At 42.1% G+C, this 144179-nt stretch overlaps 1 protein-coding gene across 1 annotated transcript; it reads left to right on the forward strand.

The window, feature by feature from the left end:
- Positions 1-24908: 24908 nt before the first annotated feature.
- Positions 24909-84035, forward strand: GRB14 (growth factor receptor bound protein 14). Its single transcript, XM_077275151.1, has 13 exons — positions 24909-25051; positions 56896-57052; positions 58406-58527; positions 60860-60934; positions 62286-62423; positions 66055-66165; positions 67788-67883; positions 72373-72450; positions 72614-72730; positions 73399-73468; positions 74444-74531; positions 77463-77556; positions 83784-84035. The coding sequence occupies exons 1-13, from the start codon at positions 24968-24970 to the stop codon at positions 83928-83930; spliced, it is 1377 nt and encodes a 458-aa protein (XP_077131266.1). The 5' UTR covers positions 24909-24967; the 3' UTR covers positions 83931-84035.
- The last annotated feature ends 60144 nt before the right edge of the window (positions 84036-144179 follow it).

A 144179-nucleotide genomic window follows, 5' to 3' on the forward strand; every position in this document is an offset into this window, starting at 1 on the left:
CCTTTTAACCTTATACCTATTCGCCCAGTGCCTCTAACACAGAGGTGTCAAACGGCATTGCTCGAGGGCCGCCAACAGGTCATGTTTTCAGGATTTCCTTAGCATTCCACAAGGTGCTGGAATCATTCTGTGCAGGTGATTAAATTATCACCTGTGCAATACAAGGAAATCCTGAAAACATGACCTGTTGGCGGCTCTCGAGGAATGCAGTTTGACACCTCTGCTCTAACAGGAGCTCTATGGAACGCTCGCTCTGTCTGCAACAAACTTACATACACCCGTGATCTTTTCATTACTAACAAACTTTCCGGCCTTGCCATCATCGAAACCTGGCTCTCCCCCTGACACAGCCTCTCCCAGCGCAGTTTCTTATGGTGGATTCCACCTTTTCCATACCCCCTGCCCCAGCAGCAAGCATTACGAGGTTTGGCTTTCTCCTATCAGATAACTGCTCTTTGACCCAAATTCCTCTGCCACCCTCAGTTACTCTCCCTTCTTTTGAGGTGCACTCTGTGCACATATACTTCCATTCCAACCTTCAACTGGCTACCATCTACCACCCAACAGGGCCAGCCACCACTTTCTTCGACCACTTCACCACCTGTCTACTTTTCTTTCCGTTGAAGTAACCCATGACGATCGTGGGGATGTCAACATCCTCATTGACACTTCCCACTCAGCTGTCTCTAAGCTTCTATCTCTCACTTGTCTTCCGCAGTCACTCACAAAGAGGGCCACATATTGGACCTTATCTTCACCTGCGTTTGTTCCCTATGTAACCTCTCTAACTCATCTCTCCCTCTTTCTGACCACAGCCTGCTTGCATTCTCTTCCCTCTCCTGTCAAGATACACAATCCCCACTCCACAAACTTGCACATCCTCGCAGAAATCTCAAAACCCCCTCTACCTACACTCACTCTCTGAAATCATTCTCCCTCTAAGGCTACTTTCACACTAGGGTCGTTTGTAATACGTCGCAATGCGTCGTTTAGGAGAAAAAACGCATCCTGCAAAGTTGTCTGCAGGATGTGTTTTTTCCCCATAGACTTACATTTGCGACGTATGGCCGCACGACGGTTGCGTCGTGTTTTGGCAGACCGTCGGCACAAAAAAACTTTGCATGTAACGTTTTTTTGCGCGTCGTGTCTGCCATTTTCGACCGCGCATGCGTGGCCGCAACTCCGCCCCCTTTTCCCCAGACCTTACAATGGGGCAGCGGAAGCGTCGTAAGACTGCTTCTGCTGTCCACGTCGGGCATTTCTTTCACAACGTGCATCGGCACGTCAGGCCGACGCATAGCGACGGCCCTGTGCCGACGCTAGTGTGAAAGCAGCCTAACAGACAAGTTCCTGACACAATGCAGATGCTGCTGCCATTTTATATAACACCACAACAGCTGCAGCACTCAAATCTGTTACCCCCCCACACACATACCAAAGCTCGCACAATCAACAGCCAACCCTGGCACATCAGCCTAACTAAAGAACTGAGGCTTGCTTCCATAGTTATTGAGCAGAGATGGAAAATATTCCATTCCAACTAGCACTTCCATCGCATTCAAACAGTCCCTCACTACAGTCCACACTCTGATCAGCAAAACAAACATACTTCTTACCTCATATCCTCCCTGCCTCAATATTAAACAGCTCTTCAACTCTTTCTATTCTCTCATCTGTCCCCCAGCACCTCCTCCATCTTGTCTCATCTCCGCTGAATACTTTCTCATTCTTCAAGCAGAAGATTGACTGATTTTGTCAAAGCTTTTGCCTAAAGTCCCTACAACCCCTCCTCATAACTACCCAGCCCTCCTCCTCCAAAACTATCTTCTCCCCTATAACAGAAGATCACTTTTCCTCTTTACTGTCCAAATCACATCTCACCACCTGTGTACTTGACCCGATCCCATCCCACCTCAACCCAAGCCTCATCACAGTCTTCATCCCAACCCTAACCCATCTATTTAACCTGTCTCTAACAACTAGTGTCTACACCCCATGCTTCAATGACATCCATCCTCACAAAGCCCACCCTCGACCCATCCTCTCTGTCTAGCTATCGCCCTATATCGCTTCTCCCCTATGCCTCAAAAGTACTGGAGCAGCAAATCCATTGTGAACTGTCCTCCCTCCTCTCCTTCCACTCCCTCTTTTGACCACTTGCAAGCTGACTTCCGACCACATCATTCCACTGAAACTGCCCTGACTAAAGTCACCAATGACCTACTTACTGCCAAATGCAAGGGATACTCTTTCCTCCTGCTCCTGGGCTTGTCATCTTCCATCAATACTATGGACCACTACCGCTTACTACAGCTTCTCTCATCTCTGGGCATCACAGACATGGCCCTATCTTGGATCTCATACCTAGCAGACCGGACATTCAGCATCTCCCACTCACACACCACCTCCTCACCTTGCCCTCTATCTGTCGTTGTCCCCCTAAAATTCAGTTCTAGGACCTGGGACAGCTCATAGAGGCCCACGGCTTTCCTTATCACCTCATTGCTGATGTCACACAGTACCTCTCTGCACCCAATATCACCTCCTTACCAGAATCTCACAATGTATGTCCGCTATTTCATCTTCTCTGCTACATTTCTAAAACTTAACATGGATAAAACAGAATTCATCATCTTTCCACCATCTCACTCATACCCCCAACAGACCTATTCATCAATGTCATTGGCTGCCCACTCTCCCCGTCCCACAAGCTCGCTGCCTCGGGGGAACACTTGACTCTGATCTAAACATACATCCAAGCCTTTTCCACTTCCTGCCAACTCCAACGCAAAAATATCTCCTGGATCTGCACATTCCTCAACCAAGAATCTGCAAAAATCCTAGTGCATGCCCTCATCATCTCCCGCCTCAACTACTGCAACATCCTGCTTTGTGGCCTCCCCTCTCACACTGTTGCACCACTCTAACCTATCCTACACTCCGCTGCCGGACTAAAGCACTTTTCCCAATGCTATTTCTCGGCCTCTCTGTCAATCCCTTCACTGGCTTCGCATTGCCCAGAGGCTCCAATTCCAAACCCTAACCATGGCATAGAAAGCCATCCACAACCTGTATCCTCTAGACATCTGTGACCTAGTTTCCCAGTACTTACCTGCACGCAACCTCCGATCCTCACAAGATCTTCTCAACTCCCCTCTTATCTCCTCTTCCCACAATCGCATACAAGATTTTTCCAGTGCATCCCCCTACTCTGGAACTCTACCACAACACATCAGACTCTTGCCTACCATGTACCTTGTAACCCTTGTTTCACCATACCGCTGCAAGACCAGCATTGCCCTCACCTACTGTATCCTCACCCATCCCAGATTGTGAGCCCTTGCAGGCAGGGTCCTCTCTCTTGTACCAGTCGGTAACTCTCTTTGTTCAAGATTATTGTACTTGTTTTTATGTATACCCTTTTTCACATGTAAAGTGCCATGGAATAAATGGTGCTATAATCTATATATATAATTGTCTAAGGGGTACTTCCGTCTTTCTGTCCTCAACTTCCGTAACGGAAATCCCGCGTCATGGCTGCCGTGACCAATCAGCGACGGGCACAGTCTGATTAGTCCCTCCCTACTCCCCTGCAATCAGTGCCCGGCGCCCGCATACTCCCCTCCAGTCACCGCTCACACAGGGTTAATGCCAGTGGTAACGGACTGCGTTATGCCACGGGTAACACACTCTTATCGCTGCTATTAACCCTGTCCCCAACATTTTACTATTGATGCTGCCTATGCAGCATCAATAGTAAAAAGATGTAATGTTAAAAATAACGACCGCTAAGTCTTCTGGGTAATTTCGCAATGCATCTCTGGGAACGGAAGATGTCAGCAGCCGCGTTCGCATCGCCAGAGCTTCGCTGGTGAGTATGTAACTATTTTTATTTTAATTATTTTTTTAACAGGAATATGGTGCCCACACTGCTGTATACTACGTGGGCTGTGTTATATATCGCATGGCTGCTATATACTACCTGGCCAGTGTTATACACTGTGTTCCAAATTATTATGCAAATTGGATTTAAGTGTCATAAAGATTTAATTGTCTTATTTTTCAAATAAACTCGTGGATGGTATTGTGTCTCAGGGCTCAATGGATCACTGAAATCAATCTTAAACACATGTGATAATTGGTTTTCCTGGTGATTCTAATTAAAGGAAAACTACTTAAAAATGATGTTCCACATTATTAAGCAGGTCACAGTTTTCAAGTAACATGGGAAAGAAAAAGGATCTCTCTGCTGCTGAAAAGCATCAAATAGTGCAATGCCTTGGTGAAGGGATGATAACATTAGAAATTTTCCAAAAACATAAGCGTGATCATCGTACTGTTAAGAGATTTGTGGCTGTATCTGAGCACAAATGTGTTTGTGCTGATAAAGGCATAATGAGAAAGATTTCTGCCAGGCAAGTTCATCGGATTAAGAGAGCAGCTGCTAAAAAGCCATTACAAAGCAGCAAACAGATATTTGAAGCTGATGATGCCTCTGGAGTCCCTCGAACCTCAAGGTGTAGGCTCCTTCAAAGGCTTGCTGTGGTGCATAAACCTACTATTCGGCCACCCTTAAACAGTGTTCACAAGCAGAAATGGTTGTATTGGGCCCACACATACATGAATACATCCAAACATTCTTGTTTACTGATAAGTGTTGAGCAACCCTGGATGGTCCAGATGGATGGAGTAGTGGATGGTTGGTGGATGGCCACCATGTCCCAACAAGGCTGCAACGTCAGCAAGGAGGTGGAGGAGTAGTCATGTTTTGGGCCAGAATCATGGGAAACAGCTGGTAAGGCCCTTTAAGGTTCCTGAAGGTGTGAAAATGACCTCTGCAAAGTATATAGAGTTTCTGACTGACAACTTTCTTCTATGGTCTAAAAAGCAGAAACGTGCCTTCAGGAGCAAAATCATCTTCATGCTGACAATGCCCCATCTCATGCTGCAAAGAATACCTCTGAGTCATTGGCTGCTATGGGCATAAAAGGAGAGAAACTCATGGTGTGGCCACCATCTTCCCCTGACCTCAACCCTATAGAGAACCTTTAGAGGATCATCAAGCAAAAGAGCTATGAGGGTGGGAGGCAGTTCACATCCAAACAGCAGCTCTGGGAGGCTATTCCAACTTCATGCAAAGAAATACAAGCAGAAACTCTCCAAAAACTCACAAGTTCAATGGATGCAAGAATTGTGAAGGTGATATCAAAGAAGGGTCCTATGTTAACATATAACTTGGCCTGTTAGGATGTTTTGGCGTTAAATAGCTTTTTTGTTCAGTGAATGTGACCTCCTAATGCTGCAAATTCCACAAATGAGCATTTTCAGTTCTTTAAAACAGATCAAATGTTTAGAAATTCTACTGTGCATAATAATTTGGAACAGTGCATTTTGAGTTTTTATTCATTTTGGAGATTATACTGTTATCATTGGGAGGTTTCTTCAATAAAATTCGATGTATAATCTAACGGGTGATGACTTTTATTAGACTGACTGTCATTTGCACCGACCATTTAGGAAAATCTGATAAAAATGTAATTTGCATAATAATTTGGAACATAGTGTATACTATGTGGCCTGTTTTGTACTGCGTGGGCTGTACTATATATTACGTGGCCAGTGTTATATACTGCGTGGGCTGTGTTATATACTGTTTGGGCTGTGTTATATACTGTGTGACCACTGTTATATATTGCATGGCCTGTATTAACGCATCGGGTATTCTACAATATGTATGTATATAGCAGCCACATAGTATATAGCACAGGCCATGTACTGTTTGTCTACTATATACTACATGGCTCCTATATACTACGTGGCCTGTGCTATATACTATGTGGCTGCTATATACATATTCTAGAATACCCGATGCGTTAGAATCAGGCCACCATCTAGTAATAAATAATATCCTACTGACAGATTTCCTTTAAGGAAACATACAAGAAAAATCCTCTAAATTGCAGTGATGAGATCTGAATAACATCTTACCTGTAAATTTGGAGCATGGCATTTGTTGTGCTTTACAATTTTTTCCACCTTTTCTTTTTTTTAAATCCCACCGCAATGTGTAATGTTCACAATGTTCACAGAATACGACCTTTTCTAATCCAAGCTGAAAGACGTATACTCAAATTCCTTTTCTGTGAAATTGCAGTAATAAATACACGCATTGGCCTAAAAGTCATGTGTAATAATTACAGCAGAAATGGCTCAAATTATGTCTTGTGATATTGGATTATGTTATAGTGTTGTAATAATTGAACTTTAATACAGATTTTTAGAGTGTGCGGCAACCGGTAGAACCAGTCACACTGACAATATGTCATCTCTATGTGTACATTACCCTGTGTGGTTCATTTGATGACTTTTCTTATAACACACATTACTGGAGAAAGTACATTGAGGCCTTGGGGATTTTTTTTTTCCACCAGCTGCATCAATTTGATAATGACAGGCAGATTGACCAGCTGGGCTACAGATTTTGGAAATGTTCTTTCTGCTTTTTTTTTATCACAGATTGTCAATGCTATGAGAATACAATAAAATAAGAAGGTGAAAATAATATTGAATTTGATACTTTAAACTTTTCTTCATCCGGTTGCCCAATTAGTGTGATTTTTAGCAGGTCGGATCAAAATAATTGCTTTTGCTTAGGAAGAAACCTCTGAGTTGTATCCTAAATTAAAAAAATAAATGCCATTTTATATACTATATAATCTACTGAACAACTATAGGTATAGATGGATAATGAATACAGTCAAAAACATAAAAATAGGGTTTTCCATAAAGAAGACTTAAATGGGGTTGTCTGAATTTTGGATAAAATTGTAAAGTCCTTGTAAAAAAAACAAACAAGCAATTTACACATTATTTTTAATTCTTTAGCTCACTCTTTGTTACCTAGATTACCAGCACTGGCGTTTTTTTTTTTTTTTTTTTGTTTTTTTTTTTAGGCAATGAGTTCTCACTTGCAAGTATAAATAGTAACCGTTGTTTATTAATTTTTTAAAATTAATTGTCTATGTAAACATTTTGTAATATATTATTAAGTTTGCTTTGTTCTTTTCCTGGTCTTGACCCAAGTTCATTCTGAAATGGCTCGATTTATTTTCAGTTTCTCTCACCAATATATTCACTGGGCCGGTGCTGAACCCATTTTTGGTCTGTGTGTCCGTTTTTACAATCTTCACAAAATCTTCTTTTACAAGCTGTTGCCCATTAAACAGTAAGATAGCGACAGCACATTCATGACATTTCTGTTCTATCCATTTTTTTTCTTTCGTTGGGCCATTGACTTGCATCGGCGAGCTTCAACCGCAATGGAGTAAAGTAAAGACCACTTGCATCAAAACTAGGTGTATCCCATGCATCACTCCGTATCCCGTGCACAGGCGCTGTACCTAATGGGTTAAAGTAGGACATCTCTCATTTTTTTATCATTATTATTAATTTTATTAATTATCTTTTTTTTTTCTGGACAATTAGTCTGCAAAGAAAAAGGGCACGTAAAAGCGCACATTCATTTTAATGGGTCCACCATCTATCTGCAACAGTAACACATAGCACAAGCACCAAAACAATTAATATGTGAAACCGACCTTACAATAACGCTGTTCTGAAAATTAATTTATTAGCTCGTACCCACATGCAGTATCTCAGGGACATTATCAAGGATAATGATTTCTGTGAATAAAATGTGGAGCGATTTCTAGAAATCTAAGATGGATAATTGCCCTTTTTCAATGTGTTGATAGCGAAACGCGCAGCGAGATGTATCTCATGAAATATGTACAAGTGCGTTTTCTTTTATCTTTAGTTCTACTCTACTAACAAATATATCACATTTCGATGGTTATTGATCCTGGCATTTCATACTTTTCTACTGTTGATGTAATTTACACATCCAAACATACTTAAGCCATTTACCCACGAACCATTTAAATTTTTTCTTCTTTTTTTTTGTCCTTTTGTTGTGCATTTCCACAATTGTTTTTTTTTTAATTGACTATGTTCACTATATGGTAAAACTGACCTGGCAATATGATTCCCTAGGTCAGTATGAGTGCACAGATATCAAACATGTATAGTTTATTTTTTTTATTTAAGCGGTGAAGAAAAAATGCAAAATTTGTCTGAAAAAAAGTTTTTGCGTTTTTTTGCCATTTTGAGACACGTAGTGTTTTACATTTTCGAAATCTTGTGCTGGGTTTTGGCTTATTTTTTTGCGCCCTGAGCTGACATTTTTACTGAGGGTAGATACAATGTTTTGATCATCTCATCGCAATGCTGCAACAGCCAAAAAACTAATTTTGACATTTCTATTTTTTTTTACGTCACTTATCGATCTGATTAATTTACTTTATATTTTGATTGGACATTTCTTAACGCAGAAATACAGAATATATGTATTTTGATTGTTTTTTTAATGGGGGCAAAATGGGGGTGATTTGAAATTTTATTGTTTTTAATTATTTTTCTTTTTTTTTTTCCATTTATTTTTGACTCTATTGAATACTCCCCCTAGGAGACATGAAGCTGCGATTGTTCCCCTGTTGATAAAGGGTGATTTTCAGCACCGCTTCTCTGCCTCCCAGCTTTTTGCTTGCCAGAAGCGGTGTGCTCCTGATGCTTCACTGTTCGGGCAGGCAGCATGGCTCAGCCACTAGCCAGTACTGTGCCCTCTCTGAGCTTGGAAGCAGAAGCCTTTTTTTGTTGTTGTTGCATTGTATAAGCTGCTCAGATGCAGTGATCCGGCCATCTTAGAGCCGTGCTTGCAAACTGCATGGAAAACAGCTTGCATGTGCGCACTAGTTGTGCGTAGTAAACATGCCACCTCTGATGTGCCTGGTAATTTTGATACTGATCTATAGAATTAAAAATCCCCCCTGTTGTTGAGAATGGAGAGGATTTATAATAACGGGTAAATTGCAAAGTTGCTGTTGTTTGAAAACACTTTGCAATTTTACCCATTAGTGCAGATGAGACAACCCTTACAAGGAATCCGTCAGCAGGTTTTTGTTATGTAATGTGACAGCAGCATGATCACTTACGGTAGTTTACTGACTGCAGCACTGTTTCCTCTGCTGCAGAACTCAGATGTTGTGCCCAGTGTAAGTCACACACACACCTCTTGGCACGACTCTGTTGTCGGGTGTCCCAGGACCAGGAGCTCCTTCCCTGTCCCTAACGCTAGGAATGCCCCAGCTCACCCTGTTCCATAAATTACTTGTGATGGTGAAGATACGGTGTACCTTGCCTTATCTCCTGAATCTGCCCTCAGCCTGTACCCTTCCCCCACCCAGGGAACAGGGGAGTAGTAGATTACTGTAATACACCAACCAGACTAGCAAGGTACTCACACATACAACAGAGGAATGCATCGGGGTTTGGAGGATGGGGTTAAACCAAAGCAGGAGAAGAAGGGAAATTATCACACAACCAAAATCTAGCAACAGTTACAGATAAATCCACTGAACGCCTTCTCCAGTAATAACCACCAACAACCTCCTTCCATGCAGCATAAGCTATCTTTGACAATGAGAGCTAGCCAGGGCCCAGATTATATAGGAGACGGGAGCGTCTAACAGTGCACAGCTGAGAGCCTTAATGTAGGAAACCTTCCAGGAGCTCTCAACTAAGCACATTAACCTATGCACTGCTAAATGAAACATGGTTTAATATGAAGGTGAAGAGCTTCTAACCAGTGCAGGAGTATGATGTATCAGACACTGCAGTTTTCTGCTCCTCAATGTCATGGTAAACCTCTGCTTTGTTTGCACATTGTATAGTATCAGAAAGCTGCTAATCAGTGCTGTTGGAGTGGTTAGACTACCTTGCACGAGGCAGATACTTCTCTAAAGATATTCACCTGCTGATAAAACACAGACTGAAATAGCAAAACACAACCTAGTAAGTAACACATCACTGGAATCTAGGTCTATGCCCCCACACATCATGATACTTTCAGATTACATAGCAAAAAACTGGTAACAGATTTCCACTCCAGTCAAAACAAATACAGCTTATTTAAGGACATTACAAGGGAATTTTTGTATCATGCACCCACGTTAGGCCCTTCACTAGGTTAGGTTCATTTTGCCTGGAGTGTTCCTCTAATATTCATCATAGGAGTCTAATAAGCTTAAATTTAGGCAGCTTAGATAAATATCCATTTATTATTGGATGCATTCATATTTTTGTGACGTATCCAAGTCTACATGAAAGAGATAAATAAAAAATACCTCCAAGAATCTTTACAAGATATTTCCTTTTCCAGTAGATTATCCCTGTACATTAAACACTGTTATGTTTGTACGATACGTTCTACCATATTTACATAGTTTCATAGTTGAGAAGTAAAGCAAACAGTGGGAATCCTATATTAGTTTACTCTGCTGTTACACAGAAATGTAAAAAAAAAACAAAACAATGCAACTTTGAAACAAAGCAAAAACTTTTCCATGACATGGCAGCACCTACAGGTGATAAATATTGAAGAAAAATAGTGCAACATCATTTAGGGTCCAGGTTCTCAACTTTTGGCCGTTGCACCCCAGGGAGTATGTCATGTCCTTGCGTGTCCTAATGCTATACATGTACTATATAAATCAATGTATGATGGCTCTGTGGAGGTACGTTCATATATTTTTGAGAAGGACGTACTCCAATTAAGGATTGGCATATACTACTGCTTTAGAAAGATCTGAGTTATCAGCCAAATAAACTTACCGTAGCACAAGCCACTTTGCTTAGCAAATCCCAGGGAATGCTCTGCTTTTTCACCCCTTCATCCCTATATAGTGACCTGACCTTCATTTCAAAGGCCACTGGGTTGCATCCACAGAGTAGCTGCTGGCTGGTGAAGAGAGTTGGAAACTGTTAACTGAGTTTTTCTCATGAAGCTAGCGGTGATCTCACCGAGGTCACGGCAGTTCAGTACGGCAGGGAACACAGCCTCAGTGACCGGTAGTAACCTCAATGATGTCACCGCCGGTCACTGAGGCTGCGCTTGCAGCAGTTCAGTCACCAGTGGTTCTCAGCCTGGGTGGTCTCATCTTGGCACCGTCCAGGTTGAAAACGAATTATCCACCAGACATGGATTATGGCGTTTGAAAGAACGACGGAGAGGTGAGGGATATTGTTGTTTTTTTATTTTTGTTTTATTACAGGAGAACGAGGGCTTCAGTGGAATAGGAGATTGGTGAGTATAACTGTGTTTATTATTTTTAAATAAAAAAGTAAAGCTGTGTTTAGTTCTTTATTTCTAATAAAGGACTTTATTTTTGCTGTGTGTTTATTTACCATGTAACTATATGATTAGTTATCCGTGGGCTTGATGTCACCTGACAATACAAAGGTGGCATAAACCCCACAAATATTAAACCCACTTGATACCGCTACAGGGCAAGTGGGAAGAGGTGGGCAAAGTGCTAGAATTGGCACATCTAATAGATGTGTCTTTTCTGGGCAGCTGCGGGCTGCTATTTTTAGGCTGGGGGGGAAATATCCATGGCCCCTTACCAGCCTGAGAATATCAGCCCCCAGCTGTCTGCTTTAGCAAGGCTGATTGTCAAAAATGGGGGGGACCCCACATCATTTTTTAAAATTTATTTAAATAATTATAAAATACGGCGTGGGGACCCCTCTATTTTTGATAACCAGCCTTGTTGAAGCTGACAGCTGAGGGTTGCATCCCCCAGCTGTGAGTTTTGCCTGGCTGGTTATTAAAAATACAGGAGAACCCACGCTTTTTTAAAAATTATTTACAGCGCAGGAGCCGGCTAATGAATACACCCATCAGCTGCTCCTGCTCTCGCTGTTATTAGCGGCAGCAGGTGTCAGATGATGGGAGCTGTAGTCCCATCAGCTGACACCAGTGACCGGATGTAAACTTTATACCTCCGATCACAGCTGAACGCTCACACTGTCTTTTGACAGCATGTGAACTGCGGCTCTCTGACCGGCGGGGATAATTTCACCACCAATCAGAAGCAGTGTTTGTTGCGCTGTCATGCACATGATAGCGTGAAAAACACCTGGTGTTCAGGCAGCCGAACCCGGACAGTAACACGGACTTCCTGGTGAAGTCTGTGTTCTGTGTCCAGTAGGTTTTTGGTGCGGACACTGAACTTTACTGTTCAGGTTCGCATATCTCTAATCACAAATGGTAGTAAGTACTGTATATACTTGAGTATAAACCAAGATTTTACAGCCCATTTTTTTGGGGCTGAAAGTCCCCCTCTCGGCTTATACTCGAGTCATACCCAGGGGTCGGCAGGGGAGGGGGAGCAGGGGCTGTCTAATTATACTCACCTGCTCCTGGCGCGGTCCCTGAACGTCCCTGGCTTCCCCGACGCCGGTAGCTTCTTCCTGTACTGAGCGGTCACATGGTACCGCTCATTACAGTAATGAATATGCAGCTCCACCTCCCATAGGGGTGGAGCCGCATATTCATTACTGTAATGAGCGGTAACGGTGACCGCTCAGTACAGCAAGAAGCAGCGGCGCCGGGAAGCAGGGACCGCGCCAGGAGTAGGTGAGTATAATGGGGAGCGCAGCGCTGCGCGATATTCACCTGCTCCTCGTTCCGGCGCTGCTCTGTCTTCCGCATCTTCTGCAGTGTAACTGAGGTCAGAGGGCGCTGTGATGTGGTTAGTGCGCACCCTCTGCCTGAACGTCAGTGCTGAAGATGGAGCGGTGCCGGAACGTGGAGCAGGTGAATATAGCAAGTGCTGGGGATCTGAGCGGCGGAGAGGTGAGTATGTGATTTTTTTTTCCGCAGCAACAGCAAATGGGGCATGTGTCTGTATGGAGCATCTTATGGGACCATAACGTTTGTGCAGCACTATAATGGGGCAAATGTGTCTGTATGGAGCCATGACGTTTGTGCAGCACTATATGGGGCAAGTGTCTGTATGGAGCCATGACGTTTGTGCAGCACTATATGGGGCAAGTGTCTGTATGGGGCCATAACGTTTGTGCAGCACTATATGGGGCAAGTGTCTGTATGGAGCATCTTATGGGGTCATAATTAACATTTGTGCAGCATTATATTGGGCAAATGTGTCTATGGAGCACCTTATGGGGCCATTATTAACCTTTATGCAGGATTATATGGGGCATATTTTAATATGGAGCATCTTATGGAGCCATCATAAACTTTATGGAGCATTATATGGGGCTCCTGATTCAATATTGATATTCAACACTTAACCTACTGATGTCTCGATTAATTTTACTTTTATTGGTATCTATTTTTACTTTTGACATTTACCGGTAGCTGCTGCATTTCCCACCCTAGGCTTATACTCAAGTCATTACGTTTTCCCAGTTTTTTGTGGCAAAATTTGGGGGGTCGGCTTATACTCGGGTCGTCTTATACTCGAGTATATACGGTAAAGACAGACTGTATGGCAAGGTGGCTGGATTTTATATGCTTGTGGCCATTAGATTGGATGAAACAAACATTTTTAATGATTAAGAGGTGTGTGCTAATACATACAATAAGCCCATATACAGTACCCATATCGTAATGTGCTGATACAATGACTTTTTGGAGCTTTTTGTAATTTTTACTTTTCATTTCAGTTCCCGGAAAATGGAAAAGAAATAAGTATCATTAATGTGCTCTGTTAACTGGCATGAAGCTGATTTTTTCCTGCCAAGTTTACTTTAAGCATTTCAAGGATGAAAACAGATTAGCAATTTGCTAAATGTGCATTTATTTTGTAGCATTTGTAGTTTTTGAACGGCTGTCAAATATTATTTAAAAGCGTTTTCTAGATACTGGGCTGGAGGAAAGAATTCAGATCTTAGGCCCTAGATATGTTCTTTGTAGATAAATAAATGACACAAAATATTTCCAAGTTTACTGACAAATGAATAGATGTTTGCTGTGCGCTGTTTATCTTTCAGATATGTTTGGCTTTAGCATCAGCCGAGAACATGAAATGATGATTAATTTGTAAATCCTCATGTGAGCGCGTTCAGCACTGCACTTGTTTATCTAATTAATAGACCTCTACGTTTCGGAGGCGCCAGTAACTTGTAGATATTAAACATAGCAAATAGTAATCAGAGTCCATAAAATATATTACTTTACTAGGTTTATAATGAGAAAAATGGCTATTCTGTCCCTTGTGACGCAGATACTTGTAGGATTGTTTGTAGTATATCAGCCTTGGCGATCAAGTCAGAAGATATCAAACTAGCCAAAAATATTAAAGTCTATAAACATTTGGTGCCTACTGTACAACTGCTTGTAAAGTGAAACCAGAAGGACCGTCAAACCTACCAACAGTGTTAACTGACCCATTATAAATGGATTAAGATATCAAAATCAAGGAGCACTTCTGGTGTGCCCTGGAGCCAGGCTCGGACTGGCTCCTAGAAGAACAGGAGAATCCTCCGATGGGCCCCTATGCAAGAGTAAGTCACAGTTGTGTTTGCCCCCTTCCTGATTTCATATTTTTTTGCATGTGTCACAAATGTTACAGATCTCCAAACAGCTTTAAATATTAGACAAAAAATAACAAGTAAACACAAAATGCAGTTTTTAAATAAAGGTCTTTAATATTAAGGAAAAAAAATCCAAACCTTCAGGGCCCGGTGTGAAAAAGTGATTGCCGCTTAAACCTAATAACTGGTTGGGCCACCCTTAGCAGTAACAACTGCGATTAAGCGTTTGTGATAACTGGCAATGAGTCTTTTACAACACTCTGGAGGAATTTTGACCCACTCATCTTTGCAGAATTGTTGTAATTCAGCCACATTGGAGGGGTTCCAAGCATGAACTGCTTTTAAGGTCATGCCACAGCATCTCCATCAGATTAAGGTCTTAATTTTGTTTTTCTTAAGCCATTCAGATGTAGACTTGCTGATGTGTTTTGGATCACTGTCCTGCTGCATAACCCAAGTATGCTTCAGTTTCAGGTCATAAACAGATGGCCGGACATTTTCCTTCAGGATTTTTTGGTTGACAGCAGAATTCATGGTTCCATTTACGACAGCAGAATTCATGGTTCCATTTACCACAGCAAGCCTTCCAGGTCCTGAAGCATCAAAACAGCCACAGACCATCACATTACCACCACCATATTATACTGTTGGTATGATATTCCTTTTCTGAAATGCTGCATTACTTCTACGCCAGATGTTTTTAGTTCAACTTTTGTCTTGTCAGCTGACAGAGTATTCTCTCAAAAGTCTTGGGGATCTTTTCTGGTAAAACTGAGACACACCTTTATGTTCTTATTGCTCAGCAATGATTTTCAACTTGGAACTCTGCCATGCAGGCAATTTTTACCCAGTGTCTTTCTTAGGCCAGTCTCACACGTCCAGATAATTCTGGTACCGGAAAAATCGGTACCAGAGTTATCCGTGTCCGTGTGTCCGTGAGCACACATGGCACATCAGTGTGGCACACGTGCGGCAGCCGTGTGCCGCCCGTGTGCCGACTGGGTACCACACGGACCGTGCAGGAGACAGTGCTAGAGATAAGCGCTGTCCCCCCCATGTGGTGCTGAATCCGCCATTCATATCTTCTCTGCAGCAGCGTTTGCTGTAGAGAAGATATGAAAAATCCTTTTTTTTGTTTCTCATGTTTAACATAAAGATCCATGTCCCCACCCCCTGTGCGCCCGCCCGCTGTTATTAAAATACTCACCCGGCTCCCTCGCTGGCGCTGCTTCCTGTCCTGGCTGCACCTTCTACTGTATGAGCGGTCACGTGGGGCCGCCGATTACAGTCATGAATATACGGCTCCACCTCCCATAGGGGTGGAGCCGCATATTCATTTCTGTAATGGGCGGCCCCACGTGACCGCATACAGGAGAAGCTGCGGCCAGGACAGGACACTGCGAGGGAGGCGGGGGAGTATTTTAATAACAGCGGGCAGGCGCACAGGGGGTGGGGACATGGATCTTTATGTTAAACTGGAGAAACAAACAAAAAAAAAAGGATTATTCATATCTTCTCTACAGTAAACGCTGCTGCAGAGAAGATATGAATGGCGGCTTCAGCACCATGTGGGGGGGACAGCGCTTACTGTAGCGCTGTCTCCTGCACGGCACACGGACTGCACACGGACAACGTTGACCCATTGACTTTAATGGGTCAGTGTAATCCGTGCGCTCCCACGAACACTGACATGTCTCCGTGTTTGGCACACGGAGACACGGTCCGCAAAAAATCAATGACATCTGCACAGATGCATTGATTTCAATGTGTCTACGTTTGTCAGTGGCTCCGGTACGTGAGGAAACTGTCACCTCACGTACCGGAGCCACTGACGTGTGAAACCGGCCTTATAGTGGAGTCATGATCACTGGCTTTAATTGAGGCAAGTGAGGCCTGCAGTTCTTTGCATGCTGGATTTCCAAGTTTTAGAAATGGCTTTATAACCTTTTCCAGACTGATAGATCTCAATTACTTTGTTATTCATTTGTTCCAGAATTTCTTTGAATTGCGGCATGATGTGTTGCTTTTGAGTATCTATTGGTCTACTTCACTTTGTCAGACAGGTCCTATTTAAGTGATTTCTTTATTGAGAACAGGTGTGGCAGTAATCAGGCGTGGGTGTGGCTAGGGAATTTGAACTCAGCTTTCCAAAGATGTGATAAATCACAGTTAATTTATGTTTTAAAGGGTGGGGGGCAACATACACTATTTAACACAGGGCTCTGAAGGTTTGGATTTCTTTTCCCTTAATAATAAAGACCTTCATTTTAAAACTGCATTTGATGTTTACTTCTGTTATCTTTGTCTAATATTTAAATTTGTTAATTTAAATCCACTTTTTTGGCTATGTTGGTTATGATGGATATTTATTTCCAATTTTTTTAACAATTGCTGAATAAAGATTTTGGATCATCTTTTATTTTTTTATTTAGTCTTTGAACACTTTTTCTTTTTGGTTTCATAATATAATGAGTATCAATCATTACACTAAACACAGTATAAATCTTTTAGAGGCCTACTTGTTTGGAAGACACTTGGAACCTCTACAAAGCAGGTCTGCATGGTCTTCAGCACAGGTCTCCAGCTTGTTGTCCTCTAGCTTTGACAAAACTACAACTCCCAGTACAAATTGTCATCTACAGTAGTTTTGCACCCCGTTTGGAGATTATGTTAAACACCTTGCAGATATGAGAAGTTGTTGGTGATTTTTCTGCTATCTGGACATTAATTAATAAAGTGATAGAGAGGCATCCACCATGATGTAAATGTTAAGTGCATAATACATCTTAACACTTTAAAAATCTGACTGCTTAATATGGAAAAGAACAGGTCCAGGCTCCTTCTCTTGCAGCTAATCTCCTGCTATGGAGTAAATGTGTTGACATTCTTTTTATTTGCTTTTTTTAGAGGAAATTCTTAAACTTCTCATGGGAAATTTTATTATGCAAAGCCACAACTACAGTTATTTATTGACTACAATTTTTATGATATTTATGGCATAATCTATTATTTATAATTTGCTTATGGACCCCTAATGTACCGCTTTGTTTATGATTGTATTAAAAAAGTAATATATACTACCTCTTGGGATATTATGGAGGGTTTCCCCCTACAAACAGTGGAACAGTAAGTTACAAAGTCACCGTATGGCAGCACATGCTCTGGACTCTGTGACACCATGCACGTTCCCTACATATGGCAATACAATGCACCTGGAATCTAATTCCATAGTAAACCCATTTAAAGGGAACCTGTCAGCAGGTTTTTGCTATGTAATCTAAGCGCACCATGATGTAGTGGAAAAGAACCTGATTCCACTGATGTGTCACTTATTGGGCTGTGTTTTAATACAGTCAGTGTTTTATCATCAGAAGATTATCACTGCAGGACAACTGACCTCGTGCCTCCTAGTCCAGCCGGAGATTTCTGCTTATCCACAGTGCACACAGGAAGCAGCCAATCAGTGGTATAGGTGGGGGTGTGTAGGGTTCAGCATTCCAAGTTTTGATAGATTGTATCATAACTGTAGCCCCCAATAAACTAAGTTATATATTGCTTCCCCATGATTGTGGAGCCTACTGAAACAGACTAAGGAACCTTTTTAAACACTTAGGAAGCCTTTGCAGGTGTTTTTTGTTAATTATTCTAATTTACTGAGATAATGACTTTTGGCTTTTCATTGGCTGTAAGCCATAATCATCAACATTAACAGAAATAAACACTTGAAATAGATCACTGTTTGTAATGACTCTATATAATATATGAGTTTTACTTTTTGCATTGAAGACCTGAAAAAAATTAACTTTTTGATGATATTCTAATTTTGTGACAAGCACCTGTATTTATATCCATGCTATAGTAGTGTCGGACTGACTGTCTAGTCTGGGTTCTGGAGTTTTTCTTAACTTACATAAAGCAATAGCGAGAGTCCGTCTCCTGCAAGCACCAAAAATGAACCCACACTACAGTTGGGTCCCAAATCACTTGTCACTATGGTCTATTTCTCATTAGATGATTCATTAATAACTCATAATCTTATGGGTAGCAAGAAAGACTGCAATGCAATTAAATATGGACATGTACATGTTTTATACAGGTGGCGGTTGGGGTTCAGAAGTTTTTCCCAAGTTTATCTATGCCACAGGATAATGGTCCAGGAAGAAGGAATATGTTCTTAACCCCTTAACGACCACAGGTATTTTTGGTTTTGCTTTTTCCTTTTTTTGCTCCCCTTCTTCCCAGGGCCATAACTTTTTTAATTTTTGGTCAATATGGCCATGTGAAGGCTTGTTTTTTGCTGGACGAGTTGTACTTTTGAACCATACCATTGGTTTTACCATGTCGTGTATTCGAAAACGGGAAAAAAATTCCAATCCCACAGTTGTTTTTATCTTTTTTACCATGTTCACTAAATGCTAAAACTGACCTGTCATTATGATTCTCCATGTAATTATGAGTTCATAGACACCAAAGATGTCTAGGTTCTTTTTTATTTAAGTGGTGAAAAAAAATCCAAAGTTTGTTAAAAAGTAAAAAAAAATTGTGCCGTATTTTGATACCTGTAGTGTCTCCTGTTGTGAATTAGACTTCTTGGCTCCCTCTGGTGGTTATTAGTGATATGACTCTGGGATTTTCTTTCCTCAGTTTGCACCCACCTGGGTCGTTAGTCCAGGGGTGTTGCTATATAAACCTCCTGGATCCTTAGTCCAGTGCCTGGCATCGTTGTAATCAGATCCTTTTTGTTTGCTCCTATCTGCTGGTCCTGGTTCGTGCAAAATTAAGCTAGTCCTGCTTCTTTGTTTTTTGGGTTATTTGCTTGCTCTCATTTTTGTCCAGCTTGTACTAAATGTGATTCCTGACCTTGCTGGAAGCTCTAGGGGGCTGGTGTTCTCCCCCCGGGCCGTTAGACGGTTCGGGGGTTCTTGAATATCCAGCGTGGATATTTTTGATAGGGTTTTTGCTGACCATATAAGTTATCTTACTATATTCTGCTATTAGCTAGTGGGCCTCTCTTTGCTAAATACCTAGCTCATCCTTACGTTTGTCTTTTCCTCTTACCTCACCGTTATTATTTGTTGGGGGCTTGTATCCAACTTTTGGGGTCTTTTCTCTGGAGGCAAGAAAGGTCTTTCGTTTCCCTTCTAGGGTTAGTTAGTTCTCCGGCTGGCGCGAGACGTCTAGAATCAACGTAGGCACGTTCCCCGGCTGCTGTTATTTGTGGTGCTAGGATTAGATATATGGTCAGATCAGTTACCACTGCCCTATGAGCTGGTTTTTGTGTTTGCAGACTTAGAAACTATTTCTGAGACCCTCTGCCATTGGGGTCATAACAGTCTCCATTTTTTCGTGATCTCTGGTTAGGTGAGGGCTTATTTTTTGTGCGCTGAGCTGACGTTTTTAATGACACCATTGTGTGCAGAAACAATAATTCGATCGCCCATTATTGCATTTTAATGCAATGATGCAGCGACCAAAAAAAAAACGTAATTCTGGCGTTTTGACTTTTTTTCTCGTTGCTATCAGGTTAATTCTTTTTTTATATTGTTAGATCAGGCGATTCTGAATGCGGCGATACCAAATATGTGTATGTTTTTTATTTATTGTTTTATTTTGAATGGGGCAAAAGGGGAGTGATGTGAACTTTTATATTTTTTTAATATTTTTTAAAACTTTTTTTTTACTTTTGGCATGCTTCAATAGACTCCATGGGAGACTAGAAGCTGCCATAACCCGATTGCCTCTGCTACACACAGGCGATGATGATCAGCAATCTGGCAATGACAACCATAGAGGTCTGTTGGAGACCTCTGGTTGTCATGCCAACATATCAGTGACCCACGATTACGTGACGGGGTCATCAATGTGCAAGATTTCATGCGCGCCTGCCGGAAGTATGAGTTAATTGCCGCTGTCAGAGTTTGACAGTGGCATTTAAAGGGTTAACAGCCACAAGTGGATTGCGATTCTACCCACTGTTAGAGGCACATGTCAGCTGTTCAAAACAGCTGACATGTGCCAGAAAGATGTGGACTCAGCGCAGGAGCCCACATCAAAGGGAGGGAGTCCAACATCAGTATACTATTACGCCCGATGTCAGAAAGAGGCTAAAGGCCGGGGTCACACTTGCGTGTGCAATGTGAGAACCTCGCATCAATACCCGGCACTGCCGCCGGCACTCAGGACTGGAGTGTGCGGCTGTGTAAGATGCTAGCAGGTTCGCGGGATGTCGTCACAGACAGGAGGCAGATCAAGAGTTAAGGTATTTATTTAACACAGAACAATACTCCTCGCAGGGAGTAGGGGGTTGAAGGGTGAAGGTCAGGAAAGAGGTAGAACTGGGAGGATTGTAGGGTATGTTAGGGACGAGCAGAAGTTCGGTAATTCAGAGGTTAAACTTTTCGGATTGTAATCTGATGTGAGGAAGTTCAAGGTTCCAATGGTGGCACCTACAACAGCGGCGTGTGATGTCTCGATGTAGTCCCTGTGTAGCGGTTAGTTGCCCCGTGCTTAAAGGTGGCTAGCACAGGTCTAAGTCCACTGGGGGGAACTGCCAGAACAAAGCATCACTCCGTGGTGTACGCAAGACTTTAGTAGAGGGGCTCTGGCCTAGCCATCCCTCTCTCTCTCTCTGCATTGCACACTCAGTGCAGTCTCTGCCTTCAACTAGGGTCACCTCTTGACATTGAGTGTAGCAGGGAGCTGACAGTTGGCTGTCGCAAACGGTGGACCTATATGCAGGGGTCTGTCAAGTATGCAGTCACCCTTGGGCAGAGCGTGTGTGGTACTCACTATCATACCAGAACAGCACCCAGCTCTGCTCTGCTGGCACGGCTCTGCATGGCTCTACTCTGCTGGCATGGCTCTGTACGGCTCTGCTCTGCACAGCTTGGCTCTGCACGGCTCTGCTCTGCATGGCTCTCTCTGTTGGCGACCAGGGCTCCTATATGGCCCATCGCCACACCGGTACCCTCTGGTGGGGAGGCAGGGCACGCTGCTCACCGCTCTGCATTCTGCTCTCTTTGGTACCCTCCACACTGCACTCCGCTGGTGCCAGACTACTTCGTGCGCTTCCTTCTCTTATCCTCCCGACGCTGTGAACCCTTTTCAGGTTCTCCCCACCCCCTGGGACAGCAGGAAGCTCTGTCTCACTAGGGCTTCCCCAGGCTACAGGGCAAGGTTCACCTCTAAAGCTTCCCCCCGGGAACAGAGAATGCAGCCCTTTCAGTTCTGGACCCAGCATGCAGGTACCCATGGTCCGGTCTATCTCCTTACATTCCCCCTCTCTTTTAGCTCACCATTCCACGGGCGAGAACTCTTTGTACTCCTCTTTGCTCTTTTGAGGGGAGACAGATACCCACTTTTTTTGCATCTTCTCCTGCCTTTCTTCTTTCACATACTGCCAAACTAAATGGTCTAGAAGTTGCCTGTCGGCCAGGTCGGGAAATTCTTCCTCTTCTTCATTGGCAGCCGTAGAAGAAAATTCCTCAGACGAATTTTGTATTGTCACATTAAATTTTCCAATGGCTTCTACTGTCTTCTTTTTCTTCTTACCTTTGTCACTAGCAGACGTTTGATCCGACAGTTCGCACTTCCCTCCATCATCAGCAGAAACCGCAGGTACTTCTTGCTCGAGCTCCTCAGCTTTGGGACCTAGTCCCGTAATTCTCCTCCACAGCTTCCCCTCTCTTTTACAAGTGCATTCCTGACAGGACTGGAATCGCCATCCATGCTGTAGTCGGCAGGATCTTGTGAGCTGATGGCTGGCAAACTTTCCTGCTCATGGGAACTTGTGGCAAGAATGATGGCGATTTACTCCGATGAACTGCTCAGGCAGTCGTCCCTTCCTCCTCTTTGGGCCGAATCTCACCGTCGGGACCTCTAGACACAGGTTGGAGTACTACCAGACTTGCCTCCACGTGTCGGGAGTGTGCAGACATTTTACAATAGGCAGACGGCACCCTCACAATCTCTTTTCGGTGTCCTACATCGTGGCACTGTCTTGCTCTGAGTGGGGCTCTTCTCCTCCCTCCGTATCATTCTCTCCAGGGGCAACGTTCCCTCCAATTAGCAGGACCTTTGGAGGGCTGAGTGAATCTTTGCCATCGTTTCACTTGGGTAGGGCAATTTCTGGGTAGGTGTTCCAGTCTCCGCATGCCCAGCACTCACATCTGTGTCTGTCTGGTGGATGCTTTCTTCTGGATCTTTGACCTCTGTGGGAAGCATATCCTATCTTCGAATGCTCTTTACTCCTCGACCTGGAAGCAAATTTTGGAGCAACCACTGGGGTACCTCTGCGGCTCCACACCTTGCCTCTAATTTCTTCTTCTTCTCCTTCCTCCACCGTGAATGTTGTGAATTCTGCTCTTGGGCTCCCTCCGGTGGTTGTTGGTGATAGTGCAGTTATCTCTGGGTTGTAATCCAGGGCAGGTGTTTCTGCTGATTGCAGCTCTATTAGGTATTTAGGTGTGCAGGATTCATTAGTCAGTGCCAGTTGTCCATTGTTCTTGGAGGGTTTGCATCCCTGTCAGGTTCCTACTGCTCTGCTGCCAATTCAGCCAAGATAAGTGTCTGGTTTATTTTCCTGCAGCACACATGCAGTGTGCTTTTCAGTTCAGAAAAATTCATTGTTTTGTCTTGTCCAGCTTAGACTTGTTTGGATTTTTTCAGTCATGCTGGATTCTCTGGAGATGCAGATATACATTCTATGCAGTCTCTGCCTTCAACTAGGGTCACCTCTTAGCGTGGAGGGTAGTGGGGAGCTGACCGTCGGCCATCCACAAACAGTGGACCTATATGCAGGGGTGTGTCAAGCATGCAGTCACCCTTGGGCAGAGCGTGTGCGGTACTCACTATCACACCAGTAACAGCACCTAGCTTAGCTCTGCTCTGCTGGCATGGCTCTGCTCTGCTGTCACGCTCTGTATGGCTCTGCTCTGCACAGCTTTGCTCTGCACGGCTTGGCTCTGGAAGGGTCTGCTCTTCACGGCTCTCTCTGTTGGCGAGCGGGGCTCCTATGTGGCTCATCGCCACACCAGTTCCCTCTGGTGGGAGAGGCATGGCGCGCCGCTCACCAATCTGCATGCTGCTTTCTGCGCTACCCTCCGCACTGTACTTCGCCAGTGCCAGACTACTCTGCTTTGCGCGCTTCCTTCTCTTATCCTCCCGATGCTGCACTCCCTTTTCAGGTTCTCCCTGCCCTCCTGGGACAGCAGGAAGCTCTGTCTCACTAGGGCTTCCCCCAGGCTGCAGTGGAAGGTCCACCTCTCTAAAGCTTCCCCCCGGGAACAGAGGATGCAGCCCTTTCAGTTCCGGACCTGGCATGCAGGTACCCATGGTCCGGTCTATCTCCTTGCAGCTGCATGTATTTCTATGCAGCCGATAGCTCCTGTCCCGAGTGCCGGCGGCAGTGCCTGGTATTGATGCGAGAAACTCGCATTGCAATAATTAAATAATCTTGGAGGGCACCACACAATGGGTATGGGGACACACCTGAAGTCAATACAACATAGACAAGACTAATACAGAGATACCAGGGATCATCTGGTATGGTCTACAGCTTTTTTTCCCTGTATTAAACTCGCATTGCACACGCAAGTGTGACCCCGGCCTAAAGAAGCACTCCCATGAACTTTTCCCCTTAACATGTGTATATGTGCATGTAGTGTAGTATGTGTATGAATATAATCACCATGTTCATATACTTATAGTTGCATAGAATGAAAAAAATCTTTGGTCCATCAAGCTCAACCTTTCTTCACAAGTCATACATTCTCTATCGCTAGACTATCTATATCCCACATTGCCATTTACAAGCTGTTACAGTATCTGCCTTTACTACCTCTTGTGAGTGGGCATTCCACAGTCTGACTGCTCTAACTGTAAAGAACCCTTTCCCAATTGCTGCCGGAATCACCTTTCCTCTATCCAGAGTGCTTTCAGATTAAATATGCACGCGTTTTTGACTCAATTTTTGCAGGCGTTTTTCCTATTCATTACTTTGGGTGAAATCAACCGCAAAAACGCTATAAGAATCGACAGACTGCAGATTTAGATCTGCTGCAAATGTGCAAGGAAAAAATAAGTAACTTCAGGAATCTCAATCGCTTTGCTGGTACTAGACAATCCTTCTGGTTTTGTGAAAAATCTGTGCAGAAGAAACGCGACAAAATCGTGCACAGACCTTTACTCTTTACGCGCTGTGAGGGTTAATTAACAGTCCTACAGTTATGGATGTCTGAGCAGAAGTCTCCCCTGACAATAGATGCTTTGATATTACAGAATGGCAGTGATTGTTTCGGCTTTTCTTAAGTATTATTAAACAAAGTATCAGAATGTATCAGAATGTGCTTCCAAGGACAAAAGAGGAACGCTGGGCCGGCCGGGGATTGGCTGAGCGCGGGAGCTCTCCCACAGTTCGTGTTAATTGGCTTGGAGTAGAGTCGTTTAGTTGTGTAGTGTTAGTGCCGTATCTGACGTGACTGCACATCCTGGACTATTACTCCCAGTGTAAATGACTTTACGAAGCGCAAACATGAGTCTGTATGCAAGGAGAGTGACACTGCCAGCAATCACCCCCCTGGTGCTCCAGAAAAGGGTAGGACATCGCAATATTTGCCTTGCTTTAACTCCGTGACAAGTCCTGTTAATGATTTTACAGGAAGGACGTACAGTAAAGTCTTTATTTATCTTTACGTTTTAGTTTTCTAACGATCCATTCTAACTGTTATTAATTATTCTTATATTTATTACTATTGTATAATTCTTCCCGAACTACTTCATTCTGTACAGGTGCAGCAGAGCTGAGTTCGTCGTACTGTTACGATGTATATTATCTACAGTCTTCCACGGGATTGCCAGCAAACTCACTGAGTTATTCAATCAGAGTGCAAACTACTTGGTAGATGTAGCAGAGATGAGAGTGTTGTATATTTACGTGGGACTGCAAATTAACCGAGTGCAGTAACTCACGGCTAGTGTTGGGTAAAGAAACAAACGTAACTCCGCCACAACGTATCTTAACATTCTTTTGTTTATTTTATTAAATTAAAGTATCCTTTTATCTAGTTGTGATCACACTTCTGTTTGTTCTATGTTAGAAAACAGAAATAATGTCCAAAATGGATTTATTGTGAACTGATGGATCCTGTTAATTATTATGGAGTCTGTCTTGGAATCCAACATATCTGTTTTTTTTAAAGGAGGAATAAAAAAAAAAACGGCCCCTTGCAAAACTTTTTTTTAGTTTTAGAAACCTTTCCTTCTGTTTGCATCAGTTATCAGTTTTCGTTCCTCAAAACATAAATGTGGACTCTGGTCAATATTCTTCTTCTGCTCACGTGATATTCCACATTGTTCTACCACAGCGTGGAACTCATGTAGGTCTAGATTATCAGACTTCCAGTTTAAAGGAATTTATCTTATTTAATGGGCAGGTTCACAACAGCGTATAAAAAAAAAATCATTCCAAGTTTCATCCAGAAAAGCGGGAAGATTTTTCCCTCACTTGTCATCCATATACAATTCATATCTTACAGCAGCAGCTATAAACATTTACAGTTTCCTATGTTACAGATCTGCAATGTATCCATAAAAATCGGATGCTGTACTGCGGCTCCTCGTGTCACCCAGTTTTTTTTGTGCACCCATTGTTCACATTGTATTTTAGGCTCTCAGTGGCACCATCGGGGTAACGTCTGAAACTTTGGAAATTGGGATTCGAAGGTTTCTGCTGATGGAACCATTGACTGTAATGAAAAAACGGAGACATTGTGCGCTCTGTTGAACTTTACTTTTGGCTGTGTCATCCTTTTTGAAGCGAGCACTAAAGCGCGATCGGCTGCACTTTGATAAATGCTTCAAATTTTCGGCTCCTGCTGAAAGTCTGAATACCGTTTCCAGGACTTCAGGTGTAAGCCACTGACTCTAGCCTAAAAGTCTCCGTGCACATGGAAGCTGACACTTGTCCATGCAATATTATTATGACCCAGTTATTGCTATATATGAGATTTGCAAGGGTGCAGACTTTTTAGTTTAGTTTTATTTAGTCTCCTCTTTCTTATTTGTTGGCTGCATGTGTTCATTACTAATTTGTAACATTATGAATGATTCTGTCTAGGGTTTATCATTAAAGTATAATCATTTACTGGCTGGTGTGTTCAATGTACCTTACTGCTAAAAAGTCTTGTAGAAGTTTACACCAAAAACTGGACAAAAAAGGGCAGCAATTTGCAATTAAGGCTACTTTCACACTAGCGTCGGGAACGACCCGTCGCTGTGCGCCGGGCCGACGTTCCCGACGCTAGCGTGGTCTCCGCCGCACAACGGGGGCAGCGGATGCATTTTTCCAACGCATCCGCTGCCCCATTGTGAGGTGCGGGGAAGTGCGGGGAGGTGGGGGCGGAGTTCCGGCCGCGCATGCGCGGTCGGAAAAAGCGGACCATCGGGAGCAAAAAACGTTACATGTAACGTTTTTTTCTCCCGACGGTCCGCTACCACACGCCCAAGCATCGCAAAACGGACGCACCGTTTGGCAATGCGTCGCAAATGCGTCGCTAATGTTAGTCTATGACGAAAAAACGCATCCAGCAAGAACTTTTGCTGGATGCGTATTTTCGGCAAAACGACGTGTATTGCAGTTAACGCTAGTGTGAAAGTAGCCTAAGTGTGTGCACATACGGGACGGATGCAAAGTGTGCTTTCCATCTGGAAAATCTTCTGCGTATTATAGAACCGGGATTAGAGAGGAGACTTTATGGTCTGTAATCCACACACTGCAGATAAAATCCGCAGCAGAAAAGGACCGACCGACGTTGCAGATTTGAAATCCGCAACATTTATGGAGCAGATCTCACCCTTTGGGCCTGTGCACTTGTTTCAGATGTATTGCTTTTTTTCAGCACAGATTTGTCACAAAATCTGAAGGTTTTGAAGGTTTTCCTGATGCCAGAAAAGTGGATGAAAATCTTCACATCTCCAAGGAATTTTTATTGAATGTCGATTACTTTTGTGTAAATATTGTGCAATTAGGATACTTCGAAACATGCAAAACCCAGAGAATAAGGCCACGTTCACATGTTCAGTATTTGGTCAGTATTTTACATCAGTATTTGTAAGCCAAAACCAGGAGTGGGTGATAAATGCAGAAGTGGTGACATGTTTCTATTATACTTTTCCTTATTATTTTGACTTACAAATACTGATGTAAAATACTGAGCAAATACTGAACGTGGGAACATGGCCTTATGCTCTGTGTTTTGCATGTTTCGAAGTATCCTAATTACACGATATTTACACAAAAGTAATCGACATTCAATAAAAATTCCTTGGAGATGTGAAGATTTTGATTGACGGTTACAAATCATTTACTGCATTGGATGTGATAGAGATCTGCGCTACAATTGATGAATATCTGGCCATAGAGATATTCCACCTTCATATTTAGGGGCTGATTTATTAAGCCGTTTTCACTAGTTTCCTGGCATAAAACTGCCTGAAGTGTTTAAAAAATTTGCAGACTTTTGGAGATTCAGACTCAGCCAGATCCACCAACTCTTTGAAAAAGTGGGAAGAACTCTGCCGGGAGTGGAGGGGCGAGGACGATCGTGACCACCAAATTACTCATAAATCACCCCACAAAAGTAGTGTAAATCACAACAGAAATGTCCACCCGGCCCAAACCAGAGTAGCGTTGCATGTGACGGAAAGTTGAAGGATGCGCTAAATTTATTGAAAGGTGCAAGTTTCTAATTTAGGCTCCAGCGCACAATGAATTGGGACTTAGTAACAGTATTATTTATTATGCGCTATCATATTCCTCACATGTTATCATCACTGTCCCCATTGGGGCTCACAATCTAAATTTTCCTATCAACAAGTCTTTGGAAAGAATACAGGGAACCCGGAGGAAACCCACACAGGGAGAATGTACAAACTCCTTACAGATGTTGTCCTTGGTGGGATTTGAAGCCAGGACCCCAGCGCTACAAGGCTGCAGTGCTAACCACTAAGCCACCATGCTATCCACTGAGCCTCCGTGCTAACCACTGAGCCACCGTGCTAACCACTGAACCACCATGCTAACCACTGAGCCACCGTGCTAACCAATGAGCTACTGTGCTAACCACTGAACCACCATGCTAAACACTGAACCACTGTGCTAACCACTGAGCCACCATGCTACCCACTGAGCCACTGTGCTAACCAATGAGCCACCGTGCTAACCAATGAGCTACTGTGCTAACCACTGAACCACCATGCTAAACACTGAGCCACTGTGCTAACCACTGAGCCACCGTGCTAACCACTGAGCCACTGTGCTAACCACTGAGCCACCGTGCTAACCACTGAGCCACTGTGCTAACCAATGAGCCACCATGCTAACCAATGAGCAACTGTGCTAACCACTGAACCACTATGTTGACCACTGAGCCACTGTGCTAACCACTGAGGCTCTGTGCTAACCACTGAGCCACTGTGCTAACCACTGAGCCACCATGCTGCCCTTTTACCCAGATTACCCATATCATTCCATGGTTCTACTGATATGAGCTTAGATCAATAGCAAGATACTAGAAAGATGATACTTAGTGTTGAGCGATACCGTCCGATACTTGAAAGTATCGGTATCGGAAAGTATCGGCCGATACCGGCAAAGTATCGGATCCAATCCGATACCGATACCCGATACCAATACAAGTCAATGGGACTCAAGTATCGGACGGTATTCCTGATGGTTCTCAGGGTCTGAAGGAGAGGAAACTCTCCCTCAGGCCCTGGGAACCATATTAATGTGTAAAAGAAAGAATTAAAATAAAAAATATTGCTATACTCACCTCTCCGACGCAGCCTGAACCTCAGCGAGGGAACCGGCAGCGTTGTTTGCTTAAAATTCGCGCTTTTCTTTCCTTACGTGAAGTCCCGGCTTGTGATTGGTCGCGTGCCGCCCATGTGACCGCAACGCAACCAATCACAGCAAGCCGTGACGTAATTTCAGGTCATTCAGTATTTTAAAATTACGCTCCGGCTTTGTGATTGGTTGCGTCGCAGTCACATGGGCGACGCAACCAATCACAGCAAGCCGTGACGTAATTTCAGGTCCTTAAGGATTTTAAAATTACGTCCCGGCTTTGTGATTGGTTGCGTCGCAGTCACATGGGTGACGCAACCAATCACAAGCCGTGACGTCACGGGAGGCTGGACACGCGCGCATTTTAAAATGCGCGCGTGTCCAGCCTCCCGTGACGTCCCGGCTTGTGATTGGTTGCGTCGCTGTCAACCAATCACAAGCCGGGAAGCCATTTTAAAATGCGCGCGTGTCCAGCCTCCCGACTTGTGATTGGTTGACCGCGACGCAACCAATCACAAGCCGGGACGTCACGGGAGGCTGGACACGCGCGCATTTTAAAATGCGCGCGTGTCCAGCCTCCCGTGACGTCCCGGCTTGTGATTGGTTGCGTCGCCCATGTGACTGCGACGCAACCAATCACAAAGCCGGGACGTAATTTTAAAATCCTTAAGGACCTGAAATTACGTCACGGCTTGCTGTGATTGGTTGCGTCGCCCATGTGACTGCGACGCAACCAATCACAAAGCCGGAGCGTAATTTTAAAATACTGAATGACCTGAAATTACGTCACGGCTTGCTGTGATTGGTTGCGTTGCGGTCACATGGGCGGCACGCGACCAATCACAAGCCGGGACCTCACGTAAGGAAAGAAAAGCGCGAATTTTAAACAAAGAACGCTGCCGCTTCCCTCGGTAAGGTGCAGGCTGCGTCGGAGAGGTGAGTATAGCAATATTTTTTATTTTAATTCTCTCTTTTACACATTTTTACATTAATGTTGTTTCGATACTGATACCCGATACCACAAAAGTATCGGATCTCGGTATCGGAATTCCGATACAGCAAATATCGGCCGATACCCGATACTTGCAGTATCGGAATGCTCAACACTAATGATACTGGATCATTTCAGTAGGCGCTGCAGGTATTGTGGACACGGCTAGGATGCAGTCCCATAGTTGGTGAGCTGTCTGCAGTCTGTACTGTAATAAAACATAATTTTATTGTATTCTCATCTAAGCATACAAAGCAGCCTCTACTGCATGTACTGTATCTATAAAATCAATTAAAGGGAATGTGTCATCAGAAAATTAGTTATTTTTAAAATAAGGTTTTCATGTAAAATACTATTTTTCATTTCTAATTAAAAAACATGCAAAAATAACCCTTGCAATTTTCATATTAATTTAAGACTCCTACTTTTGTTCCTCAAATGGACATTAGCAGCAATAGCCTGATTTAGACCCTATTTGTTTGTATAGCTATAGCTGAGTTACCTGAGCATGCTCTAGTCTGGCCTAAGGTCACTGTGAAGGAAGAGGGGGGAGTAAGGTGTGACATCACCTATTGTGAATGGTGGATCCTGTGTTATCTGCTGTATATAGAGGAGTTATCAGTCATTGTACAGGAGGAGGAGGTGAGCTGTGACATCACCTATTGTGAATGGTGGATCCTGTGTTATCTGCTGTATATATAGGTGATATCAGTCATTGTACAGGAGGAGGAGGTGAGCTGGGATATCCCCTATTGTGAATGGTGGATCCTGTGTTATCTACTATATATAGAGGTGTTATCAGTCATTGTACAGGAGGGGGAGGTGAGCTGTGACATCACCTATTGTGAATGGTGGATCCTGTGTTATCTACTGTATATAGAGGAGTTATCAGTCATTGTACAGGAGGAGGAGGTGAGATGTGATATCACCTATTGTGAATGGTGGATCCTGTGTTATCTGCTGTATATAGAGGTGTTATCAGTCATTGTACAGGAGGAGGAGGTGAGCTGTGACATCACCTATTGTGAATGGTGGATCCTGTGTTATCTGCTGTATATAGAGGTGTTATCAGTCATTGTACAGGAGGAGGAGGTGAGCTGTGACATCACCTATTGTGTATCGTGAATCCTGTGTTATCTACTGTATATAGAGGTGTTATCAGGCATTGTACAGGAGGAGGAGGTGAGCTGTGATATCCCCTATTGTGAATGGTGGATCCTGTGTTATCTACTATATATAGAGGTGATATTTAGGAGAAAACAAAAGGAAGCTTGTTGAATTTATAAAAGCAATAAATTTATTGATTACAAAAAACACTCTATAAAAAGACCTATAAAATACACACAGTACAAAAACACAAGCACATTATCTGTAAATAACCGTGCATATAACACAAAAGTATAAAGAAGGACACCAGGACTAAAAAGGAACGTTCCAGTTAAATCATTAACTGTATATATCTGAATATATGCTGTAACTAGGGTGCAGACAAGCCAAAAACTCCATATATTGCTACTGGTAGAATGAATAATATATCTATCACCCCCTACATGTCCTGTTCAATATGGACTGGAGTGATGGAAAAAAAAAACTATAGACCACGCGCTATATATAACCTAAGGTCCTAGACCCCATGACCTTATGGACCCTGGAAACGCTAGTGGCCCAAAGTGAAAAATGATTTGTATGATGAGCACATGGAGGGCTAGTCTCACCTGATAACAGAACGCTCCAGCACGCACCCCGACGCGCGTTTCGCTACTTGTAAGCACTCGCTTTCTCAAGGGGAATGGTGTGGATTGGGAATGGTTTACAGGACCTTATAACGTCCTGACAACGGCCATGTGACCATCATGTGATGGTACCCGCCCCCCGGCCGTGTTAAACGGCGCATGCGCACATCGCCGTAGTCGTCTCCCCACCCCAGCCCGGACATGCCCTGCCGCACACAGGAGCAGGCACCGAAGGTCCCGATCACATGCGCAGATGGGCGCCGCCGGACAAGAGCGGGTGACAAACCGCAGCGACAGTGCTAATGTGCACCACAACCAGGGAGCTTATAATAAACAATTATATAGCCTATACAACAACGAAAAGATCTATATATGTACTGCATAAATATTCAAAACAAGCTCTCCCATATAGCAGGGGTCCAGACTTTTGCAAGTTTTCTCCCAATATGTTGATACTGTCCAATCTTGTATTCCAAGTGACCCTATGGATCTTTTGCTGCTTATATCATATGCAGAGGAGGCAGAACTTAGTAATGCTGCAGAATTCACTGCTTACTATGGGAGAGAGCCTGAATACTGCAGCATTACTAAGTTCTGCCTCCTCTGCATATGATATAAGCAGCAAAAGATCCATAGGGTCACTTGGAATACAAGATTGGACAGTATCAACATATTGGGAGAAAAATTGCAAAAGTCTGGACCCCTGCTATATGGGAGAGCTTGTTTTGAATATTTATGCAGTACATATATAGATCTTTTCGTTGTTGTATAGGCTATATAATTGTTTATTATAAGCTCCCTGGTTGTGGTGCGCATTAGCACTGTCGCTGCGGTTTGTCACCCGCTCTTGTCCGGCGGCGCCCATCTGCGCATGTGATCGGGACCTTCGGTGCCTGCTCCTGTGTGCGGCAGGGCATGTCCGGGCTGGGGTGGGGAGACGACTATGGCGATGTGCGCATGCGCCGTTTAACACGGCCGGGGGGCGGGTACCATCACATGATGGTCACATGGCCGTTGTCAGGACGTTATAAGGTCCTGTAAACCATTCCCAATCCACACCATTCCCCTTGAGAAAGCGAGTGCTTACAAGTAGCGAAACGCGCGTCGGGGTGCGTGCTGGAGCGTTCTGTTATCAGGTGAGACTAGCCCTCCATGTGCTCATCATACAAATCATTTTTCACTTTGGGCCACTAGCGTTTCCAGGGTCCATAAGGTCATGGGGTCTAGGACCTTAGGTTATATATAGCGCGTGGTCTATAGTTTTTTTTTTTTTTTTTCCATCACTCCAGTCCATATTGAACAGGACATGTAGGGGGTGATAGATATATTATTCATTCTACCAGTAGCAATATATGGAGTTTTTGGCTTGTCTGCACCCTAGTTACAGCATATATTCAGATATATACAGTTAATGATTTAACTGGAACATTCCTTTTTAGTCCTGGTGTCCTTCTTTATACTTTTGTGTTATATGCACGGTTATTTACAGATAATGTGCTTGTGTTTTTGTACTGTGTGTATTTTATTGGTCTTTTTATGGAGTGTTTTTTGTAATCAATAAATTTATTGCTTTTATAAATTCAACAAGCTTCCTTTTGTTTTCTCCTAAATATCATGTCTAGTAAGGAAGATGATCATGGTATCTAGTGATATACAGTGGTCGCTATGATGTTTCTGGAAATTTGGCTAATTATATATAGAGGTGTTATCAGTCATTGTACAGGAGGGGGAGGTGAGCTGTGACATCACCTATTGTGAATGGTGGATCCTGTGTTATCTACTGTATATAGAGGTGTTATCAGTCATTGTACAGGAGGAGGAGGTGAGATGTGATATCACCTATTGTGAATGGTGGATCCTGTGTTATCTGTTATGATCCTAGTGGTAGAGGATCTCAGGAGTTCCAGCTAAGTCCGCAAACACAAAAACCAGCTCATAGGGAGGTGGTAACTTGGCTGACCGCATACCTGATCCTAGCACAACAACTAGAAGCAGCCGGGGAATGTACCTACGTTGATTCTAGACGTCTCGCGCCAGCCGGAGAACTAACTAACCCTTTCAGAGAAAATAAGACCTCACTTGCCTCAAGAGAAAAGTACCCCAAAGTTATAATACAAGCCCCCAACAAATAATAACGGTGAGGTAAGAAGAATAGACAAACGTAAGAATGAACTAGATTCAGCAAAGAGAGGCCCACTAAATTAATAGCAGAAGATAGGAAGTGGACTTATGCGGTCAGCAAAAACCCTACAAAAATATCCACGCTGAATATCCTAGAACCCCCACACCGACTAACGGTGTGGGGGGAGAATATCAGCCCCCTTGAGCTTCCAGCAAAATCAGGAATCACATTTTAAACAAGCTGGACTAAAATGAAAGCAATGCAAATAAACAAAAATAAGAAAGCAGGACTTAGCTTATCTTGCAAAAATCAGGAGACCAGGAGACAGGAGCAAACAGACATAGACTGATTACATCGATTCCAGGCACTAGACTGAGTTTCCAGGAAGTCTAAATAGGAACACCCAAGGCCTAACGAACCAGGTGAGTACCAACCTGGGGAAAGACAATCCAAGTGCCATACCGCTAGTGACCACAAGAGGGAGCCAAGAAGTATAGTTCACAACAGTACCCCCCCTTTAAGGAGGGGTCACCGAACCCTCACCAAGACCACCTGGGCGATCAGGATGAGCAGCGTGAAAGGCACGAACCAAATCGGCCGCATGAACATCTGAGGCGACCACCCAGGAATTATCCTCCTGACCATAGCCCTTCCATTTGACCAGATACTGAAGCCTCCGTCTAGAGAGACGAGAATCCAAGATCTTCTCCACCACGTACTCCAACTCGCCCTCAACCAACACCGGAGCAGGAGGCTCAACAGCAGGAACCACAGGCACAACGTACCGCCGTAACAAAGACCTATGGAACACATTGTGAATGGCAAACGACACCGGAAGATCCAAACGAAAAGACACCGGGTTAAGGACTTCCAAAATTTTATAAGGACCAATAAAGCGAGGCTTGAACTTAGGAGAGGAAACCTTCAGAGGGACATACCGAGAAGACAACCAAACCAAATCCCCAACACGAAGTCGGGGACCCACACCGCGGCGGCGGTTGGCAAAACGCTGAGCCTTCTCCTGTGACAACTTCAAGTTGTCCACCACATGATTCCAAATCCGCTGCAACCTATCCACCACGGAATCCAGCCCAGGACAGTCAGAAGGCTCAACATGACCCGAGGAAAAACGAGGATGAAAACCAGAGTTGCAGAAAACTGGCGAAACCAAAGTAGCGGAACTAGCCCGATTAATGAGGGCAAACTCAGCCAACGGCAAGAAGGTCACCCAATCATCCTGATCCGCAGAAACAAAACATCTCAAATAAGCCTCCAGCGTCTGATTAGTTCGCTCCGTTTGGCCATTAGTCTGAGGATGAAAGGCAGATGAAAACAACAAATCAATACCCATCTTAGCACAAAAAGATTGCCAGAATCTGGACACAAACTGGGATCCTCTGTCAGACACAATATTCTCAGGAATGCCGTGCAAACGAACCACATTCTGAAAGAACAAAGGAACCAGATCGGAAGAGGAAGGCAACTTAGGCAAGGGCACCAAATGGACCATCTTGGAAAAACGATCACACACCACCCAGATGACAGACATTCCTTGAGACACCGGATGATCTGAAATGAAATCCATGGAAATGTGTGTCCAAGGCCTCTTCGGGACGGGCAAGGGCAAAAGCAACCCGCTGGCACGAGAACAGCAAGGCTTAGCCCGAGCACAAATCCCACAGGACTGCACAAAAGAACGCACATCCCGCGACAAGGAAGGCCACCAAAAGGACCTAGCCACCAAATCTCTGGTACCAAAAATCCCAGGAAGCCCTGCCAACACCGAGGAATGAACCTCGGAAATAACTCTGCTGGTCCATTTATCAGGAATAAACAGTCTATCAGGTGGGCAAGGGTCAGGTCTACCAGCCTGAAATTTCTGCAACACACGTCGCAAATCAGGAGAAATGGCCGACAAGATTACTCCCTCTTTAAGAATACCAGCTGGCTCTGAGGCTCCAGGAGAGTCAGGCACAAAGCTCCTAGAAAGAGCATCAGCCTTCACATTCTTCGAACCAGGCAGGTACGAAACCACAAAGTCAAAACGGGAGAAAAACAACGACCAACGTGCCTGTCTAGGATTCAGGTGCTTAGCAGACTCGAGATACATCAGATTTTTGTGATCAGTCAAGACCACCACACGATGTTTAGCTCCTTCAAGCCAATGACGCCACTCCTCAAATGCCCACTTCATAGCCAACAACTCCCGATTACCAACATCATAGTTCCGCTCAGCAGGCGAAAATTTCCTAGAAAAAAAAGCACATGGTCTCATCACAGAGCAACCAGAGCCTCTCTGCGACAAAACAGCCCCTGCACCAATCTCAAGAGCATCCACTTCAACCTGAAAGGGAAGTGAGACATCAGGCTGGCACAAAACTGGCGCCGAAGTAAACCGGCGCTTCAGCTCCCGGAAGGCCTCCACGGCCGCAGGAGCCCAATTAGCAACATCAGAACCTTTCTTGGTCATATCCGTCAAAGGTTTAACAACACTAGAGAAATTAGCAATAAAACGACGGTAGAAATTAGCAAAACCCAAGAACTTCTGAAGACTCTTAACAGACGTGGGTTGAGTCCAATCATGAATAGCTCGGACCTTGACTGGGTCCATCTCCACAGTAGAAGGGGAGAAAATAAAACCCAAAAAGGAAACCTTCTGTACTCCGAAGAGACACTTTGAGCCCTTCACAAATAAAGCATTATCACGCAAAACCTGAAACACCATCCTGACCTGCTTTACATGAGAATCCCAATCATCAGAAAAAACCAGAATATCATCCAGATAAACAATCATAAATTTATCCAGATACTTCCAGAAGATGTCATGCATAAAGGACTGAAACACTGAAGGAGCATTAGAGAGCCCAAAAGGCATCACCAAGCACTCAAAATGACCTTCGGGCGTATTAAATGCAGTTTTCCATTCATCTCCCTGCTTAATGCGCACAAGATTGTACGCACCACGAAGATCTATCTTGGTGAACCAACTGGCACCCTTAATCCGAGCAAACAAGTCCGACAATAGTGGCAAAGGATACTGAAATTTGACCGTGATTTTATTCAGAAGCCGATAGTCTATACAAGGTCTCAAAGACCCGTCTTTCTTGGCCACAAAAAGGAATCCCGCACCAAGAGGGGAAGAGGATGGACGAATATGTCCCTTCTCCAAAGACTCCTTTATATAAGAATGCATCGCGGCATGCTCAGGTACAGATAGATTAAATAATCGTCCCTTAGGAAATTTACTACCAGGAATCAAGTCTATAGCGCAGTCACAGTCCCTATGAGGAGGAAGGGCACTGGACCTGGACTCACTGAATACATCCTGATAGTCTGACAAATACTCAGGAACTTCAGAAGGGGTAGAAGAAGCAATAGACACCGACGGGGAATCGCAATGAATTCCCTGACAACCCCAACTTGACACAGACATAGCCTTCCAATCCAAAACTGGATTATGGGTCTGTAACCATGGCAGACCCAAAACGACCAAATCATGCATTTTATGCAGAACAAGAAAACGAATCACCTCCCGATGTTCAGGAGTCATGCACATGCTCACTTGTGTCCAATACTGTGGTTTATTCTCCGCCAATGGCGTAGCATCAATTCCTCTAAGAGGAATAGGATTTTCTAAAGGCTCCAGAACAAAACCACAGCGCTTGGCAAACGACAAGTCCATAAGACTCAGGGCAGCACCTGAATCCACAAATGCCATAACAGGGTAGGAAGACAATGAGCAAATTAAAGTCACAGACAAAATAAATTTAGGCTGTAAAGTACCAATGGCGACAGGATTAACAACCTTTGTTAGGCGTTTAGAGCATGCTGAGATAACATGTGTAGAATCACCACAGTAAAAACACAACCCATTCTGACGTCTATGATTTCTCTGTTCGGTTCTAGTCTGAATTCTATCACATTGCATAGAGTCAGGTGTCCGTTCAGACAACACCGCCAGAGGATTAGCAGATTTGCGCTCCCGCAAACGCCGATCAATCTGAATGGCCAGAGCCATAGAATCATTCAGACTTGAAGGAATGGGAAAACCCACCATCACATTCTTAACCCCTTCACCCCCAAGGGTGGTTTGCACGTTAATGATCGGGCCAATTTTTACAATTCTGACCACTGTCCCTTTATGAGGCTATAACTCTGGAACGCTTTGACGGATCTTGGCGATTCTGACATTGTTTTCTCGTGACATATTGTACTTCATGTTAGTGGTAAAATTTATTCGATATAACTTGCGTTTATTTGTGAAAAAAATGGAAATTTGGCGAAAATTATGAAAATTTTGCAATTTTCCAACTTTGAATTTTTATGCCCTTAAATCACAGACATATGTCACGCAAAATACTTAATAAGTAACATTTCCCACATGTCTACTTTACATCAGTACAATTTTGGAACCAAAATTTTTTTTTGTGACGGAGTTATAAGGGTTAAAAGTTGACCAGCAATTTCTCATTTTTACAACACCATTTTTTTTTAGGGACCACATCTCATTTGAAGTCATTTTGAGGGGTCTATATGATAGAAAATACTCAAGTGTGACACCATTCTAAAAACTGCACCCCTCAAGGTGCTCAAAACCACATTCAAGAAGTTTATTAACCCTTCAGGTGTTTCACAGGAATTTTTGGAATGTTTAAATAAAAATGAACATTTAACTTTTTTTCACACAAAATTTATTTCAGCTCCAATTTGTTTTATTTTACCAAGGGTAACAGGAGAAAATGGACCCCCAAAGTTGTTGTATAATTTGTCCTGAGTACGCTGATACCCCATATGTGGGGGTAAACCATTGTTTGGGCGCATGGCAGAGCTTGGAAGGGAAGGAGCGCCATTTGACTTTTCAATGCAAAATTGACTGGAATTGAGATGGGACGCCATGTTGCGTTTGGAGAGCCCCTGATGTGCCTAAACATTGAAACTCCCTACAAGTGACACCATTTTGGAAAGTAGACCCCCTAAGGAACTTATCTAGATGTGTGGTGAGCACTTTGACCCACCAAGTGCTTCACAGAAGTTTATAATGCAGAGCCGTAAAAATAAAAAATCATATTTTTTCACACAAATGATCTTTTCGCCCCCAATTTTTTATTTTCCCAAGGGTAAGAGAAGAAATTGGACCCCAAAAAATGTTGTGCAATTTGTCCTGAGTACGCTGATACCCCATATGTGGGTGTAAACCATTGTTTGGGCGCATGGCAGAGCTTGGAAGGGAAGGAGCGCCATTTGACTTTTCAATGCAAAATTGACTGGAATTGAGATGGGACGCCATGTTGCGTTTGGAGAGCCCCTGATGTGCCTAAACATTGAAACTCCCTACAAGTGACACCATTTTGGAAAGTAGACCCCCTAAGGAACTTATCTAGATGTGTGGTGAGCACTTTGACCCACCAAGTGCTTCACAGAAGTTTATAATGCAGAGCCGTAAAAATAAAAAATCATATTTTTTCACAAAAATGATCTTTTCGCCCCCAATTTTTTATTTTCCCAAGGGTAAGAGAAGAAATTGGACCGCAAAAAATGTTGTGCAATTTGTCCTGAGTACGCTGATACCCCATATGTGGGTGTAAACCATTGTTTGGGCGCATGGCAGAGCTTGGAAGGGAAGGAGCGCCATTTGACTTTTCAATGCAAAATTGACTGGAATTGAGATGGGACGCCATGTTGCGTTTGGAGAGCCCCTGATGTGCCTAAACATTGAAACTCCCTACAAGTGACACCATTTTGGAAAGTAGACCCCCTAAGGAACTTATCTAGATGTGTGGTGAGCACTTTGACCCACCAAGTGCTTCACAGAAGTTTATAATGCAGAGCCGTAAAAATAAAAAATCATATTTTTTCACACAAATGATCTTTTCGCCCCCAATTTTTTATTTTCCCAAGGGTAAGAGAAGAAATTGGACCCCAAAAAATGTTGTGCAATTTGTCCTGAGTACGCTGATACCCCATATGTGGGTGTAAACCATTGTTTTGGCGCATGGCAGAGCTTGGAAGGGAAGGAGCGCCATTTGACTTTTCAATGCAAAATTGACTGGAATTGAGATGGGACGCCATGTTGCATTTGGAGAGCCTCTGATGTGCCTAAACATTGAAACTCCCTACAAGTGACACCATTTTGGAAAGTAGACCCCCTAAGGAACTTATCTAGATGTGTTTTGAGAGCTTTGAACCCCCAAGTGTTTCACTACAGATTATAACGCAGAGCCGTGAAAATAATTTTTTTTTTTTTTTCTCAAAAATGATTTTTTAGCCCCCAGCTTTGTATTTTTACAAGGGTAACAGAATAAATTGGACCCCAAAATTTGTTTTCCAATTTGTCCTGAGTACGCTGATACCCCATATGTGGGGGGGAACCACTGTTTGGGCGCATGACAGAGCTCGGAAGGGAAGGAGCGCCATTTGGAATGCAGACTTAAATGGATTGGTCAGCAGCCGTCACGTTGCATTTGCAGAGCCCCTGATGTACCCAAACAGTACAAACCCCCCACAAGTGACCCCATATTGGAAACTAGACCTCCCAAGGAACTTATCTAGATGTGTTTTGAGAACTTTGAACCCCCAAGTGTTTCACTAAAGTTTATAGCGCAAATCCGTGAAAATAAAAATTCTTTTTTTTTTTCACAAAAATGATTTTTTAGCCCCCAGTTTTGTATTTTCACAAGGGTAACAGGATAAATTGGACCCCAAAAGTTGTTGTCCAATTTGTCCTGAGTACGCTGATACCCCATATGTGGGGGGGAACCACTGTTTGGGTGCATGACAGAGCTCGGAAGGGAAGGAGCACCATTTGGAATGCAGCCTTAAATGGATTGGTCTGCAGGCGTCACGTTGCATTTGCAGAGCCCCTGATGTACCCAAACAGTACAAACCCCCCACAAGTGACCCCATATTGGAAACTAGACCTCCCAAGGAACTTATCTAGATGTGTTGTGAGAACTTTGAACCCCCAAGTGTTTCACTACAGTTTATAACGCAGAGCCGTGAAAATAAAACATCTTTTTTTCCCACAAAAATGATTTTTAGCCCCCCAAATTTTTATTTTCCTAAGGATAACAAGAGAGCTTGGACCCCAGAAGTTGTTGTTCAATTTGTCCCGAGTACGCTGATAACACATATGTTGGGGTAAACCCCTTTTTGGGCGCACGGGAGAGCTCGGAAGGGAAGGAGCACTGTTTTACTTTTTCAACGCAGAATTGGCTGGAATTGAGATTGGACGCCATGTCGCGCTTGGAGAGCCCCTGATGTGCCTGGACAGTGGAAACTCCCCAATTCTACCTGAAACCCTAACCCAAACACACCCCTAACCCTAATCCCAACGGTAACCCTAACCACACCCCTAGCCCTGACACACCCATAATTCTAATCCCAACCCTAATCCAAACGTAAATGTAATCCAAACCCTAACCCTAACTTTAGCCCCAACCTTAACTTTAGCCCCAACCCTAACTTTAGCCCCAACCCTAACTTTACCTCCAACCCTAGCCCTAACCCTAACCCTACCCCTACCCCTAACCCTAAACGTGACTGAAATACGTGGCACTGAAATACGTGGCACTGAAATACGTGGCACTGAAATACGTGGCACTGAAATACGTGGCACTGAAATACGTGGCACTGAAATACGTGGCACTGAAATACGTGGCACTTAAATACGTGGCACTTAAATTCGTGGCACTGAAATACGTGGCACTGAAATACGTGGCACTGAAATACGTGGCACTTAAATACGTGGCACTGAAATACGTGGCACTGAAATATGTGATACGTGGCACTTAAATACGTGGCACTGAAACACGTGGCACTGAAACACGTGGCACTGAAATATGTGATACGTGGCACTGAAATACGTGGCACTGAAATACGTGGCACTGAAATACGTGGCACTGAAATATGTGATACGTGGCACTTAAATACGTGGCACTGAAATACGTGGCACTGAAATACGTGGCACTGAAATACGTGGCACTGAAATACGTGGCACTGAAATATGTGATACATGGCACTTAAATACGTGGCACTGAAACACGTGGCACTGAAATACGTGATACATGGCACTGAAATACGTGGCACTGAAATACGTGGCACTGAAATACGTGGCACTGAAATACGTGGCACTGAAACACGTGCAACTGAAATACGTGGTACTAAAATATGTGGCACTGAAATACGTGATACGTGGCACTGAAATACGTGGCACTGAAACACGTGGCACTGAAATATGTGATACGTTGCCCTGAAATACATGGCACTGAAATACATGGCACTGAAATACGTGGCACTGAAATACGTGGCACTGAAATACGTGGCACTGAAATACGTGGCACTGAAATACGTGGCACTGAAATACGTGGCACTATGACTGTCAGAAAATGTTCATTAAACGGTTAGGGGTGAGGTTAGGGGTAGAGTTAGGGTTAGGGTTTGGATCCCTTTATCACAATGATGGTGGTGGGTGGCTTTTCAGTGTGTTTTCTGTTTTTTTTTCGATAAAAATGCATGCGTTTTTAACGCAAACAAACGCATGTGCTTAAAAACGCAAGAAAATACTGCAGGTTGTATTTCTGAAAATTAACGCATGCAGAAAAAAACCGCATGCGTTTGAAAACGCGACCAAACGTGTACAAAAAAAACGCATGCGTTTTCAATGTTAAATATAGGGAAAAAACGCATGCGTTTTTTTGTGCAAAAAACGCTGCAGACAAAAACGCAAGTGTGAAACCAGCGACGCTTTTTATAGCAAAAAAGTTTTTGCGTCTCCACATTTTGAGAGCTATAATTTTTCCACATTTTGCTCCACAGAGTCATGTGAGGTCTTGTTTTTTGCGGGACGAGTTGACGTTTTTATTGGTAACATTTTCGGATACGTGACCGTTTTTGATCGCTTTTTATTCCGATTTTTGTGAGGCAGAATGACCAAAAACCAGCAATTCCTGAATTTCTTTTGGGAGAGGCGTTTATACCGTTCCGCGTTTGGTAAAATTGATAAAGCAGTTTTATTCTTCGGGTCAGTACGATTACAGCGATATCTCATTTATATCATTTTTTTATGTTTTGGCGCTTTTATACGATAAAAACTATTTTATAGAAAAAATAATTATTTTGGTATCGCTTTATTCTCAGGACTATAACTTTTTTATTTTTTTGCTGATGATGCTGTGTGGCGGCTTGTTTTTTGCAGGACAAGATGACGTTTTCAGTGGTACCATGGTTATTTATATATGTCTTTTTGATCGCGTGTTATTCCACTTTTTGTTCGGCGGTATGGTAATAAAGCGTTGTTTTTTGCCTCGTTTTTTTTTTTTTTTTCTTACGGTGTTTACTGAAGGGGTTAACTAGTGGGGCAGTTTTATAGGTGGGGTCGTTACGGACGCGGCGATACTAAACATGTGTACTTTTATTGTTTTTTTTTATTTATTTAGATAAAGAAATGTATTTATGGGAATAATATTTTTTTTTTTTTTTTCATTATTTTGGAATATTTTTTTTAATTTTTTTTTACACATTTGGAAATTTTTTTTTTTACTTTTTTACTTTGCCCCAGGGGGGGACAATACAGATCGGTGATCTGTCAGTTTGCATAGCACTCTGACAGATCACCGATCTGCGAGAGGTGCAGGCTGCTTCACAGTGCCTGCTCTGAGCAGGCGTCTGTGAAGCCACCTCCCTCCCTGCAGGACCCGGATCCGCGGCCATCTTGGATCCGGGTCTGGAGCAGGCAGGGAGGGAGGTAAGACCCTCGCAGCAACGCGATCACATCGCGTTGCTGCGGGGGGCTCAGGGAAGCCCGCAGGGAGCCCCCTCCCTGCGCGATGCTTCCCTGCACCGCCGGCACATCGCGATCATGTTTGATCGCGGTGTGCCGGGGGTTAATGTGCCGGGAGCGGTCCGTGACCGCTCCTGGCACATAGTGCCGGATGTCAGCTGCGATATGCAGCCGACACCCGGCCGCGATCGGCCGCGCTCCCCCCGTGAGCGCGGCCGATCGGCTATGACGTACTATCCCGTCGGCGGTCATGGGGGCCCACCCCACCTCGATGGGATAGTACGTCGGATGTCAGGAAGGGGTTAATGGCTTCAGAAAGGCCATTTCTGAAATTTGCAGCCAGAGCACACTCATTCCATTGAGTAAGCACGGACCATTTCCGAAATTTTTGGCAATACACTTCAGCTTCATCCTGGCCCTGAGAGATAGCCAGCAACACTTTTTCTGCCTGAATTTCAAGATTGGGCTCCTCATAAAGCAATCCGAGCGCCAGAAAAAACGCATCAATATTTGACAATGCCGGATCTCCTGGCACAAATGAGAAAGCCCAATCCTGAGGGTCGCCACGCAAGAAGGAGATAACAATTTTAACTTGCTGAGCTGAGTCTCCAGACGAACGCGGTCTCAAAGATAGAAACAATTTACAATTATTCCTAAAATTCACAAATTTAAATCAATCTCCAGAGAACAGCTCAGGAATAGGTATCTTAGGCTCTGACATAGGACTACTAATAACAAAATCCTGAATGCCCTGCACTCGTGCAGCAAGCTGATCCACACTAGTAATCAGAGTCTGAACATTCATGTCTGCAGCAGAGCTTCAGCCACTCAGAGAAAAAGGGGAAGAAGAAAAAAAAACAAACAAGAAAAAAACCTCAGAACTTCTTTTCTTTTAATCCCGCTTCTGCAATGCATTAAATATTCACTTTTGGCCTGGAATACTGTTATGATCCTAGTGGTAGAGGATCTCAGGAGTTCCAGCTAAGTCCGCAAACACAAAAACCAGCTCATAGGGAGGTGATAACTTGGCTGACCGCATACCTGATCCTAGCACAACAACTAGAAGCAGCCGGGAAACATACCTACGTTGATTCTAGACGTCTCGCGCCAGCCGGAGAACTAACTAACCCTTTCAGAGAAAATAAGACCTCACTTGCCTCAAGAGAAAAGTACCCCAAAGTTATAATACAAGCCCCCAACAAATAATAACGGTGAGGTAAGAAGAAAAGACAAACGTAAGAATGAACTAGATTCAGCAAAGAGAGGCCCACTAAATTAATAGCAGAAGATAGGAAGTGGACTTATGCGGTCAGCAAAAACCCTACAAAAATATCCACGCTGAATATCCTAGAACCCCCACACCGACTAACGGTGTGGGGGGAGAATATCAGCCCCCTTGAGCTTCCAGCAAAATCAGGAATCACATTTTAAACAAGCTGGACTAAAATGAAAGCAATGCAAATAAACAAAAATAAGAAAGCAGGACTTAGCTTATCTTGCAAAAATCAGGAGACCAGGAGACAGGAGCAAACAGACATAGACTGATTACATCGATTCCAGGCACTAGACTGAGTTTCCAGGAAGTCTAAATAGGAACACCCAAGGCCTAACGAACCAGGTGAGTACCAACCTGGGGAAAGACAATCCAAGTGCCATACCGCTAGTGACCACAAGAGGGAGCCAAGAAGTATAGTTCACAACAGTTTTCTGCTGTATATAGAGGTGTTATCAGTCATTGTACAGGAGGAGGAGGTGAGCTGTGACATCACCTATTGTGTATCATGAATCCTGTGTTATCTACTGTATATAGAGGTGTTATCAGGCATTGTACAGGAGGAGGAGGTGAGCAGTGATATCCCCTATTGTGAATGGTGGATCCTGTGTTATCTACTGTATATAGAGGTGTTATCAGTCATTGTACAGGAGGAGGAAATGAGCTGTGATATCCCCTATTGTGAATGGTGGATCCTGTGTTATCTACTGTATATACAGGTTTTATAAGTCATTGTACAGGAGGAGGAGGTGAGCTGTGACATCACCTATTGTGAGTGTTGGATCCTGTGTTATCTCCTGTATATAGAGGTGTTATAAGTAATTGTACAGGAGGGGGAGGTGAGCTGTGACATCACCTACTGTGAATGAAGGTTCCTGTGCAATCTACTGTATTTAGAGGTGTTAGAAGTCATTGTACAGGAGGAGGAGGAGGTGAGCTGTGACATCACTTATTGTGAATGGTGGATCTTGTGTTATCTATTATATAGAGGTGTTATCAGTCATTGTACAGGTGGAGCAGGTGAGCTGTGACAACACCTCCTGTGAATAGTGGATTCTGTGTTCTCTACTGTATATAGAGGTGTTATCAGTAGTGTTGAGCGATACCGTCCGATACTTGAAAGTATCGGTATCGGAAAGTATCGGCCGATACCGGCAAAGTATCGGATCCAATCCGATACCGATACCCGATACCAATACAAGTCAATGGGACTCATGTATCGGACGGTATTCCTGATGGTTCCCAGGGTCTGAAGGAGAGGAAACTCTCCTTCAGGCCCTGGGAACCATATTAATGTGTAAAAGAAAGAATTAAAATAAAAAATATTGCTATACTCACCTCTCCGACGCAGCCTGCACCTTACCGAGGGAAGCGGCAGCGTTCTTTATTTAAAATTCGCGCTTTTCTTTCCTTTACAAGAAGTCCAGGCTTGTGATTGGTTGCGTGCTGCCCATGTGGCCGGGACGCAACCAATCACAGCAAGCCGTGACGTAATTTCAGGTCCTTCAGGATTTTAAAATTACGTTCCGGCGTTGTGATTGGTTGCGTCGCAGTCACATGGGCGACGCAACCAATCACAGCAAGCCGTGACGTAATTTCAGGTCCTTAAGGATTTTAAAATTACGTCCCGGCTTTGTGATTGGTTGCATCGCAGTCACATGGGAGACGCAACCAATCACAAGCCGTGACGTCACGGGAGGCTGGACACGCGCGCATTTTAAAATGGGCGCGTGTCCAGCCTCCCGTGACGTCACGGCTTGTGATTGGTTGCGCCGCGGTCAACCAATCACAAGCCGGGAGGCTGGACACGCGCGCATTTTAAAATTTTAAAATGCGCGCGTGTCCAGCCTCCCGGCTTGTGATTGGTTGATCGCGACGCAACCAATCACAAGCCGGGACGTCACGGGAGGCTGGACACGCGCCCATTTTAAAATGCGCGCGTGTCCAGCCTCCCGTGACGTCACGGCTTGTGATTGGTTGCGTCTCCCATGTGACTGCGACGCAACCAATCACAAAGCCGGGACGTAATTTTAAAATCCTTAAGGACCTGAAATTACGTCACGGCTTGCTGTGATTGGTTGCGTCCCGGCCACATGGGCGGCACGCAACCAATCACAAGCCTGGACTTCTTGTAAAGGAAAGAAAAGCGCGAATTTTAAACAAAGAACGCTGCCGCTTCCCTCGGTAAGGTGCAGGCTGCGTCGGAGAGGTGAGTATAGCAATATTTTTTATTTTAATTCTTTCTTTTACACATTTTTACATTAATGTTGTTTCGATACCGATACCCGATACTACAAAAATATCGGATCTCGGTATCGGAATTCCGATACAGCAAGTATCGGCCGATACCCGATACTTGCAGTATCGGAATGCTCAACACTAGTTATCAGTCATTGTACACGAGGGGGAGGTGAGCTGTGACATCACCTATTGTGAATTGTGGATCCTGTGTTATTTACTGTATATAGAGGTGTTATCAATCATTGTACAGGAGGAGGAGGAGGTGAGCTGTGACATCATCTATTGTGAATGGTGAATCCTGTGTTATCTACTGTATATAGAGGAGTTATCAGTCATTGTACAGGAGGAGAAGGTGAGCTGTGATATCACCTATTGTGAATGGTGGATCCTGTGTTATCTACTGTATATAGAGATGTTATCAGTCATTGTACAGGAGGAGGAGGAGGTGAGCTGTGACATCACCTATTGTGAATGGTGGATCCTGTGTTATCTACTGTATATAGAGATGTTATCAGTCATTGTACAGGAGGAGGAGGTGAGCTGTGACATCACCTATTGTGAATGGTGGATCCTATGCTATCTACTCTATATAGAAGAGTTATCAGTCATTGTACAGGAGGAGAAGGTGAGCTGTGATATCACCCATTGTGAATGGTGGATCCTATGCTATCTACTGTATATAGAGGAGTTATCAGTCATTGTATACATATGAACACCTGCCTTTTATATTGTTTTATTTTGTCATCATTTTATATTGTAATACAATTATTTTGGGCTCAATATACTTCATTGGTCTGGGCTTTATTCACGCACCATAGTTTAAGTGTCTAAACATTTTCCCCTTAGATTTGAATGAGATAAGGAAAAACCAAAGGTACAAAAATGCATATTCACAGCGGAAAAGCAATGAAAACACATATAATCCGCACATTATTTTATCATAAACCTATATAAATATCAAGGGCACAAAATAGAAATGACAACTAGCACAAAAGAATTGGAAAGAGCCTACAATGAACAAGTGCAAGGCATCAATGTAACAACAATCAATCAAACAGTAGGAATCAATAATAAAAGCTGGAGATCAAACATATGTGCAACATGATATATACAATGCTGGGTACTGGATGCTACATATATATACAATGATACAAAGTAAACACTAAATAGTGGGAATAAATCCCATCATTTGCTTGTCATGAATTAGATGAGCTGTGGTGTCACGACCCTGCGGTGCCCTCGTCCTGCCCGTTTTGGCGGAGCTGGGAGGAACTGTAATTAGTGAAAAAATATTGTAACTCTTCAAAGCAATTTCTCCTAGGAAACCATCCAATCTCTATACTTCACAGCATAAAATAAAAGATGCTGATGGCAGAGCCTCTGCAAGAGTGACAGTAAAATTGCTGTTTGCGTTTTTTGCAGTACGTCGCAATGCGTTGTTTTGGCGAAAAAACGCATCCTGCAAAGTTGTCTGCAGGATGCGTTTTTTCCCCATTGACTAACATTAGCGACGCATTGCGACGCATTGACACACGTCGCAAACGTCGTGCGACGGATGCGTCGTGCTTTGGCGGACCGTCGGCACAAAAAAACGCTACATGTAATGTTTTTTTGTGCGACGTGTCCGCTTTTTCCGACCACGCATGTGCGGCCGGAACTCCGCCCCCTCCTCCCCGCTCCTCACAATGGGGCAGCGGATGCGCTGAAAATCAGCATCCGCTGCACCCGTTGTGCAGCGCAAACAACGCTAGCGTCGGTACGTCGGCCCGACGCACTGCGACGGGCCGAGTACGAGGCTTGTGTGAAAGTAGCCTAAAAGACCCCATTTATACATAGCCTAAAGGGAAATATGGTGGAGAGGGATCAGTGGGGAGGGGCAAATATAACTACTATGATCCGTATAGATATGTCAATAAATGTGTTTAATTAAAACTGATAGGACTTAATTTGGAAAGGCACACCTGTCTATATAAGGGTATGTGCACATGTTGCGGATTTGCCTGCGGATCCGTAGCGGATTGGACACTGCGGATTCGCAGCAGTTTTCCATCCGGTTTACAGTACCATGTAAACCTAAGGAAAACAAAATCCACAGTGCACATGCTGTGTAAAATACCGTGCGGAAACGCTGCGTTGCATTTTCTGCAGCATGTCAATTCTTTGTGGGGATTTTGAAGCGTTTTACACCTGTTCCTTTATAGGAATCCGCAGGTGGTAAAACAGGTGAAATCCGCACAAAAACACTGGAAATCCGTGGGGAATCCACAGGTAATCTGCAGGTAAAAAGCAGTGCGTTTTACCTGCGGATTTTTCAAAAACTGAGCAGGAAAATACTCACAGAAATCCGCAACGTGTGCACATACCATAAGACCTCCCAGCTCACAGTGCATGTCAGACCAAATGAGAATCATGAGGTCAAAGGAACTGGCCAAGGAGCTCAGAGACAGAATTGTTGCAAGGCACAGATCTGACCAAGGTTGCAACAGAATTTCTGCAGTATTCAGTTCCTAAGAGCACAGTGGCCTCCATAATCCTCAAATGGAAGAAGTTTGGGACCACCAGAAGACGTCCTAAACTGACCAATCATGGGAGAAGAGCCTTGGTGAGAGAGGTTAAGAAGAACCCCAAGATCACTGTGACTGACCTCCAGGGATGCAGTAGGGAGATGTGAGAAAGTTCCACAAAGTCAACTATCACTGCTGCCCTCCACCAGTCGGGCTTTTATGGCAGAGTGGCCCAACAGAAGCCTCTCCTCAGTGCAAGACATATGAAATACCGCATAGAGTTTGCTAAAAAACACATGAAGGACTCCCAGACTATGAGAAATAAGATTCTCTGGTCTGACGAGATGAAAATGGACCTTTTTGGTGATAATTCTAAGCAGTATGTGTGGAGAAAACCAGGCACTGCCCATCACCTGCCCAATACAATCCCAACAGTGAAGCGTGGTGGCAGCATCATTCTATGGGGGTGTTTTTCAGCTGCAGGGACAGGATGACTGGTTCTCATTTAAGGAAACATGAATGCGGTCAAGTACAGAGATATACTGAATGAACACCTCTTCCAGAGTGCTCTGGACCTCAGACTTGGCCGAAGGTTCACCTTCCAACAAGACAATAACCCTAAGCCACAGCTAAAATAACAAAGGAGTGGCTTCAGAACAACTCTGTGACCATTCTTGACTGGCCCAGCCAGAGCCCTGACCAAAACACAATTGAGCATCTCTGGAGAAACCTGAAAATGGCTTCCACCAACGTTCACCATTAGTAATAAGCGAATTTACTCATTGCTCGGGTTTTCCCGAGCAGCTCAGGTGGTCTCCAAGTATTTGTTAGTGTTTGGAGATTTAGTTTTCATTGCCGCAGCTGAATGATTTAAAGCTATTAACCAGGCTGAGTACATGTGGGGGTTGCCTGGTTGCTAGGGAATCCCCACATGTAATCAAGCTGGCTAATAGCTGTAAATCATTCAGCTGCCACGATGAAAACTAAATCTCCGAACACTAACAAATACTCGGAGATCACCCGAGCTGCTATAGACAACCCGAGCAACGAGTATATTCGCTCATCACTATTCACCATCCAACCTGACAGAACTGGAGAGAATCTGCAAGGAAGAATGGCAGGGGATCCCCAAATCCAGGGGTGAAAAACTTGTTGCATCATTCCCAAGAAGACTCATGGCTGTACTAGCTCAAAAGGTGCTTTTACTCAATACTGAGCAAAGGGTCTGAATACTTATGACCATGTGATATTTCAGTTTTTCTTTTTTAATAAATTTGCAAAAATGTCTACATTTCTGCTTTTTTCAGTCAAGATGGGGTGCAGAGTGTACATTAATGAGAAAAAAATGAACTTTTTTGATTTTACCAAATGACTGCAATGAAGCAAAGAGTGAAAAATTTAAAGGGGTCTGAATACTTTCCGTACCCATTGTATATGTACACAGGGGTGTAACTATCGCGGTCACAGAGGGGGCCAGCTGACACCAGCTCATACTTCAGCTAGATGTGCATCCTTGGAAGCAGGAAGTTCCCTGCACTGCAATTCAAGTCGCTGGCTGAACAGAGGCAGACGGCTGACGTTGGTATGCCAAGTCTTGATGTCACATAACAGTGACGTCATGTGTCGCCGTAGCAGGCACGTCGATGTGAGCTGCTGACCTCTGTGTTGGATTGAGGAAAGGCTATCTCATGTTGAGAGACAAGAGGAATGTGAGTACTTGCCTGCTTGTGCCCGAGGGTGAGGGTCCCAATGACCCCCTACAGTTTGCGTACCAGCAGAGATTGGGGGTGGATGATGCGATAGTGTCTCTGCTACATACAGTATATTCATTCTTGGACAATGATGGAACTGTAGTGCGCGCCATGTTCTTTGACTTCTCAAGTGCTTTCAATACCTTACAGCCACCTTTACTTCGAAATAAGTTGACTGGTATGGCAGTGGATGAAAGGATGGTGAACTCAATAAATGACTACCTGATGGACAGGCTGCAGTTTGTAAGGATGGGGGAGGTGGTATCTGCCAGTGTTGGAGCCCCTCAGGGTACAGTGCTGTCGCCCTTCCTCTTCACATTGTATACAGCTGAACTTCAGTATAAATCAGATCTCTGTCACCTACAAAAATTCTCAGATGACTCAGTGATTGTAGGGGGCATTGTGGGGGATGGGGGAGGAGGAATATAGAAGGGTGGTTTCTGACTTTGTGCACTGGAGCAAGACTGTCTAGAACTAAATGTGAAGAAAACCAAGGAGATGATGGTGAGTTATTGTCACACTCGCGCCCTGACTGGTGGGTGTTAGCGAGGGGGGTGTGGCCCCACTGTGCCACAAACCAGACTACTCTGGAAGGGGTGTGACTAGGTAGCTACCTTAATGCTCACTGGTGCCTCTGATGGTGAGGTCAGGCTTGTTCGGCAAGAAGCTACCAGGTGCCACTGCAGGGTGGTGTCTGGCTGTGGCTGCTGATCCCACTGGGGATGGAACACTGGCAGGCAGGCAGGCACGGATGAGATACAGGCAGGCAGGCACGGCTGAGACACAGGCAGGCAGGCACAGCTGACACAGGCAGGCGGGCATGACGGGGACACTGGCAGGCAGACACGGCGGAGACACTGGCAGGCGGGCATGGCGGAGACACTGACAGGCAGGTGGGCACGGCGGAGACACATGGAATACAGGCGGGCACAGCGGAGACACAGGAAGGCGGGCACGGAGGAGACACTGGCAGGCAGGCGGGCATGGCAGAGACAGAATTGACAGGAACTGACTCGGAAGGCACACAAACAAGGGCAGGTGTGAGTAATATCTGGGAACAGTTTGAGACCTGTTCAGACTGGAGGAGCAGGGACTGATTCAGGGAGGACAGGAGCACAGACAGGTATGAGATATATGGGAACAGGTAGGGACCTGTTCAGACAGTAAGGACAGAGGCCCGCAAGGTGCGGAACAAGAGCAGAACCACAAGGAGGGGAGCAAGGCAGAACCGCAAGGAGCGGAGCCGCAGAGTGAGAGCAGAGCCACAGAGTGCAGAGCCAAGAGCAGAGCAAAGCTACAGCGTGCAGAGCTGAAAGAAGAGCAAAGCCTCAGAGTGCAGAGCAGAGCACAGCAAAGCCACAGAGTGCAGAGTAAAGCCACAGAGTGCAGAGCCGAGAGCAGAGCAAAGCCACAGAGTGCAGAGCTGAGAGCAGAGCAAAGCCGCAGAGTGCGGAGCAAGAAGCAGAGCAAACTCACAGGATGCAGAGCAGAGTGCAGAGCAAAGTCACAGGAGGCAGAGCAGAACCACAGGAGGTGGGGCTGAGAGCAGAAGGAGGGAACACAAGGAAATACACATAGATAGGGAAGGCCCAAGACTGGGAAACCAACAGACACAGGAATAGGACTAGGTTAAGACAGGGTCAGGAACGGGAGAAGGCACAGAAACAAGGACACAGGCCAGGGTTCAAGGTCCCACTGGGTGGCAGACACAGGAGTAACAGAACACAGGTACAGGCCAGGGTACGATGCCCCACTGGGTGGCTAACACAAGAGATAGAGACGGGACCTGGCACCTCAGCAGCAAGACACTGACTGAGGAAGTAAGTTGCTCAGGCATTCCCCTAGGGGTGGGAATGGGGAACCGCTGAGTGGCTAACACAAGAGATAGAGACGGGACCTAGCACCTCAGCAGCGAGACTCTGACTGAGGAAGTAAGTTGCTCAGGCATTCCCCTAAGGGTGGGAATGGGGAACCACTGGGTGGCTAACACAAGAGATAGAGACGGGACCTAGCACCTCAGCAGCAAGACACTGACTGAGGAAGTAAGTTGCTCAGGCATTCCCCTAACTGTGAGAATGCCTTAAGTGCCAGAGGCCTCTATGCAATTGGCTGGGGACACCTTAGGAAGGAAATTATCTCTAAAAAGCCTAATAGTTAAATATGTCACATTTCCTTTGCATTTTAGGTAAAAAAATTTGTCATTTTATTTCATTTTAAAAATTACTAAAAATAAAATGGTCTAATGCAAAAATTTGGTCACCCTTGGAGATTTGTGTGCTCAGATAACTTTGACCAAGGTTTTCGATTTTAATTTGCCTGTTAGGGTTATGGCTTGTTCACTATCATCTTTAAGTAAGGCCGGAGGATGCAAATTTCCCAGCTTTATAAAAACCCAGCCTTCTCTAACCTTGTGCCAAAAAACAGCAGCCATGTGTTCTTCTAAGCAGCTGCCTAGCACTCAGAAAATGAAAATGATGGTGGTCCATAAAGTAGGAAAAGTTTATCAGAAGATAGCAAAGCATTTTCAAGTTGGCCTTTCCTCAGCTCAAAATGAAATTAAGAAATGGAAGTTACCAGCAACAGTGGAGGTCAAGATAAGGTCTGGAAGACCAAGCTAAATTTCAGTGAGAGCTGCTTGCAGGATTGCTAGAGAGGCAAATCAGAAACCCCTGCTTGATTGCAAAAGACCTTCAGAAAGATTTATCAGACTCTGGAGTTGTGGTACATTGATCTACTGTTCAGAGACACCTTCACAAATATGTCCTTCATGGAAGAGTCTTCAGAAGAAAACCTCTCCTGTGTCTTCACCATAAAATTCAGCATCAGAAGTATGCAGAGCCAAATTTTGCACTGGGGCTCATTACGCCACTGTCTGTATGTATGTAAATTTATATATATGGTCAGAATACATTGTCTATTTGGGACAGAATAATACTATTTTTCCATGATGGAAAATGGTTTACAGTAGTTGCTTTATTTCCCTTTTAGATACATGGCCATAGAAGACATTGCTGATATAGGGGAGATTATATACATGTGTGTTTCTCTTTCAGTGCTACATATCTTCAGGGTTTGTGTATTATCTTCCTCAAATAATGTAATAATATGGCTTACTTGACTTCACCATCTAATTGTGGAAAAACAAACAAAAGGAAAACACAGAAGTTTTGTTCAGAAATTTCTAATCATCAAAGTTAAACAAAACAAAAGAAGAAAATAGAACGAGAAGTTAAAAAAGACCTTTAGCAATAAAAAGCTTATAGTGTGTGTTGAGCATGACTAATTATACCGTCCCCTGCTTGATACATGTCACCCGGAACTAGGATGAAACAAGGGCTGCATTGTGATGGTTTCAAGAAAATCCATGGCAATGACAGGGGTTGAGAAATGAGAATGTGAAGGTCAGAGAATAGAAGACGTTAATGACAACTGTACACATTTATTGAGAAGTAAATGGTCTGCATATGTAGGACTGGATCTCAATAAAAGTCAGCTTTGAGGAATTAATCATACTAATTCAAATTCTTATTAAGGGTCGGAGTTATCTGGATTACTGGGCATCTGTAATACACTAATATAGCAAGCAAAAAATAGAAAAAGAGGTTTACATCTAGAATATAATTGGTTGGGGTCTGACAGACGAGACCTCACACTCATTCCAAGACTAAAAGTGTCATTTGCAGCAATGATGGTGGTCAGATGTGCAGATTGTAGAGAGCCCTAACCCCACAGTTCTGTACAACATGTACAGAACTCAGCTCCTATTCACTTTAAGGCTTTGGTCACATGCAGCTTTTTTTGCAGCATTATTTTTTCTACAACCAAAACCTTCCCTCTTGGCAGTAAAATCAATGCGTATTTTATGCAGCTATTTGCTGTGTTTTGCAGCATTATGGTGTGGATAACATGTGCGATTTGTCTTCAATACTTGTTTAATTAAATGAGTTTTATTCACTAAAATGCAACAAAAACACTGCAAAAAACAAGCAAAGCTTGCTTACTGTTTTTTTGCACTTTCTAAATGCACTCTATTTGTGAAAAAAAACGCTTAAAGAATTAAAGAGCTTGTCCACTACATTAACATTGACAACCTATTCTCAATAGATCATCAATGTCTGACCGTGTGGGTGCGTCACCCAATCAGCTGCTCTCTGTGTCGGCAGGAGCCTGAACTGCCAAGCTATGGAGCTGCGCAGCACAGCTCCATTGACAGAGTAGTGGCCATGACAGGGTACTGCACATCCACCTGCTACTGATTTGAATAAGGGGCGGAGGTGCAGTACCCAGCCGCGGCCACTATACAGTAGACGGAGCTGTGCTATGCAGCTCCATAAATACGCAGTTCTGGCCACCACCAACATCGAGAACAGCTGATCGTGGGGGTGCAGTGTGTTGCACCCCACCAGTCAGATATAAAGTACCATATATACTCGAGTATAAGCTGACTCGAGTATAAGCCGAGGTACCTAATTTTATCTCAAAACCCGGGAAAACTTATTGACTCAAGTATACGCCAAGGGTGAGATGCAGCAGCTATTAGGTTCGCAAGTCTCCCTTCTCCCCACAAGTCTCCTGCGAGTCACCCCTCTCCCCGTCGGTCTGCGAGTCTCCCATGGTTGTGTTTCTTACCCACTTCTTTACAGCAGCGGCGGTGGCGGAGCAGTGCCATCCTGTCATGTATGGAGTCCCGGAGGTAGCGGCATGCCGGTAACGTATGAAGCAGCAGTAGCAATCGTGGAGGCAAGCGGTAGCCGCATGGCAGGTGGAGGTTGCGGGCGGACTGTATTTTCACTGCGCACACTTCACTTCCTGTCCCACTCATTATGGCTTATGAATATCCCTGACGTCACCAGAAGTGAAGTGTGCGGCATTGAAAATACACGCCGCCCAAAACCTCCACCTGCCGTATGGCTACTGCTTGCTCTATATGTTACCAGCACGCCGCTACCTCCGGGAGTCAATACATACCAGGATCGCGCTGCTCCGCTGCCACTGCTGCTGTGAAGGAGGGGTAAGGAACACCCCCGGGGAAGAGAGACAGACCGTGGGGAGAGGCGAGACAGACCGGTGGGGGTGACTCGAGTATAAGCCGAGAGGGGCACTTTCAGTCTAAAAAAAATGGGCTGAAAATCTCGGCTTATACTCGAGCATATACGGCATTTACAAATTTAATACAGAAATATGTTTGATACCATTCCAGGTAATTAAAGTCTACAGTGAAGATGGGACCAACAGAGCCCTGGAGGTGCCAAATGATACCACGGCTGTGAATGTGTGCCAACTTTTGATTCAAAAGAACCATTATATAGATGACCAGAACTGGACACTGTTTGAGCAGCTGCCTACATTGTGTCTAGGTTAGTGGTTGTGTTCCTATGTCATTACGAATATGGAAATGTGAGTTAACACAACTAATCTTTTTTAGCACTTTATTTCCATTGTCCTGGTTAGAGCTTAGCTTTTCACCAGATCTTTCACCAGAATTCAAAAGGCAAACTGCATTTGTATATTTCTTAGTCCTGATGAGGCGGTTGTACTTACCTTAAACACCCGTGCCAGAATGGTAGAATACTACTGAAATTAAGATGAACATGTATAACAAGTCCAGTAAAAGCGTGAAAGAGCTCATGAGTCTGCTTTTATTGATTGAGTCTCCTCCCATTCAGCCTGACTGACAGCTGCAGCTTTCACTGAGCAGGGTGAGATCTCAGAGGCCGGACAGAGAAGAGGCACTCAGAAGCTGTCAACCAGGCTAGGCGGGTGGAGATTCAAACATTTAAAAGAATTATACCGCCATCCTAAAACTGATTTTCAAAGTAAGTATACCAGCCCCATCCAGTCTAAAATACTTATTTAAAAATGTATTCAGTTTCTGGGCCAAATATTCCTTACTCAAATGAAAAGCATGAAAAATTGCTTTCCATCTAATTTTCATCCGTGTGTCCATTTTTTTTACATCCGTGTGACATCCGTGCATGATCCGTTTTCATAGCTGTACATAAAAAAAAATGTACACGATCAAGTACAATTTCCAAGGCTAGTAATAGAAATATATAGAAATATATTCGTAAACCTCATTTGCCACGTGGATGTTCCGTGTGGGATCCGATTGTTTTTTATGCACCCATAGACTTGAATTGGTAGAGTCTCATCCGATATACTGTACGTAATAAAGTTGTGCATAGTATTATTTTTTTCGGATGGACGGTTGGACCGAGAGAAAAATAATTCTGAATAGCCCTATCGATAAACATGGGTCAGTGTTGGGTCCAATCCAATGTCACACGTCCAACTTATGCACTCATCTGCATGAGCCCTAAATGAAAGAGCCTTCAAGGATTTGTTCATAGGGTTGTCGCTATTATTTTCTAGAAAAAATGATATTTATCCCTGTTGTTATTTACCCCTTATGCTACCAATAACGCACACTTACCAATTAACTAAGTCCCTCAAAGGCAACTGCTTTGCCATGTTGAACTTCCATTATGGATGTGCCACATATTTCTGTTCTGGGACCTCTCATGCACTGTGTTGATATCTTATGGATCACCGATGAATGCTTACTGCCCCTTAGTTATAGGACTCCTGCAACTTGCCTGAAATTGTTTTTGTATTTTTTTTGCTTTTCGAGAAGATCATGTATAATCCCCATTGTAAATGGATTTGGTCACCCTGGACCATAGTATAATACAATATTTATTTATTTCCAGAAAGAATTATAGAAGATCAAGAGCTGGTGATCGATGTGCAGTCAAAGTGGGACATGGAGGAAGACTGCAGATTTTGCTTCAGGAAATATTACGCGAAATACGAATTTTTCAAAAGTCCGGAGGTAGGATGGTCACCGTCAATGACTTCATGATATTAAAGGGAAACTGTTTGCAGTGTCATGTTATTCGAACTACGATGAAATACTAACAGGTTGCCTCCTTACAAAGAACCATTGGGCACATTTGTCTAAAGTGGCTAGTGATGAGCGAACGTACTCGGATAAGGTGTTATCGGAGCATGCTTGGGTGCTAACTGAGTGTCTTCGGCATGCTCGAATAATATGTTCAAGTTCCCACGGCTGCATGTCTCACGGCTGTTCGACAACCACAACACATGGAGGGATTGTCTAACAAATAGGCAAGCCGAAGTTATGGGGAAATGTGCTTGTTGAGTATGTTGGGCGTCTCCCCTCTGACTTTATCTGACTTGTTAGACAGGTTACTCTATGTACAAAAGGGAGAAAGCCTGAGTGGAGACACACAACGGCATTGAAGTCTTCTTCCTCTCTGAAGAAGCAATTTGCTTACACCTATATACCTATGAGATGTGAGACCTGTCCCTTTAATCCTAGTGACAGCCACTGGTGGTAGGCCAAGTCATGGTTAATTTTCACCAATGATCAAGTCTATACGACCCGTCATATTCCAACGTGTACAAATATAAGACTTTTCAGAATACAGCTTCATCACTTTTTTTCATGATGCATAATATCAGTTTCTTAAAGAAAACCCTGCAGCTTTGATGGCAAAAAAAGCAAGTAGTTAAACTATAAATCCAGCTCTGAACAGCGGTATGTCTGGCATATTAGGAAACAAGCAAACATACCGGCCAACAATGCCCTCTATGAAAATAATTGTTGGTCAGCGACAGAGATTGTTACAATAGATGCCATTTTATATGTTATCTTAGAGTAAATAGACAGACGGGAACGTGTCCTCATATAACCTACAGAAGCTATTATTCCCATAGATGCACTGAATCATCCCAAGGAGAGCGCCAACACTGCAAGAAAGAGCTGATCTTTTATAGGATAAGATATTTTAAGTGAAATCCGGACATTATAAGAGCTTTTGGCTTATACAGTTTTTTATGTGGCGTATATAGTTTCATCATATTCCATACCATATACAGATGTTGAGCTGAAATCGTTATTTGCATATTTGCATTTTTTTTAGTTACCGTACTTTGCTTTTTTTTGTTTTACTGGTATTTGTTAAAGTATTTCACTCCAAATTCTTCAAAATGACACACGAGGTTCAAGAGTTTTGCTCAAAATAATTTTAATTTATTTTCTTTTTTGTACCTTTTTAGAGCAAAAAGTCCCGTTTTGCTAAAAAGTAGCAAAATTTGCACCAAAATTTTAGATATACAAAAAAATCAGTCCGGGTGGGTTGTGGGGTTTGGAATGGGAAGATGAAAGTTCATTGGCATAATAATTGAACAACTTTTTTTAAATGTTGCAATTGATAAATAAGTCTAAGAGCGCATTTAGACGTCTATACAAATAAGCGGTAACACGGGGGCCAGTGACTATACAGAAAAACCTACGAAAGAAGGGGATTCTCCACAAGAATACCGCTTATTGTACTCCAAATGATTGGTGCAAATTATTGTAACGGACAATCTATTGTATCACTTAGATTTTTCATATCTATACATGATAGACTGCAACGATGGGGTAAACATATATGTGCAGTACTTTTTTGGTCAGCTCATACTATAGACATCCTTTTTATGTGTGACAGCGCATGGTACGGATAACATACACCTCAATATGGACACATTTTGCTCAGTGTTTTCTTTTCCTCTATGGTGTACTGGTCATCTCTGTATTTTAAATGTTTTTTATATTCTTTTAGTTTGTCAATAAAAATTAATTATTTACTCCTTGTTGGAGGGTCCCCTTCCTTTGTCGGTTTTTGTCTTTACAAATTGGTCTAAAATTGAACCTCAATGCACGGACTGGCCAGGAGTCTCCTGACCCAAGCATCATGGTCTACTATATTTTTCCTTGACGTTGTAACGTTCAGGTCAGTAGACCCACAGGCACACCATTCATTGTGATATGATCTCGGACTAATTTCTACGGCCGTCGGAATGCGCCCTAAAAGATCTAGAAGTCCGAATCCTTTTTCACAATGACGAACATAAAAGAACCCAAAACAAAACAGGTGAACACATAGAATGTAGACTTTAAAAAAGGCGCAAAACTAATAAAACGAAACGTTTGAATCGTACAAATACTGAATGTATAAATAAACACTTTTTGCATCAGACCCCGAGTGTGCGAAGTATATCCTATACTACGATATTGTACTATAGGCATATACAGAGTCTGTCTATGTGTGAAAGTGTCATTTCTGTATACGTTCTTAATCATTTCACCTTAATAGGACTATTTTCCAGATTTAATGCTGTCTCGTTCTAATGAAGTTAATGGTACAGTAAAGCCCTTGGATACATTAAAGGTTAGTAGTGATCACTTAGGCTTCGCGCACATTGTCATTCATTTTATCCACCTCCAGTTATAACTGCATGAATCAATTAATAAGCAGTACAGGCTTTCCTCTTTCTTCACAGACTGCACATCTCTGCTGTTCTCCCAATGGCGGCTTATGGATCAGACCGGTCCATCTGCCTCCTCCAATTACTAAAATAATAGCAAAGTGGTTTGTAATTGGGGGAGGCTGAGGGGCAGGTGTGGTCACATGATCCCCCCAACTAGCAGTCATTTTTGGACAGGAGTGCTGTGCAGTCTGTGACGAGGCGAACCTGTAAGGGCAGGTGCAGACAACCCCATTATTGGTCCAAGTGCAATCTGACACAACATCGGATCTCACCAGGACCAATGTCAGTATATGAGGATGTGCACAAGTCCAATTTTTCCTGCACGCCTGAATTTGATTCAATATTCGTTTCTCACTAACCGTACAAGTCAATGAATTCGTGGAAATGGTCAATGACTTTGACTGTTGGACAGTTTCTTCTCAATACTGGATACTCTGTGGTTTCTTTAAGAGCATCAAGTAAAAAAAAGCCTAAACTTTCTCGTCCAAAAATTATTTTTAACAAGGGGCACACAATGCTAGGATGACTTTCTGTGAATGAAACATCACTTGCATCGGGTCCATGAACTCGATAAATACAACTGATTCTTTTTATTTCATAGTACGTGATCTGATTTCTGATCCTACCCTAAAATTTCCCTTAATGGAGCTGCTTCTGCAAAACGGTGAGGTGTGGTGTGACCCTATTTCTGGAAGGACTAGCCGTCCATATAGTGTATTTTAGGGCTTCCAACTTCATGATGTCTCATCATATTGGAAAAAAAAGGATGGGGCACATTAAATTCCGGTGCCAGATCCTTTGGTTCTTACGTGAGATAAGTCGCCACTAGAGATGACTGAACTAATTTGCGGGATCCTTGTCCACCAGCCAAGGGAGCCCTGCTAATCACCTCCCTCCTACAGGCATCCCCACCTCTTGTTTTGATTAGTTAGCCTGGCACGGCATCATGTGGTTCTCATGTTGTAACAATGACCTTGTGCCAGGACTTCTAATCAAAAGAAAAGCCAGGGATGCCATTTGGTTTGCGGAGCTCCTGTCCGGAGGCCATGGAATACTGACGTGGCCGCTGGACCAAGGTCTTGCAAATGTATTTGCTCATCTCTAGCTGTCACCAAAGGTGTCTGACAGACCATATGCACGCTCAATCAATCTGAGCAATCATATGTATTGGGGGGTTGGTAGGCATGGCTGCTGGTGGATGTGTAAACTTGATAATACAAGCTCTATTGCTTATGTTTGTTCTTTACATAGATGTTTCTTAGTACAACCACATGCCCTGAAGTGCACAGTTACTTGTACATGTCAGAGAAAGGGAAGAAGTCATGGAAAAAACTGTTTTTTGTGCTACGACGCTCTGGACTATACTTTTCCACAAAAGGAACATCTAAGGTAAAGCAAATCCTGACAGCAAAAACCTAAACACATTTGTTTTTCAATCATACTGAATGTTTAAAGGAAGTGTTCATGGTGAGAAAAGATGGAGAATGGTGCAAAGACGCAATAGCACAACCTGTGGACATGAGTTATGCTGTTTTGGGGAACAGCAGGCACGTTTTTCAACATTTTTACATGTTTTACAAAACCCCTACTTTTATATTAATGACTTATCCTAAGGATTAGTCATGAATATCAGATTGGTGGGGGCCTGAACACTGGCAACCCCTAACAATCAGCTGTTGGATGTAACCTATATTAGTAGTTGAACACTTACTGAAGAGAAAAGGCGCCGGTCTTCCATACCTGGCAGAGGCCACTAAACAATGTACAGAGCTATGGTGTTTCTCGCCGTACAACATTTACAACTTTCCATCATCAGAGTTGATAACAGTTGATTTGTGGGGATGCCAAGTGTCAGACCCCCAACAATCTGATATTCATGACCTATCCCAAGAGTAGGTTATCACTATAAAATTACTGGACTATCCCATTAAAGAGGACTGGTCACCTGGTCAAAATTAGTCAGCGTTTGCTCCTATTTTATTGCCACTGCTTGCCATTATTTATTTATTTATTTATTAAATCCCCTTTACAGTTCCAGAAATAGGCGCCTTTTTTATTTGGTGTTAGTTTTATTGGTCGTTATTAAGGGTGTTACAGGATACTCTGGGGCGTGTCTTTAGACTGCTCTACTGTATTACTCTCTAACCAACACCCCTTTGTAAGGACCATTAAAATAGCTACTAAATAAAAAGCAAAAGAGGGAAATAGGGGAAGGAGATTGTCAGCTCACCTGTAGTAGACGCACCTTGTTCAGCAGGCAACTCGCACGGAGTCGTCTCAGACGTCAGCCATGTGTCAAGGAAAAAAAATGGAAGAGGATCCTCCAGTGATGAAGCCAGTGAAGCTGATACAAAAATGAAAAACCTTTATTGGAACTATACAAGGACATACAAACTGGACATCACCCAACACCTGGATGGGCAAACCGATGTATTTCCGCAAACAGCCTTAATCATGGTACCATCGTACCACGATTAAGGCTGTTTGCTGAAACGCGTCGGTTTGTCCATCCAGTTGTCGGGTGATGTCCAATTTTTATGTCCTTGTATAGTTCCAATAAAGTTTTTTCATTTTTATATCGGCTTCACTGGAGGATCCCTTTCCTTTTTTTACTAAATAAAAAAGGTCCATATCTTTGGAACCATATGGCAAATTTAAAAAAACAACAACAGCAACAAAAAAATGGAATACTCATGGGTGTAGTGGGAATAAAATCAAAGCAAAAAGTGGACACTTTTGACCTGATGAGTAGTGATGAGCGAATATACTCGTTACTCGAGATTTCCTGAGCACGCTCGGGTGTCCTCCATGTATTTTTTAGTGCTCGGAGATTTAGTTTTCATCGCCTCAGCTGAATGATTTACAGCTATTAGCCATGCTAAGTACATGTGGGGGTTGCCTGGTTTCTAGGGAATCCCCATATGTAATCAAGCAGGCTAGCAGATGTAAATCATCCAGCTGCGGCGAAAAAAACGAAATCTCCGAGCACTAAAAAATACTCGGAGGACACCCAAGCGTGCTCGGGAAATCTTGAGTAACGAGTATATTCACTCATCACTACTGATGAGTGGTCCTCTTTAAGTAATTAAGATTTGTTTTTGACTGTGGCATCTCTGTTTTGCTTTTTTTTCAGATTACTATATTGTCCAGGAAATGTAAGCATATTTTACAATCCTGGTTCACTAAGTTTAAGTACAGATGGGTTTTCGCTGTATTTTTGTCATGTTTTAGATAGGGCTTTCTTTTTTTGTTCTGATGTGTTATGGGACAGACGTAGGATGGACTAATGGCTTCCTGCTCCAGCTCTGAGGATGCAGATAGAACCAAAATAGGGACATATTTCCGCCTTCCCTTGACTATAGGACAACTGCCTGGTTCTGGGAATGTCCTGCTGGATCCAAGGTAGTAGAAAGTTAGGCACTACCCTATGGTGCCCAAATGCCTTATTGGGGAATATAAGCAGGGGTGCTCCATATTCATTAACTTAGACATATTGGTTGGTTTTGTTGCATAAATTTCTCTGTTCACATCCTGGCACCGTATCTCTACCGGATGGGCATTAAATAGAACAAACTGAAATATTACTTTTCTCTAAATCACAACTATCTTTTATGCTTCAAAATATTTTATGCCAGAATGTAGAAGTCACATAAATATCTACGAAATGTATATTCTAATACATATAACCATGTACATACTGGCAACTTCAAGACGCTATGCAATATAGAAGATACCTACTGATCTTTTGTTTCCTGTCTTTGCTGAAGAGGGTAAAAGTTGAGTAAAACATGACCACAAACTTTATTATAAAACTTTAACATGAATACGTAATACTGCAAGGGATGTTTTGCCCTATTACCATCCAAACTTGGCAGAAAACAATGCTTATTGCCTGTTTAATAATCCATGGAGTCAGGGTTACGCAGGAGTCCGCCAGCATTGCTTCTTCCACGACTGATGGAAATTCACAATCATGAATACAGGAAAACTCAGTTATTTCAAATAATAATCCATTTATTTACTTACACATAGATATTCATAAGTACTTTATAAATTATATATATTCAACATATCGGTAGCATGTCTGCCTAGGGTTGTATATATAAAAATACACAAGAGAATGGACAGAATATCTGGAAATTCTGTAATTTGTAATTTTTTTTTCAAACCAAATGATTTGAAAGTGAATGTTCAACTTTAACAGAATTTTGTTTATTCATCTATTTTATTTTTATTTTTTTTTTATCAAAAATTTTATGCTCAGTAATGTCATCATATATCTTTATGTCAATTGGATCTCCTATTTTCTTATACAGAGCTACAGATTCCCTGTATACACACAATTAGTTAAAATTCTATTTGCCTGTTGCCACCACTAGGGGGAGCTCACCGCATACAGTTACACACCAAATATTTTATTACTGTATGCATAAGGCTCCTTAGCTCCCTCTAGTGGTGACTGAATGCAATCAGAATTTTATAGTTTCATTCAAAATCTATTTAGGAAATTTAAGAGCACGGGAACCTAAATAAACCCTGGTTCTAAACTTATATTGTTTCCAAAAATCAACACAAACAACGGTAAATGATAAATAAATAATACACAGTGTGAGCATTTTTATGAAATGTTATGGACAGTATCTTTCTAAACCAGTACAGTAATTTATTTTATCTATTAGAATCTGTCCCTTACAACTCTTCATATGTGGCAAATTTTAATCTTTATCATAGTACTGTAATATTCAGTAAAAAAAGGCCCACATCTAGACCAGAAAATGGATGCATCACTGCAGTTGATTTCATATGATACTATGTAATGATTCATTTCCCCTGTAGAGGCGCTGCAGGGAATTTGAACACTTTTTAAATTGTTGCACCACAGATTTTAGTTAATCCCTTGAAGTCCTAGAAATAATTAATCACTGTTTTCTACTAAAGTCCATCCAAGAAATCAAAAAGTAAAACTCATAGTATATTACAAAAATTTTATCCTGATACATTCAATGTTTCTTCTGTCTAGGACCCCAGACACCTTCAATTCTTCAGTGACTTGAGCCAGAGTAACATATATATGCTACTGTGCACAAGAAAAATGTATGGAGCTCCCACAGACTATGGATTCTGCCTAAAGGTACAGCATCATGTTTGTACTACTAACATAATAGCTCAATTATTTATAGCAGAATGAAAAAGTAATTCCACCCACCCCCAACTATTCTATTTTCTCCCCCTGGTGAGACGTGAGATTTATCATATCTGTTTTGGTTAGTTCTGCTAACAAAAAAAAAAATAAAAAGGAAAAAAATAGATAAAAAATATGTCTATGTACTTATAAAAGCTAACATCCTCTATTGCATATTTTATTTATAAGACCTGAACTCTCTGGCATGTCTGAAGGTGAAGCTTCAAGTTCAGAGCTTAGTGGGTGTCCCCCCCTCGCTTCCTTCAGTGCCTGTCTATGAATAAAAGTAACCAGCAGATTGAAAATATTACGACAGTGCTCAGGATTAGGTTAGAAAGAAGTATTGGAAGGGGAATAAGACATTACCGCCGCACCGGACTACACACAGGGTTTACTTGTAGTCCTGTAACCATGGTTCGTCAGCTGAATCCAGCAATGACACATAGTTGCTTCATACAACATATGTGGAAGGACATTTATAATGGAGACCATCTGGAATTTTGCTTTATCTTTTTAATTTTAGATGGAATACACAAAAAAAAAAAAAAGATTCTAGCAAATGTCCATATGTACTTTCAGCTCTGCATTCCATGTATCCTATAGAGACTAGTCTCTGGCAAGCATAGTTGCTAACAATCCCAAATATGCGTGGACTATCCTAGATTTTTGGAGCCAATCTCACCAAATTTGAGAAAAGGGGCAGGGGTCAAATAAATCACATGCCAAATTGGGCATCCCCCCTGATTTGGGCAGGACTTAAATGTATCTATTCTACAGATAGAAATGGCGGAAACTATGGGCAATGCAACAATAGCAGATTGATTGAGAAGCTTTGTTAGGTCCCAACTGGAAAGGAACCCAACCAAAGGGGGCACTACTTATCAGGCGACAAAGGAAACCCCTCCTCTGCTGTCTAACTGCTGAGATGTCACAGGAGCTCTTGCATATGGCATCTATGAGGTTAAACATAGTTGTCTCCGATGCCGGTGGCAGGGTGTTGGCAGTATACTACAACTGACGCCTACCACTGATGGCAGAGGCTCAGTTTCTGAGCTTGTTCTGCGACAAACATTTATGGCGGTCCACGTTTAGGAGTTTTCAGTTGCAAGAAGATGTTAAAGGTCTTTTGCGATCTCAGACATTTACGTATTTCATATCATGAGACAGTCATTCCATATCTGAAAGTATAGGCTCTAAATGCCTGAGAGGTGGGACCTTATCCAGCCCATGCAGACATAAAACCCTTGTTGCCACATCTGGTTACAGACTCTTTAGTAAGTTTAGTAATAGAAAGAGTCAAACAATTTGGGACACCCCGATTCTCCCAATAGGTGCGGATTGGGGACTTCCGCTTACAAGATATTTAGGTTATATCCTGGGGCTATGCTATAGATGGCTATGATAGGAATGTAGCTTTGAAATTAAAAGGCTTACTCGAATGCAAAGCTCTGTTCTAGAACGAAAGTATATTTGTGTCTTGGCTGTTTACATAGGAGGATTTTAGTGACTTTTATTTCAACAGGTTTTGCCTGCAAGACATGCATTAATCAAAATGTGCTGTGGCTTTCTAGCCTCACACGACAGGAGGAGCCAAGGAGATGAAAATGCTGTGCGCGGAGTGCGAAGAGGATAAAAGCTGCTGGGTGACAGCAATACGATTGTACAAGGTAACGTGTTTCCAGCATGCAAGCTCGTTGTACAGATATGGTAGAGATCCATAGGCCCTGTAGCCACAGACCCAGGGTTACCAACTGTACAAAAATTCAAGGACGGTTCCTAAAAATAGGGCACTTTTTTGCCCTGTCCGTAAAAAAATGTGTTTTTTTCAGGCCGTAGAAACTTTTTTAGATTATTATGACTGTTATTATCATCATTTTTCAATTTACATTCCATGCAGCTGATTCATACTAGAATTATAGTAGCCTGCAAAAGTATTCACCGCCTTGGCTTTTTACTTATTTTGTTACATTTCAACCTGGGACCTGTGTTTTAATATTTTTGCAATCCGATTTGTATGTGATGCATCAGCACTAAGTAGTCTAAGTTGGTGAAGTGAGAAAAAGATAGGCATACATTAAATTTATGGGATCAAATAACTGAAATTTGGCATGTGCATATGTATTAACCATTTTTGATATTAATCCCTTAAAAATTTCTGATGCAAACAATTACTTTCATAAGTCACATGATTAGTGAAGGGAAGTCCACCTGTGGGCAACACACCTTTTCTGAAGGTCCACAGAGGCTGCTACACCATTAAGAGGCACCACTAACCAAACACCATGAAGACCAAGGAAATCTCCAAACAAGTCAGGGACAAAGTTGCTGAGAAGTACAAGTCAGGGTTGGGCTATAAAAAATATCCCAATCTCTGATTATCCCCCGGAGCACCATAAAATCCATTATCATCAAATGGAAAGCACATAGTACCACAACAAACCTGCCAAGAGAGGGTCGCCCACCAAAACTCTCAGTCTGGGCAAGGAGGACATCAGAGAGACAACACAGAGGCCAAAGGTAACCCTGAAGGAGCTGCAGAGTTCACAAGCAGAGACTGGAGCATCTGTTTATACAACTAAAGTAACCCGTACACTTCATAGAGGGGGGCCTTTATGGAGGAGTGGGCAGAAAAAAAGCCTTTACTTACACACAAAAATCGTAAGGCTCATTTTGAGTTTGCCAAAAGGCATGTGGGAGACTCCCAAAATGTATGGAAGAAGGTGTTGTGGTCAGATGAGCCCAAAATTGAAATTTTTTTCAACCAACATAAACACTGTATCTGTCAAAAAAACAACAACACAGCTCATCACCCCAAGAACACCATCCCACAGTGAAACATGGTTGTAGCCGTATCATGCTGTGGGGATGTTTTTCGGCAGCAGAGACAGGGAAAATGGTCCAAGTCAAGGGCAATATGGATGGTACAAAATACAGGGATATTCTTGAGCAAAAACTGTTTTGATCTGTCAGTAATTTGAGACTGGGATGGAGGTTCAACTTCCAAACAGACAATGACCCAAAGCAAACTGCTAAAGCAACACCCGAGTGGTTTAAGGGGAAATGTGTAAATCCTTTGGAGTGGCCTAGTCAAAGTCCAGACATTAATCCAATTGAGAATCTGTGGTCAAACTTGAAGACTGCTTTTCACCAGAAGAAATCATATAACGTGAAGGAGATGGAGCAGTTTTGCCTTGAGGAATAGGCAAAAATCCCAGTGGCAAGATGTAGAAAATTCATATAGACTTATCCAAAGCGACTTGCAGCTGTACTTGCTGTAAACGGAGTCTCTAAAAAGTACTGACTTTAGGGGGCTGAATAGTTATGCACACTGAAGTTTTAAGTAATGTTGTCCTATTTGTTGCTTGCTTCATAATAAAAAGAAAACCAAATGTTCACAGTTATAGGCATGCTTTTTATATGAACTGATGCAAACCCTAAAAAAAATTGAAATTCCAGGTTATGAGGTAGCAAAACATAAAAATTGCCAAGGAGGGTGAATACTTTCGCAAGCCATAACATGGGTTGTAGACATGGATCACTTATGTTATCGATTTTTCCAGTGTGTCTGTAAAAAATATTGTCCGTCTGTTATTTTTTGATAAGCTGTCCAGAAAAAAATAAAAAGTCCAGTTGGCAACCCTTGGCTGATCTGTCATCTTCAAAGTACAGAAGGAAGAGTTGAAAATTTCCTTATTCGATACCCACCTGCTCATGGGAATATATAGGGATGGTTAGGTAATGCAACTGAAATACCCAGAAACAGCCAAAAATGGATAGAAACACCCGATTGGAATGGTGTTTGTGTAAACCCACCAACTTTCATCCATGGACAACTCACAGTTAGCTTGGTTTGTCTTCGAAAAATCGGACAGTTAGGGAAAATCCAGGACCGTTTGCATCTCTGGTAGTTTGGTAGTACCAGCCATAAGAATCTGGCAGATATATTCCAGAAGGAGGGTAGGGGGGGCTCAAAAAGCTGCATGTTTAGGACATGGTATTGTAAATAGCTCTAACATGGTTGTGCTTGGCACAGTGCTTTCTTCTTTGTAATTCTATTTGTCAGACACCACATTCAGCAGAATGACATTCCTTTAAGGGCATGCAACATAATTGGTGCCATAGGTGAAGCATCAAAAGCTATGGCACTGGTTCCTTCCTAACTGACTGCTAAGGGCTTTCCGGTACCAGCAAACTGTCCATTGGTTCAGTCTGCTTCAGAGTATGTGTATGTGTGGTTGTCCACCTTTGGAAACTTTTTTTTTTTACTTCTCAAATGCATTAATTTTTTGCTAAAATTTTTTGTAAATGGGTGTTATTATTTGTATAGACTTAAAGAGTTGTCCACCTCTGGGGGAAAATTGTTTTTTCTTTTTCTTAAGTGGATGTATACGGGGTTAAAAATCATTTCTGCATTTCGGATTCATTAGAAATGTTACACTGTTTGCCTTATGTAGCCTCTGTATTGCACTGTCTAGCGCTGGCTGCAAAATGAGTTAACAGAGAATCTGCCCGTAAATTCACCTGTACTCACTAGTTTGGATATGCTGGTCAGTTTTTCAGTTTGAGTTTATACTAAGACATTCAGATCTGACTAACGATCCAGACCCTGTTGTCTTCTAACTCTGGAATTTCAGATCAAACTCTTTATTACCTTGACCTGATCTGTCCAATTGATGGTCACTTAAATAGTTTTTCAACTCCTGACATTGTTGTACTTGGCACAGTGCTGCCTCCTCTGGAATTCCATTCGTCAGACCCCACAGTCAACTGAACGACATTCCTTTAATTTTTAACTGAAGAGCACAGAATATAAAGTGTATAATGTGTGTATATAAACTGTATACAGAAGGGAGTATAGTGTCCTAAATGGTTCAAAGAGTTTCCCAAAGTGTGCGCGGGATTGGTGGTCAATCAGTAATGATTAGAATAATATTTCTCTGCTATTCTGGTTCGCCAACCTTTGTTAGACTCAGACACAGGTTTCATCTAACCCGTTTCCACTTCTGATCATTTTTATCTTCTTTCTCCTTCATCTAAGAACCCATAGCTATTTTTTATCTTCCAGTTGACATATTCAGGCTTGTTTTTTGATGAGTTGTAACTTCAGTTGATCCCATTTGATTTGCCATTTAATGTATCGAAAATTGGGAAAAATTGGGAATAAGTAAAAAAAATCAATTCAACCCATGTTCTGTGGTTTTTGTTTTTATGGCGTTTCCTGTGCAGAAAAATTGACATGTTAACTTTATTGGTATTAAAGAAAATCTCAATTTATAAAGTTTTCTTCATTTTACTGTTTTTAAATAGTAAAAAAATTGAAGGAAAATTTTTTTTAATTGTCTTACCATTTTCTGGGAACCATAATTTTTTACTTTTCTGCCGACTGAGCTAAGTTAGGTCTTGTTTCTTGATGAACAAGTTTAGAGGAGGTGGCCAAAAATGGCAAATTTGGCCCTTTTTTTTTTTCTTGTACGCTGTTCAACATGCAGGATAACTGGTGTGATAAGTAAAGAATGTTGGACTATTATGGATGCAAAATATCTTTTTTACCATTTTTTATTAACAGAGTGGAAAAATGTGGATGCTTTGAATTTGTTTTTACATGTTTTTAACTATTTTTGAAATTTTTCACTATTTTTGGACCCCCTAAGTGACTTGAACATGCGGTAACTTGATTGCTTGTACATTACAATACTTCTGTATTGTGTTGTATTGCAGTTTTTACTGACCCCTATGAAGAGTTTATCTGGAGCACAGATATGGCCGACATTGGGGTCCTTTAGTAGACTCCTTAGCTGTCTCAACAACCTATCAGAAGGGGCTGATAGACTTGACCACGTTTCCCCTGTGTCACTATTATTTGTCACTCTATAAGATTTTCTGCTGAAGACCCAGGATTTAATCTACTGCTATTATCTTCCATTTTCTGGCCGGTGAACTGTTGAAAGGAACAAAATGTTAAGAATTAACAATATTTGGTTTCTACTGCAGACAAGGCAGTGGGGGGAGAGTCCTGCTGCAACCAGTTGTCTTACAGCCAGATAAAAGATTGTGTGGTTTGGATGTGGAAACATTTCTAAGACACATTTAGAAGATTTATTTAGTATAAGTAATAGAACTAATTAATTTTACTAATGTATCTATCTTAATTTGCAGCATGGTAAACAGATTTACCAAAATTACCTCCGACCCCACCAAAAAAATGATCCGAATGGACCCAACCTATCGGCAACGGTATGTATTGTGATAGAATGCCCAATTGTCTAAAACTTTCCAAAACTGCTCATTATAATGTTATGATACAACCTAGAGCTTTAATTCTATAACATCATGTACATTTTAACATCTATAACCTGACCTCAATAGGATTTTACTGAATATTTTTCCGCACTTGTAGAGAAGCATATCAGAAAACTCACTTGTGGCAATGGACTTCTCGGGCCATAAAACCAGAGTCATCGAAAACCCAACAGAAGCAATGTCTATTGCTCTACAAGAAGGACTATTATGGAGGGTGAGTATAATACCTACGTGGGTACTGGGTATCGGCTAACCCTGGAAAAAATGGTGAAAACTGGAAACAAAAAATATTTAGGGTCTGATTCATTGTTGCATTTGAACCCTTAATTTGCTTTAGTATTTTGTTTTTTTATACCTGTTTTTGATTTGTGTCAAATTTTTCTTTCAGTTTGCACCATTTTCTTAAGTTTCTTTTTATATGTGTTAACCTGTTTTTTTCTCTACCATTGCGGTCTGGGTTTGGGGTTTCCAGTTGTTTTTGCCTACTCATCAATTGCGACTTTTTAAAAAGTCACACAAATTTTATTGCTCCCACTGGAGCGATGATCTGAACGCCCAAACTTTTTGCTCAGATTTTGCATCATTTTAGCTGAACTGACACATTTTGTTCTAAAAACATGCAAAAAGGTAAAAGTAAAAAATAAAAAGCATTTTCTTCTCTTGAGCAATATTTATGAATTACGTGCACCAGTTTAAAGAGTTTGCTGCAAAAAACATCAATGAATATCGCAAGAAAGAAAGAAAAGTGACTTAAAAAACCTGCAAATGATGAATTGGGCCCTTTTTCGCACACAATCAATTTGGCGATTTACAATGTTCATAACTTTCAAAATACATACATTTTTATACTATTTATTACAGTGTTTGTTATATTTCATACAGAGAAAAAGCTGTGGACGGATCAGCGCCCATGGTATCCCAACAACTTCTCAAAGTTCAAAGTTAAATATAGGTATGCTTATACCTGCTTTTGATATATGTTTTACTGAGAGTACTTCATTGCCTTTCACTTTACTAAGTATTTAAAGTACTTAAAGAGTAACTAAGATTTATTTTTATTTAAAGGGGTGATTGAAAATACAAATTAATTTTCATCCTAAATCCCTATTTATGTAATGCCATAATCAAAACTATTTTCAAACATGCTTGAATCATTCGTCTTTAAAGGCACTATCTAACTGTTTCTGCTTTTTTTCAACTTCCTTTTTCTCTGTAGTGCTGTTTCAATGCCCAGTTTATTCTCCTTTAGAGATTGCTTTTGACTGCTAATTGACAATATCTGTCTAATATATTAGTACGTATGTACATGGAAATTCTCCAGTCTGTACAGGGTGGGCAGAAGCGATACTCAAACAGGGGAATTTACGTGCATAGACAGCTTGAATATTGTGTACAGGTATTGATGAGCAACAGTTAAAAGGAGCTTTTAAAGGAGCACAAACTAGTCATTGAAATTACGCTGCAATATTATGTTTTGGACGTGAAGGAAGTCAAATAATAGAAAAAAAACAAATTGTAAAAATTTGCAACTTTGCAAACCATGGAGGATAATTAAATAAAAAAATAAAATTTAGTCTTTTTTAAAAGGGGTTTTCCAGAACTGAAAAAATCTTTTAATTAGGGTCAAAATTCAAAATCACAGAAATCGGCAAGAGCAAAATACTTACTCTACCAGTTGACACAAGTCTCATCTGTCCTCCATCTCATCTGTTGTCCCTCCGTACATGATGATTGATCATCCACACAATTTTTTTAATCTTTTTATGTGCCCTCTGCAAGTTCAATAGGGATTTAAAGGGTTGGACCCTCTAAGTGCTAGTTTTCGATTTTGCATGCCTGTAATATTTAGAAAATGATGCAACAGGGCAGATATCATCTGTTTACCTGCTCGATGATTACTAATGTAGTTTTGTATTATTATATACAGCAGTCCATATGTCACAGCCCTGGTTCCACCATAAAATCTCAAGAGATGAGGCGCAGAAACTGATACATCAGCAAGGGCTTGTAAATGGGTAAGTTATATAGGTGTATTTTTGAATAAAATGTACAATAAACAAAGGAAGGAATTTCTGTTCCCTGTAAGCTACAGTTTTGGTGCTTTCATATGGCATCATATTCTTCAAGCAATAAGCATCAGATGGAGCAAACTACATGCTGAAGTTAGAATTTTATTAGAAAAGATACTGTAATAAGACTCTATCAAATAAAGACCCACAATTTCGAGAATCATCTGAGTACTATTGTACTTAAATTTTTTTAAAGTTGAATGATAGCCCGATTTCGGATCGGGATCACTGTTATGCCGTCTTTTGTGTGCATCAAGCTTCCATGTTTTTCTCCAGTACTAAAGTGGGATGAATAGGCAAGGTGGCGGTGCGCTGTCCAGTAAAAGTATAAAGTGCAATTGATATTACATTTATTGAAGTCCAACAATAAGACAAATCACAAACCGGTTTTTGGCTCTTGATAGAAGCCTTCGTCAAGAGATTACCTGACAAAGGCTTCTATCTGGACCCAAAAACATCGGTTTGTCTATTGTCTTATTGTTGGTCTTCAATAAAGGTATTATCAATTGCTTTATACTTTTATTGGGCAGCGCACCACCACCTTGCCAATTCATTAATCAATTGTTAACCCTCTCATTCCCGGAGTGCGTTTTCTCTTGGTGCCATCCCCCTCCTCCTATGTGAAGTCAACAAACCCAATCACCATGTTTTACTAACCACCCAAGCGCCACCCAAATTGTATTCTTCTAAAGTGCTAAAAAAAAGCTCGGTAATGATTTTATCTAAAAGGATGATTTTGAAAAAGTTTTGGCCCAAGGGGTAATCAACCAAGGGAGAAGTCTTTTTAAGGGAGATTGTCATGTTTGATAATGCTATTAACCTGCAAGTATAGGATTAATCTGCAGGTTAATAATATTATGAAACTGCCCGGCCACTGTACTGAAAGTGCGGCACACAGGAAAAATGAACATTATTTCTCCCGGAAGCCACCAGCATTGACTAACAGCCAGCTCTACAATGATGCACTGCCCAGCTGGCAGTCAGTCCGTGCCGGAGTGTGGTTGCAGCCGCCACTGTCAGTGCTGTGAGAGGAGACTGTAATTTCTAGAAACATATCTGCATGACTGAAAGCCGGCGGCTCCCGGGAGAAATAAAGTGCTCTTCTCCAAAGGTTATGCACTTTCAGATCAAAAGCCGTGCACCTTCACAATGTTATTAACCTCCAGATTAATATATCTATGTCTGCAGGTTAATAGCTTATTGGATCTGACAGGTTCCCTTTAAACAGCACAATTGCATGCGGAGATGTGCAATTTGTATTAATAGACGTGATGAATGGATGGTGTGGAGACCTGCAGGTATTTTTCTTTATCTATTGTTTTAAGCAATTTTCGTATTATATCGTTTACTGGGCATTTGGCAAACATACTTTTCAAGTTATTTCTCCCAGAAATAGACATTCTTTTGTTAAGCCTGGCTGCTGGATAATATACTGTAAAATTTGTAAGGAAAGTGTCTGAGTTAATGTTTTCATTTCTGGATCAGAGAGGCGTTTTGAAGTTCAGCTCTTATGCAGTGGAAGCCAGCTGGTGTACTACACAAACTTGACAGCCTGGACCTATAGAGATGAATCAATACTCAAGCCATTGAAGTTTCTCTGAAAGCATAATCATACTCTTCAGTATTATCTCCTTCCACTTCTAAGCAAAAGAAGTTCTATTTATAAACCTCATCTGATTCTTTTAAAACTTTCCAAATGCCGTGTAGGGCTATTGAAAGCCGCTCTTCTGTGTCAAATAAGGCTTTAATAACATCCTTAGAAGCATGGCATGCATATTCTGCATTTTAAATACTACAGATTCTGATTTACAAAACATATGGTATATGAAGCAATTCATATTCTATTGATTGAAAATGATGTTATTTTTCCATTTACGTTTTTGAGATTTTTTTTTATATGGAAAAACTATAAATTGGAAACGGTCACCTTTGAGTTCAATGACCTGAATAAAAACTCTCGGCTTGTGGCATGCTGCTCTTTAAAAGCAACTGGACTCTCATATAAGGCAGCACCATTTACAGATCCCAACCATCATGATTGCTTTAAAAAATATTGGCTATTCTTACATATTTGACGAAATATTTACCAATAAAATTACAACTCGGGAGAATCATAAAACCGGGCTGTATGTTTCTCTTTTCTTTCTCCTGGAATTAACTGACTGTGGTAACAAGTGGTTAATATCATTCTGTTGAACCATATATTTATTCAATGTGGGGGCGTCACAAGCATTAGGAATCAGGGATTGCACCACCTGCGCCAGGACAATGATGTCTTATAGACCATGGGTCTACAGCAGCCTGCGACCTTTGATGGAGAGTGGCGAGGCATCGAGCCTGTGGCTCCATGCTCTACCACAAGATCCAACTTCATCATGTACCTGCCAAATGTCCCAGATTTCCTGGACAACTGGACTAAAAGGAGATATACTTATATAATTCCTAATCAAAAGTGGGAGTTCTGCTGCATTTTTTAAAGGGTTGGAGGCTTTTTCAGGAGGAATGGGTTTGGATGCAGGACTTTAACACTCCAAGAAATATTGACAATTATGATGCCAGTCTACAAGTTGAAAGTGGTGCTCATGACGTGCATCATGTGCATGTGCAGTTTCACAGATCTTCACTGCTAGTGATATCTCTGGTACTTTTGTTTTTTTATATTAAATTTTTCCACACTGAATAATTTTTTGCTTAGGGCAACTGCCTCTGTGCCCTACCCCACGAGGCTTTACAACCTCTAGAAGAGTTTATAATAATGACAGGTTCCCTTAAGCTCATGTAGTTTCATAAAAAAAATACATTAGTATGGAGACCAATTGGAGCCATTTGGCGAATACTTTTTATTACTGTGTATTAATCACATGACATTTCTTTTAGAGTTTTTTTGGTCCGGGACAGTCAAAGTACTCCAAAATCATTTGTCCTTTCTTTGTGCTATGGGCAGAAGATCAAGCACTTCCAAATTCTACCAGTAAGTTGCATGTTTCCTGTGTCCTATATATTCAGAAATGATACAATTCAGCAGTTTTTTTTGTACTTTTTCTTATTAACCGGTGTACATTGTAATAATAAATGCAAGTCTGGGGTAAATCAAGGTAACACAAAGGGATCATAGTTGTTTTTTAAGGATGAGTAAGTATTAAAATGCTCGGATGCTCGTTACTGGAACTGAGCAATTCCTAATGCTCAGGTGCTCATTTCGAGCAACGAGTATAATGGGAGGCAATGGAAAATCTGAGCATTTTTCCAGCAGACCCTACAAGGAGGTCTTGGGGACAGTGAAAATGTTGAAATGGGTGTAAAAAGTGTAGAATAGAAGAAGAACAGCATGGGGAAGATCCCTGGAAGTATCTCTAACTCCCAGATCGCTGCTGAGAACGATCATGTCACACTTTTATTCCACTTCAAAGACTGACAATAAAACATTCAAAATCAACGAGAAATTGGAGTCTACAGGAAAAAAAAAGGTTAAAAAATATTATTTCCTGTATAATGACTTGAATATAAGAAAAAATGTAAAAAGGATTTAAAAAATAGTAATTTAAGTAAACCAAAATTTTAATTTGTATTCATTTTTATTAACTTTTTATTATTTTTTTTTAAAAATTGGAAATTTCAGCGTAATTTATGAAGGAAGCAAGAACTGCCAAAAATTAGATGGAAGAGAGACTCAGATACACCCTGTATTAGACATAAAGGAGGACCTCATACACATTTTTTTCAAATTGTTATGTAATGGTACTCCTATACTCATAAAGGCCTTGCACAAAGTGCAAAGTCAGGAAAAAATTATAAGGAGAGTAATACAGTCATCCATAGACCATTAAAGGCAACAACTGGAGGCCCTCATTCAAATATTGAAGATTAAAATCACTTTATGTGCTACTGTCATCTGATGGTGTGGAAAAGTAGGGGCTATTCCAGGCTTTGCTCATTTTTATCAGAGTGAGCCTGTCAGCACTTTCTGTTGACTGCCAAAAGCGCCTGTCTTTTATGACCCCCATGGCGGCACTGAAAACTCGCTCAGACAAGACGCTAGCAGCAGGACAGCATAACACCTCCAAGACATAGAGGGAGAGCTCATACCAGGTGTCTAGCTTTGATACCAAAAATCTGAAGGTAGCAGAGGAATCAGGGAGTATGCTGGTTTTGTCTGCCAGGTGTTGCTTGACTATCTTTAAAAACTTTTCCCTCCTTGTCAAAAATACCCGGTCACAAGAGCCTGGGCGTTGGGAAGGTGTCATTAAATTGGCCAAGGCCTTTTGTCAATGTACTCCTGCCTCTGCTGTACCTGGTGTGTGTCTCCCTCATCTTACCTCTTTGGTTGGGCAAGGAATCTTGCCCCCTGCCGCTAGTGTTGTCTGATGGGAATTTTTTCAACATATTTTCCACAAAGGCCTTATTGTACAGCTCCATTTTATTAGACCTCTCTGCCTCAGGAAGAAGATATGCAAGATCCTCCTTGTAGTGTGGGTTTAGCAGTGTAAACAACCAGTACTCTTCTTTTTGGTCAAGACGAATGTAATGCAAGGGTCACAAAAAAAGCAGATGTATATCAAGTCTGTCATATGTGCCAAGGTCCCTATAGCCAACACCTCCCTGTCTCCACCATGATGACTACTCTCCATCTTATGTCTCTCAATGTCTGTCCACTATTTCATCCTTCTTCTCCACTAGATTTCTGAAACTTAACATGGACAAAACAGAATTCATCATCTTTCCCCCATCTCACGTGACCCCCCAACAAACCTATCCATTACAGTAAATGGCTGCCCACTCTCCCCAGTCCCACAAGCTCGCTGCCTTGGGGTAATCCTTGACGCTGATCTCTCCTTCAAACCACATATCCAAGCCCTTTCCACTTCCTGCCGACTTCAACTCAAAAATATTTCACAAATCCATACATTCCTCAACCAAGAATCTGCAAAAACCCTAGTCCAGGCCCTCATCATCTCTCGCCTTGACTACTGCAACCTCCTGCTCTGTGGCCTCCCCTCTAACACTCTCGCACCCCTCCAATCTATGCTAAACTCTGCTGCCCGACTAATCCACCTGTCCCCCCGCTATTCCCCAGATTCTCCCCTCTGTCAATCCCTTCACTGGCTCCCCATTGCCCAGAGACTCCAGTACAAAACCCTAACCATGACGTACAAAGCCATCCACAAACTGTCTCCTCCATACATCTGTGACCTCATCACCCGGTACTTACCTACATGCAACCTCCGATCCTCACAAGACCTCCTTCTCTACTCCCCTCTTATTTCCTCATCCCACAATCGTATACAAGATTTCTCTCGCGTATCACCCCTACTCTGGAACCCTCTACCACAACACATCAGACTCTCGCCTACCATCGAAACCTTCAAAAAGAGCAGGAAGACCCACCTCTTCCGACAAGCCTATAACCTGCAGTAACCACCGATCGACCAAACCACTGCATGACCAGCTCTACCCTCGCCTACTGTATTCTCACCCATCCCTTGTAGATTGTGAGCCTTCGCGGGCAGGGTCCTCTCTCCTACTGTACCAGTTATGACTTGTATTGCTTAAGATTATTGTAGTTGTTTTTATTATGTATACCCCTCCTTACATGTAAAGCGCCATGGAATAAATGGCGCTATAACAATAAATAATAATAATAATAATAATAATAATCTTATCCATGCCTACTCCTCCGTTGTTATGTGCGGAGGCTGACCAGAATACCCATGGGCGTGTAGGAGACAGTATTCGAAAACTGGCCTCTGCTGCTCACTAAGCCTTGCCAGCATGTTCAGTATGGAGTTTCAGCACGTGGTGACATTGCACACCAGTTGGTGAGGTGGCACTTGCACATGCTGCTGCAGCTCTGACAGAGTGGCCACAGCTGTAGCTTACTTGCGGAAATGGGCGCTGATGTGGCATACCTTGACCAGAAGCTCTGGCACATCTGGGTAGGTATTCAGAAATCACTGAACTACCAAGTTGAGCACGTGAGTCATGCATGGTACATGTGTGAACTGGCCAAACTTCACAGCCATTATCACACATGACCATACCTAGTTGTAGGGTCAATGGCAAAACCCACAGATCTGTCTGGTCTATTATTCCTTTCAATAACTCTGCCGCTGTGTGTGGTTTGTCTCGTAGGCAAATTAGCTACAGCAGAGCCTGTTCCCGCTTCACTGAGGCAGTACTGCAGAGCTTCAAGCTTCCGGCTGATGTGGACGACGTGTTCTGGGATAGCACATTGTATACGGAGGATGCAGGAACTGGTTTAGGAGGTGGAGAAAACCCTTAAAGAAGTAGGGATAGTGATCCTCTGCGTCGGCAGCACATGTGCCGTGCCAGGGGTGCCCCAACCTCTAAAATGTTCACCCAGCGTGCTGTCAGGGAAATGTAGCATCCCTGGTCACAAGCGCTGGTCCACGTGTCAGTTGTGAAGTGGAAAATTCCAGTAACTGTGTTGGAAAGGGCATGGGTGATGTTCGTGGACATGTGCTGGTCCAAGGATAAAATGCCACACTGGGAAAATTAGTGGCATCTTGGGACCAAGTACCGCGGGACCAAATTTGTAACAACCAGCAATTTGCAAAAAACTAAAATACTGTAAAAGGCAAACAGTGCAAAATTATTAAGGTTATGAAATTGCAGAAATGTTTTTTTTTTTAGTCCAAAACATGAATTTAGGTAAAAAAATGGCCCCTAAGATGTTTTCTCACAATCAATAATTATAATGAAATTTGCTATCTCCAACACTCTTTCAGACTTTTAATGGATCAGCATTGATGTGCATGCTCACCTGACGTTCAATGAAATGGTAGACATCGCACCCCCATTATCATGTTTAAAGAGGTCCCACTGATAGGATCCTAGTGTGACCTGCTCTTACTTATTCTGTGGATATGTGATAGGCACTGTTGGTTTGCAGCGCTGGGGTCCTGGGTTCAAATCCCACCAAGGACAACATCTGCATGGAGTTTGTATGTTCTCGTGTTTGTGAGGGTTTTCTCGAGGCTCTCCAGTTTCCACCCACACTCCAAAGATATACTGATAGGGAATCTTTAATGTCTGTAAAGTGCTGCGAATATGATTGTGCTGTATAAGCAAAGCATAAAAAATAAATAATAATGGGACAACCTCTGTAAAGAGAGGGTCTCACTTCTAGAACTCACAACTATTGAGTGCATTTGTTGTACTTGTACGCGCCAATAGATAGGTGATGGCCCACTCTTTTCAAGTTTTTGGGACTCATGAAATGAGGCGGGAGCTGCCACCTCTCCACTAAAATCCATGGAGACAGTGAGTGCACACAATCAGCAATTGACAGGACCCACATCTAACAGACATTTGTAGGGTATTTTATGGATATGCAATAAATATGCAAAAGGGTAAATCCCTTTAATTCTATATACCCTTGATAGCCTTTTTAGATAGGTTGCAGTGCCCTGCCTTTATGATTAAAGCCGCCCCCCTAGCTTTTTTCTGCACTTGTTCTTGGTAACATTTTGTACGCTCTCACCCTTCTTACTTGTAATATGTACATTAACATGGAGTAAAGGGAAGATGCTAAGGAGTTTGACTGCAGGATACAAGATACAGGTGCATCTCACAAAATTAGAATATCATCAAAAAGTTAATTTATTTCAGTTCTTCAATACAAAAAGTGAAACTCATATATTAGATAGAGTCATTACAAATAGAGTGATGAATTTCAAGTGTTCATTTCTGTTAATGTTGATGATTATGGCTTACAGCCAATGAAAACCCAAAAGTTATTATCTCAGTAAATTAGAATACTTTATAACACCAGCTTAAAAAAATGATTTTAACATCCGAAATGTTGGCTTACTGAAATGTATGTTCAGTAAATGCACTCAATACTTGGTCGGGGCTCCTCTTGCATCAATTACTGCATCAATGCAGCGTGGCATGGAGGTTATCAGCCTGTGGCACTGCTGAGGTGTTATGGAAGCCCAGGTTGCTTTGATGGCAACCTTCAGATTGTCTGCATTGTTGGGTCTGGTGTCTCTCATCTTCCTCTTGACAATACCCCATAGATTCTCTATAGGGTTACGGTCAGACGAGTTTGCTGGCCAATCAAGTACAGTGCTTTAAAATTTCCTGGTAGACGGATGCGCTGACTTTGGTCTTAATAAAGCACAGTGGACCTACACCAGCAGATGACATCGCTCCCCAAACCATCACTGATTGTGGAAACTTCACACTCACACTAGACCTCAAGCAGCTTGGATTGTCTGTCTCTCCACTCTTCCTCCAGACTCTGGGACCTTAATTTCCAAGGTCTAGTGTGAAGTTTCCACAATCAGTGATGGTTTAGGGAGCAATGTCATCTGCTGCTGTAGGTCCACTGTGTTTTATCAAAACCAAAGTCTGCGCAGCCGTCTACCAGGAAATTTTAGAGCACTTCATGCTTCCCTCTGTTGACCAACTTTTTGGAGATGGAAATTTAATTCTCCACCAGGACTTGGCCCCTGTCCACACTGCCAAAAGTACCAATACCTGGTTTTAAAACAAGAGTATCACTGTGCTTTATTGGACAGCAAACTCGCCTGCCTTAATCCCATAGAGAATCTATGGAGTATTGTCAAGAGGAAGATGGGAGACACCAGACCCAGCAATGCAGACGAGCTGAAGCCTTCTATCAAAGCAACCTGGGCTTCCATAACACCTCAGCAGTGCCAAAGGCTGATCGCCTTCATGCCACGCCGCATTGATGCAGTAATTGATGCAAAAGGAGCCCCGACCAAGTATTGAGTCCATTTACTGAACATACATTTCAGTAGGCCAACATTTCGGATGTTAAAATCATTTTTTCAAGCTGGTGTTATAAAGTATTCTAATTTACTGAGATAATGCCTTTTGGGTTTTCATTGGCTGTAAGCCATAATCATCAACATTAACAGAAATAAACACTCTGTTTGTAATGACTTTATATAATATGAGTTTCACTTTTTGTATTGAAGAACTGAAATAAATTCACTTTTTGATGATATTCTAATTTTGTGAGATATACCTGTAAATCTAGGGCTTGTTTGCCGTCTGTAACCATAGGGAGCCATTGATTAGCATAGGAGCTGGAAACACAAAACGGTAGAAGATTTCTGTTAAATAAATTGTTGCAACGTAGAATAATTTCAGACTTTAGATCACTTTCTTAATTTTGCTATTCTCCCCTCCCCACTTTCTATCCAACAGATTGAAGATGAAGGAGAGCTTTTCTACACTTTAGATGAGGGACACACAAGGTTTACAGATCTCACGCAACTTGTTGAGTTCCATCAGCTGAATAGAGGAATCCTGCCGTGCACCCTGAAGCACTACTGTACCCGGGTCACTCTGTAACTGTGCTCATCAGATACTGTAAATAATAATCACTGTATTAAGACATTATTTCTATTGTATATACGCTCTGCCGAAAAAAGTTTATATTAAAAATAGTGATGGTCACAGATGAAAAAAGAAATACTAGAAAAGAAAAATCCAAATCATGCCCCAAGTAACAAGTCTATGAGCACCTGTGATTACACTATGGGGTATGTGCCAAAACGATAATGCTAAAAAATGTATGTACAAATTGTCTAATTAAAATATGATATAGTGATAATGACCTCTACCATATGTAATCTGTTACATGGATTCTTCTCCATAATTGAATGATTAAATATGTTCCTTAAAATGAATCTTCAGCAGGATTTATCCCCACAAACTATTTATATATATACACTCACTGGCCACTTTATTAGGTACACCTGTCCAACTTCTTGTTAACACTTAATTTCTAATCAGCCAATCACATGGCGGCAACTCAGTGCATTTAGGCATGTAGACATGGTCAAGACAATCTCCTGCAGTTCAAACCGAGCATCAGTATGGGGAAGAAAGGTGATTTGAGTGCCTTTGAACGTGGCATGGTTGTTGGTGCCAGAAGGGCTGGTCTGAGTATTTCAGAAACTGCTGATCTACTGGGATTTTCACGCACAACCATCTCTAGGGTTTACAGAGAATGGTCCGAAAAAGAAAAAAAATCCAGTGAGCGGCAGTCCTGTGGGCGGAAATGCCTTGTTGATGCCAGAGGTCAGAGGAGAATGGGCAGACTGGTTCGAGCTGATAGAAAGGCAACAGTGACTCAAATCGCCACCCGTTACAACCAAGGTAGGCCTAAGAGCATCTCTGAACGCACAGTGCGTCGAACTTTGAGGCAGATGGGCTACAGCAGCAGAAGACCACACCGGGTACCACTCCTTTCAGCTAAGAACAGGAAACTGAGGCTACAATTTGTACAAGCGCATCGAAATTGGACAGTAGAAGATTGGAAAAACGTTGCTTGGTCTGATGAGTCTCGATTTCTGCTGCGACATTCGGATGGTAGGGTCAGAATTTGGCGTAAACAACATGAAAGCATGGATCCATCCTGCCTTGTATGGAGCATCTTTGGGATGTGCAGCCGACAAATCTGCGGCAACTGTGTGATGCCATCATGTCAATATGGACCAAAATCTCTGAGGAATGCTTCCAGCACCTTGTTGAATCTATGCCACGAAGAATTGAGGCAGTTCTGAAGGCAAAAGGGGGTCCAACCTGTTACTAGCATGGTGTACCTAATAAAGTGGCCGGTGAGTGTATGTATATATATATATATATATATATATATATATATATATATATATATATATATATATATATATATATATATATATATATGCAGATGTAGCTCTTTCAAGGACAAGTTTACATGGTCAGTCTGTTCCTCCATTACTGAGAAATCAGCATTTGAGTTGATATGCAAATGAGGCGGAAGGACTTTTTGTATCTCTGAATCCTCCGTCACTCCAACTCTGTTCCCATCCACTGGAGCGCCTCCTATTCCGGCTGCTTGACTGACGGCACCTTTGTCTGAGGTCACACAACATAGGGACTATCAGTCGAGCAGGAAGAGGTAGGGTTGGGCGGAAAGCTGCATTTGCCGACAAATAGTTTTGGGGGATGAAATCTTGATGACAGATTCCCTTTAATTTTAGATGTAGATATTTAAAAAAAAACAAAAAAACATTATGGGATGTTTGTGAATAATTCTATCAAATGTAAGCACTCACCAGTTAATGCGCTAAATGGATTAAAATTCTGCACATGGACTGATAAACTGACTTGCTAGGTTAGTAAAATCAGTTATGTCTCCTTATGGCTACTATTACATATGAGCAAATTGATTTGATGCAAATCAAATTTGTGTTGAATTTTTAAGAATGTGGTGAGCCCAACTAATTCAATCAATTTTTCATTTGGTTTGCGCGATTCCCACCACGGACAACATCTGCAAGGAGTTTGTATGTTCTCCCCGTGTCTCTGTGGGTTTCCTCCAGGTTCCTTGGTTTCCTCCCACACTCCAAAGGCATAGTGATAGGGATTCTAGATTGTGAGCCCCATTGGGGACAGTGATCATAATGGATGTAAAGCGCTGCGGAATGTGATGGCGCTATATAAGCAAAATAATAATAATGGAGAACTGTAACTGTTGTATCAGGAGAACTCGCAGTAGAATGTCTGTGTTCCGCTAGCTCCTCCCCTCCATAGAATTTTAAATGCACCAACTGTCATGTCATCTCCTATCTCAGTAATGGGAAAATCTGTCTTCACTGAATACAGAGATTTTATTCAGGAACTAAGAATGAAAAATTAATCATGGAGGAGAAAGAAGCAAATTTCTCTGTAAGATATATTACAAAGTTGCTTATTTTCTTATGTACTATTGAATTATGAAATAAACATTTAAAATGTGTTTACTCTAATAACTGTTCATTCATAAAGAGTGTAATGTTCAATCACTGCACACTCTTAATAGATGCTTGTGAAGACTTTATTATACAGGTGTTGATGCAGCGATAACACAATTCATGAATAAGGAGTTGGTGCAGGGATAGAGAAGATGGTGAGGCGACAAGAACATAACGTTTCAACCCTCATAGGGTCTTTTTCATATAGTCGCTGTAGAAGAAAATACAAGGTATGAGAGATCAATTCCATAATACAATTACAAACAAAAAAACAAATAAATAAAATATTAATATATACCGTATTTTTCGGACTATAAGACGCACAGGACCATAAGACGCACCCCAAATTTGGGTTGAAAATAGCAGAAAAAAAGATTTTTATAAAATTGGGGTCCGTCTTATTGTCAGAATTTTTTGGTATCTTACCTGAGGGCTTGCGGTGGCAGAACAGGGTCACAGGAGACATGGTGGCGGCAGAGGCGTGGTGGGCGGTATGGCGTGCACCTGAGCAGGGTCCCTTCCTGCTTAGGTGGGCGATGCCACGGCCTGGTGTCCACGGGGGGTTGTGGCAGTGGTGTGATGGCAGAGATGCAGTCACCTCCTCAGGTGAGGTGACGCCACAGCCCGCTATCCAAGGCGAGCAGCAGAGCCGGGTTAATCATCGGTTTCTCGGTGGCAGCAGCCATCTTCCTGAGGCTGCGCATGAGCAGATTGAGTACGCTGCTTCCCGGGGCTTCAGGAAAATGGCCGCAGGAAGCAGTGTGTGCGCAGATGGAGATCGCGGCGGCCATTTTCCAGAAGCCGAGATCTCAATCTGTGAACTCGGCTTCAGGAAAACGGCCACCGCAATCTGCGCATGCGCAGCCTCCCGCGGCCATTTTCCTGAAGCCCCGGGAAGCAGAGAACTCAATCTACACACACGTGGCCTCAGGAAGATGGCTGCCACCTCCAAGAAAGCCGTGATTCACCCGGCTCTGCTGCTCACCTTGGATACCGGGCCGTGGCATCACCTCACCTGTGGAAGGGACCCTGCTCAGGTGCATGCCATACCACTCACCGCACCTCAGCATCCCCGCACTTCAGCCAACGCCACACCACTGCCGCAACCAACCGGTAAGCCTGCGTTCGAACTATAAGACGCACCCACCATTTTCCTCACAATTTTTTTGGGGAAAAGTGCGTCTTATAGTCCGAAAAAATATGGTACATGGTAAAAACAATAAGCTTGCAAGACTACGAGAAACAAAATAGTGTGCTGAAGCGGCCACCTGACAAGCAATGTGCTCCAAGCCTCATTTTGGTCATTAAAGGGACTCTGTCAACTGAATTTGGAGGGAACAATTTTCAGCCATAGAGGCGGGGTTTTCAGCTGTTTGATTCACCCTTTCCTTACCCGCTGGCTGCATGCTGGCTGCAATATTGGATTGAAGTTCATTCTCTGTCCTCCATAGTAAACGCCTGCGCAAGGCAAGATTGCCTTGTGCAGGCATGTACTACGGAGGACAGAGAATGAACTTCAGTCCAATATTGCAGCCAGCATGCAGCCAGCGGGTAAGGAAAGGGTGAATCAAACAGCTGAAAACCCCGCCTCTATGGCTGAAAATTGTTCCCTCCAAATTCAGGTGACAGAGTCCCTTTAAACCGCCCAGCAGCGACATCATTTCCAGGGGCGTGTACTCATCTGTTTGTCAGGTGGCCGCTTCAGCACACTATTTATAGCCACCAATGCCTCCATACTTCACATTGCAGCCTACAATCTAAGGCGCAGGTGCGCCGCACCTACCCAGGACCCAGGTAATCCATGTCACCATGACTCTTGACACTTATTACTCTGTTTATTTTCCCCATTAGTACTAAATCGCCTTTCCTACAACAGGTGTCCTTTTGCAAGCAAGATATCCTTTACACTGTTCAGTGAACTTTGCCAACAGGTAATATGGGCTATATCTTTTCATAGTCAGCATCAACTTCATATTCAATGGGTACATCTTAGCATAAGGGTATACGCCCCACCATTTATTTTTGGCACTGTCAATTGGGGCTAATTCCCTTATATTCAAACATATCCAGTCATATTTATCCTGATGTTGTCTCTTGTACCCCCTTTTTCCTCTAAAGGATTGCCATTTTTTGCCTTGGGATGTTATTTGATGGCTTCTATGGTTTATTCCAGACCTATATGTGACTTTTTCCAGATCTATACATGACTGTAACTATGCTTTGAATCATTCTGTTTCTCGTAATCTTGTAAGCTTATTGTTTTTACCATGTATATACTTTGTATTCTGATGGCCGCTCCGGTCCTGAGCAGTCATCTTTTGACCACAACTTCTGAGCATCTGTAAGTCAGCAGTAATGGTCACACAAGCTCTCAATGCAATGGTCGGACACAGATGGAAAAGGACCCTTAAAAAAATTCCATCAGACCAGATTATATTAAATAAAATATATTTTTTATTAAAAATAAATTGCAATCACAAAAAACATCACCAAAACGTATGGAAATTTTTATTATTACTAAAATGGTATAATCTACAACAGATATTTATTTATTAAGAATATAAAACATACAACTATAGATAATATGTATCTCCTCCAATCGAGGTTTACTTAGGGATAGATAAAAAATATATATATAAAAATCCCGTATGTGCAAGACAGGGCAAGTCCAAACTGATCAGTATAATAAACATAAAAATATATATAATGCAGCAAATAATAATTTAATAATATAATATGTGATAAAAATCAGTCAAATAAATTTGTGAATAATATGTGTGTATATCCATATATGCACACACACACCTATTGTGTGCAGCAAAATAAATCAATTCATAATAAAGTGCAATAGTGCAATAAAAAATAAATTGCATACAAAACAACCAGTGTGTCCACAAAAGTTGTGAGCCAAAAACAAAAAACAAATAATTATATATTACCCAGTAAAAGCGCTGTCAAATGTGCCAAAATATATTATGAATACTGACCAGTTAGGAGTACCACTGCCCTGCACACCCCACTCCAACGCCGTTTCGCTCACTGCTTCATCAGGGACAGATGGAAAAGGGCCCCTGTGCAAGAACAGTGATTGGACCCCTGTTTGTGTCTGTGACAGAAGCTGCTTACTGATTTGAAGGTTGTAGCGGGCCTCCTTACCCCTTGGGCCCATGGTTGCACCAATGATATGTCCGCCCCTGTTTCAATGTAAGTCTATGAGAGCCTTGTTCTGTCCTCATTCTGGTTCTCATAGACTTAAGCCACATTCACACTATCAGTATTTGGTCAGTATTTTACCTCAGTATTTGTAGCCAAAACCAGGAGTGGGTGATAAATCCAGAAGTGGTGCATATGTTTCTATTATACTTTTCCTCTGATTGTTCCACTCCTGATTTTGGCTTACAAATACTGATGTAAAATACTGACCAAATACTGAACGTGTGAACGTGGCCTTCCACTGAGATGTGATTTTTTTGATCACTCAGCAAACTCCGGAACGATCTGGTAGGTCACAAACTTCTGATGACCATGTGGAGCGGTGCCGATAAAAGATGAACATGGCGGCTTGTAAATATAAGGCTAGAGGTAAGGAACGTACATTAGTGGCACCACTCTAGTGTAGCAAGAAAAAAACTCTGGAGTGGTGCTTTAAAGGGAACCTATCACCCCGTTTTTTTCGGTATGAGATAAAAATACTGTTAAATAGGGCCTGAGCTGTGCATTACAATAGTGTAGTTTGTGGACCCCGATTCCCCACCTATGCTGCCGAAATACGTTACCAAAGTAGTCATTTTCGCCTGTCAATCAGGCTGGTCAGGTCGGATGGGCGTGGCTTCTTCCCCCAGATATTGCGTAGTTTTCCGTTGGTGGCGTAGTGGTGTGCGCATGTCCAACGTCCCCAATCCTGCACGGGGGGGTGAAAATAGCAGCGATGTCCGTTATTCCATTGGTGGTCGGTGGGCGCGGCCATCTTCCTTTGGCCGCGCGTGCGCAGAAGCGGCGCTCTGCTGGCCGCGGCTTCAGGAAAATGGCCGCCGCGATCTTCATCTGCGCACGCGCGGCATCCCGCGGCCATTTTCCTGAAGCCGCGGCCAGCAGAGCGCCGCTTCTGTGCACGCGCGGCCAAAGGAAGATGGCCGCGCCCACCGACCACCGATGGAATAACGGACATCGCTGCTATTTTCACCCCCCCGTGCAGGATTGGGGACGTTGGACATGCGCACACCACTACGCCACCAACGGAAAACTACGCAATATCTGGGGGAAGAAGCCACGCCCATCCGACCTGACCAGCCTGATTGACAGGCGAAAATGACTACTTTGGTAACGTATTTCGGCAGCATAGGTGGGGAATCAGGGTCCACAAACTACACTATTGTAATGCACAGCTCAGGCCCTATTTAACAGTATTTTTATCTCATACCGAAAAAAACGGGGTGATAGGTTCCCTTTAATTATAGGACAACCATAGAAAAATAGAAAATAGATTCATAATCATATCTTCTAGAAACGTATGTTAAGTAAAATGTATTCATTTTTTGCTTCAGGGATTTCAGATCATTTTAAAATTCTTGTTCAAAAGAGCCAGATTATCAAAAATGACCAGATTAAAGGAATTTTTACAATACAGTACTATGCCTTTTGCATGCATTTGCGATCATTCCCATAATAAGGTGTGACTAGTGGGTCATTACTGCACTGCTGTCATGCCATTTAATCCCCATTGTACTACCATGCAAACTAGGAAATATTAGCATGTTCCGGATCCTTTGTCCCTTATTACAGATGCACACAGCAAATGCAAAAGGATTCCAATTAATGCTAATTCAAGGGAAGTGATTTTCTGAATTTCTTCTGGCTTGTTTCCTTCTGTAAATAATATGAGAGGAGCATGTTCAGCATTGGCCTCTGGATGTCAGCAGCGTACCATAAAGCGGCGTCCATACACCGGTCTAGGCTCGTAATGCCATCATTAAACGCACGCTCTTTGCACACCTTTTAAGCAGCCATGCTTTTTTCTAATTGTATAAATTATTTACTTATTCTGTACCAATTAGTTCTACCAATTGCTAGGTTTGTTATCAAGTTAGGCTTTAAGATAAAAAACCTGGACTTGAACAATGATTAAAAATTCATCAGCTCAGAGGATTAAATATGCACATATTCCGCTTGTGAAGCTTGTTCTTAAAACCATTATGTTAACTTTTTATTCTAATGATTTCTATAATTAATATAAAGGAGCTTGAAAAGACTTTCCAAAGCGTAATGAGAATTTTCAAAAGGGGCGAGATGCAAATAAGGCAGCTAAGTTATTGCAAAGAAACCCCATTTAAATTGAAGTCGACACAGCTGACCACCCTCTCCTCCCTAACATACTTTATCCTGCCGGACTTGTGACATTTCTACTGGCCTTAGTTTTCTTCCAATTGTAATTTTCGATCTTTAATATGGAACGGTGTAATGTGTTCACTCGACTTAATGAGACGACACTGAAGTGTACTGGAGACCTGACGCCGAATCCACCTGGGAACTTAATTCCCAAACCATGAGAAGGGGACCATCCAGGTATTAATCAGACCAATGCTTTAATTTGTAAGTATTTTTTCTAATCAGGGATAGGGTGATGAAGATAATAGTTTAATTAGTAACCAGGTTGCCTCTCTGTCTATCTCCAGGTCATGTTCCATTTAAGTATTTACACTCATGTCCTTGGTAAAATGTTTGAATATCACTGAGATAATGGAGTTTTAAAGGAACACTGTATAGGAATATGTGTGCTTCTATTTCCAAATCCTACAGAAATACATCATAAATGGTCTACTATGTAATGAATAGGTGAACTTGGTCCTCATGGGCGGGAACTGCTCAAGCAGTAGATATCTTTTATGATATTCGTCTGCCCTATTATTGTGAGACAATTATTTTATGATCTATTTTCTTGTGCTATTAATATTATGGTGCTATTATTATTATTATTATATCTACTCATTCGCCATGAGGACAGCTGACCACACCACCAAGGACGTCCACTTGCCGAGCATGCCGACTTACAGCTGGAGCTGGCCACTCGATCTCAGGTGCTTAGCCAAAGAAGCATACAGGCACATCTTACGAACAAAAAGAAAGTGGCAGCACTCACCGATCTTCTTAAAACAGGTAAATCTGACCCGTAGAAGTGCCAGATTGGCGCAAAATGGCCATCGTTTGGACCTAACACTCTGTTGTATGTACACCCCCAAGCCGTGAAGATTTTAATGGAATAAAGATTTACCTGTTTTAAGAAGATCGGTGAGTGCTGCCACTTTCTTTTTGTTCATGAGATTATTATATCTACTATTTTCTGCACTCCTAAATTAAAGTATATCAAAGACATCATTTTTTCATATCATATGGTGGAAATAATGATGCTGTCACAAACTTACCAGTCAATATTCCAGGGCCAATTATCTCTGCCAAGTACTGCTGCTTCAGTCTCTTTGTCTGGAATAGATGTTGGGTTACGTAGCACATGCAAAATGCACCTGGTCACCCGGCGAGCATGACTGCTGTTTACCAAATATTCTTCTTATATGCTGATTGACCAATCAAAGAAGCGAGTCAATGGACCAATCGAAGGGTGGGTTCAGTAGCCCATCAGGAGATTCCTGGCACCTTATTTCATTTTTTCCATTGACCATCCCTGTGACAGCTATTGTATAATATATACCAGCTGTTCCCAACATTTTTTACCTGAAGAGCCATATTCAACTCTAACTCGCGAGCCACATCCAGCACCCCATTACCCCTACAGTAGTGACACTCAGAACCCACAATGACCTGTGTGACGATAGTCAAAACCTACCCATAGATAACAAACTGAGACCTTTTGCCGTCATCCCATGTAGGCAGTATGCTTACATCCAAGAGTTTCCATTTTAAGCCCAATTGCTATTCCTGGATCATGCACATTCGCCTCACTATTTCATCAAGATTCTAGTATCTGGCTTGACAAGCAGTATTATCCTTTCTCCACCTTATCATATTCACCACTCCATCCCAAAAGCCAGTATAAGCACATCTAGATACCCTCTTCTGTATGGGGCTACTCACAAAAGTCAACATTTGAAGACCTTCTCTTTAAACTGGTTGTTTGACCTGGTGTTAATGCACCAAGCTGGCAGAATGCCGAGATCCACACATCTTGGGCTCGCGAACCACATGTGGTTCCTGAACCACAGATTGAGGACCTTTGCTTTATTACAATCCTTGATTCTATTTTTCTAAACAAGTTTTACTCCTGACAATTCTTCTGAATTTATCACTCTATTTTCCATTCTGGTTTCACATCAAACTTTCTCACTACCCTCTCTGTTTGTTTTTTTTCTCTGCATGGTCTCCTGAAATCTGGCCTGGCTATTTTTAACCAATTTATTTTGTTCTGACTTGGCCCTTTGATTGTCTGATTTTGACCCCATCTAGTAGGATTTTTCTTTTTCTCTGTCCACAGGTCCACTCCTGCAAAGACCAGATTCCTGTAGAAAGATTAACTAATGAAAACCAAGCAGCCCCTTAGACTTTGTGAAGCAGAGTAGTCTGCACAAAGCCCGACTTTTGAAGTACTCTTTGAGCTGACAGATTATTATACTCTCCTTTTGTATTGCCCCCTCCCCAGCTTTAAGTTTCACCACAATTTGAAGTTATGTCATTTCTTTGGACATTAAGGGTTCCAGATCAAGTTGACCCCATCTACACCTGTACCTTACCCACCCACTTCACAGACACTGATTTAGCAAATGAAGAAGTAGACACCAATCTAAGTGGGAACAGTCCCAGATCAAGTTGACCCCATCTACATGTGTATCTGACCCACCCACTTCATAGGCACCATATTAACAAATGGAGAAGTAGACATCAATCTAAGGTTGAGTGGGAATAGTCCCAATGTGGGTGATTTGTTATGAAAGAAGGTGGACCCGCATGTACATCTGCTTTATGTACATTTATATTTAAATAGTAATTTTATTATATATTTTTATGACTGATGTGCATGAGCTAGCCTTGAGGTTTTTGTATTTGTTTGGGTTATCAGAAGATTCTAGACAGCTCTTTACATCATTGCATAGTTTATATATAAGACGCAAATAACATATTGTAGTAAGCCTGGTGCTTATCATTTGCAAGAAACCAGTAGAAGATGCAAATTCTCATAAGCAACCCTACTGCTTTTACGAATTGCTTCCATTACTTACATTAACCTCTATACTTAAGAATACAGTGTAGTATACATTAATTATTCTTTTATAGGTGAAGCACTGGAATGCAAATGCAGATACAAGGTTAGGTCTTCCACAACATTGTTGAAGAAATATCATCACTCGATTTAGCATTGTAATTGTGTGGGCTACGAGAGGAGAGGTCATTGCAATTACTATGAAGCCTAAAGAACTCAGAAGGCCACCTCTGACTTACTGGCCCTTACCCTAGACAATTGCTAAAAAAAGGTAGAGAAAGTATTCTATGTCTTTGCCCCCCTTCGACACTCCACTGCGGTACATAGGAAAGGTTTACAGTATGGCTGACACCATTGTTGTCTTTTTGCATGGCAAATGTGTTATCTGCTAGAAAATAGGAATGACTGGTCTCTCTACAATGTTTAGTTAAATTAGCACTCCCATCAACGCTGAATATGAGAACCAGTGTTATAGACTTCATGGCCAAATGGTAAATATATGGTCCAGCTTGCTATAAATGGTAGTGATTTACTTTTTATTGTTTTTATTAGTTAAATTAGCACTTCCATCAAAGATTTTATCCTCAATATATTGCAGTCATCATACAATATTTCACTGTGTACTTACAATTGCTCATTTTGCTTTTGTACCCAGTTAATTCTTCTCTTTTCCATTAGGTATATGACATCACATGATTAAAAACTGACTCATTGAGTCCTTCTAAGCTCTATGTAGAAGCAGGAGGTTAATTTTCCCTGCACGGATCATGAGGGGAAGGAGGACCAGCTGGGTCAGGAGTTGAAGAGGGGGAAGATAAATGCAGGGAAAAGAGACTTCATGTTTTTTTATAGAGCAGAGAAAAGAGAAGAATTTACTGGGTAGAAAAGCAAAATTAGCAATTATAATTATGTAAGAAAAGGGACAGTGCCGCGGATACCAGTTCTTTATCGGTTCTGGAACTGCCGGGGCTGTCTCTGTTGTCCAAGGGAAAGCTTAAGGGACCGGACCAATCCTTGCATGCTGAAGCAGGGGGTGTGGCTAAGGGTACACAGCCTCAGCGTGCACAAAAACAGGCAGATTTGGTAGGAACAGAAAGCGTGCAGCAGAGAGAAGTGAGTGCTCCGGCGCGCGAGTATCGGCACAGCACAGGCCCGTGCCCGAGCATTGCCATCACCTCTGACAGAGACTGTGAGGTGAGGCATGCAGTGTGCCAGTTGGCCACCATGAAGCTAGGTGTCAAACACTCCAGGCCCGTGAATACTGTGGGTGTGCCGCCTAAGAGAGACCGGGTGCAGAACTGCCATCTGTGCCTCGATTCCTCAACGTGCATCTGCCAGACCACGGTGAGCTCAGACAGTGCAGTGGCCCACACTTCACCAGCCACAGCAGTATAGGGACTAGGGGCTCAGTGGAAGGTACCGGAGACCAACAGCTGCCACCAGAAGACAGATCATCGTTGTCTTCAAGCGCCGCTTCAGCCATTGTAGGCGCCGTCACCTGCTCTGTGGTCCACCACATCCTAGGAAACAAGTGACAGGATAAGTTGACCCAATAAGAACTGTTAATACCTTTTCTACTATTCTTTAACCCTGCATACTATTCACATTTTGAACTGTCTACCCCCGTTTACCATTTATCTCCCAGCGACGAGTAATCCAGTGTTAATTAAAATTGTTAACCCTTGCTCTGCTTCCTGTCCATCACTGCATCCCGCAACCTGGTCACAAGTACACATTGCTATATAATATGATGACTGCAATATATTAAGAGGATAAACTTTGATGGGAGGAGGAGAGCTTCTTTGATTGCTTGGGCCATTATGATTCGTCCATATTAATATCACATCATCATATTGAAAACTTAACAGGGGCAGGTGAAGCAGAAATATTGAGCAATTGGTAAGATAAGTATATTCCTTTTGCTCAATATTCCCTTATGTTCATTAGAAGTTTAGACCCACTGAATGTTTTTCCCAGAAAAACCCTAGAGAAACTAATGAATACTTTGGAAAAAATATTTTAAAAATTGTATGTTATCAAACACTTGTATCATCCTCTTCAATTTGGGTTGTTTTATTAATTAATATAAAGCATTTTGTAAAAAGTATATACACTCACTGGCCACTTTATTAGGTACACCTGTCCAACTTCTTGTTAACACTTAATTTCTAATCAGCCAATCACATGGCGGCAACTCAGTGCATTTAGGCATGTAGACATGGTCAAGACAATCTCCTGCAGTTCAAACCGAGCATCAGTATGGGGAAGAAAGGTGATTTGAGTGCCTTTGAACGTGGCATGGTTGTTGGTGCCAGAAGGGCTGGTCTGAGTATTTCAGAAACTGCTGATCTACTGGGATTTTCACGCACAACCATCTCTAGGGTTTACAGAGAATGGTCCGAAAAAGAAAAAAAATCCAGTGAGCGGCAGTTCTGTGGGCGGAAATGCCTTGTTGATGCCAGAGGTCAGAGGAGAATGGGCAGACTGGTTCGAGCTGATAGAAAGGCAACAGTGACTCAAATCGTCACCCGTTACAACCAAGGTAGGCCTAAGAGCATCTCTGAACGCACAGTGCGTCGAACTTTGAGGCAGATGGGCTACAGCAGCAGAAGACCACACCGGGTACCACTCCTTTCAGCTAAGAACAGGAAACTGAGGCTACAATTTGTACAAGCTCATCGAAATTGGACAGTATAAGATTGGAAAAACGTTGCTTGGTCTGATGAGTCTCGATTTCTGCTGCGACATTCGGATGGTAGGGTCAGAATTTGGCGTAAACAACATGAAAGCATGGATCCATCCTGCCTTGTATGGAGCATCTTTGGGATGTGCAGCCGACAAATCTGCGGCAACTGTGTGATGCCATCATGTCAATATGGACCAAAATCTCTGAGGAATGCTTCCAGCACCTTGTTGAATCTATGCCACGAAGAATTGAGGCAGTTCTGAAGGCAAAAGGGGGTCCAACCCGTTACTAGCATGGTGTACCTAATAAAGTGGCCGGTGAGTGTATATAGTGTATATAATTGAAATTTTGATGCCAATCTCACAGGGATGGAATCTGACTTTGCTAACGAAATTTGCTTTGCAGCTAGCCAGCCCCTTTTTATATATATTACAGTACTAGTCTTATGTCGATGCAAAGAACCTCATGGCAGCACAACCAATTTCTGGACATCAGGGATGACATTAATAAATTATAGGGTTTAGCATTTTAAACTGATTTAAACAAGTTGTTTTTAGCTAATTTTTTTGTATAGCTGTTGAAGAACTTTACCAGATCTGCTGTAAATTAACCTCAATGATCTGCAGACTTCTCATTTCAAGTCCAAATGAGATGAGACAAAAATTGAAATAAAATAATCTTTAAAGGAGTACAAGGCAATTTCTAGGACTCTGGAACCACAGTGAGAGCCATTATCACAGAACTACTGACCTCTAGCCTTAGCTCAGGTCAGCGAGCATGACTCTATGACTCCACTGGAATAAATAGACTGGGAAACAATGGGATTCATAGGAGAACAGGAAAGTAGAAGCTATACAAGAGTAACATTATTCTTAGTCAAGTACTTACAATATTTAAAGGCGCTTACCACCATCAGGGCAAGACTTAGACAAAAAAGCATATCTGGCATACAAAGTACACCAGGCCAAATATTATAACACCCCCTTAACCAACCATCAAGTACAAATAGTAGCATATAATGCAAGGGTCAGCGAATGTTGCTTTACTTGGTAATGACCATCAACACTCCCTTAAATGGGTTGTTCCACCTCTCGGATGCTGCTCCCTTCTTTGTTGACAGGCAGCAGTAGTTGTGTCATGACTAGAGCACACGTGACTGCTGCTGTCAATCACTAGGATTAGCGATCATGAATAGGTAATGTACCGTACACATTAAATAATTAAATACCGATATATCTATCTCTGACCGCTCCGCTTCACAAGGGAACACTTGGCTTAGCCAAGTGCTCCTATGTTCTATATGAAAGATCTTATGTGAGACTTCTCCAAGTAGATTTCTCTGATGGGGACTTTTCTCCTGGAGTAGAAAAGGTTCAACCATTGGAATTCCAACAGGTTAGATCCTTCTCTCCACCAAATGTCATCTGTAGCTGGAGAGTTGTGAGATCACGATATAAATTAAAACGTTGACCAATCCCACCAAAAACATACAGGATGGTGGACTGCTGGAAAGACAGGACAATTACCGTATATACTCGAATATAAGCCGAGATTTTCAGCTCAAATTTTTGGGCTGAAAGTGCCCCTCTCGGCTTATACTCAAGTCACGGTCGGCAGTGGGGTCGGCGGGTGAGGGGGAGAGGGCGCCGGAGGCATACTTACCTAGTCCCGGCGATCCTGACGCTCCCCCTGCCCGTCCCACGGTCTCCGGGTGCCGCAGCTCTTCCCCTGTTCAGCGGTCACGTGGGACCGCTCATTAGAGAAATGATTATGGACTCCACTCCCATAGGGGCGGACCCGCCTATTCATTTCTCTAATCAGCGGTGCCGGTGACCGCTGACAGAGGAAGAGCTGCGGCACCAAAGACAGTGTGACAGGCAGGGGGAGCGCCAGGATCGCCGGGACTAGGTGAGTATTTTATATTCACCTGTCCACGTTCCACACGCCGGGCGCCGCTCTGTCTTCGCGTCCTCTTGTTCTGACTGTGCAGGTCAGAGGGCGCGATGACGCATATAGTGTGCGCGGCGCCCTCTGCCTGATCAGTCAGTGCGGAGAGACGCCAGGACCGGACGCTGAGGAGCTGCAAGCAAGAGAGGTGAGTATGTGTTTTTTTTTATTGCAGCAGCAGCAGCAATGGCACAGATTTATGTGGAGTATCTATGGGGCAACGGTGCAGAGCATTATATATGGCACAGATTTATATGGCACATCTATGGGGCAACGGTGCAGAGCACTATATATGGCACATATTTATATGGCACATCTATGGGGCAACGGTGCAGAGCACTATATATGGCACAGATTTATATTGCACATCTATGGGGCAACAATGAACAGTGCAGAGCATATATGGCACAGCTTAATAAGGAGCATCTATGGGGCCATAATGAACGGTGCAGAGCATTGTATATGGGGCATCTAAGGGGCCATAATGAATGGTGCAGAGCATTATATATGGCACAGCTTTATAAGGAGCATCTATGGGACCATAATGAACAGTGCAGAGCATATATGGCATCGCTTTATATGGAGCATCTATGGGGCCATAATGAACGGTGCAGAGCATTGTATATGGGGCATCTATGGGGCCATAATGAACGGTGCAGAGCATTCTATATGGCACAGCTATATATGGAGCATCTATGGGGCAATAATCAATGGTATGGAGCATTATATATGGCACAGCTTTATATGGAACCTCCTTTGGGGCAATAATGAACGGTATGGAGCATCTATTTTTATTTTTGAAATTCACCGGTAGCTGCTGTATTTTCCACCCTAGGCTTATACTCGAGTCAATAAGTTTTTCCAGTTTTTTGTGGCAAAATTAGGGGGGTCGGCTTATACTCGAGTATATACGGTAAGAGGTGAGATGAGTATTATTTCTTTTTTAACTATTCTCCTGACCTTTTATGGCCACCATTTTGTTTAATTTATGTGGAGCTAATTGAAAAAAAAATGTATTCTGCATTTTGCGGAATAGAAATTTTAGTAAAATTTGAGAATTCAAGTTCATTTGAATGAATTCGCTCATCTCTTAAAATCATTTAAACCTAAAAAAACATTTAACAAAACATCTGTCTGCAGTATACTTGGCAATGCAAAAACATTGTTAAATCGCCATAAATAATACCTTATCTAGTCTTGTGATTCTAATTAGCCAAGTAAGTATTTTGAACATATCATAATTTTTATGCAGATCTTCAACTCCATGCTGTATAAACCTGAATGCTTATTGGATGAATCACATCAGGTGATGTGTATCTGTGTAATGAGAAGGGTGAGGCCTAAGGATACAGCACCCTTCATTAAGGTATGCAAAAGTACCGGGCAGCTTGTTTTATGCAGAAAAATGGGCCAAAAAAGAGATTTAACAGATTCTGAAAAGTCAAAAATTGTTACAAGCTTTAGAAAGGGATGCAGCACTCTTGAAATTCTAATATATTGATATTTGATATTCATCAAATGTTTTATTGCAAATAGTCAACAGGGTCGCAAAAAATATGTTGAGAAAAAAAACACAGTAACTGCTAAAGATTTGAGACAATTTAAACGTGGAGTGACCGGGGGAAACCATTATCCTCCAGTGCTCTCATATTCCAGAACTGCAACCTCCCTGGAGGGCCCAGAAGCACAAGGTGTTCAGTGCATGGCCGAAGTAAGGAAGATTGAAACCCAACCATTACTGAATAAGACACAGAAGTGGAAAAATCAAGATTGGGCTAAGACATATCTGATGAAAGATTTTTCAAAGATTTTATGGATTGATGAGAGGACAGTGACTCTTGATGGACCAGATGGATGGACCCGTGGCTGGATCAGTAACGGGCACAGACCTCCACTTCCACTCAGATCCCAGCAAGGTGGAGGCGGGGAACAACTATGTGCTGTAATTATTAAACATGAGCTAGCCACACCTTTTTGAGTTGAAGATGAACTCAAAATCAACTCCCAAACCTACTGCCAGTTTTTTAGAAGACACTTTCTTCAAGCAGTGATACAGGGTAAAATCTGCATCTTTCAAGAAAGACATGATTTTTATGCAGGACAGTGCTCCATTGCAGTATCGAAGTCTCCACTGCTCTGGTGCCAGTAAAAGTCTTAAATATAAAAGAATAATGACATGGCCCCTTACTCACCGGGCCTAAACCCTACTGAGAACTTCTGGGCCATGCCTAATCTGGAAATTCATGGTGAAGAAACACAGTTACCTTTCTGATCAGCGTCTGCCAGGCTGTGGTTGGTGCTGTCGAAAAAATTGATCGTTTATGACTTACTGAAAAAAGGGGGCATTATTGGCGACTGATATTTTTTGAATAGTCAAAAATGTATTTGTTCATTTTGAGTGGTTTTGTTATTATTCACATTTTAACATGAAAATAAACAATTGAGATAGAAAATTTACGCTTTTCATTTAGTTGCATAATAATCCACCAGACATAGATATTCTCCTAACAAAGACAAAACCTCACTTTTACTTTCTTAAATACTTAGATCTCAGTTTTATTAACCTTTTGGATGGACAGCACCATAGTTCAGTAACAAAATTGATCGTCAAAAATAAAAATTGCCTAATAATTCTGCCCACAGAAAGAACTGTGTATAGGTCCCCTTCCCTTAAGTAACTCGTCATACAACAAAATATGTTGTACACACATATGAACAACACAGTACATGCAGAAAATTATAGCGCACATATCACACAACCACAGTGCACACATCACACAACCACAGTGCACACATCGCACACGTCGCACATGCGCAGCACACATCACACAAGCGCAGCACACACAACCCACAAACACATCGCACTCATCCCACAATCACAATACAACCACTATAGTTTCCTCCCTGTATATATGAAGCACAGATTCCACCCTGAAGGTGAGCCTCCGCTTTAAGTACCATTTAGCCACTATGAAGCTTTAAAGGTTTCTATGTGTATGCTTGAATTATGTCAAATATTTGATCATATATCTTTGGAAATTGTCCCATTCATCCCATTATTCTCTTTACATTGTATTCTGCTTATCATCTATGGGTATTCAAGATGCACACATGCTTCTCTAGATAATATAATTACTTACCGCTATGAAAATTACAACCTCCTCCAAGAAGACAGACCATTTTCATATCACCAGAATCATTTTCAGCATAATCTTTGCAATAGAAAAAGCCACAGGGAAAATTACAATTAGAACGGACTCTGTGTTGATTACTTAGTACTGTTAAGATTGAACATGCAATCAGTTTATTACAGCTGTCATTACGTTTAATACTCTGCAATATGGCTTTCATAAAACTTCAGTCTTAATTACTGCAGCAGTTTTCTGTACAGCACAAATAATGGCAAGAACTTTTTACATCTAAATTAGAGTGTAGAATGCAATAAAGCGTACATTTCTTGCTTTTATCCATTTTTTCTCACAGTGGATCTCAACAAGGCAGAAAGAGAAGATTCAACTTGAATCTGTATATTATATTTACTAAAGTGCTGCATTCAGATAGCACTACTCCTCCACTTCATACTACTATTATATTGTGCTAACAGTATTAAAATAATACAGCAACAATAATAATAATGGTTAAAAAAATGCATTCTAATATTGGAAGGCTAATTGAAAAACTAATCTGATAGTGACTTTTATGATTATACCTTATTCATGATAAAATTTAAACGTTTCTTGATTTCATCCATGTTTTTTCTTCTGTTCAACAATGTGGCTGTGGTTTTGGTTACTCAGATGTATTATCCTAACTCACAATTTGTGACTTATTAAAATCTTATAAAATCAGGGTGCAATGTTATTTTAGTTAGTTTACTGATTCGCTTTACTTCATAAGTAGTGTTGAGCGATACCGTCCGATACTTGAAAGTATCGGTATCGGAAAGTATCGGCCGATACCGGCAAAGTATCGGATCCAATCCGATACCGATACCCGATACCAATACAAGTCAATGGGACTCAAGTATCGGACGGTATCCCTGATGGTTCCCAGGGTCTGAAGGAGAGGAAACTCTCCTTCAGGCCCTGGGAACCATATTAATGTGTAAAATAAAGAATTAAAATAAAAAATATCGCTATACTCACCTGTCCGACGCAGCCGGGACCTCAGCGAGGGAACCGGCAGCGTTGTTTGTTTAAAATTCGCGCTTTTACTTGGTTACGTGAAGTCCCGGCTTGTGATTGGTCAGGGCGGCCATGTTGCCGGGACGCGGACCAATCACAGCAAGCCGTGACGAAATTACGTCACGGCTTGCTGTGATTGGTCCGCGTCCCGGCAACATGGCCGCCATTAACCAATCACAAGCCGTGACGTCACGGGAGGCTGGACATGCGCGTATTTTGAAAAGCGCGCGTGTCCAGCCTCCAGTGACGTCCCGGCTTGTGATTGGTTAATGGCGGCCATGTTGCCGGGACGTCACTGGAGGCTGGACACGCGCGCTTTTCAAAATACGCGCATGTCCAGCCTCCCGTGACGTCCCGGCTTGTGATTGGTTAATGGCGGCCATGTTGCCGGGACGTCACTGGAGGCTGGACACGCGCGCTTTTCAAAATACGCGCATGTCCAGCCTCCCGTGACGTCCCGGCTTGTGATTGGTTAATGGCGGCCATGTTGCCGGGACGTCACTGGAGGCTGGACACGCGCGCTTTTCAAAATACGCGCATGTCCAGCCTCCCGTGACGTCCCGGCTTGTGATTGGTTAATGGCGGCCATGTTGCCGGGACGTCACTGGAGGCTGGACACGCGCGCTTTTCAAAATACGCGCATGTCCAGCCTCCCGTGACGTCACGGCTTGTGATTGGTTAATGGCGGCCATGTTGCCGGGACGCGGACCAATCACAGCAAGCCGTGACGTAATTTCGTCACGGCTTGCTGTGATTGGTCCGCGTCCCGGCAACATGGCCGCCCTGACCAATCACAAGCCGGGACTTCACGTAACCAAGTAAAAGCGCGAAATTTAAACAAACAACGCTGCCGGTTCCCTCGCTGAGGTCCCGGCTGCGTCGGACAGGTGAGTATAGCGATATTTTTTATTTTAATTCTCTTTTTTACACATTATTACATTAATGTTGTTGCGATACCCGATACCCGATACCACAAAAGTATCGGATCTCGGTATCGGAAATTCCGATACAGCAAGTATCGGCCGATACCCGATACTTGCAGTATCGGAATGCTCAACACTATTCATAAGACTTTGTCGATAAAATAAACTAATAATAAACAATAATAAATATATTTTTATATGAATGTAAAAGTGCTAAAAATATTTTTCTAATATTTGTGACCAGATTATAGTAAAAGGAACTTCACATATATTTACTTTTAATTTCATTAAAAAGGATGTCCACTACTTGGCAACCCATTCTTAAAGGGGTATGTCCAGTACCTATAATTCCCTTTATAAATATCTACTAACCACTTTTGTAATTATCTTTATTACAAAATTTCTTACGATTTTGCCCGCCCCCGGAAGAAGCTTATTGCGAAACGGCGCTCGTCGGGGGAGGGGAAGCATCACCAGCATCCACTCCTGTGCACTGCCTCCTAGCACTTGCTTGTACCTTCATAACATCAATCTGAACAGGTATTTTCATTCTATTTTTTGTCTAATTTTGAATCTCTAACCCCTTTTCTTTCCCTCTTTATGGCTATAACTTGTGCAAATAGTGCAATTCCCACTACTCAGCACGGTTAGCAAAATAATTGCCCTGGCTGATTTTGCACTATACGTTAGTAATTTTTACTTAAAGCCATGATGGTTAAGAAAAATAGGATATTGAAATTCTAATAGACTGGCAATAACTCGTGTGCACCTTGTTTGGGTTCATTACCTCTTTTAATAATAGACTGTTCTTTAGTCATTATTGAATGTTATATATGATGCTGGTTATCCTCCCCCTTTTTTTGGAGGTCCCATACCCCTTTCTGTTTTATTATAGAACTTTTTTACCTTGTATAAATAAAAATTATTATTTTAAATTAGAATTTCTTTTGCTCTACTTCACTTCTTTGCGTCTTTTGTGGCACCTTTTCACAAGAGACTATGTTTATCATATTTTGCCTATCTGCTGTTCCATATCAATTGCAATGATATGGCTGGAACAGTTCACGTACAAGAGGTATGTGTTTTTTTCTTGCTTAGGAACTTTAGCATTTATGGGGTTGTCTGGTGGTAGACAACGCTTTTAAGCCCCCTGTGCAGAGAAGAATGAGTTGAAAAATCTTATCTGTTTGCAAAGACTCCCATTCACGTTAGACTAATGTTGGCAGAATCCTCCGATATCATCAGGTTCGGCCAATGGTCTAATGTGTATGGGGGCACCAGATGATTCATTGTTGGGAGAGATATCTGATTTCAGAATTCCGATCACATTGTTCTCTCAGAGATAAGGTGATGGTCAATGTGCCAACTGGCAGCTTTCTTATAGAGAACACAAGAGCGCTCAGCTGAGAGCGCTCCGGTGTGTAGAAGTGTTGGCTGAGATGGCTGTTGGCCAAAGCATCTTTCATCTGACAGTCATCTAATATGTATTTCCGCATAAGATGTTGATAATATAATTAAGCCTCCATTTGTACTGGTATTTAGAGATGAGCAAATCTGTTTGAGGTGAAATGAATGTTTTTTTTCATTTTGCAAACAATTTGGATTCTCTTGAATGCATTTTTTTGGGAACTTGCTTTGTGTGAATTGCTAAATTACAGTAGACTGTAAGAAAAGAAAAAACTCACCTTGCTCAACTGTCCCACTTCCAAAGCCCGCTCTCCAGTGCTATGAGTATCCTCTTTAGTTCTTCCATGATCTTCACTCAGTAGATTCCAATACCTAGTAGTCTTTATACATTAAATCACTTGTTGCCCAAGACACTAACTTGTTCCTCGGTCAACAAGTCAAGGAAGATATGTAGAAGATGGAACGCAAGGTTGTGGTGGTGGGGCAGGGGAGCAGCTAAGTAATTTTTTTACCCCATGTTTATTATGCTTTGAGATCTGCAGAGATCCCAGAGCATAATAAGGAACATTCAACTCACATACTGTAAAATAACTTTGATTTAAATAAATTTCCTGGCCAAATTCGAGCAATCTTTGGAATTAAAATTATGGCCTAATTGCTCATCGCTAATATCATTCAATCCCCAATAATTATAATGATTATAAGTTGACTGCAGACTCAGTCCCAGTCTACACAGCAAAGCTGAAATAAAAAACTGAAGAAACCGGAAGGAAATTCCAGATTTACAGAATATTTTAGGGACTAATGTGAAAATGTTTTCTGTAATATATTTGTATGAATAGTTGCATAAAATGAAAAAATATATATATTTTTAAACACTTAGATTAATAAGCTGTTGCAAATATTATCTACCTTTTAACATTAACATTATATCGTAGGTAGGTGAAATGCTTGAAAGATGCATTTGAAATGTTGAGGTCTGAATCTGGTATGGTTTTTAACACATAGACAAGTAAATTGTTTTTTATTGTAATAAAAACAACTGAACATTCCCAACCAAGTAAAGAAATGTGTTGCTCTGAGCCTATTGTACTAAAATCTTCATAATTAATACATTATCCTCGATTGATGTGACCTTAGATTGTTCTTAAATGATGGGCACCGTGATTCATTTTTATACATGTATTGTTTGGATAACATAAACATTCTGGGGATTTAAAAAGATTAGTGCTTCACATGTCTTTGTTAAACTGGAAAGCGCAGGAGTAAGATGTGACAAATTTATAAAGATGTGATCCTCTTGGTACTTCTTTACCTTTGTGTCTGAAATTGAAAACTATGCCTGCTATGAGTAGGTGTACATTTCTACATTAATTTACTCCAATTTATCTTGTAAATTACAGTAAATAGGCCAGTACACAGAGCTTCTGCTCCTTCCCACTAAACCTTGCCTGCTTTACTTTGGAAAAGCAACGAGAAACGTGTAAAAAAAAACACAAAGTTGCAATTTGTGCATCAATATTTCTGACTTTTTAATGTCTTAAAAGTGACTTAAAATATATTCCTCTCTAAAGATCAATTTTTGCGTTGCAAGCTTTATTTGTTTATCTATATATTTTGTTTTAATAAAGACTGGCAATCATAAAGAATTTAAGTGGCTGAAATCACGTAACGATCATTTGTGACACAGACGCAACCCAGTTGGAGCTGCATTGCATTTGGGACATGTTTGAGAACATTTAATAAAAAGTTTTAAAGGGTCGTACCATGAAAAGTGTTTTTCAAAATGTCCTTGAGAGTAGGATGTGAAGTTTATTTGCAACGTACAGCCATTAAAAATAATGTATGGTTTTGTTTGAACGTAATGTTCAAACAAAACCATACATTATTTTTAATGGCTGTACGTTGCAAATAAACTTCACATCCTACTCTCAAGGACTTTTTGAAAAACACTTTTCATGGTACGACCCTTTAAAACTTTTTTATCTTTGTCTGAAACCTATTGATTCTCCTGTGGCTGAAATTTTGGCCCACTTTCTCGTGCGTCCAAGAACTTCTTGATTCACTTCTCTGCTCTGTCACTGAGAGATCAAGAGAGAGAAAGAGTGGAATTTTTTTGCATTGATATGGTAAATTAGAAAGTGAAAAGGCTTTTGTCGCTAAACTGTCCTCTATAAAACCGCTTAAATTCCATGACGTTCAAAGTGTTCACTCGAATTTAAGTTATCACCAATCCTATCGGATATTGTAGGTGCACATGATTGTTTTCTCTCCATTTGAGAAAAACGATCCTAGTATTCTGATTGGAATTTGATCATAGTTTGTTTTTCTCTGAGATGGAAAGAAAAAAATTTCCTCTACCCTCTCCATTCTGTCAATTAATGAAAATCAGACCATGCTCGGATGTCATCTGAGGGCTGTCCAATGTTTTTTAAAAACCAATAGACTTGCATTGCTGATTTGATCATGTCCCTGATTTTTTAGTGGTTCAAGGAAAATATCAGACGCGTGTACAGGCCCATAGACCATCATGGGTACGAATCTATCTGTGAAAACCATGGATAGCACTCGTCTGATATATGATATATGTGTGTACGGCCTTCAGAGAAGGTGCTATCTGTATATTACACCTGGTGCCCACAAGTGAAAGAATGGGAGCAACTCTTGTGTTAGGACCATCATTAATACATAATAGCATAGAGTGCTCTGTTAAGTACATTTTCTAGCATATTTTGTTAGAAACTTGCATTGTGTTTTTCCTCTATAATTCCTTTTAGAATTTTATGACAATACTTACAACTAGGGTTATTAATTGTGGATGTGTCCTCCTCACATAGTCTGAAATTGTCCAATCACAGCTGCCAGTGACAAAGTGTGAAGATACACACAACTTTGGCAAGGAAATGTTAACACCAAGTTGTAAATTTTTTCTGAAATTTCTAGGAGGACCTTGTAAAAGTGCTCTACAATTATTTAATAGGAAAAGCAAAAAGCTTCTAAAGCCAAGGTTCCTGTGGTTCTTCTGAATCTTGTCAGTGGTTCTAAAGTACCCTGCATTAGCAGGACCTACCACTAGAGAGGATTAAATCACATTTAAACAAATTATTTTCACTACAAATTTTCCCAAAATTTTGGATTGTGCCAACTGCTCCTCACCATCACCTGTTCCATCCTAGGCAAAACTTCTTCTCACAGCCACCGAACTGTGACTCCTTGAGACTCTTCTCGCTAGGCCATAACTTCAAGCTATGATAAGACCCGGAGTATTTATGGGCACGCGCATTTAAGGTTGTGTCATCTCAATGTGCGATGTGACCTTGTGCATTTTGGAGAATGAAGATTTTTGTAACAATGATCAATTTCACTTGAATATATTTGCTCATGTCTAGTACAGGCACATCCATAGTACATGATTGAGACTATCCTAAAGATATTATTTTCCCTCCTAATCTGAACTGTTTATCAACATTCAGAAAAAGAAATTCATATTCTAAAATTAGTTATGTTAGTTTCCTCTAAAAAAGCATCTAAGCCTTTTTTAAATACTTTGATGGTTCCTACTGTGACCAGCTCCTAGTCCCCAGATTAATAGCCCTCATGGTAAAGAAAGGCTTGTTTCACTTGGAAATTGAACATTTTTTCTCCAGATGGTGTGAATGCTCTTCCCCTTCATCCATCCCGCTGCTCCTAAGATTCCTGAGTGTGCCAAGTCCTCACTGTTCATGTGCCTTTCGGATGGCTGCATTAACCTCCAGGGTCCATAAGCCCACCCATATCTGAGGCTTAGAGGATCCACCTCAACAGTCACCACAACATTGTAATAATTGTAATTTTTTTATTTTTATTTGTTACCTATAGGAATATATTTTGCAGTCTGACTGACCAGCATAGACCTAAAGTGCTTCCATTTATCATTTATGTCACTATCACTATCTGACAGTAACTTCTCCCATTTTATGTCCTGAAGTCTTCAACCTGGGAAAATTGACCTTTTTAAAATGAAGTGATTTTTCCCTCCCTGTCTGAGTATGTTTTTCTACAGTTTAACCAAAATAAAATAATATTGTGCTCCATGGTACCCAGATTGACCTGAAGACCAAAAGAACACAAGACCTAGGGAGATACGTAGCAGGCTGTGCAAGGACAAATAAGGAAAGATGAGCATAACTTTTTTTAACATATTTTTATTTTAACCCCTTCATCACTGCAATTGGGGCAGTTTTGATCTGGAATGAATGTATACAGATCGAATCTGTGAATCTGTCTAAATTAAATTTCGAGCAATTCACTTATTTTTACCTACTTGTACATTTGGAAATTGGACACTGTTCGATCAGAAAAACAATTCGTGGCAAATCAGTGAAAACATTTTAGCCAGATTATAGTACTAATTTTACATCATACTCCATCAAGTTTATTTGACTGTAGCTGTAAATGTAGCTATAAAATGAAAGAACCTAATGTTTTAAATTTTTCACTCTTTCATAAAATGTTGTAAAATATTGGGAATAACATAATAAATTATTTTGGGTGGAAATCAGACATTTTGAATCCAGCCCTTCCCAACAAAAGAAATAATGGTCTGAAATTTTGACCATGAAAAATACAGTTTGGGGTCTATAAAATCAAGTGTAAAGTAAAATTGTTTTTTAAATAGTTTAGATTAGAGGCTAAGTATTTTTACTAAAAATTAGAATGAGAAAAAATTAGCTTTTTGTACAGCTGGCTATTTGTAACTTTAAAATTGGGAAATGTTAACTTGTAATAATGTTAATCGGAAAACAAAGCATTTCCATTGTCTTTCTTGTATTATGCAGTTTCGAGTCGGTTGTTTGATGAGAAGTAGAGAAAACATGCCTGACTTTGCTTGACATAGCTTGACATTTGTAACCTTATGGAAATGTTTATTAAGTTATTTATTTATAGCAGGCTCAAATATATCTTATCCGAGACAAGATGTCTTGCGAGGTCTTGGTCACACTATAATAAAATACAGGGGCAAAATAAATTATGGACACAATATATCACAAAACCAAAGTAGTTACAAGTGTAGTTAAAAAGTATTGGAACATGTTGAACCAAAGGAAAGATAACACTGAAACCTCTACTTTCATTGCACTGACCGTTAAAATATGGCTTTGGAAATTGTCAAATATAAATATAAAATAAGAATATCTATGAATATTTATAAACCTACATTATAGGTATATATATATATATATATATATATATATTTTGTGGGGAATATAGCTCAACAGGGATCTTTGCTTTGGCCCAAGCAGGTGGCTATGGAGTCACAACGGACAGTAGCAGGCTAGCGAGTTCCACACAGGTATGCACCAGGCGTATTTATTGTACACATTTGCCGTACAATGTTACACGTGCCAAACATGAAATAAAATGTCTAAGGCCGTCTGGCCACTAACTAACAATAAGTTTCTAACTACAAAAATAAACCTACACAATAAGAAGTCCATGCAGCCTTACTGTGTCAGCTTCCCAGACCAGCAGATGAGAGACTGAGATCCCAGCAGCTCCTGATTATCAGCTGAAGCAGTCAGGAGACCAAAACCTGGACTGCGTGTGTGGAAGGGAAGCCTCAGTCCTTTCCACGCTGATCACTAAAGAAACCAGGACCAGATTACAGTGAAATAAACAGCTTCACAATCAATACTGGGAGACATATGAAATGAAACGGGGAGAAACATATCTGTTTTCTAGTACTTCTCCCCTTGGTACGTCACACACCCCCTTCCTCTGTTCGAGCCCGTAGGGTCGGACACGACGAGTCACTAAGCAGTGCGTTCTAGATAACGCATCTGCATTCCCGTGTGCTGCGCCCGCCATGTGCTCAACGGAAAATTTAAATGGTTGCAATGCTAAGAACCAGCGTGTCACCCTCGCATTGCCCTCTTTTGCCCTGGCCATCCACGTTAGGGGTGAATGGTCCGTCAATAGCCTAAATTGGCGACCTAGCAAATAATAGCGTAAGGTGTATAGGGCCCATTTTACAGCCAGGGCTTCGCGCTCAACCACACTGTAATTCTTTTCTGCCCTTGTAAGCTTTCTGCTTAGATAGCCCACTGGGTGTTCTTCGCCATTCACTTCCTGTGACAACACTGCACCGAGGCCAACACCCGAGGCGTCCGTTTGGACAATAAACTCCCGTTTAAAGTCAGGGGCAACCAACACTGGTTGGTCACAGAGGACCGTTTTCAAATGTTGAAAAGCCTCCTCTGCTTCTGCGCTCCACTTTACTGTGATTGACTTCGACCCCTTGGTAAGATCTGTGAGAGGGGCCGCGATGGTGGCAAAATGTTTGATGAACCGCCTATAATAACCGACAATCCCTAAAAAAGCTCCAACTTGTTTTTTGGTGACCGGTCGTGGCCAATTCCGAATAGCGTCCACCTTATTGGTCTGTGGCTTTACGACTCCTCGCCCTATGCTATATCCCAGATAGCGAGCCTCTTCCAATCCCAAGGTACATTTCTTGGGATTGGCAGTCAGCCCAGCAGTTTTTACCGAGTCTAAAACAGCTTGTACTTTTGACAAATGTGTGTCCCAGTCATCACTAAAGACAATGATATCGTCCAAGTATGCGGACGCATACTGGACATGGGGTTTTAGGACAATATCCATTAGACGTTGGAAGGTGGCTGCAGCACCATGCAACCCAAATGGCATATCACGGTACTGGAACAGTCCCTGAGGCGTTACAAAGGCCGTTTTCTCTTTGGCTGAATCCATGAGGGGAATCTGCCAATAACCTTTTGTTAAGTCAATAGTGGATATGTACCTGGCCGAACCCAGTCTCTCTATAAGTTCGTCAACTCTCGGCATCGGGTAGGCATCGAATTTCGATACCTCATTTAGTTTCCGAAAATCATTACAAAACCGAATAGTCCCATCGGGCTTGGGCACCAACACGATTGGGCTAGCCCACCCACTCCGGGACTCCTCAATGACTCCCAGCTCTAACATTTTCTCAACTTCTTGGGCAATGGCTTGTCTCCGAGCCTCCGGAATTCGATATGGTTTTAGCCGTACCCGCGCCTGTGGATCAGTAACAATATCATGTTTAATTAAGTGAGTACGGCCAGGAAGTTCTGAGAAAACCTCTGCGTTTTTCTGTATGAATTCCTTGGTCTCTCGTTTTTTACATTTGGACAGTGTCTCTGCAATACCCACTTCGGGCAGTGTTACCTGGGGGACATTTACCAAAGATGGTGGTGCCCTTCGAGGTCCATCACCAAGGGCAGCTCCTGCCATTAGACTCTCCCTGTCCCGCCAGGCCTTAAGCAAGTTTATGTGGCAGATTTGCTCAGTTTTCCTCTTGTCTGGTTGATGTATCTTATAATTCACTTCACCTACTTTCTCCAACACCTCGTATGGGCCCTGCCACTTCACAAGAAATTTATTTTCTACAGTAGGTACTAATACTAACACCCTGTCTCCGGGTTGAAAGACTCGTGTTCTAGCTGCTCAGTTGTATACCGTGCTCTGGGCATGTTGTGCACGTTCTAAACATTCCTTGACTATTGGCATGACGGCCTCAATTCTATCTTGCATAAGCATTACATGTTCAATTACACTACGATAAGGAGTCACCTCTTGTTCCCAAGTCTCTTTAGCAATATCTAATAGGCCTCTAGGACTCCGCCCATAAACTAACTCAAAAGGTGAAAAGCTTGTGGAGGATTGGGGTACTTCACGTATAGCGAAAAGGAGATACGGTAAGAGAGCATCCCAATCCCTCCGGTCCTTATCTACCACCCTTTTCAACATTCCCTTCAGGGTTTTATTAAATCGCTCCATCAATCCATCAGTCTGAGGGTGATATACTGAAGTATGCAAGTGGGAGATTTTTAGTAGTTTACATAAGTCTTTAAGTATACGAGACATAAAGGGGGTCCCCTGATCCGTTAGTATTTCCTTCGGAATGCCGATGCGAGAAAACATATTAACAAGCTCCTTTGAAATTGCTTTCGCATTGGCATTCCGCAGGGGTACTGCTTCAGGGTAACGAGTGGCATCATCTAGTACTACCAAAATGTACTGATGACCCCTGGCAGATTTAACTAGTGGACCAACTGTATCCATTGCTACCCTCTTGAAGGGCACCTTTATTATTGGTAAGGGCACAAGGGGACTTCTAAAATGTGACATAGGTGCAGTCAATTGACACGTAGGACAGGACTGACAATGCCGGGTCACGTCTCCCGCTAGACCCGGCCAAAAGAAACGTTGTAGAATACGGTGTTTTGTTTTTTCTGCGGCCAGGTGTCCCCCCAAGGGATGTTTATGGGCCAGTTCCAAAACTACCTGGCGGAAGGACTTAGGCACCACTAGTTGTTCTACCACCACACCTCGTACTTTGTCTATTTGATACAGCATATCCTGTTGCACCGCCAAATGTGGGAACTCATTTTGAGCCCCTGGGTACAATGGTCTTCCTTCAGAGACCTTTACATTTTCCCATGCCCTTGCCAGAGTAGGATCCTTGTGTTGAGCGGTCCCGAATTTACCACGGGCCACCTCAAGACCTGGCATTTCTATAGGCTCCTCTAGTTCATCTGCGTCGCCTGCATATACAGCCAGAGGAGAGTCTACAGATTCTGGAGTTTCCTCTGAGATGGGCCCCCCTTCATCTTGCTGCAATGGCTCAGGGGTTAGCTCCACGGCACCGTCCTCAACTAGACTGTTCATGCCATTTTTAAGGCTCCACAAGTCCCAAAATAAGGGAAAGTCTCTCCCTAATATTACATCATGTCCCATAGACTTTAGGACTGCCGCTTGGTGTCTTTTAGTTCCTACTGGCGTGGCAAGGGTGACCCAGGCAGTGGGGTAGTTTTTTATATCGCCATGGATGCAACTAATGCCCACGGTTAAGTTCGTTAGGGCTCTAGGGTCCACCAGACTGGCATGTACCAGAGTTACTTGACTGCCGGAATCCAAGACGGCATTCACACTATGACTGTTGATCTCAAGGCAAGACACATGTCGTTCATTTCCTGTGAGGACCTCTGCAACACAGACCGACTATACATATAACGAAAGATGCTTCATAGCATTACAGTCCATTGGATCTGTAGTCATTGGGCAGTTAGCTGCTACATGGCCGAGCCCGCGACATTGCCAACACTGTATAGGCCCTTGCCTCTTCGTTGGGGACCCCAGATAAGGTCTGCTGGCTTGCTGTGAGACCGTACCACCTCCACAGTCCTTTGTAGGTCTGCTACCCTTTATTGCAAGGTTCTCGTCTTTTGAAGATGAAGTAGGTTTCACAGAATTTTCTGGAGATTTCTTGGGAGCACAGCGAGGTGATAGCGTCCCTTGGAGTAGGCTGTCAGAAGCATTGTAGCGTTCGACCATATTCACCAACTGGTCGGCTGTAGATGTGTCACCCTGACCAACCCACTTCTGTATCTTAGCGGGTAAGGACCGCAGGTACTTGTCTAGGACAACCCGTTCCACCATCTCTGCAGATGTCAAAGTCTCTGGTTGCAGCCATTTTTTTACTAGATGGATGAGATCATGCATTTGTGAGCGGGCTGGTTGATGCTCCACAAAAGTCCACAAGTGTACCCTCTGTGCTCGTACATATGTGTTTACTCCCAGCCTCGCCAGGATTTTGCCTTTTAATTTGGTATAGTCCATAGCATCCACTCCACTTAAATTGTAATAGGCCTTTTGTGGATCTCCGCTCAGAAATGGAGCAACCACTTCAGCCCATCTGTCCACCAGTAAATGCTCACGTTCTGCAATACGTTCAAATACGGTGAGATACGCTTCTACATCATCATCAGCAGTCATTTTAAGCAAAGTCTTTTGCACGGCTTTCTGTGCACTAGCAACACTTTGTGCACGATCCCTCTCATCTTGGGGCTGCCGAAGCAAAGCTTGCTTTATTGCATTCAATTGCTCTTGCTGAATCTGATTTTGCTGGTCCAGGGCTTGCTGGAAGTAAGTATTAGTCTGCTGTTGTTGAACATTTGCCTGCAGTAACTGTTTCACTAGTTCCTCCATATTACTGGACTCTTGGCTCTTCAAAAGCACAGAAGCTTTCAGCCAGGACATACACAGAGCACTTTCTCTGCAGTCACAGTCCAATAGCCACTATGCCCGCATTCGAAACACCATTTGTGGGGAATATAGCTCAACAGGGATCTTTGCTTTGGCCCAAGCAGGTGGCTATGGAGTCACAACGGACAGTAGCAGGCTAGCGAGTTCCACACAGGTATGCACCAGGCGTATTTATTGTACACATTTGCCGCACAATGTTACACATGCCAAACATGAAATAAAATGTCTAAGGCCGTCTGGCCACTAACAATAAGTTTCTAACTACAAAAATAAACCTACACAATAACAGAGAAGTCCATGCAGCCTTACTGTGTCAGCTTCCCAGACCAGCAGATGAGAGACTGAGATCCCAGCAGCTCCTGATTATCAGCTGAAGCAGTCAGGAGACCAAAACCTGGACTGCATGTGTGGAAGGGAAGCCTCAGTCCTTTCCACGCTGATCACTAAAGAAACCAGGACCGGATTACAGTGAAATAAACAGCTTCACAATCAATACTGGGAGACATATGAAATGGGGAGAAACATATCTGTTTTCTAGTACTTCTCCCCTTGGTACGTCACAATATATACACTTGAAGACACAAAAGAGCATAGTAAAACCAAAAACACTCAGTTTCAAAAAATCACAGTAATCCGCAAGTGCTAGTAAAAAGATGTAAAGAGCAGGGTATTTGGTTGATATGTTTTTTGCAAAAAATGTATACTAAGCTGCTCCACCGAACGTCAAGGTATACCCATATCAGAGCAGTCCTAACTGATGTATGCAATCGCTATCTGATGTATTTAAAATTGATCATCTGTATATTACCTGTGTGAACAGGGTTCAGAGAGGAAAAGTCCATGTGGACATGCTGAGTGGAACAGCTTTTGTGCAGATAGCCCAAGAGGAGTGGTGGGTAACTCCACAGTCTTGTAGACACAAGAGAACAATTATGGAAACAGGAACACATGGGCTACTTGCACAGTGAAAAAGTCTGTAGGAACATGTTCACACACCACCAAGAAACTTGAAGACACAAAAGAGCATAGTAAAACCAAAAACACTCAGTTTCAAAAAATCACAGTAATCCGCAAGTGTTAGTAAAAAGATGTAAAGAACAGGGTATTTGGTTGAAACGTTTTTTGCAAAAAATGTATACTAAGCTGCTCCACTAAACGTCAAGGTATACCCATATCAGAGCAGTCCTAACTGATGTATGCCATCCCTATTTGATGTATTTAAAACCTGATCATCTGTATATTACCTGTGTGAACAGGGTTCAGAGAGGAAAAGTCCATGTGGACATGCTGAGTGGAACAGCTTTTGTGCAGATAGCCCAAGAGGAGTGGTGGGTAACTACCCAGTCTTGTAGACACAAGAGTACAATTATGGAAACAGGAACACATCACCAACCCAACTTGCCCATGCTGAATAGCAACTTGTCTTCCTGATTTTGAAGATCCACCTCACCAGGTGAGACCTAAAAACAAATTTCCAGTAAATATATGACCTTGCATTTTTCCCTTCTGTAAAATATTTTAGCAGTAGGGAATGGGAAGTGGCCTGGTCCTTCCACCATAATGGATATGGTCCCCCTTACCAATCATCATAATCATGCTGCAGTTGAACCAGGTTAGTATTTACCTCGAGTCATTATCTTAGATTTTTTTAGATCCCAATCTTTAATGATTGTGACTTTGGGGCTGTGGACCACATGACTCCTAGGTTTTTATGTGCACTATAAGTAAACTACTTTATTTGATATTTCATTTTGCAGAAAATGATGTTTAATGCCCACTTGCAGATTAAGCTAATCAATCGTGTTTAATCCAGGAGGTGGAGACACCATCATGCAAAGTGAAGCTGGTCCACCTTGTCCCCATCCTGTATGGCTTTGTTGGCTTCAATACAAAGCAGGTACATACTAGGTTGATTGTATGAAGCTTTGCTGATATGAAAAATGATCCTGAAAGGAAATTACATCTACAAACTGTACTGCGCCGGCTGTCCTGCTGTATAGAGGCAGCAGTGAATCCTTTATGCCATAGTACACAGTGTTTTTTCTGCATTTTTTTACTGCAGCCAAAACCTGCTCTCTTGGCAGTAAAAAAATGCTGCACTTAAAATGTAAATTTTGCGAGATTTTTGGTGCATTTTTTGTGATGTTTTTGTTATGGGTATTTTGCAACTTTTTTGTGTGCGGATTACATTGGTGCTTTGTCTGCAGTAAATATTTAACAAAGCTAGTTTTATTAAATGCCAAGAAAAGTGCTGTAAAAATGGAGCTAAAATGTTTGTAGTGTATCTTGCAGCTGTTTTTCACTTTGTCATTGCTTTCCATGGGTGAAAAAAAAATTCAAATTCAGACTGAACAAGTGTCTGAACAGTCAGACCTGGACCCTCCTCTTCCATTTTCTACATTGAGATGGGCTGACACAAGGTGACATTTTAATATTAGAGATAGGCCTGTTCCGATTGGGTACACCTTATCGCGGTGGGTTAGTTTTCATACTTTTTTGATCAAAATAGCGTTAACTAAGTCCCCTATGTTATTGACTAATACTATTAGTATTAGTTATATGTACTAATACTAGTTACCGTATTTTCCGGCGTATAAGATGACTTTTTAACCCCTGAAAATCTTCTTAAAAGTCGGGGGTCGTTTTATACGCCGGGTATCGCCTTGTACGCCGGGTGTATATGGTGGGTGGGGGGAGTGGTCCTGATGACGACGAGGGGGCGTCTCACAGGAAAGTGAGTATCCCCCATTACCTCATCATAGCGCTGCAGCGTGGGGTCTCTGTGCTGGGAGCGGCGGCTGCTGTGCTGTGGGGCAGTGGCTCCTCTTCTGCAGTGTGGGGCCTCTGGTGCTGTGGGGCGGCGGCGGCGTATCTTCATGCAGTCGGGGCTCCTCCGGCATCTCCCTAAAGCCCGGAGTCCCCGCTGGCAGCTCCATCGGTACAATACGGTGGCCTCTGGGAAAATGGCCGCTGCTCAGATTCAGATCTCGTCCCGAGATCTCGGGAGACGAGATCTGAATCTGAGCAGCGGCCATTTTCCCGGAGGCAGCTCAATAGGTGCGATGCGGTGGCCTCCGGGAAAATGGCCGCTGCTCAGATTCAGATCTCGTCTCCCGAGATCTCGGGACGAGATCTGAATCTGAGCAGCGGCGATTTTGCCGGAGGCCACCGTATTGTACCGATGGAGCTGCCAGCGGGGACTCCGGGCTTTAGGGAGATGCCGGAGGAGCCCCGACTGCATGAAGATATGCCGCCGCCGCCGCCCCACAGAACCAGAGGCCCCACACTGCAGAAGAGGAGCCGCCGCCCCACAGCACAGCAGCCACCGCTCCCAGCACAGGGACCCCACGCTGCAGCGCTACGATGAGGTAATGGGGGATACTCACTTTCCTGTGAGACGCCCCCTCGTCGTCATCAGGACCAATCCCCCCCCAAAAGGCACATATTCACCGGCCCTATAAGACGACATACGGTGTATAAGAAGACCCCCGACTTTTAAGAAGATTTTATATTTTAACTGGTAAAGTTGGGGGGTCGTCTTATACGCCCAGTCGTCTTATACGCCGGAAAATACGGTACTTATTTCAGGATATATGCTCTTTTTTTTTTTTTCTTGGGATTTTGTCTGTGAAAAGGCCACAGTGTGAACATGTTCTGACTAGTGATGAGCGAATATACTCGTTACTCCAGATTTCTCGAGCATGCTCGGGGGTCCTCCGAGTATTTGTTAGTGTTCGGAGATTTAGTTTTCATCGTGGCAGCTGAATGATTTACAGCTATTAGCCAGCTTGAATACATGTGATGACTCCCTAGCAACCAGGCAACCCCCACATGTACTCAGGCTGGCTAATAGCTGTAAATCATTCAGCTGAGGCGATGAAAACTAAATCTCCGAGCACTATAAAATACTCGGAGGTCACCCGAGTGTGCTCAGGAAATCTCGAGTAACGAGTATATTCGCTCATCATCACTAGTTCTGACACATTACACGTATACCAACTTATGGTTTGATACTGTAAAAGGCATCTTTTAATTACATAAAAAACCGCAAAAAAATGCTGCTTGTGAACATAGCCTTAGGTTACCTCTTTTGATCATCTTATCGATGTCTTTACTGAATGTGCACCTGTTTTTGCATGCAAACGATGAAATGCAACAACTTAATAAATGCAAATATTAAACTCAACAAACAAAAGTCTTAGACCTACTCGGATCTAAAGAGTTAAGACACATCTGGCATCAGAAGTTCCAGAAATGTATATAAAAAAAATACTGTATGAAGAGAAAAAAATGACTTTACCTTTAGGGAATAATAAGTGAACCTGCGTCACTGAAGTGCTCTGCCAAAGGTACAATTTATGCTTTTAATTTTGCTAAAAACATTTCATTATTACCATTATTTTGTGGGTCAGAAAAGACAACTCCATCTAGGCTTTCTTTCTTTTTTTCACTTATGTATAATTTTGCAGAGATTCTACAAGATAATGGAACCTATGAAAGGATTATCTAGGTGACATAATTACAAACAAAGAGACAATCATTCTTTGTAGAAATGTGGTCACTAATGAAACAAGCATACATTAACAGTCAAAATTTAAGGGGAAAGAAAACATTTCAGCTTGAACCTTTGCCGAAGGTAATGAATAGCAATTTAGAAGTAAGGCGCTGCTACACAGGATGCATCATTAAAATGGAAACAATGTAGCCTTGAATATTCTGGATGCTTCAATGCTAATAATAATCATGCCTTATGCAAATTTTTTATATTAGTTTAGTGTACAATGCGCCGTATACTGACTATTTAAAACAAGTTACAGTAAAAAAAAAAAAAAAGTTCTCATTGGTGATAGAAATGTTAAAATATTAAAGCATTACTTTTAATAAAAACATAGACTTCTTAATATTGAAGAATATCTTCTAATTTAAATCAAATGAATCCTCAAATTCACTAGCTAAATAGATTTCGATTGGTCAAGCAGGTAAAAAAGATAAAGCATTTCTCTTAATGAGCCAAAAAAATGACTTATTTTCGTGCTGCTTGGGGGCACATAGAAATGACTATGTGCTTTGTATAATTTTTTTCATTATGATTATGGAAAGAAAAAAGTGATTTTACGGTATTTGTTATATTTGTGTATGCTTTTTCATGCTTCACAGTGAATATAATCTGTTAAAGTAATCATTTAGGTTTTATGTTAATGTGTTTTTCTAATAGGTGTAGATATTAGAGATGAGTTAATCTTTTGAAATTCAAATTCATCAACTTTTTCCAAATTTCCCCCAAAATTCGATTTACAGTAAATAAATTTGTGTGAATTTTAATACTGCAAAGCTTGTAACTGTGCGGAATATACAAGTGGGTGGGAAAGAGAGAGAGAGGACCTTGCTGACCATAAGAACGTACACTGCACAGAAGAGAGAGAGGACTCTGCAGGCTAGACAAGCTTACACTCTACAGGAGAGAGAGGACCCCACTGACCATAAGAACTTACACTCTACAGAAGAGAGACGACTCTGTTGGCCATAAGAGCTTACACTTCTACAGGAAAGAGAGAGGACCCCACTGACCTTAAGAGCTTACACTCTACAGAAGGGAGAGGACCAGGCTGACCCTAAGAGCTTACACTCTACAGGAGAGAGAGAGGACCATGCTGACCATAAGAGCATACACTCTACAGGACAGAGAGGACCCCGCTGACCATAAAAGCTTACACTTTACAGAAGAGAGAGGACTCTGCTGACCATAAGAGCTTACACTTCTACAGGAGACACCCCAGACAAGAGATTGTCAGCCTCCACAGTCAGTGGCCACTTGGCGAGCAACCTGTCCATCTGTACTGTAGTTTGCGATGACCCAGCATACTCCTTGCCCAAGTTCACTGCATCTTAGAGCTCCCTCAGCCGCTTCACCCTGGAAGTGATGGCATCTGCCATGTTACAAGCTGCCACATACTGGAGCTACCTGCGTCCTCGTCCTGTCACTGTTTCTGTCTTTAGTCTCCTAGCTTGCTGCTGTACTGGCCTTCTACTGTTTAGGCCTGATGCTGTGGATGGCTGGGCTTCTCCCTTAGTGAACCTTGCGTGGTCGCTGCTATCGTCCTGGGCACTTAAGCCCATGTGGAGTGTCTGGGCACCCTGGCTCTTCTCACTCAAATGAGGAACTTCTTCCTCTCTTAGCTGCAGCTGACCCCTCCTACATTAACTAGTTCCTAACTATGTGAAACTCCTATCTAGTACTATGTACACTTTTCTAAAATACTCCATCTAGTGGGCAGAAACGAGTACTATGCTTTCCCTATTAGCAAGTACACACTATAACAAATATATACATTATATTATACATATAGCAGCATTATTGAATATTCACAGTAGGGAAAAGCAACAAGCACATACTTTACATTAATTACAACCGTATCAAGACAAGAGAAAGGAGTGGAGTATTACACAGTCCCGGTACACCCCTTACAGTATGATAATCGCTAGATGTTATAACTGCAGTGCAATATTGGGTGACCGAACGGCAATGCAAAATCATGTTTGCCTGCTCTGTACTGCTTCAGCAGCATGAGGAAAGGTGCAGGTCTTTTCTTAAAAACCATAAATCAAATCTCAAAATTTTTTCAAATTTCAGGAAATTTAAATCTAACTCAGCTCTAGTAGATATGTTATTTATACATGTTTTTGTTCCACAAAAAAATTTGAAACAGAGATTGGTAAATTGATTCCAAGCTAATCAAACTCATTAACAATTTAACTGAATTTTAGATGAGTCCCTTTGCGTGAATTTCCACGTTTGGCATTTACCTTCATTCTAAAGAAACAGAAAAGGTTTTAAAATAATAAAGGTTTTCACAACTCACTCAGCCCTCATCTATGCAGCTTCCCGGCCTTCTGATCAGGTCTGAAGGCATCTTTTGCTGGTGTGACCCGGCATCTCCAACCCCTTTGCTCTGGCTGTGCCTCGAAATGTCATGATGCCACACTGTGATGTGATAAGGCATGTAGCCTCAACATCATAACTTTGCATGAGGCTTAGTCAGTAATGTCAGGACCGAGTACAAAATGACGTCATAAGTAGAGATGGGCGAATCTGAACAGTAAAGTTCTGGGTCATGCAACAAGGCTCGTTAAAGGGTCGACATTGACTGTTAGGATTGCTACCTCCAATAGGTGGCACTAGAGTTCTAGTCCTCTTCCTCTCTGAAGAGACAATTTGCATATTTCCCAGAGGAGCATTGCGGCTTTAAATCTCCTCACCTCGACATGCTTATCTTGTCACTCTCCGCAAGGAGAAACGATACTTCTTGGATCCCATACCTACCTAAAATTTTGCACAGTCCTGGATATGAAACCTAAAATATAATAACTAGTGATATAGTCGATAAAATAAAATCTAAAGCATGAGATTTCTCTACGATCCATATGAACAACCCATGGTTGATACAACATTTTACTGCATATAATTACAGATATTTTAAAAACTTCACTTGAAAAGTCGATATCTTCACGTGACTGACACAAGGTCACAATAAAAATCTAAAGAATGAATTAGACATAAAACATTTCATGTTAAATTTCATTTGTAGCAACCATATCATATCATAGCAGCCATCTGTGTAGCATTATCTTTACGTGTGAGGCAAGATGTTACATTTTCTAATATTCTTACTATTGATCAGTCTGGAAAAATGAAAGAAATGTAGTTAGACGCTCGCTACCTTGTTAATGACATTATGGTACTTTCCAAAATAGATGTGATGTAACAGAAGCAGACATTCACTTGAGTAAGTGAATAGGAAATGCTTCAAGAAAAACTCATCCAAGCCAATTCAGGTTTCTTGGGAGTTTAAACGACCAAACTAACTTAAAAAAGAGAAATAGTATCATGTGCTGGGTATCAATCCCATCTTTGCCTATAGTATAGAGATGACCAAATCGTTTGACACGTGAATTTGTTAGCTTAGTGGAAATTTTCTAGGAAATTATTAGAAATGAATAAATTTTCTATGAATCAAAGGTATTTCAAAGCCTTCAATTGCCCTGCAAAAATATATAACACTCGGAGGTCTCCTAGGACTGTATCCATTCCCTTATCAAACTGCAAACACTCTTAGGGTATGTGCACACGTCCGGATTTCTTGCAGAAATTTCCTGAAGAAAACCGGAAATTTTCTGCAAGAAATCCGCATTTTTTTTTTGCATTTTTTTCCCGTTTTTTTAGCATTCTGCAAGTGTAATTAGCTTGCAGAATGCTAAAGTTTTCCAAGCGATCTGTAGCATGGCTTGGAAAACTGACTGACAAGTTGATCACACTTGTCAAACATACTGTTTGACAAGTGTGACCAACTTGTTACTATAGATGCTGCTTATGCAGCATCTATAGTAAAAGAATGTTTAAAAATAATAAAAAAAATAAAAAATGGTTATACTCACCCAGACGATCTCCTCAGCGGCGTCCGTTCCTATAGATGCCGGTGTGGTTCAGGACCTGTGATGACGTCGCGGCTTGTGATTGGTCGCGTGAGTCACATGAGCGGTCACGCGACCAATCACAAGACAGTGACGTCATCACAGGTCCTGAACCACACCATCTATAGGAACCGAAGAGAGAGCATGCACCGGAGAGGCGGGAACACTTCGGGGCCATCAGAGGGTGAGCATAGGACTATTTTTTATTTTAATTCTTTTTTTTACCAATTATATGGTGCCCAGTCTGTGGAGGAGAGTCTCCTCTCCTCCACCCTGGGTACCATCCGCACATAATCTGCTTACTTCCCGCATGGTGTGCACAGCCCCGTGCGGGAAGTAAGCAGATCAATGGACTCCTAGGTGTGCGGAATCCCCGCAATTCCGCATTTTTAATGAACATGTTGCTTTTTTTTCGCGGAAAAAATCGCAACATTTGCACAAAAAATGCGGAATACCCTGTAAATAATAGGAGGCATATGTAAGCATTTTTTTCGCGTTTTTATCACGTTTTTATAGCGAAAAAACGCGAAAAAAACGCAAAAAATCCTGAACGTGTGCACATGGCCTTACTGTTGCTCTTATTCACTCTCGTCTGGACTATTGCAACTCTCTACTTATTGGTCTCCCTGTTAGGAAAGTATATCCTCTCCAATCCATCCTGAATGTGGCAACCAGGATCATATCTCTGTCCAGCCACTACACCGATTCCTCCACCTTGCGCCGTCATTGCACTGTTTATCCATCCGCTACAGAGTACAGTATAAACTTATCATTCTCATCCACAAAGCTCTTCACAGTTCTTCACCACCATATATCCTTCTCACTTCTGTCTATCACACTACACATGCTCACCATTCTGCAAATGATCTAAGACTATAATCCTCCATAATCTGGACCACCCATTTCCATCTTCAAGACTTCTCAGATGTGGTGCCAGTTTTCTGGAATGCTCTACCAAAGGCAATCCGATTAATACCTAGTCCTCACATTTTTTTAGGTGAGCTTTAAAACCTCAGCTGATTAGACAAGGTCTGTCACCTCACATTCCTAATCTAAGCCTACCCTGTTTCCCCTTCTAATTATTCCTCACAATATGGCCCCTTATATTCATCTGTCTCCATATCCTCCTTGCACAGAATAACACTTGGTAACTATACTTGGACAGATACTGGCTGATGGCAGGCTCATACATCTTTATATCATAACTGTGATTTATTAAAATGATGGCTGGACCATACAAGACAAGCACGTTGTACCCCCCCATCTCCTTATAGATTTGTACCTTGCAAGCAGGGCCCTCACTTCTCCTGTAACTGTTGAACTATCTGCTACTTTATATTGTCTTTATTGTCTGTACATGTCCCAGCTCAATTATAAAGTGCTACAGAACATGTTGGCACTATATAAATAAAATTATCATTATTATAAGCTGTTTAATGCAAGTACAGCTTTAGTAATGTCAAAGTGACTTGAATATATATGGTTATGATGAGACATATGGTAATCATTCTTCACTGCTTTGCTGTTACATACGATCTTTACAGTTTCTTCAGTTTTTATGGTTTTCTCTCCCAATCTTTATTGCTGAGCTGTGATTTTTGACGTCCACTCACTATCCAGATTCACCACAAAATAGCTGCTGCATTGCTTGCCTCAGCTTTTATACTGTTTTTTTTTTTCACAATTATTGCATAAATGTCATTAAAAAATGAAGTGAAATACTGTGTTCAGTCTGTCAATTTTACGTTAGGGGAAAATCTCCAACAGGGACATCCCGCAGGATTTAAATATAACATAATATATGATAAATTAGATAAAATGTTAAAATGTTTATAGAATTATAGAAAATAAATCCATGTACTAGAAACACTACATTTTACTAAATAGAAAAGTTGGATATTTTTCATAAATTACTACCATGTCTCTAGGTATCTGAAAATAACTTACACTAATAACTCAGGATTTTCACTGACCTAAATATGTAGTAATCTTTCCTTCCAATAGATTTCTAACTTTAAGAAACTTTCTTAGATGTGAAGCCAGTATTATCAGCTTAAGTTCAGAGCATTACATGAAATGTAACTTTGAATTAAGTTGCACATTGTAGCCTTCAATTTCTTTGAGAAAGTCTTTCCCTTCTCCTTCATTCTTTATTTGATTCTAATACACTCACCTTCTAGAAATCAGTAGTGTAATATTGCTCCGGGGGTTGATATATTGACTCTTGGGAAGTTGCTTTTTCATGATTGCTGCGTTTTCCAGACTATACATATATGAGCGATGTGTTTAATATTATGACATTTTATATTATGTATTCTTTGAAATGCTAAATTAACAAATAATGCAAATACAACTTCTATTAACGTGGTTTTCTGGGGCTTTAATATTGATGGGCCATCCTTAGGATAGGTCATCAATGTCTGGCCGGTGGGGTGAGCACCCCCTGCTGATCAGCTGATCCTGGTGTTAGTGGTGGCTGGAACTATTAAGTCATGGAGAATCACAGCTGTGTCAACTATATAGTGTCCATGGCTTGGTCCTGCACATCTGCCCCCTATTCAAATCAATAGGGGTGACTGTACAGTACCGGGCCGCTATTCCATCGATGGAGCTATGCTGTGCCATTCCGTAACTGAGCAATTCCAGCTACCACTGATACCAGAGATAGCTGATTAGTGGGGGTGCTGAGTGTTGCCGACACCAGACCTAAGTGATTGGCGAGGGTGCCGGGTGTAGCACCCTCACCGATCAGACATTGATAACCTATCCTAAGGATAAGCCATCAATGTTCAAGTACTGGACAAACCCTTTAACACTTCATGTCTGACACTCATGGGCACTTCTGGAATTCTACAGAATTGATTCTCCCAATGGAATGGGTCTAAACATTGGATTTTGTCTTCATTTTTCTCACATTTGATTTTCGGTGAAGCTGTTTTGTAATTACATTTTCTCCGAAACAGGCTTTATTTAAAAATGGCAGCAATCTTTTTTGTGAGTTTATGCTATTAACCCTGTTGATGCTCATAGTTTGCTTGCAGCCTTGTGGTCTTTGGTTGGAATCTAACTGAGAGCTTCATGCATTCAAAAAGTATTTTTAAGTCCATTATATGCTTCTGTGGGTCACAATTGGGCAGGAGACCGAGGCCGTACACATCTGCCATCACTCCTAAAACATACTACTATATTTAATGGCTAAAACCAAAACAGGAGGAAAAAAGGAGGAAAAAACTCCACTATTCTGGAAAAAACACCACAGAAAAACAGGCAAAGGTACTTACCTGTCTAGGCCTCAAATCAAATGTACTATCATGGTGCAGCGGGCCCAAGTAAAGATGGCGACTACACAGTTGCTGTAATACCAAATGATTGGCCGCTTGGCACACCAGTGCAAATAAATAATCTGCAGCAGAGTATGCACAGCAAATGGATTGTAGCCTATTAGTAAAAGCCTAGAGTCGTTCCACAGATATCTGCATACATTATATATTTATACATAATGTATTGGAAAATAAATACATTAGTAATTTAAAGTGGGTTTGTTAGATCTGGGAAAAACGTGCACATTTTAACTACACATTACTGACCTATTCAGTTACACCTCTTTTATGGAATAGAGTATTGTCTGCTTACGGTTCGTGCCATATTCGTTCTATTATTTCTGATACAGTCTGCACTAGAAAGGCATAAAAGAAGAACCTTGATTTAATGATACTATCTTGAGATTTCTGTTTTATGTGTGTGTGTCCTGCAGGTGTAATGTAGTATGCAGAATGGGTTTTACTAGCATGTTACAATATTGCACTGAACTTTTGTTTGAAGAAATTGTAATACTTGACCAAATTCAAGAAAAGGTAAGGGTGGAAATAACTTCTTCCCACCTCAATCATATCACCACGAAGCTATACTTACTTACTGTTGTTGTTGCTGTCTGACATCCCAGATACTCACTTATGTTTTGTCCCCAACATGCATTAATGAGGAGGAAAGGGATTGAGTTCTAGGTTTGTGATTGGCTACCATGAAGAGTAGTAAGAAAGAAGAGAAGACTTTCTAGATGTATGTCCAGGAGGCATACTGTGTTAACACTGCTGCAGATTATTTATTTGCACTGGTGTGCCAAGCGGCCAATCCCTGATTGTAGGCTGGCTGTGCCATTTGGTATTACAGCACCTGTGTAGTCGCCATCTTTATTTGGGCCTGCTGCACCATGATAATGCATTTAATTTGAGGCCTAGACAGGTAAGTACCTTTGCCTTCTTTTCCATGGTGTTTTTTCTATATTTAATGGCTATTCCGATTAGGATATGCTATCACAATATTCTCAGTGGGTGTCCATCCTCTGGGACTCCTTCTAGTCTGAAAATGGAAAGACAGGTACTTGGGGTGAGCTCAAACAGTCCTCAGATAGATCTAAGGGCATAATAAACGTAGGCCCTGATTCATCGAGACTTGCATTTTTCAAGCTGGTCTTGATGAGGGGGTGCGATGGAGGGCAAGGCTCCTAATCCATTAAAAGACACATGCCTCTTAAAGAATCAGGCAAAGTGAGAAGTGGCGTGTGCCATTGGGTGTGCCTCTTCGACAATTTTATTCCAGTCAGTGACTTGACGAATTTCATAAATAGGGGTTGCCACACTACTTTATGTTCCTGAGGGAGCTGGACTTATATGGAGTGAAAGCACCTAGAGTCACAAAATGTGTCTTGCAAAACAGCTTTGATGAATTGGTACTAGAGGGTTTAAAATAAATATATACTTACCTCACCACGGACCTGAACTGTCCTTCGATACAGCTTCCCGACTGGTCTTTTGTATAGGCAGCTAAATTCCAGCCTTAAAATAAATCCAACATAATGAATTACCATTTTGATTCATTCGATTCAAACTGAATTGCAAAAAAAATCAGATTACAGCAGAGTATTCTTCAAAAGAAAACAGAACCCATTAACAGAAGGATGTTTCGGAGGTTCTAGCCTCTCATCAGTGCAACGCAAGGTTCAGATTGACCAGTTGTAAAACCTTAATCATGGGTCTAGGAGTGTACCTTGTCTTTTTGTTGAGACCACCAGCTATGGAAATGGTCCACCATCCTCTCATTTCCTATCCCAGTTATAATGTAATGTATAAATTTTGCGCAGACTGCTCTTTTAACTCATACTTCATCACCCCTTTGTTTAAGGCATATGTATCAAACACAGGATTGCCTAATAATAATCTTTATTTTTATATAGCGCTAACATACTCCGCAGCGCTTTACAGGTTTGCACACATTATCATCGCTGTCCCCATTGGGGCTCACAATCTAAATTCCCTATCAGTATGTCTTTGGAATGTGGGAGGAAACCGGAGTCCCCAGAGGAAACCCACACAAACACGGAGAGAACATACAAACTCTTTGCAGATGTCGTCCTTGGTGGGGTTTGAACCCAGGACCCCAGCGCTGCAAGGCTGCTGTGCTAACCACTGCGCCACCGTGCTGGAAATCTTCAATTTGGGGCCATTTCTTAGTTCACAAATTTCCCTTTTTATGAATTTAACAAAAATTGGCACGTGGTTGGAAAAAAAAGGAGCACTGACAGGCCCTCCTATCGTAAAATCTAAGTGTCTCCATGGCTTTAACTTTTTATTTTCTACATCAACATAGATCTACTCGTGCGGTGAAGCGCTGACAGCCAAAATATCCTCTTTGCTTATTTATTGCCTGATATTTCTGTACGAAAGATGATTTGCCTGGAGGACATGACTCCACCACAGTTTGACATGTATTCCTAATTAGAATAAACAGGATTAACAAATCATTCTTAAATATCATGCCATAATGATTCGTCTCTGATTAGTATGTAGCCCAGGTATTATTTTATCTGTCCTCATTAGGCTCTTTCTGTTCTTTCTCTCAGGATGTTAGAGATTGATATCAAATGACTCGATAGCTATTATTTTTATTTTGCACACAAACCTTGAAGCTATCAAGTGCCAAGACCATCTGAGTATTCTGTCAACGGCATGAGCCTCAAGTTACTTTAATTACAAGCATAACATGTTCGCTCAACTAATAATGAAGATGGTTAGCAATTTTAAATTTTAATAATCAATTACTGAAAGTAATTCTCCATTAAACCACGAGAGAGCTATTAAATCTCAAAACGATGGAACAAGTCTATGTAGCAATAAGGAAAATGTTCTATTTTTGAATATAATTAGGACCGTGTGATTTTTTTTCATTTCTTTTGAATTTCTGATATATGGACTGAGACACTTATATGAAGGGTATGACGGTGTTATAGGATCTTATGAATAATGAAATAGAGCCCTTGTTATGTATGAGACTAAATATATGATCTATGCACTGGGAATTGTATCTGAATTTCACTCTGACATAATTGGTCGGAAACAAGAGACAATTAATTAGAATAATTGAGCATCAATGTGCGGCTTGTCATCAGTGGCAGTTTTGAAAGAAAGCAATCAAATCCATGATAAAAAAAGAATACAGTATATCCTGCAATTTAATTATTTCATTGTCATAGATCCTGTTATTTATCAATGCACCACAATTTTGATAAAGAATTTTACAAATTTCAATGCCCAAAATCTATTGTAAAGTCTGATTCGCTTATAGTTGCTCTGAGAAATAAATAGTGACTGTGCATTCTGCATAAGATCTGTTCAATGACAGAGTCATGTATATCCATGGATTTAAATTGTCTCTTTACTTTCAGACAACTTGATTCCATTCTATAACTAAGGCGATTGACAATCAGAAATTATTTTGTTTAAAAATTATGGTGCCGTAACCCTGAAAAGCAACTGCAAAATGGTAGCATTTAGGTTTAACCCTTCTGTATAACTTGCTGTTCACTGCCTGCTGTCAAGCGCAATCCATCTTCAGCAGCAGAGAAATCAAGGCAGATTACAAGAAGCCAGTGTGGGTATCTTATTCTTTCATCCTGCTCTTCTGTCTGCATATAGGCACAACAGAAAGGATGTTTTTACTTTCAGGATAGGCAAGCGATTGAATAAAGGTAGAAGTAATGCTTTCAGGAATCATTGTAAAGGGTTATTTTAATACCCAGTGTGCTGATAGATTGTTTATGAACAAGAAGCGCCCTTCCAAAAAGAGTGGATAACAATTTGCAGAACATGTTAATCAGTGTTTCTATAAATTAAACTGGCACTTACTATTTTCTACAGGATTTTTGTGAAATAACACATTTTAGAGGGTACCACTAATGTTACTTAGACTATAGTCGCCTGCCGTAACTCTGATGGTAGGAGATACAAACATTGATTGGGAAGTGTAGTCTTTTCATGAATTAGTGAAGTGATGTGCTAGTCCTGCCTACAAACATGTGTTTTTAAAGCATGTTTAACCCCTTCATGACGGAGCTTTTTTTAGTTTTGCTTTTTCGTTTTTCGCTCCCCTCCTTCCCAAAGCCATAACTTTTTTATTTTTGTGTCAATATGGCCACATGAGGGCTTATTTTTTGCGAAACAAGTTGTACTTTTGAAAGACACCATTGGTTTTAGCATGTCATGTACTCAAAAATGTGAAAAAAATTCCAACTGCGGTGAAATTGCAAAAAAATGCAATCCCACACTTGTTTTTTGTTTGGCTTTTTTGCTAGGTTCCCTAAATGCTAAAACTGACCTGCCATTATGATTCTACAGGTCATTATGAGTTCATAGACACCAAACATGACTAGGTTCTTTTTTATGTAAGTGGTAAAAAAAAAAATCCAAAATTTGCTAAAAAACAAATTGCGCCATTTCCTATACCCGTAGCATCTCCATTTTTTGTGATCTCGGGTTGGCTGAGGGCTTACTTTTTGCGTGCCGAGATCACATTTTTAATGATACCATATTTGTGCAGATAAGATCTTTTGATCTCCTGTTATTGCATTTTAATGCAATGTCGCGGTGACCAAAAAAACGTAATTCTGGCATTTTGATTTTTTTTCTCACTACGACGTTTAGCGATCAGGTTAATCCTTTTCTTATTGATAGACCGGGCGAATCTGAATGCGGAAATACCAATTATGTGTGTAGGTTTGATTTTTTTATTGTTTTATTTTGAATGGGGCAAAAGGGGGCTGATTTGAACTTTTATATTTTTTTATTTTTTTTCATATTTTTAAAAGCATTTTTTTTTACTTTTGCCACAACTTGATTGGATCTGCTACATAGAGGCAATGCTCAGTTTGCCTCTATGTAGTAGAATTACTGCATTGCTATGAGCGCCGACCACAATTCGGCATTAGCAACCATAGAGGTCTCAAGGAGATGCACCGCTGACCTCCGATCACATGACGGGGGTCAGCGGTGTGCGTATTTCCAGCCCGATGGCCGGAAGTGGGCGTTAAATGATGCTGTCAGAGTTTGATAGCGGCATTTAACTAGTTAATAGGTGCAGGCTGATCGCGATTCCGCCTGTGCCTATTGCGGGCACATGTCAGCTGTTGGGAACAGCTGACAAGTCGTAGCTTTGAGATGGGCTCACCACCAAAGCCCACTTCAAAGCGGGGCTTATGACATTGGACGTACTATCCCGTCCGACATCAGAAAGGGATTAAAGCTGTGGAGACTGGTAATTAACCATATTGTCTAGGGTAGTGTATTCCAAGAAACAGGTGCAGCATGAGAAAAGTTTTGGTGACAGGAGTGGGAGGATCTGATTGTAAGAATGTTAGGGTACCGTCACACATTGAAATTTTCATCGCTGCGACGGCACGATTCGTGACGTCGCAGCGTCGTATAATCATCGCTCCAGCGTCGTAGACTGCGGTCACACGTTGCAATCACGGCGCTGGAGCGATGCCGAAGTCCCCGGGTAACCAGGGTAAACATCGGGTAACTAAGCGCAGGGCCGCGCTTAGTAACCCGATGTTTACCCTGGTTACCAGCGTAAACGTAAAAAAACAAACAGTACATACTCACCCGTTGGTGTCCTTCAGGTCCCTTGCCGTCTGCTTCCTGCTCTGAGTGCAGCCGTACAGTGAGAGCAGATCGCAGCACCGCTGCGCTCTGCTCTCACTTTCCGGCCGGCACTCAGAGCAGGAAGCAGACGGCAAGGGACCTGAAGGACACCGACGGGTGAGTATGCACGGTTTGTTTTTTTACGTTTACGCTTGTAACCAGGGTAAACATCGGGTTACTAAGCGCGGCCCTGCGCTTAGTTACCCGATGTTTACCCTGGTTACAAGCGAAGACATCGCTAGATCGCTGTCACACACAACGATCCAGCGATGTCAGCGGGTGATCAAGCGACGAAAGAAAGTTCCAAACGATCTGCTACGACGTACGATTCTCAGCAGGGTGTCTGATCGCAGTAGCGTGTCAGACACAGCGATATCGTAACGATATCGCTAGAACGTCACGAATCGTAACGTCGTAGCGATGGAAATTTCAATGTGTGACGGTACCCTTAGTCTTAGATCATTAGCAGAATGGAGGGCATGGGTAGAGTGGTAAACAGAGATGGTAAACACCTATGTTAACACTTTCAAAAGGAGTCTAGAAAAAGCAGGGTGACTAAGAAGACTTGCAACACGTGACAAATTTATTTGTAGGTTTAACCATGCAATATAATAATAATAATAATAATTTTATTTATATAGCGCCAACATTTTCCGCAGCGCTTAACAAATTATAGAGGGGACTTGTACAGACAATAGACATTACAGCATAACGGAAATCACAGTTCAAAACAGATACCAGGAGGAATGAGGGCCCTGCTCGCAAGCTTACAAACTATGAGGAAAAGGGGAGACACGAGAGGTGGATGGTAACAATTGCTTTAATTATTCGGACCAGCCATAGTGTAAGGCTCAGGTGTTCATGTAAAGCTGTATGAACCAGTTAACTGCCTAAGTATGTAGCAGTACAGACACAGAGGGCTATTAACTGCATAAAGTGTATGAGAACATGATGCGAGGAACCTGATTATGGCTTAAGTTTTTTTTTTTAAATGGGCCACACAGGGATAGTTAGGTTAATGCGTTGAAGCGGTAGGCCAATCTGAACAAATGAGTTTTTAGGGCACGCTTAAAACTGGGGATTGGGGATTAATCGTATTAACCTGGGTAGTGCATTCCAAAGAATCGGCGCAGCACGTGTAGTCTTGGAAACGGGAGTGGGAGATTCTTATTATTGAGGATCCTAACCTGAGGTCATTAGCGGAGCGGAGGGCACAGGTAGGGTGGTAGACTGAGACCAGAGAGGAGATGTAGGGTGGTGCAGAGCCATGGAGTGCTTTGTGGATGAGGGTAGTAGTTTTGTACTGGATTCTGGAGTGGATGGGTAGCCAGTGTAATGACTGGCACAAGGTAGAGGCATCGGTGTAATGGTTGGTGAGGAATATAATCCTGGCTGCAGCATTCAGGACAGATTGGAGCGGGGAGATTTTGGTAAGAGGGAGGCCGATTAATAGAGAGTTACAATAGTCCAGATGAGAATGAATAAGTGAAACAGTAAGGGTATGTGTCAACGATCAGGATTGCATCAGGATTTGGTCAGGATTTTTCATCAGTATTTGTAAGCCAAAACCAGGAGTGGAACAAATAGAAGAAAAGTATAATAGAAACATATGCACCACTTCTGCATTTATCACCCACTCCTGGTTTTGGCTTACAAATACTGATGTAAAATCCTGACCAAATCCTGATGCAATCCTGAACGTGGACACATACCCTAAGAGGTTTTGCAGAGTCGAAAGTAAGAAAAAGGCAAATTCTAGAAATGTTTTTGAGATGCAGATAAGAAGAGCGAGCCAGTGATGGGATGTGGGGGGTGAATGAAAGCTCAGAATCAAGTATGACCCCAAGGCAGCGGGCATGTTGCTTTGGAGTAATGTTGGAACCACACACGGAAATGGCAATGTCAGGCAAATGTAGGTTAATAGAGGGAGAAAACACAAGGAGTTCATTTTTTGACAGGTTCAGTTTCAAATAGAGGGAGGACATGATGTTAGAGACAGCGGTAAGACAATCACTGGTGTTTTCTAAAAAGGTCGGCGTGATATCAGGAGAAGTGTATAATTGGGTGTCGTCAGCATAGAGATGGTACTGGAAACCAAATCTACTGATTGTTTGTTCAATAGGGGCAGTATACAAAGAGAAGAGGAGGGGGCCTAGGACTGATCCTTGAGGAACCCCTACAGTAAGGGGAAGGTGAGAGGAGGAGGAACCAGCAAAAGATACAGTGAAGGAACAGTCAGAGAGATAGGAGGAGAACCAGGAGAGAACGGTGTCCTTGAGGCCGATGGAGCGGAGCATAGTGAGGAGGAGCTGATGATCCACAGTGTCGAATGCTGTGGAGAAGCAAGAGAATTAGCATGGAGTAGTGCCATTAGATTTAGCTGTTAGTAGGTCATTAGAGACTTTAGTGAGGGCAGTTTCAGTAGAGTGTAAAGAGCGGAAACCAGATTGAAGAGGGTTGAGAAGAGAGTTATCTGAGAGAAAGCAGGTAAGACAGGAGTGGACCAGGCGTTCGAGGAGTTTAGAGATGAAGGGAAGATTAGAGACAGGTCTATAATTAGCGGCACAGTTTTGATCGAGGGATGGTTTTTTAAGTAATGGATGTATGATGGCATGCTTAAATGAGGATGGAAAAATACTGGAAGTGAGAGAAAGGTTGAATATTTTTGTTAGGTGAGAGGTGACAGCCGGGTAAAGTGACTGGAGGAGATGTGACGGAATGGGGTCACTGGTGCAAGTGGTTGGGTGAGAAGATGCAAGGAGCCTGATTACTTCTTCTTCTGTAACTGGTTCAAAGTCAGAGAGTGAACTAGATGCAGTGGGGGAGGGAGGACAGTGCATGGTATGAAGAGATTGGGAGATAATTTCCTGTCGAATGTGGTCAATTTTTTCTTTGAAGTAATTGGCCAGATCGTCAGCACGGAGATCCGTGGTTGGGGCCTGCACTCTTGGGTTGAATAGGGACTGGAAAGTGTCAAAGAGACGTTTAGGGTTATTGGACAGCGAGGTGATGAGGGTGTTGAAATAGGTTTGTTTGGAGAGGAGAATGGCAGAGTTGTATGTTTTCAGCATGAACTTATAATGGATGAAATCTTCAGGTAGATTAGATTTTCTCCACAGACGTTCAGTGCACCTGGAGCACCGCTGCAGGAAACGTGTTTGCAACGTGTGCCACGGTTGTCGCTGTCTGTGCCAAGTTGTTCTATGTATAGGAGGTGCAGCTTCATCCAGGGCACTTTGCAGGGTTTCATTGTAATGTTTCAGAGCAGAATCAGGACATGAGATGGAGGAGATAGGGGCCAATGAGGACTGCAAGTTCTTCATAAGTTTCTGGGTGTTAATGGCCTGTATCTTTCTATAAGTGTGGAAAGTGGGGGTGACCTGAGTGGGATGGCAGTTCTTGATAGAGAATGAAAGAAGGTTGTGGTCAGAGAGCGGGAGAGGGGAGTTTGTGAAATCATCCACTGAGCAAAGCAATATACTAATGTATAAATATGGTTTACATTAGGAAAAATATATCCACTAATTTGTGAGTTGTTGCACTAAACACATTATCTTGAATACAATTTGCGCTATTTTGTGTGTTACTATTTATTCCATTTTCACCAACTCATTGAGTGGTTACCCAAACCTTTTATCACCTACTGTACAGTAATTTCATATTAGTTAGGACACAATTAAAATGAACTAAATCCTTCTCATCAATTAACAACTGGTAATAAATGACTATTAATAATAATTAATCAGTGTCTTGTGTCATCATTCATTGTCGCTGATTAGATTGGCCCGGCTCGGGCTACAGGCAGCCATCACTATGTTTATGTTGGGTTGTAATTGCATTTTCACATATTAATGATTCTGTACTCTTCTAATTCTTACAGCTGTCACCTTGTCTTTTTTTCCTGCAAATCATAGATCTTTCTATAATATGTGCACCTAGCTAGAACAAATGCAGCAATATCTTCATACTTGACAAGACACTTTTTAACATCTTTCTGTTGAGCAAAAATCTTAATGAGGAAACCTCCGTGGATTGTGCGCCGTCGAAAGATATTAATGCCATATCATGTAAATGAAGGTGAAAATTGCTGACATTTTGGAGGATGTTATGCTTCAGCGCTTCTTTTTTATATCATGACTGATATAATGACTGGTTGCTTTTACATACCATACATCTTATAAAGGTATATAATGTAATATATATACATGCTGTAGGCACATTCTAGATTTATGCAGCTTTACCCATTTTTTAATACATCAATCCATAATTGGCATTAAAGGAATTGTCTGGTTTAGGAAACCCATTTTAAATCCCCTATTAGGGCTTTCAGAGTTAAAGGAATTAGCTGACATTAGCCAAGGGCAGGAAGTGGGGGTGGAGTTTCATTTCCTTAAAGGGATTGTCTGATACATTTAATGCCCTTTATAAATATCTATTTTTAAGCCCTAACTACTTCTCCCTATAGCTATCCCCTATATCTGTTTTATTTCTTTACTGTACCTCCTGTGGCGTTGCGTTCAAGGGGAGTCTCAAATAGAACATTACAGGGGGATGGTCACCCTGTCATTTCCAAGCATCTTCTATCACTTCCATGGAAACAGGACTTCATCTGGAACAGTGATGTGATCACCTACTATAGCCTCTTTCACTACTGTCCTCTGATGAGATCACAAATCAACTGTGGTGAAGGAAGCAGAAAAAAGTGAGCACAATTTCTTTCACTGCTGCCATGCTTCCTAAGTCTCTCTCTTTCACTTAAACAAGACACCATGAGGAGACGATGATTGAACCAGCTTGAGTGAAACCAGTGCCACCCTACAGCTTCTGTCTCAGCCCTGAAATGGATAGTTTTCAGGGTGCGGTAATAGAAGCAGGGTGAGTGATGGCTGCCTCACTACACAACTTCTTTCACCACAATGCAGCCCACTGATCACACTCTGTTTTAGGAAGGTGAAAGAATCTGTGCAGTGGCACAGCTGTCACTCACACTGCTTCAATCCACCCCCCCCTTCCCCCAATAATATCTTGATTAAGTAAATCAGATTGGTGGGGGTAACACCCGGAACCTTCACCGTTTAGCTGTTTGCACTACTGGCAGCAGTCAGATGCATGTAGTGAGCGGCACTGGAACAGCACTGCTCTGTACACTGTGTAATGCTGCTCTGGGAGGAATTCAACAGTAAAAAGTTTAGGGGGAAAACCTGTGATACAAATACATATATCAGTCAGTGCCACAAAATTATGCCCCAAGCACATTTGCTAAATTAAAGATAAAGGTGTTAAAAAGGTTGGAAATATTCAAAATTTTGCACAATGGGAGCTTGCGCAATAGATGGGGCATGGCAACACCCGCTTGTCTAATTCATGACAAGTTGTTGCACAGTTTACAAAGACACACATAACTTTTAGGACCCGCCTGATTCACTAAGAGACATGCAAAGGAATCCAGCGCCTCTGACTCCACCATGCTCTCTTTTCAGGAGGAGTGTGAACTGCAACGGTCTTGATGAGTCGGTGGTAAATGTATCTGATTCATCAAACCGGTTGCACCAGAAAACTGGTGTAAAACTTGGAAATGTCACAAAAATAGTGCACAAAATGTATTTTGAGAATTTTGACATTTTCACTCCACTGGACAGAGCTTAGTTGAAAGGTGTGACCTAGTACAGCTTGATAAATTAATTAAAGTTTATGCATTCAAACTCGAGTCCATGAGTGTAGAACTTTTCTGTCTCTGCCACAAGACAACAGAAAGATGGGCTAAATTTATGCTGCATGACCCTTGATTCATTTGTCGCATCTTCCTCCAAAGAACTCGGCATCACATTGCATACAAAACTCCAGGCTTGGTAAATTAGCTCCAAAATGAACAACATCATTACAAAGAGTCTGTTGGAACAAAACAACTGTTGAAACAAAACACAGACACTCACTCCACCTTCCCAGCTACATGTTTTGCATCTATCTCCACATTCCTCTTCCCTTTTGATAGGTCTAGATTTATAAGAGGCAAAGGAGGATATAGATAGAAAACAAGTAGGTAGGAAGGCGTGCTGAACTGTCCCTCCACGCCAACGGTGCACTAAGCATATGTGCTTGGTTTAAACAGTCATTTTGATCTTCCTTTTATTTTCCACGACATAACTATTCCATAACAGATTTAAAGCAGTTTTGTACATGCTGACAAGGAAAAAGGAAAGGAAGGAAATTCTTGAGAGAACATTTCCAGGTTCCCTATTCTCATTATATTTGACTTCTTGAAATGTGTTTTTCATCTACATGTATTTAATCGTGAGAGGTTTGTGCTAATCCTAAATCAAAACACAAGCAGAAGAAGTGCTAAAAGTGTCTGCTAGGAATTTAGATTACTGTCACATCTGGTAATATCTGCTGCTGGATAAGATGGGTTAATCTCTACGCCTTATATTTTTACATTTATATTGTACTTGGCAAGTTCATTTATCATTGGAGTTGGAGGCCAGACTGCAGAGAAGTTCTGCTCCTAAATCTTTGTTAATAAGCTGCCTGGTAAATAAATCAATTCTACTTTGGCTCATATTCACTTTTGTAATATAGTAACTCCAAATCAAACTTTTTAAAATTGAAAGTGTTTTCCGCTACTGGAGAACCCCAATTTAATCAATCGATATAAAATGAAAACAGTATATACCGTACTCATCTTCTGCTCTGTTCCCGGAGCATGACATGACTTGTGTCACATGCTGACTGCAGTCAATGAATGGCTGCTCATCAGGTGTAGCCTTATCTGCAGTGTCTTAGTGTTCATTCCCTGCGAACTTTCCTACATTTTTTTTTATGTTACACCCACAAACTTAATTGTAACACAAAGTAGAAAGTATTTCTGAAGTGTAAAATACATGTTTTTCTAAATATTTAAAAAATATAAATCTGAAAATTGTGACATGCATTTATATTCGGCCCCGCTTAGTGGATACTTTGTAGGACCCCTTTTAGCTGCAAGTACGGCTACACGTCTTTTGGGGTCTGTCTCTACAAGCTTAGCATATCTAGAGGATAAAATATTTGCCCATTCTTCTGAGAACAGCAATTTTCCAGTCTTGACACAAATTCTCAATGAGATATCAGTCTGGACTGTAACTGGGCCATTCACATGCATGAATATGCTTTAATCTAAACCATTCCATTGTATATCTGGCAGTATAAACTGCAGGGTAAACATGTGCACCAGTCTCCAGTCTTTTGCAGCCTCTAATAGGTTTTCCTCCAGGATTGCCATATTTCTCTGTAACCCAACGTATCAGACCCTCGCCTACCAAGGAAACTGAAGTCCTACCTCTTCAAAAACAAGCCTACAACTTGCAGTAATTCTCACTCCACCACACTGCTTCATGACTAGCTCTACCCTCATCTACTATATCCTTACACATCCCTTGTAGATTGACAACCATCGCGAGCAGGGTACTCTTTCCTCTTGTACCAGTCGGTGACTTGTTTAGTTCAGCATTATTGTACTTGTTTTTTTATTATGTATACCCATTTTCACATGTAAAGCGCCATGAAACAAATAGCGCTATGATAAACAATAATAATATTTAGCTCCGTCCATCTTTCCATTAACTCTGACAATATTCCCTATCCAAGCTGAAGAAACGCATCCCCACAGCATGACACTGCCACCAACATGTTTGATTATGGCGATGGTGTCTTCAGGGTGATGTGCAGTGTTAATTTTCCACCACACATAATGTTTTGCATTTAGTAAAAAAGTTCTACTTTACTCTCATGTGGCCAGAACACCTCTCCATATGCTCTGTAGGGGACACAGCTAGTATGTGGAAGAAGGTGCTCTAGTCAGATTAGACCAAAGTAGAACATTTTCAGCTAAATAAAAAAACTATGTGTGGTGGAAAACTTACACTGCATATCACCATGAAAACATTATCCCCACTGTTAAACATGATGGTAGCAGCATCATGTTGTGGGAATGCTTTTCTTCAGCATGGACAGGGACTAAATCTTGATGGTTAGCTGTCAGATCCCTCTATCACTTTGTCCCAACTCGATTTTGGGGTTCATCAGGGGAATACTTCTAACTATATATACTATATTTACAGCAGAAGGTCATCCATTTGAAAAAGGTCGCCTTCAGTACCGAATGTAATGTCAGAATAAGATGGAATGCATGGCGTGCATCTCGGATAATGCATACAGCATGACCTAATTGCAATTGCGTTCCACCAAGGCAAGCATGTTTCGCTTTGCAGCTGTACAGCCTTCATAGGACGTCACATTCGCTAGTCCCAGGATTGGAATGCAAATGCTTTCCACAGCCCATAAAGTGTCAACCTGGGAGGTTATCCCATGTGGTAATATTTCAACTATATCTCCACCTCTTTAATTGGAGGGTCATTGACATGCTGCACATATCTTATTTAAAGCTGCAGTGTTGCAGCTCTGCATGAACGACTGCCATCAAAGTTTTTGAGATGAAAAGGAGATTCATCACAGTGAACTAATATCAACCTTGGTTTTTATCTAAGGAAATATTTATATGGTCATCTATCTAAGAGTAAATTAACTGTGTTTTTTGTCAATATATGCCAAGGAGGCAGATTGGACACTTTCTTGTTAATAAATCACGTCAATATTTCCACACCCCTTTCTCTTTAAACAAAATCTCAATAATTTAAATGGTATCATACTGCAGCCATTACCAAACATGTATTAGATAAAAATCTAGCTATTATTATTATTTATTATAATAGCGCCATTTATTCCATAGCGCTTTACATGTGAGGAGGGGTATACATAATAAAAGACAAGTACAATAATCTTAATCAATACAAGTCACGACTGGTATATAAGGAGAGAGGACCCTGTTCACGAGGACTCACAATCTACAAGGGATGGGTGAGAATACAGTAGGCGAGGGTAGAGCTGGTCATGCAGCAATTTGGTCTATTGGTGGTTACTGCAGGTTGTAAGCTTGTCAGAAGAGGTCAGTCTTCAGGTTCTTTTTGAAGGTTTCCATGGTAGGCGAGAGTCTGATGTGTTGGGGTAGAGAGTTCCAGAGTATGGGAGATCAGAGGGAGAAATCTTGTATGCGATTGTGGGAAGAGGAGATAAGAGGAGAGTAGAGGAGGAGATCTTGTGAGGATCGGAGGTTGCGTGCAGGTAAGTACCGGGAGACGAGGTCACAGATGTATGGAGGAGACAGGTTGTGGATGGCTTTGTATGTCATGGTTGGTGGTGGTCAGAAGCAGTGGCGGATTATAATACATTACTGCCCTGACTGGCGTATGGGCCCGGTGGGCAGAGGGGGCCCGCATCGGGCCCCGTCTCATCTGCTCACCGGGCCCCCCCTACAGGTGCTGCAGCAGTAAGGCTATTGACGTGCCAGTGCGGGCCCGCACGTCAATAGTTAACAGCCACCAGCCAATCGGAGGCTGGCAGCTGACGTGTGCCGCAGCGCGCACGTCACCGGCATCTGACATCATTGTCAGCTGCCGGCGAGTGCGCGCTTCACCTGCGTGGAGGGAGGAAGCTTCGCCCGCCGGCCGCCGCAGGAGAGCGGCTAGGTAAGTAAGAACTCGTGTTTTGTTTTTTTTTTTTCTTTGAAAGCGGCGATCCCGGGGCAGAATGCTGAAGACACTGGGGGCAGAAATGCTGGACACACTGGGGGCAGAAATGCTGGACATGCTGGGGGCAATATGCTGGAGACACTGGGGGCAATATGCTGGAGACACTGGGGGCAAGATGCTGGACACACTGGGGCAGATTGCTGGACACACTGGGGACAATATGCTGGACACACTGGGGACAGGATGTTGGACATACTGGGGCAGAATGCTGGACACACTGGGGGCAGGATGCTGGACACACTGGGGCAATATGCTGGAGACACTGGGGGCAGGATGCTGGACACACTGGGGCAGAATGCTGGAGACACTGGGGGCAATATGCTGGACACACTGGGGCAATATGCTGGAGACACTGGGGGCAGGATGCTGGACACTGGGGGCAGAGTTGCTGGACACTGGGGGCAGAGATGCTGGACACTAAGGGCAGAGATGCTGGAGACATGGGCAGAATGTAGATATGGGGCATGATTGGAGACACGGGGCAGAATGAAAGACATGGGGCAGGATTGGAGACAGATCATGCAGGATCATGGGGCAGGATGGATACGATGGAGACTGATGGGGCAGGATGGGGAGATCATATGGGGCAGGATGGATACTCATGAGGGCAGGATGGGAGAACATATGGCTGGTGCCAGGAATGAGATACACCCGGCCAGGATGGGGGATATTTTTATTACCATAGGGGCTAATTAAGGGATATTATTACTGCAGTGATGTATTTATATTATTTTTTGAGGACACTGTTTTAAATGGGGGGGCGGTCCTGTTACTGTGTAGAGTGACACTTTGTCGCCTCTTTTTCTTCATGTGGTGTAATGTAGAAGTTGGGAAAAATTCAGTAATGTGTTCTGCAAGCGGACCTCGAGATAACTGTGTTATTTCCTGCAGAGAAGAGTCCTGGCTGGATGAAGTGATGGCAGTCTGTTCTGGATGAAAGATAAAGGACTTCACCTAGAGATGTCACTGGTGAGTCAGTGTTATACTATACACTGTATACTATATTCTGAACTGAAGGGTAAATTGACTAGATCAATGGATGTTTGACAGGTTATAGTTTCACACAGCAACTATTTTTCTGGAATAATCTGGTTCAGGTATATGATGACCCCGTCGCATGACCCCATCACATGACCCCATCACATGACCCCGTCACATGACCGGGGGGCCCACAGTGTCTGAACTGCCTGGGGCCCTGGCTACCCTTAATCCACCCCTGGTCAGAAGGCCAGATGAAGCTTGTGAAACTGATTTGTTCATTGAGTCTTCCGGGGCTCATAGATTTCAACCAAAATATCCATCTGCTTTCACATT

This window comes from Ranitomeya variabilis, chromosome 7, assembly GCF_051348905.1.
Source record: "Ranitomeya variabilis isolate aRanVar5 chromosome 7, aRanVar5.hap1, whole genome shotgun sequence".
NCBI lineage: Eukaryota > Metazoa > Chordata > Amphibia > Anura > Dendrobatidae > Ranitomeya > Ranitomeya variabilis.

Coding starts and splice junctions, on each gene's coding strand:
- GRB14 (XM_077275151.1), top strand. CDS start 24,968: ATGACTTTACGAAGCGCAAACATGAGTCTGTATGCAAGGAGAGTGACA. Junction 57,053..58,405: donor GCTGCCTACATTGTGTCTAG/GTTAGTGGTTGT, acceptor ATTTATTTCCAG/AAAGAATTATAGAAGATCAA. Junction 72,731..73,398: donor AAGAAGGACTATTATGGAGG/GTGAGTATAATA, acceptor TATTTCATACAG/AGAAAAAGCTGTGGACGGAT.